The sequence below is a fragment of the Petromyzon marinus genome, chromosome 16, assembly GCF_048934315.1.
Source record: "Petromyzon marinus isolate PM22_M1 ecotype Great Lakes invasive population chromosome 16, UKy_Petmar_22M1.pri1.0, whole genome shotgun sequence".
Taxonomy (NCBI): domain Eukaryota; kingdom Metazoa; phylum Chordata; class Hyperoartia; order Petromyzontiformes; family Petromyzontidae; genus Petromyzon; species Petromyzon marinus.
The window spans coordinates 17,683,355-17,827,533 of NC_133682.1; the positions used below are offsets into that span (position 1 = coordinate 17,683,355).

Here is a 144,179-nt window from a genome sequence, read left to right on the forward strand (position 1 = left end):
AAGGTGAAGATCCACGACATCTCTTGTACCGTCACGGCGACATCTTCAGTGAGTACATTCTCCCCTCGCATTCATGCACACAGGCGCTGTAACAGAATTAAATTAATCTACGACAAAATTAATGATACATTATGTTCATGCTTAGGGAAGCCAATCAGGTACAATGGGAGGGCTGACAGCCAAAAAAATCCACCATTGGGCTTTTTTGATCTACAAATCGTCTTTTTTACGATACGTAAATCGTCTTACAGAAATCACTATACCGATCAAAAAAATCACCTTTGCTTAATCACTGATTGATCACGTATACACAAGTATTAAATATCATAGCTCGATCACTGCTCGATCAATGCTTCATCACACAGACACAGGAGGTTGTGGTTTTGATCCTAACCCTGACCCCTGCATATTCAGACTTTGCATGTTCTCACCCTGGTCGTGTGGGTTTTTCTCAGGTCCTCCATTATTTTTTTCAAATTTTGAAACATGCATTTTGCTTAATTGTCTGCTCTACAGTTCCACACGATAAAACAATTAGTTGCGCTATCATTTATGGCCAGGCTATAATTTTTGGATCAGGTTGCTTCCCAAGAAGCACAATATAGCTCAGTTGGCCTTACCTGGTAAAATAAAAAAAAAATATTTATAGTTTTTAGTTCATTGTCAAAATATCAGCTCAATTACTGCTCGAAAACATAAACATACTTATTCAAAATGTCAAAGCTCGATCACTACTCGATCAGATAGACACATGTTAAAAATGTCATGGCTTGATCACTGCTCGAACAAATAGACACATGCTCGATCACTGCTCAATCAATGCTCAATCATATAGACACGTGTATTCGAAATTTCATAGCTCGAACACATAGACACCTGTATTAAAAATGTCATATCTGTATCACTGCTGAATCAATGATCAATAATTTCGACATACATATTAAAATGTCATAGCTTGATCACTATATTCTTGGTTCTTTCGGTACTGACCCGTACATGGTGGACACTGTACGTATATGTATAGGTGCCATAAGATGTGAGTCGTGGAGTTAGTTGGCAACATTGGACCCGAGCTCACTCTGCTTCATTATCTGTGGCGTCTAGGTGCTGTGGGTACGCGGTCTTGACAAGTAGTGACTTCAGTTCACCTTGAGGATCCGACGTACTCGCTGTGCACTTCAACATCGCATACGGGACCACACTTTGACAACATTGCCAAAAAACATCGTTGACAGTTAACTGACTTGGTAAATTTCGTTGACTAACATTAACGAGGTTGAACACGTCCGTAACATCGTTAACAAAGTCGTTGACAAGGTGAAGATCCACGACATCTCTTGTACCGTCAAGACCATGTCTCCCGTGAGTACATTTGCCCCTCGCATTCGTCGACACACATGCACATATGTTACACACACCCCCGTGTCGCCTTCACACAAACATCCACACAGATGAATGTCACCCTAGATTCATATGGACCGCTGGGGAAAGCATCGTTAGTGTGCTTCTATTTAGACTGAGGCAGCTAACGAGTGATCCTTTTGGTCCGCACCATGCTGCCTTTCCCTCCCCAGTGTTGATGTTTATACACCGCACTGGGTCATCAGTGAAAGCTTAGTCGACCTTTCTCTATTCCCTCACCCCCGCGTGGCCCCCTACAGCCGCCCCCCCCCCTGCCCGGGCGGGATAGGGGTGGGGGCACGAGAGGGGATGTGGGATCCACGTGGGGGGGCAGAGGGCAAGTGGGGGGGCGTCCCGTTGTGCTATTTTTCGTAGACTTGCAATACTTTGCAGTAATTGGTCTAAGCGGTATCCACACACGTGAAGTTAGGTATGGGGAGTGACACACGTGGGGAGGGGCACGGGGAGTCAGAAATAAGATGATGGTTACCATGGTGATCGTTATGGTGGTTATGATGAGGACGGTAATGATGATGGTGGTGGTGGTTGTAAGCTGTGATGTGATTAGAGTCTCACGTGCGCTGCTGTGATTTTGTTGCAGGGTGGAGAGAAGAGCAAGCCGACGGGAAGTGAGTACTGTAATTCCACACACAGACATACACACAGACACATGCACCTGTATACAAAGACAGATCCCCGTATAGCCTTAACAGACTATTGAGTCAAGTGCTGTTAGCGAGTTAGCACCTATGATGGGGTGGGTGGTCAGCACCGCATCCGGATGCCTTTGTCTCCCCAGTGTTGATGTTTATACGTTGCTCGAGGTACTATTTTAAATTTGAGTAGATGTAGGGGAGGCACACGACCGGTTTTATTTATTAGTCACTGATGGTTGTGAATGGGAATCGAACTCAGGTCGATCCCCACAGACACAACTGCTCCCAACCACTCATACAGACACTGCACATAGACACAAAGACAGAAATCTTGTGTATAGCTTTGAAACACTGTAGGAGCAAGTGCTGTTAGTGAGCACCTATGACGGCCGGCACCGCACACGAGGGGTGGGTTGCCAGCACCACACCTGTCCGTCTTTGTCTCCCAAGTGGCGATGTTTACACACCACATCAGATACTTATTTGAGGCTGAGTGGACCTAGGGGAGGCCCATAACCGACTCAGATAACAACAACAGCCCTCATTCGCCACTAAGTGACGGAGACATCACCATGGCGCTTGTGCCAGGCCTGGTGCACTCCGAGGCCACTTGAAGTGTCGAAGGCTTGCCGACAGGAGATCAGGGGACAGACCCCAGTGCGATGGGTTGACTGACTGAGATGACTGGCAGACGCATCACCTTTGCATCCTACTGTGCCAACTTGCTGCGTTTTAGTCATTCAGTGCACCATCTGTTGTTGTGAGCGTCGCTCCTCTCACCCTCCTTTTTTGCTGGAGGGCAACTGCCACCAACTTCCCATAAGCATCCTTCACGAGCTTCCTCCATAGAGGCAGATCTTGACACCAGTGGTACCAGTTTTTGGCAAGTCCACTTAGTTCCGTATCCTCTTGTACTGCATCAGTCCATCTCTTCTCCAGGCCGTGCCACGCCCATTTAGCCCCCTCTATCTAGAAAAACAGAAGCTGCTTGGGCATGCGGTGGCTGAGCATGCGGGCTACATGACCCAGGCAATGCAGCCCTGCCCACCAGTGGAGCTCACTGTGAGCTCTTCACACATTCCAGCCTAGTTAAACCCAGGGTGGATCATAGGCAGGCCAGTCTGAAAGTTTAAAGCTGGTTCAGATTTTTAATTTATTCCATCATTGGCCAAGAAGACCCAGCACTTTGTGTCGAGTGACAGACCAGGTAGATTCCCCAAAGTGTTACGAAGCTGATTAAAATATGCCGATTCGGAGTGACACCTCTGCTGCCAAACTGGAATTTTTGCATAAGCACACTATCCAGGTACGTAAACTTCTTCTCTCTACAACTACCCCATCACTGAAGAGTAGTTGAGGGGGCGGAGTATTAAATTACACAACATACTCAGCTTAGTTTTGGTGGTGCTGATGGTAAGGCCCCACCTCTTTGTCGCACGCTCCAGGCTTAGCAGCAGAACCTCCAACTATTTTTCAGTGTGAGCATCAACTTCCAAATTATCAGTATACATAACATGGTTGACCAGTAGGGAGCAATCCCTTGACCTCACCCAGGCATCAATCAGCCTCCCATTGTATCTGTAGCAAATAAAAAAAAATCCACCGGTACAGCCATAAAAAGCTTCTACAACTATGTGGTCGAAGATGATGCTAAATAATGTGTCAGCCAGAGTAGATCCCTGTCGCACCCCACTGTAAACAGGAAATTGCTCTGACTCCCAGGCATGCAACTTTATCCGGGCCTGCCAACCATCGTGAAGGTCCTTAATGATTGTGAGCAGAGGGTTAGGGACTCCGAAAATATGAATAACAATCCAGAGCCCTGGCCTACTGATTGTATCATAGGCCTTCACCAGGTCGGCGCTGCAACACTACACATGTAACGCATGGAATTGTTACACTTTTCAACCACACACACAGACAAATTTTAATTAAAACATGTCCCTGATTTGTAAAAAAAAGAATCAGAGTACTAGTCATCAAATAGGCAATTGACACTTGGTCCAAAGAATATGTGATACCGTAATAGAAATACATGAATAGCTAAATTCAGAATTTAGGTTAATAAGGCATAACCCAGTGCACAATATGACATTCATGAAAAGGCAAACAGTGCAACAAAGGAAATCAGCTTTCAGTCTGTATCAGATGGTCTCTGACGCTAGTGTTGAGAAGGTGACATGGCAAGCGTTTAGAAACCCACTGTGCCGGTGGATGTAAAGTCGTTACACACAGTGTCTTTCGAACAACAAAACAGTCAGGTGCTTGATGCAGCTGGTGACTTTCCAGATGTGGTGGGGTATTGAGGATGTGCAGAACGATGAAATTGTACTTCTTTCTCGAATGTCAGTTGTTGTCGGGCTTTGACGATGTGTAGCACGATGGATTTCCTTCAGTATCCAACGTACAGAGGTGTCTTTACCATGATAATTATTCACAGGCTTGTTGGTTTACAGTCACGTTTTTCTAAACTCATCCGATTCATGGCATGTGACCTTGCAGCAGTTTTGAGCAATGCCTTTCTTTCTCCAAGAGGCACACATGTATCCTCTCTTTCCTCCAAGATTTCTTCTGCAAAACTCACTTTAACTCTTCTTAATTTCACTTGCCATATGTATCGGCTCAATATAAATTGACAACTGCAAATCTTAAACTTTGCTTTTAAAATTTCCACTCTTTTACCACTATACCGTCTCCACTACTTAACCACTATACCTCTGAGTGGTTACTCAGCATTTCAGCCATTCTCGTGCAAGGAATGACTTCTGTTGAGAGCAACCTCACATGCATGGGAGCACATGCTATCCAACCAACATAAACATCAGGGTTGCCCCTGGCTCTCTGGCCCCTCTGGGCACTCTCTGTGCTCCGGGCACCCCGGCTCTCCTCTTCTCCTCTCCTCCTTTTATCTTCTCTAACGTAGCCCACTAATATACTAATTGTATGAATGGACCAGTGTATAAGAATTAAAAGTGGATTTCTTATCCGATTCATGCTCTCTCTTGTGAAACAATGGACATCTTATAAATTTAGCCAGACCTCCACAGCTTGGTCATCAATCCATATTACTTTTTCGGAGATAATGGAAGTTTATCTATGTTTGGCCTGGAGTTTCCAGACCTCGCAAACTTAATATGGCCTCCCCAGCCAGCCCATTAATCTAATAAAGTTCTTTGGAGGAGGAGGTGTCTCCGGCATATGATTCAACCTCCAGACCTCCCTACAGTGTTATCATTGTTACATCGGTCTCAAGTTAAGTTAGATTCCTGTCAATGGTGCCAAGTTTCTTTACCAAAATAACATACAGGAAATACGCCTTTTGGCGTCCTCTGGTCTAACACCGTTTGAGACGAGGCTCAAAAGAAAGCTGTCCCTGGTGTGGAACAATCAGTTTCAAGGACAATGCATATATTATCAGAGTATGTTTTTTGTTTGCATTCTGACCACAAGCATCGTGGTTAATGCAGACATGATTCCTTGTAAAAGGTTTCAGTTTGGTGTTTTAACATCTTAATACCTGTTTTGTTGCCAGAAAAAATGGGAAAAACCTATTATCATACTGGAAATACTCAAACACCCATTAACGAATCAATTGTGGTGCTGCTCTCTCCTCCCCATGTGACTCCCCAGACCGTCGCTCGAAGAGGCAGCACAAGAGGATGCTCTGTGCTACAAAACTAGAAGCTGAGCGCCAGATTCGGGAGCTCGAGATGATCCTGCTGGATCATTGTGCACAGCAGCAGGCCAAGTATCAGCGGGAGCTGCTGGAATTCCAGAACAGCACCGAGCTGAAGAACTTCATCATCCACCACCAGCAGCAGCAGCAGCAGCAAAAGGCAGAAGAGCAGCAGCAGGCAGAAGTCAGCACCAATAATGAGGACGTTCAGCAGACATTTAAGAATAGCAACAAGGTTGAGAACGAGATGGAAGAGATGGAGAAAGTGGGGGAGAGAAATGGTATGAAGAGAAAACGTGGGAGTAGGAAGAAACATAAGAACAAGAAGAAAGTTCTGGAGGAGACAGTGAAAGAAGAGGTGGCTGAGAGAGAGGGGAGTGAGGGAGAGCCCATGCAGGAAGTGGTGGAGGTTGGGACGATTGAGGTAGAGATGATTGAGGCAGTGGCTTTGGAGGATGTGATGAATGAGGTAGAGTTGAATAAGGTAGAGGTGTTAGTAGGAGATGGCAAGCGGGAATTAGCAAATGAGGCAGAGGTAGCGGTGATTAAGGTAGAAGCAGTGGCCAAGCAGGAAGTGGTGAAAGATATAGCGGCCAATGTCATAGAGGGGATTGAGAGAGATGCAAAACAGGTATTAGCAGAAGAGATAGAGCCAAATGAGGTCGATTGGAATGAGGGAATGGCCAAACAGGAAGTGGTGGAGAAAGTTGATAATATTGTGGAGACAAAGAAAGAGGGAAAGGATTGTGTTCAGAGGAAACATAGGAATAGGAAGCTACGAAGGATTGAGATGAAAGTTTGGGAAGTAGAAGAGATGAAGGTAAACGAGATTGAGAGAGAGGGGAATGATGGAGAGCCCAAGAAGGAAGTGGCGAGTGAGGTAGAGGTAGTGGTGATTGAGGTAGATGCAGTGGCCAAACAGGAATTTGTGAAAGAGGTAGTGGCCAATGTCGTAGAAGGGATTGAGAGAGATTCCAAGGAGAACTTAGGGAAAGAGGTAGAGGCAAGTGAGGTAAATGGGAATGAGGGAATAGCCAAACAGGAAGTGGCTAAGAAAGTTGATAATGTTGTGGAGACAAAGAAAGAGGGAGAGGATGGTGTTCAGAGGAAACGTAGGAATAGGAAGCTACGAAGGACTGAGATGAAAGTTCGGGAAGTAGAAGAGATGAAGGAAAACGAGATTGAGGGAGAGGAGAATGATGGCGAGCCCAAGAAGGAAGTGGCGAGTGAGGTAGAGGTAGCGGTGATTGAGGTAGATGCAGTGGCCACACAGGAATTTGTGAAAGAGGTAGTGGCCAATGTCGTAGAAGGGATTGAGAGAGATGCCAAGGAGGACTTAGGGAAAGAGGTAGAGGCAAGTGAGGTAGATGGGAATAAGGGAATAGCCAAACAGGAAGTGGCTAAGAAAGTTGATAATGTTGTGGAGACAAAGAAAGAGGGAGAGGATGGTGTTCAGAGGAAACGTAGGAATAGGAAGCTACGAAGGACTGAGATGAAAGTTCGTGAAGTAGAAGAGATGAAGGAAAACGAGATTGAGGGAGAAAGGAATGATGGTGAGCCCAAGAAGGAAGTGGCGAGTGAGGTAGAGGTAGTGGTGATTGAGGTTGATGCAGTGGCCAAGCAGGAAGTGGTGAAAGAGGTAGTGGCCAATGTCGTAGAAGCGATTGAGAGAGATACAAAGCAGGAATTGGTGAAACAGGTCGAGGCAATTCAGTTCGACACGATCGAAGAAAAGGCCATGCAGGTCTTGATCAATGAGGTAGATACGAATGAGGTAAAGGCCAAACAGGAAATGGCAAAAAAAGTTGAGAAGGTGGTGGAGGAGATAAAGCAGGAAGGGGCAAATGAGGTTGAGGCATATGAAGTAGATGCCATCCAGGAAGTGGCAAAAGAGGTAGAGGAGATTGAGGGAGAGGCCAAGCAGGAAGTGGTTATGGAGGTAGAGCCGAATGAGTTAGAGGCGAATGATGTAGAGGTGATTGAGGTAGAAGTGGAGGTAGGGGCTATTGAGGTGGAGGAGAGTGAGGGGATTTTGGTAGAGGAGAATGATGTAGAGGCAAAAGAAGTAGGAGCTATTGAGTTAAAGGCAAATGAGGTAGAGCTGAAGGAGGTCGACACGATTGAAGACGATATAAAGCAGCAAGTGGTGAATGAGGAAGGAAGATGTGAGCAACCTTGGAGGGCAGAGAGTGTTCAGGAAGAGAAGAAAGAGATTAAGCACATCCCATCTTCTAAGGGAGAGAGAAAGAACAGTTTCTGGCGTTGGGCAATTTGGAGCTTCATGTGCTGTACACGGCAGCTGGAGAAAGATGAGGAAGAGGAGGAAGATGAGGAAGAGGAGAATGAACAAGGAGGAGACAGAGGGAAGGAGCACCAAGACCAGGAGCCGGGAAACAAGAAGAAAGAAAAGTGGTGGAGACTCCGCAGAGGGAGAAACTAGCGTGTTCTCCCAGACATAGACATTGAGACGTGGTTGGATGGACATGGATATTTATATATATATTTCAATTGTAATAAAAACGTACTTATGTTTCTTGAACTCGACTTCTGGTACAAAATATGTATTACTGAAGCTATCAACAAAAGGTTTGTACAGGATTAACTGCACTTGTGGCAAATGTTATGTTGGGCAAACAGGACGAATTATCAGCACGAGACTAAAAGAACATCAGAGAAATATTAAATACACACGTGTCAACAAGAACACTCAATTGATTTTGATATTGTTGAAGTTATGTGCAAAACTAGCTACGACTGCCCAAGACTAATTAGAGAATCTATCGAAATTGAAATAAATAAAAATAATTTTAACCGTTTCGATAGCTACGAACTTAGTGCTGAGTGGAAGCAAATCATCAAATAATACATTGATTTTAATGCATGCCTATACAGAGTACCATACTTCAAGAGGGATTACTGTTGGTACGACTATTTTAACACACACAATGGACAGGAAGGACAAGATCAAAGGGCTCGCAGAAGTGTGGTCACCACATCTATGCCTTTATATAAGGAACGAAACACGTGGACTTCTCCACAAATCTGGCCGTCGCCTGATGAAACTGGTTGTAATTACTGGCGAAACGTCGTACTCAGATTGTAAATCTTGTGGCTTGGCTCTCCAACACACCGGTGTGTACTAGTGACGAATTGGCATGTTCTGTTTACGTGACAACCCTTACTAGTTGGCTGTGTGAAGTGGTGCCGAGTTTTAATGACATATTTACGCGATCTAACCCTATTCAGTTGCATGCAACCAATTTACACTTATCGCTCAGGTATGGGGTCGCCTCAAGAAATGCTTGTAATCGATGTATTGATGATGCACCATGGTCCCCAGTCTCATATTGAACCCGAGACTCACGCAGTCTGTGCACTCCCAGCAGATAGCGACAACACAAAAGGGAGCGCGTCACCAGCATTAATTGAGTAACTCACTGGTTCGTTCATTTCGTCTTTCATCTGTTCATTCTTCAATTCATAGGTTCATTAATTAATTTATTTGTAAATTAATTCATTAATTAGGCACTTAATCCATTTAGTCATTCATTAATTCAGAAAATCATTGATCGCTTCTCTCAGTCTCCTTCCATGCATCAAGTCGTACATGAAGTCACAGCTCAGTTCCCATTCGTGTTCAGCTATACAGGTGACGTCACGGCAGCTCTACACACAAAACGATGTCGTCCACGGTGGTGGAATATTTATTTGGTGCACTGCACTATAATCCAGTCAGCCATCCAGAGGGAGTGTGGGGCCTGGTGCAAATCTCACCGTGTGGGATTCCTGAAGCCTTCAAACTAAACCGGAAGTCACGTAGATAGGTTCATACATAGCAGGGGTCACTAAAAAGATTTCCAAAATCATGAACAAACACAAGATCCAGGTTCGATTTAACACAGTACGTAAAATTCGTGATCTGATCCAATCTGTGAAGAATGTGATCCCTGATATGCAATACCCCCGGCGTCTACAAACTAACCTGTGTCTGTGGCAGTAGTTACATTGGGGAAACTAAGCGACATGTCTCGAACCGTGTTCGTGAACATGAGGCAAATCTGAAACACAGAAGGACCAATACCTCGGTCATGGCTGATCATTGTTTTAATGCGGTGGGCTCACAAAATTGATTTCTCCAAGACGAAGGTACTTGCAAACCCACTGGCTATCAACAAATATTCGTTCATGAAGCCATCCATATATACAGACGGACACAATTTCAACCGAGAAGATGGGTACAAACTTAGCAATCATTGGAAGGACGTTATCAACCAGTTTAAGGCATAACTGGCTGTGATGCTTCATGCCACCTTTCGATGTAAATTAAAACATTTTCCCGTGGCTTCGGCTCTCCAATTTCACATTAACAGGTTGAATTTCTCGCGCCAACGTGGCCAACTACGGATGCCGACCTCTACGTCGAGCTGGCTCTGCGATCTTACATTAACACGCTAATCTCTCACATTAACGTCGCCACACATGCACTCCACGTGGACGCCGTTCTCCGAACTTACATTAACATGCTAATTTCTCACATTAACATCACTAGCCCCGCCCACTTCGTTTATGACCCTAGGACGACACCCTATAAAACAGTCTGCATTCAGCAGCTTTCCTCTTTCCTGCTGATGACGATCGCTTGTGTTGTGATCGAAATGTCACAGTTTTTTTGTTTTCTTTGAACCTATCTACGTGACTTTACCGAAAGACCCAAATAATATGAATTCCTGCAGTCACAAAAGCTTTAAGTCAAAATTTAAACCAGAAGTTTTACATCTGATACCGCAACGTCAAAGCACAGGGTCCACCCACAGCCTGAGGCCCAGGGAAGTTGCCCCGATTCGCCATTACCAGGGGTGGCTGTTCCAAGCAATGGCTAACATCAGTGGAGAGTGATATCGTGTCCTCCCTTCCCTCCACTAATCTGCACTGAGCAGCGTGGTGATACATGGTTATAAAACACCTATGGATGACATGATGTGGAGAGGCCTTCGTCCAGCTGTGGATTGAACATTGCTCAAGTAGGCTTTTTATAACATTTTAATGCATTTGGGGAGTAAGAGAGGTGCTTCGTGACACACGAGTACACACATTATTTTCTCTCGTATGTAAAAAAAAGTGTACTTGACTAAACAGACACTTTAGACACCATTTGGAAGTGCACGCTGAAATGCACCTATTTGCAAAGCAAACCAGGATCAATCCACTGCTGGATGAAGCCCTCTCCATGCTGCGATTCCTCGCATCCCTGTGATGTGGCAATCCATTCAGCTCCTGTAAGCGACCTATTTTTATTTCCAGAAGCAGCCTGCCCACATATGATTGCTCAACGAGGTGGATTATGTGAAAATTTTTAGCAGTCATTATCTCAACGCATGTTTTTAGATGTGGAGAAAAAAACCGGAGGACCTGGAGAAAAGGATACGTGACCATGGGGAGAACATGCAAACTCCAAATACGGGAGACCCTTGAATATCACGAGTTCATAGTTCGTGATTTAGACCTATTGCCGGCAAGCTCTATGTATATCAATTTACCTATCATGGGGATTAGATTTGGTCTTTAGTGGGTATACTGTACAAGGAAGTACTATATCATTGTGTGATATTGTGGTGGGGAGCGGGCGAGGGGATTATTTGTTTACTAGCCTTTTGCCCTTCCAAGCATGGGTGTATTGCAGTGAATCTGAAACTTGCAAGCGCAAAGCAGACCGCGAAGTGATATTCATTGCATCCATTTGTGTGCAATTTGTAAGGCCGCGGTGACAGACCTATTTCATTTAAAGGTTATAATCCCTTGTTCATCATGATGTCCTTTTTACTTCGATGTCTCAATAGCGTTAGGGAGATCGCATGACGTGAGGGTTCTGCCTTTGTAGTGAGTTTCTAAGTTGACGCTGAGGAGGGGGGAGGAGGCGCCTCGCCCCCCCCCCCCCCCCATGTGGAGTGACGTCACCCGAAAGTTGCTGAGACAAGGTCTTATATAGGCCTGAGATGAGTGCATCAAGGTAGGTGGGTGGAGCTAGAGATGGTCCAACCACAGAGGCTGGGGCAGTGGCCTTTGTATTGTGAGATTAGCATGTCAATGGCTGTGGCAGTGGCCTTTGTATTGTGAGAGATTAGTCTATTCATGAGTATTAATGAGGGGGCCTGCTCGACGTGGAGTGACGTCACGCGCGGGACACAGACATTCTTGGCTCATTATAGTAGTAAATTTGGCATTCAGTACAGCACATTTCTATTGTGATGTGTCTAATTTTGGTTGCCGTGTATGTAAGCTCATTATTTAGGTCAAGCTTAAGTATTGAATATCACGCTTTTGGCTTTTGCTGCTCTTTCCAAAAATTTAACCACCTCGATATCCAAGGTACTCCTTATAAAGGCATCAGGGTCGGGATCAAACCCTCAGCCTCCTCCATACCAGGTGAGGTAGTTAACATCTCCTAGCCACCGAGCTGATTCTTTCACTGTGGCAATGATTGTCCATGCTTTGCACAAGCAAATACTGTAGAAGCATAACTCGCTTTTTGTGTCTCCACATAAATCAGAATACGATGTTTAAATACATCAGCCTAATGGCTTTTCCCACCAACATTCCCCAGCAGCATTTGTTTTAAGCAATATAATTATACCGGCTTCCATTTGGGTTTCATCAGTTAGGCTTGTTAAACTAATGGTGATTGTTATTCAAAAAAGAGCCGGCCATTTGCGTCAGTGCCACAGTCCAAATTTACCGGACTTTAAATAATACTTTCCAATTATCCAATTGGTTAAAACCACAGAGCAGCATTGCCCTTAATGTGAAACCATGGCACACTCTACCCGTCTGTAAAACATATCACCTTCGTGAGAGCCTTGCATTGTAGGAATGGTGCAAATACATCTGGTAATGATTTCATCTAATTAGATCTGAGGAAGAGTCATTACTATAAATCTTGACTTAAAGCTTTCGTGACTGCAGGAATTCATATTATTTGGGTCTTTCGGTAAAGTCACGTAGATAGGTTCAAATTAATAAAAATAAAATAAACAAAAAACTCTGACGTTTTAATCACAACACAAGTGATCGTCATCAGGAAGAAGAAAGAGGGGGAAAGCTGCTGAGGCAGACTGTTTTAAAGGTTGAAAATGGGTGTAGCCCAAGGGTCATAAACGACGTGGCTAGTGATGTTAATGCGAGAAATTAGCACATTAATGTAAGATCAGAGAGCGGCCTCCATGATGAGGGTGCGGAGGTGGCTATGTTAATGTGAGAGATTGGCATGTTAATGTAAGATCGCAGAGCTGCCGCCACGTCGAGGTCAGCACGCGGAAGGGGCTATGTTGGTGTGAAATTTGTTTCACCTGTTAATGTAAGATCGGAGAGCCGAACCTATGGGGAAAATAAAAACTAACATCGGAAGGTGGCAGGATGAGAACAACACCAGTTATGACTTAAACTGGTTGATGACGTTCTTCCAATGATTGCTGAGTTTGTACCCATCCTCTCGGTTGAAATTGTGACTGTGTCTGTATATGTGGATGGCGAGTATAGGCCGCCATTATAATAAGCATGTCTGCCACCAGCCATGGGTTAACAAGTCCTCAACGGCAGAGCAGGAGGAAGAAGATGTTAACATCTCAACAGCTGTGAAGGCGGACCAAGACTGCAGCAGAACGATATCTCCAATCGTACTGGTCTCCTTGCCATTGGATTCATGGTCCCATTCTCTCAAGAACTGTGGAAGCTACTGTACAACAGATTTTTAGCGTCATCTGGTCCAACACCATGTGAGACTAGGCTCTAAGGAAAGCTGTCTCGGGTGTGGACCAATCAATTTCAAGGACAGTGCATACATTATCCGAGTTATGTTTTTTGTTTGCATTCCGACCGCAGGTATTGTGGTCAATGCAAACATGACTCCTTGTAAAAAAAAAGGTGTCAGTTTTGTTGCCAAATAACAGTGTAAAAAACAATTATTAGCTTCTCCACAATAAAATAAATTATGCACAGGCGTGTTTCATTAAAGGAACAACATCTTCTGACCTATTCAATACAATGTTTTTGGTGACCAGCTAGTGACGACGGGAGCATGATTGTGAAGTCTGGAAGCTTCTAGTGGCAGCTACAAGAAGGTCGTCTAACACTCAGCAGAAACAAGAGTGTGTTTCTGCAGCTGTACCTGCGACTAAGAAGTCCTTTCAAATGATCCACGCTGCTCACCCCACGTGGGGAAGGAGCTAGGAAAGTGGCCCTAAACATAGTCTGTCTCACTCCTTCCCGACTGGATAACCACGTTTAGAAGGATCCCCATTACTGTGGTGGAAACAAAACTAAAAGTCAGATAATTACCTTTGGGAACTGGAATGTCAGGACCCTTATGGACTACACTAAAAGTGAACGCCCAGAAAGCTGCACCTTAATCGTGGCCCGGAAACTCAAATGGCACAACACTGACGTAGCTGCCCTCAAACTGGTGGGGAGCCAATATTTTACTGCTATCAGCGTATATGCCCTGATTCTTCACTCCGATTATGAATGTTACGTCAACCTTGATCAGGTCCTTTCTACTGTTCCTGTGGGAGACAAACTTATTCTGCTCGGTGATATGCATGCCAGAGTTGGAAGAAACATAAACCTCTGTAATGGAACCATCGGGAAAGAAGGAGTGGGTAAAGTCAATTCTAACGGCATCCTTCCCTTGACTAAATGCACGGAAAATGGAGTCATCATCATCAACACCCTGTTACGCCAGAAAAACAAATACAAAACATCATAGCATCATCCGTGATCTAAGCACCGCCACTTGATCGATTACGTCATTGTCCATGCCCAGGATCCCAAAGATGTCTGCATCATCCAGGCTGTTCTAGTAGCTGCTGGTGGCTGGACTGATCATCGACTCATCTGCTCAACCATGCTCATAAAACTGTCTCCCAAGTGACGGCTTCATCGGAAGAGATGTCTACAGAAGATTAACATTGAAGCTTTATAGGACTCCATTAAGCAAGACCTTTTCCGCCAATGCCTCAATGAAAAACTGTCAAACTTGATTAACCAAAAGTGGGAGAATGTAGTTCGTCAGAGAAAGTGCTTCAAGGATGTCCTCAAGTCCAACATGAAGAAGTGCTCCATCGATACTAACTCAAGGGAGTATCTTTTCCAGGATCACCTCAGATGGAGACAGAGTCTATTTCAAGAAGCCAAACATTTTAAAGCTTAACAGCAGAAACAGAAAAAGTGGGAATTGCGGAAACAACAGCCTGCAGCCCGACTTACTAATGCAGTTCCACCCACCACTATTTCTGGACACATGTGCCAGAGTTGCGGCAGAATCTGTCGATCCCAGATTCGTCTCTTCAGCCATCTTTGGACCCACAGAAAATCCAAATTTTCTCTGGAAGGCAATCCTCGATTGCGAGGGAAAGCCTATGATGACACTTGGGTCCCTGGTTCCATTGAAAAGGACGCAGTTGGGTTCATATTTTCACTACCACCACACCGTTCCGGGCCCTATCCACTGCTCTTTGTGACTCAGTCTACGGGCCTCTGAGTCTATGAGTTTGTATGTACAACGTTAGTTCATGGGCTTCTCTGGACAGGCAAGATATTGGTAATACGAAGCCGTAATTTTCACAGCCCCGATGTGTTATATGTAATTTTTGTTGTGACTGAAATGATGTACATTATATAAGCGATATAGTTTGAAGAGTTGCGATGATTAGAAGGCTCGTGTAGGGGCTAATGTTGACCAAACTGTCGATGATTTCCCTGCACTCAAGTATACAAACAGGAGAATGTGGAGCGCCATCTGCAGTTGGAAATGATGCGTCGATAGCTCAAGGAGCTGGAGAAAGCCACGGCCACGGTCTCCACCAACACCACCACTGCCTCCAACGCCATCCTGGCAGCCACATGCAGTTCCGCCGCCACCACCAGGGATGCTGTTGGGAGATGCATCGACACCCCCACCCCGACTGCTTCTGGCATATTATTCACCCCCACCGCCATGGCGCTTGATGTTGGCAGATTCAGCGCTGCCACCCCGGCTGCTGCTGGCATCTCCAACACCGCCACCACCACCCCGGCTGCTGCCGGGAGATCCAACGCTGTCATCCCAACCCAGCTCATGCTGGCAGATGCACCACTGCCTCCCCAGCTTTTGCTGGGAGATCCACCACCGCCTGTGCCAAAGCCACCAGGTTCGGCAAATTGCGTAAATTTATTCGAGAACTTCACTGGTCGGCTACTGCTGGAAGATCCACCGCCGCTACCCCTACATCTGCAGGCCGATCCACCACTGACACTCCTCGGTCTGTAGGCCGATCCACCACCGACACCCCTGCGTCTGCAGGCCAATCCACCGCTGCCACCTGTGGGTCTGCAGGCTGATGCACCTTCACAACTCCTGGGACTTCATATTCAATACTCGTTGAGAAATACAACTGAGATTCTTGCATTACATGTAGTCATTACACTTTCGGTGTTTTGCTTTCAATGGTGTTTGTCACGCCAAAACAAAGGTCACATGTTGCTTCGGGAGGTTATAGCTGGGAGGGAGAGGACAAGTTTGGCAGAAAAGAACCAGAGCTTTGTATGAAGTGATAGGCCATGTTACTTTTATACAGCGCTATGCAGCTGAAAAAAAGGATATGCCACTGAACTAATTCAGAGTAAGACCTCCGCTCTGAAATCGGAGCTGGTAATAAACAACTGCCCAGATATGGGAATACCTCCACTCTTTCCACAACTACCTATCATGCGGAGTTGAGGGGGTGGAGTCCTTGAAGACATACAAAATATCAAGGCAGGTACTGCTTTGATTTATTTGGTAGGGTGAATGGTAAGGCCCTACCTCTTATTGGCACGATCCAGGTTCACCATCAGACTCTCCCACTCATCGAAGTGAACAGCCATTACGAGATCATCACCAACATCATCAGCACACAGATCATCCGTTGTTCTCTCCTTCCAGATTAAGAAAAACCGTAGGGCAAGTTACACGTTAACATTATTGATACATTACGATTTGTAGATCAAAGTAGATTTTAATACAATCAGTCCTCGCTTAGAATGCCCCCGTAGAACACCGATTCGTTACAGTGATAGGTGTGGGGCCAAATGTTCTGGACTGACTTCTACCACCAAGCCAGCTTCACAACATTTGCGGGTTTCTCTGGTTTCCTCCTACGTGCCGATCCCTGATGCTTGAAATTGTCCAAACATCTTAATGCAGCACGGAGCTAATACTGAGTCTCGAGACTCAATGTTGCTCTCCTGGGTACATAAAGGATTTTCTAGATTTGATTATATTTATTCATATGATTCAGCCTAGCAGCTGCACTGCGATGTGCCAGCCTTGCCACTGTGTCATGGTGGTAGTGGTGCTAAAACCGATTCGGAATAATATGTTCAGTACGCGTTGTGATTTTTTATTTTAAACGTGTTAATCAAACGAGTTGCAGTGACGTCATGGTCGAGTAAGCAGCAATGACCGCTCCAACCCCTACATTAGAACATTACCTTTTTCGACCCAACATAACCACTCGCTTTCCTGTTTGATAGTTTTCTTATTTTTCTACCTGGCCTCAGGCACTTTATAGGGGGCCTTGGAAAGCTGGTTTTCTACTTGGGAGCTTCCTAGGGCGATCCACAGCCTCCTTAGGTGTAGGGTCCTCAGTAAGCAACTCGAGCCTGACCTCATGGCTAGGCCAAGGGGACCTTCCGCCTGTATCTTTGTGCTCCATGGAAGACAGATCCCCTGGGAAAAAAAGCCATAGCTTTGTCTCCCCCCCCCCCCCGTTCAAGTTGACACCAGAGATCCCGGTGGCAGGAACGAGAGCTCTTACAAGCCCTTTTGTAAAAATAAAAAAGAGAATACTGCCCTTCTTCGGGTCCTCAACGAGATGTCGAGTAAGGTTTGCAGGAGGGTGAAGACTCAGGAGGCAGCCACATATGACCCTTCAGACTATGCTAGACGAGCAGAGCGGTGCAATGAAGACCTACGAAGCCAGGCTGCTGGAACCTGAGGAGGCTTACATCAGACTGGACTCTAAGGGACGGGAGTGCCAAGTAAACCATACGGCCTCCCGGAGGGGGTCGAGGGCAACTCTCCTCAAGATGCTCTATCCTACATTCGGCTACATCTGCTCCAAGCTCCGGCATTCCTCTCTACAACTGGGCCATCACCACCTACACGAGTCGGCGCTGCGCTGTGACCACGGCGTGCCTCCACGCGTGCCTGTCGACGGTCGTCCTCAAGACTGCCCGCATCGAACGCGAGCTCATCTCATTCGTATGGCATTGCTTGCTTCCCGCAGAGCAGACTCTTGTCCACAACCTCTCTCGCATAGCTGTAGCATAATAAATGCACATCCTATACCGTCGGTATACTTACCTGCAGTTGCCGGCACAAGCCCATAGGGGGTGCCACCCTGAGCTGGGGAAGGACAGAGAGAGCCAGGCCCCAGGTGAGGGGTTGGGGGGTTCTTCCAGAGCCCCCTGGAAGGTTCTAGAGAGGGGGCGGTACCGGGGGCGGAGAGCCCCCGAGAGGTGTATTAAAGGGGCACCTCTGGGACAGCTCGGGGCAGTGCTCCGAAGACGAAGAACAGAAGACCAGCCTAGCTAGGACCCTGGGACCCGACATCCTTATAAGGGTCGGGGCCGAGCGCGGACCAGTGGTCAGGACCCGCACCTTGGCTGGGTCGGGTCAGAGTAACCTCCCTAGCTAGGACCCTGGGACCTCGAGCCCGACGTCCTTGTAAGGGCCGGGCCGAGCACGGACCAGTGGTCAGGGCCCGTACCTTGGCTGGGTCGGGTCAGTTAGCCTCCCCTAGGGCACAGATAGCCAGAGGGCTGAGAGCCAGGTTTGATCAGTGCTAGCCCGGAGGCTGTACCTCCCTAGATAGTGGGAGTTAAGGGAGTTCTGTTCATAGTTACAAATAAACCGTGTTGCCTCTAAAGACGTCTCCAGTCTCCGTGGAACCCACTACATATATATGTATTTTTATATTTTGACCACTGTGCGATAAACACGTTGCCTGCGTGCGGCGACGCTGGATGCTTTTCCCTCTTCCTTTTCCTCATCCCTTCACCACAGAATGAACACGGTAACGCGGTCATGAACCTCGGAGGGGGGGGGTCAGACATTTATGACGATGTGTGTCGAGGGGGAGGGGGGGGTTTGAGAAATGTGACGTCACATCAAAATGCGCAACTTTAAGTATATAATTGTTATAACACTAATTGTTATTACACTCCTACAACATCAGTGCAGCGCCACGCACTACAATGACAATAGTTGAAGCATGTTTTATTTTCAAAATGGAAATATGGTTTTTGGGGGGGGGGGCAGAGCTTTGTGACGTCATATTTGAGGGGGGGGTCTGACTTTTTGTGACGCCGAGTGACGAGAGGTCAAAAATTGCGTGACGTCATTTATGGACGGCCCCTCAAGTGAATGGCAAAATTGGTTTCGATTTACGTTGTTTCACTTACCGTCGTGTTTTTCAATGTACTAAATCGAGAACTTCAGTGCTTGGGGGATTTTGGAGCTGGCTCACCGCCTGGGCTGCTGCTGCCTTCCCACTCGGCTGTGGTTGCTCGAACCTCCGAGTCTTTTAAAGCTCGTGGCTTCTAATATCAGAAGGAAGCGGTGATCGTCTTTGTTCGATGGCTAAGAGCTGCTGCTTCGAGGATGACCGGAGTTTGCGTGATGATCGTTTATGCTCCTGGACACGAGATCAGCAAGGTGTGATGTTTCATTTGTGGGAGTTGCACCGCCTGTACGCGATCAACCGTCGACGCGCCCACCCGGGCCCCACGTTTGCCGTGAGGCACCATGAGGGCCTCCCCGACGGCCAGGGCCTCCGCACGGTCGGAGTGGGCAGAGGCCGGCGTTCGACTGGTGGTTTGAAAAGAACACGGACAAACATTCGAGCTCACGCTTTTGCTTTGGCAACAATTTTCGTTAATTGGGCTCCGAGCGGCTCAACAAGCCTGGAAGCCGGCGCATTTAATCACCTCCGAGATCGAAATGTGGCAAATCGCATGCTAATTAGGAGCAAGTTGGCCCAGGGATTGAGAATCAAATTTGCATGTGAAACGGCGGTGCAGGACTCGATTCGAAGGCGAGTGAATACTGCACGGTGGTGCATTGCAAGTGGACATTATTATCATCCAACAGTGACCAGCATGGTCAAGTATGGTCAAACTAAACCTGACATCCAACATCACGTGGCGAGATGTTCATCCAGCAGTGGAAAACGTAACTTAAAGTAACCAAAATAACAGAAGATGCATGGAAAATAAATCGGTCTAATTTTGTATATAAACGCATATAACTCATGTGTACATGCTTGTAAATATACGATTCAGCTAAAAAATGTTAAACACATTTACACAAAGTCACAAAGACATCAACTCGCTTAAATCTTTACCACTACTCCAGGAGCTTAGAATTATTGCCCAAGTACTATATATACGTGAGCAAAGTTATAACCATTTCCGAAACAATTTGAAAACGTGTCAATATTTTGTCAGAAATTATCTTTGCACGTCTAAAGGACAAGAGAAGCTGTAACGAAATGCGCATTTGTAAACGATTAAACCTTAAAATTTTCTGACACCGACATTTTTTCCAAAAACATTCCTTGTGTGATTGCACAGAGTCCGATGAGGGGTGGGGCAGCTGTGTAAAAAAAACCTGAGGTGAAATTCTCCGTTAAACCGACGATTTAAACAGCAACAGCTCGGGGAATTTTATACTCTGTTCTATGCAGCTGACCGCTGCCCCTTCATACAGTAAATGGCATCCTCACAAGAATAAGTAACCTAACATCCCTTGCAGGGAATCCTCTCGCGATAAAAAATCTTCCATTTGCCATCCATCACGAGACCCCTGCGGGTGTCACCGTGCACAATCATACTTCGAAGCTCTTGCTCGGATTCCCCAGAACTTTGCCCTCCGAGTGGCCACCCTAATGGCCCACTCCGACAGGCCAAACCTGGCACAATTGTAGGTTTTCAACTATAATACACGTTTTATGGGTTAGATCGTTTAAATATATAAATGTGTTGTTAAACCCACCACCACCCGACAGCCAATTAGTAAGGTTTGTCACGTAAACAGAACATGTCAATTCGTTACTAGTACTGTCCACCAGTGTGTTGGAGAGCAAAGCCACACCATTTACAATCTAAGTACAACATTTCGCCAGCACTAACTAGCTTCATCAGGCGACAGCCATCACTTGTGAGCACTTCTTTCGCGAATTGGGAGGGGAATCAATGAAAGCATATGACTATGGGTATCCATTGCCGATTGGGTTATTTATATGCTAATCAACACACATTATGCATGCGCATTAAGGAACGAGGATTCTCCACGAATCTGGCTGTCGCCTGATGAAGCTGGCTGTAATTACTGGTGAAACATTGTACTCAGATTGTAAATGTTGTGGCTTTGCTCTCCAAGACACCGGTGTGATGTTACTAGTAACGAATTGGCACGTTCTGTTAATGTGACAAACCTTTCGAATTGGCTGTGTCGGGTGGTGGCGGGTTTACCGACACATTTAAATATTTATTACGCGATCTAACCCAAAAAACCCGTGTTATGGATATTGGTCGCGAAAGCCTACGTGTTAAACTGGTTTTCAACTGTTAGATCAGTGGTAGCCGATATGTGAATCGCGATCCATGGGTGGATGATCGCAAAAGATTTTGATTGTGGATCTCGGGACAAATAGGAATAAACACCTCTAATATAAAGCAAATCTTGTTATAGCAGATGGCAAAACAAAATCCCCAACTAAGAATTAATGGATTAATAATATATATTTTAAACCAATAGATCGCACTTGCACTTGGCATGTCTCCAGTGTTCTATTAGTCGGTTAAATCCATCCAGGTAACTGTTGGTCATATATTGCTGGTAGATCACGGAACATGTTGAGATATACCAGAATGGATCACAGTGCTTTGTGGGTTGGACACTGCTGTGTTAGTCAATAAACACCACCGATTCAGTAACCAATATTTTTGTGAAATCACCTTCATCACAAGGGGGTCAGTGTCTTGGCTGGCAAAGAAGTGGGGCATAAGATATCCTAAACCTTTCATACATCTTGACGCGTACACACCTTAATTGGCTGATTGTACTGGTTGGCAAGGTAAAAATTCTAAATTAAAAAAAAAATTGCGCTACCATTTGAACCGCTGCGACAGGAGAACGAAGAACCGGTGACCTCTGGATTGCAAGTTCAGAGTGCAAACCGTCTGTTACTTCAGGGTAGCATTTCTAATAACCGCCACTGCTTTTTTTTTCAATTGTTCACCTCTGCTTGCGAGCACAATGTACACTTAATTAACTCTGCAGATGTAAAACCCAGACTGTGTGCCCACTCATGCACCTCCTCCGACATCTTGTTGACACCGCATCCACGATACACTAGTGCTGTCTGGGTTTCTTAGGCCGGGGAGAACGCGAGCCCCATGGGGTGGACTCCGCAGGGTTGTAGCCTGGAATCTGTGACAGCGGACACACAAATGGCACAAACGTACAACAAAGATCGTCACCCAAATAAGCCTTTAACAGACTGTGCTGCTGTTAGGCGGCATGGCCCACGAGGGGGTAAGTGGCCAACACCTCTCCCCAGTGCTGATGTTTACAAACTGCACCAGGTACTCATTTAAGAAAGAGTTGACCTTGGGTAGGCAAAACAGCAGTTCAGATAATCCTCACTGGTGTTGGCGGTGAGTGGGAATTGGGTTTCTGGGTTCATAGCGCAGCGTGCTAACCACTACACCAATGCTCTCACACACACACATGCGAGTATTTCCAACACAAGTGATACGTTATTATTACACTTATTAACACTGAAAAACTTTGCCAAGTCTGAAGACTTTTGAGGAACAGGGGGAGAGAAGATGACAACTCCACACAGTAACACACTCTAGTTGGGAATCAAACCCAGTTTTCTTGCTGCAAGACGCAAGGGTTTACCAATGTGCCACCCTGCCGCCCATGGCAATACGTAAACTACCTTAATACCAGTTTCAACGCATGCTTATTTTTAGATATGGGAGGAAACAGAGAACCCGGAGGAAACCCATGCAGAACAGACTCATGGAGTTTTGTTAAGAAATCTGATATCTACCAAGGCTCCCACACCCTGACTTAGCTTGGTATCTTGAGAACTCGCATTCATCAACAACAGCCCCAAACGATCATTTAAATAGGTCACGTTTCAGATAATGGCCCTTCTTGTGCAATTAACTAGGGCCATAATAAAAATCTATTTTATACAGCACCTTGCATATCGAAATATCTCAAAAAAGCACTGGACATTAAAAAACTACTCAAGCATAGATACAAGCCAATAGAAATAAAGTAAAAGCCGATAATAACAATAATGACAGTAATACTGACACTTTACACAGCATGCAAAATGCAATACAAGCTAATCATAATGATTCCCCTCACAGTAATAACCAATAAGAATCCAGGAAAAGCCAATTAATAACGACGTTTTCAAGCTGGATTTAAACACACGGACAGTCACAACTGATATAGGTAGGGATAGTGTCCCATAGTCTTGGGATATACAGTCTGTTCTATAATACGGTAGTTGCGTACCTCAAGAACACCGCGTTTTGGAAAAATCGTGTTATAATAAATAATATATATTATATGGGGTAAAGCGCAGTCCGCAATAACGCGTGAGATGCGTAACACAGGCTGAACAAAGACTAAGGAACGTGGGTAGCATCTAGAAGCATCCAGCAGCATCCCGCCTTGTGTGATGCTACGCCGAGGCAGCCGTTACAACCGCTTATTCCTACTCGCGCGACGTAGTTCCATTCATTCAACCGAGTTATATCCAGTTCGGATCCGCGTTATACAAAAAATGCGTTCCCTCATACATTCATCACCGCGCTATATCCAATTTGCCAGTTACAGGAGGTATAGGACAACAGACTGCAGCTCAAAATGCTAGCTATACATATATTTTTTCCATCCAAGACCAGAGTTTATATTTTATTCCTGTGTTATAAGGGTATTACGTTCAGGGGCTAAATGCCAATGGATGGGTCTGATAGCCACGGGAGAGCCTCAGGAGAGAGTTTGTGTCATCTTGCCGCCCCCTCCATTGAAGGAGCGCAGACTACAGTGGTGTAAAATGTGGTCCATAGTTTGGGTTGCATGGCCACAATCGTACAGTAGCTTGTTTTTAATGCACTGCTATGTATCTGCTGGAGTCTCTATGAATCTCTAGGAATCATAATGGGTCGCTCTGTATCTCCTATGTATCTCTGTGTCTCTATGGGTTTCCGATACGGTTCCACAGTTTGGGTTGCATGGCAACAAGCGCTATGCTGTGGCTTGTGTCATTAATTTTCGGCCCGCTGACGTTCCGATGCGGCGAGCGTTTGTTTTTTGTGCACTACTGCTGGCGCAGCAAGCAGCAACAGCAGCATGGTCACAATACAAATCGGTGGTATTCCGAGGTTTCGCGTCGCGCCGCACGGTGAGTACCTCCGGGCGGACGAGGTGCATGCGGATCTGCTGGTGCTGCAGGTTGGACGAATCCAGCGACACGCGCACGCACACCCGGTCGAACATGTTCAGCGCGATGCCCTCCACGCACAGCGTGGGGCCCTACACAAAACACAAAGACATATCTCCAATGTAGCCTTAACAGACTGTTGGGGCAAGTGCTGTTGGCGAGGAGCACAGATGAAGGCCGGCACGGCACACAAGGGGGTGGGTTGCCAGCGCCATGCCCGGCCGCCTTTGTCTCCCCAGTGGCGATGTTAACACACCGCACCAGGCATTCAATTGAGTTCCGAGTCAACCTAGGGGAGGCCCAGGACCGGTTCAGATAATCATCACTGGTGTTGACCGTGCGAAGGAATCGAACCCAAGTCGCCAGGATCGTAGCGCAAAGCGCTAACCGATACACTACCGCTGACTGCTCTCTGCCAAGTGCCCTGCACACAAGCACGGATTGACATAAACCCAACGTTATTATTCATACTATTACATGGGTCACTCAGAAAAGCCTCACCGATTCTCAAAACGTTTGCATTCAAGGTCACTGCTACGTCTTTGTAAAAGGAGGCGAACGATTGATATGTGCTCCCCAAATAAGTAATTTGCATGTAATTTGCCAACCTTGGACCATGATGCTGGCACACGAATAACGTTACAGGATCTTTTAACGTCCACTGTTAAAGCGGATAGCCTGTAAATATTTTACGCTTAATACACACCACAGTATTAACCGGAGTGGCCACCGAGTTTGAAACGCAAACCTCCACAACACACAGCGAATGCAATACCGCTTGGGCCACCTCACCGCGAGCTGAAAACCAGGCATGAGAAGCCGATGGCTGCAATGACCAAACCAACCGAGGGATCGTGATGTGCGGGCCAGCCAAGGAATTTTAAAGCCTTATTTGGCCATCATTAAGGAGTAGATGCAACCCCCCTTAGGTTATATGGAGTGTACAATTGCAGTAAAGAACATACCTAAAATATGGCTGCAAATGTTGACCCTTTTGAGCTTCTGGTCCAAATTAGGCTGTGTGCATTATCCACGCAGAGTGACAATGTAATGCGGCATACAAGGCATGCTGGAAAGGACCAGATCCACTAGTCACAAATGTGCTTTTTGCCATCTAGAGATCATTTTTTGCATCAACTACTATTTCCCTCATTTGTTTTTATTCTACAAGTACTTTTCTGCCCTTCGAGTTTCCCATTGTTTACAGAAAGCATTAGATTTTCTCTATAATTCTTCCGGATCTGAGGGATTTTACAGTATTTTTAATGTGATGTCCTCTCCGTGACAATACGGGCTCCATCATGGCAGTTATTTCCAAAGCATATTTAATTGTGACCGTTTTATATTTGAAACGCATTTACATAATTTAATTCAGTTTCAGTTTATTTTGGTATAGCTCTGTGAGCCATTCGGCTCTAATGTATCCACCGGTGTAACTTCCTCTGTAATAGTCCACACTGCCAAATGGCAAAAAAAACGGAGCTTCGTATCTCACTGCATTCTTCCACCTTAAACCAAGTGTCTGTGTGTCTGATAGAAACCTAATCGTAGAGAGATGGTCAGGGGGCTTGGGTCCCAGTGCATTAAGCTAGTCCTGGATTAAAAGCAGAATTCAGCCGTTCGGGAAATGCCAATGCCTCCCGGTTAAGTGAACACATGCCCTACCTCCTCGTCGAAGGTAACGTTGAGCTTGAGATCTTTGGAGTCAAAGAAAACCGTCCCCTCCAAGCCGTACTTGGGAATGAGCACCACCACGGCGTTCTTGCGCACAAACAGCACGAAGCCCTCTTCGCTCACCACTCCCTTGCTCTTGAAGAACAACTGAGACCACAACAACAACAGCCGTTAATCACCGCTACGTGGCCAAGAGCAGACACACGCGCATCACTTACCAAGCCCATAATTACTTAACAAAATTTAAGGTATTTTTCTGCATCCCCCCGCTAATTTATTCCAGTTGTGCTATTGGCATCATGTCATCGGGATTAGTTTGAGTTCAATCGTGAAGGTACAATGTCAATTGTATTGACTATAATCCTCCATCACCTGACAGAGCCAATCAAATAAAGTTGTCACCTCATGGGCAAATGTGACTAGGTTTTTCAGCAAACACAGAAGAATGCTGAAAAGCAATGTCAAGTGTAGCCAACCAGTACAGCCACGGCACCACCACACGTAAGCGTGCGAATAGAAAACAATTTATTCTTATTACACGCACAATACGATGCCTGCTTTCGTGACCTTAAAAATGGTTTTCAAGAGACGAATGGACGCATTATCAGGTGCCTAAGCACGCGCCGTGCAAGCTCCACGTGGCCCACATTTCCGCCTCCCACCTGCCTGTGGAAAGCTACAGACGAGCGTTGGGCGTACTGCGCCATCTTGTGGCGGTAGTTGAGGTTGTTGCAGAGCTGCAGCTGCTTCTGCTTGTCGGTGAGCGCCGGGTACGTGGGGTCGGCGCCCACGCACACGGCCAGCAGCCGGTGCACAATCACATCCGAGTATCTGTAACGGTACAGGGAGACAACAACAACAATATTCACATTTGTTGTAGCCTCTATTTAATATGAAGATTAAATTTACAGTAGATACAGGCTGCGGTATGGCCACGAGATGCCAACGGAGCAGCGGTATTAATCCACCAAGCACCGCGATTCATTCTGGTGGATCTCAGTGGGTTTCACGATCCACCAGAAAGCTACTCAAACAATGACTCAGATGGATTTAACGCTGTGATAGAATACTGTACTCTGGACATACCACGTTCTAGCACCATCTGCTTGTGGAAATTAGCTTTATTAATGTATGAATTTAATTCTTTGTTGAGGATTTTTTTTATTTGTCATCAGATGTAACGCAAATTGCTGCCTGCTCATATCTGTGTTCTTATTTAAGATCCACAACAAAATCGTTAGCGATCCATGGCAGAATTGCAATTCACTTTTGGCCGCCGCTGCAACACGGCAATGGATTCTTGATTCTGCACGTGGAACACTGTCACCCTCCTTGTAGGCGTTGGTGTTCTTTGGATCCTCTAGTTTTTCTCCAACACAAGCCAAACAACCATTTAAGGAATTGGCCAAACTTCCCGTTTATAGGACCTTTTAGAAAAATAAGTCAAAATCTGAATCTTTATCCTGGAGAAATCCGATTCGCGATAAAAGCTCTTTTTGACAGATGTCCAGTAGGTAGATGATAGGAGTGCTAAGAATAGGAAAGGTAAACAAATCACTAAAAGTAAATAATAGAAAAAAGATATACAAGTACGTAGCCAATCGTGCTAATCGGAGGTGTGCCATAATGACAAATTAACATTGCATAAGTACATCAATTAATGAATAAATTCCTAAACTTGGGAAAGGCAGCACAGTCCCAGACCACACCAAGACAACAACATAGTCCCCTCAATAATCGCGAAGGTCGATTTCACGCGTGTGCCTGACGCCAGAGCACGTCACCGTCGAATGGGCAACGTGAAGTGGGTGTAGATGGCGGTGGCGAGCCCGTAGTGGTGGGTGTCGGGATCCATGCTGGAGCAGAAGTAGATGGCCTGCATCATGCAGCGCGTGGCCAGGATGCGCAGCAGAGTGTTGAGGTATGGTGGCGCTCCCGGCACCGCCGCCCGGTCCAGGGACTCGGCCAACGCCTTAGCCGAGTCCACCTGGATCTCGATGTTCTGCGCAAAAAAATCGGGCACACCGGCGTTTGTGAGGTGACTATCCCGCACGTGGCTTGTAGTTCAGTGCTGGGGAAGCAGCAAGGGTTGTGGTGTATTGGAAAGAAAACGTTATTCAGCACACTTCCTGTAGGCATTCAGGTTTCCATAACCTGGCTTGCCAGGAGAAGGCAGTACGGCAAGTGGATTAATCTACATCTGGCACAGTGCCTGGCTGCCTTCCAGCGTTGTCTGTGGTTCGTCACACCTTTTGAGTTGTTCTGCCTCTAAGGGCGAGTGGAAACTATACGGCTACATCTCAAGATAAAGGTTAAAGGTGCAGCCCTGCAATTGCTCGCTCAGGCCAATACTGACATCGTTTCAAGACACCTCTGCTTCACAGTAGGGGGTAGCACATTCCCACCCATTTTGAGCATAATGTTCATCACAATAAGTCGACCTGATATTTCAACATTTCAGTGCTGGAATTTATCTAAAATTAAATACAGTACTACATTTATCGTGATGGTTTTTTGTTGCTTCTTTCTGTGGAGTAGCTGGGAAACGAGCCGAGTCCTTCAACTCCCTACACTTGATAACACAGTATGTTCAATGCGGCTGCTGGATTTTGAAGCCAGGGTCCCAGCTGTAATCTCTGGGTCATAGGGTGACCCAGGTGACCCTTGCAAATGAGACTATTATGGTCTCTTGAGTTCCCACCCGGTTAAACCAAAAGACCTCAAACAAAAATTTGAGCCACCCGGCGACCTCTGAATTCCTTGCGAGGAGGATGATATTGAAGGAAGGTTAACAGCAATCTAGAGACAGTAGAAACCCTCTTAAAGACGGTAATTGGTTCCACGAACCCGAGCATTAAAGGATTTGGTCATTAAGCGAGTATAGGAAATACGTGTTAAAAGCTTAATTCGTTCCGATAGCATCAAAAGTTTCCCTTGTTCACCCAAAAAACGTACTTTATAATATTTAAACAATGGATATGAATACATAAAGATACTAACATTATAAACACATCATATTAAAATAAACACTGTTAATAAATGCATTAATTCATTTTGATTTAAAGCTTTCGTGACTGCAGGGATTCATATTCTTGGTTCTTTCGGTAAATTCACGTAGAAGGGAAACAATAAAATAATAAACATTTAAAACAATAAAATTCTCACGACGTTTCGACTGCAACACAAGTAATCATCATCAGGTGTGAAAACCACAACAATAAAATTTGAAAAAAGTGGCGGTTATTTTAACGTTAGCACCACGGAGAGAGATTTCATAAACCATTTCGGGTCTTAATTGATTGATCACGCTTAAGGTGGCTTTCAGACCGCATCCATTATTTTTCGTCTCCCCCCTCCTCTTTTCCGAACATAGATGGACTCGTCCATCTGAACAAACTGTCAAATCTCTCTCCGTGGTGCTAACGTTAAAAATAACTGCCACTTTTTTCAAATTTTCTTGTTGTGGTTTTCACACCTGATGATTATTGCTTGTGTTGCAGTCGAAACGTCGTGATAATTTTATTGTTTTATATTTTTATTATTTTATTGTTTCCCTTCTACGTGGCATTAATTCATATTTACTGTACCTACAACAGCCCGTCGTTAACAGGGAAATGGTCGGTTAAGCCTACACATTGAGCTCTATGGAGGCCCGTTGTTAAGCGATTAGTTAACAAGGGTGGTCGTTAAAAGGGGTTCTAACTCTACCTTTGATTTGGCCGCATTCACCAAGATGTCGTAGTTGGAAGGCGGAGGTGCCGGGTGGCGTCGGAGCAGCGCACACTCGGGGAATTCGCCTACGATGCGCTCCGCCACGGAGATGTTGGCGAGCAACATGAACTCCTCCACCATCGACTTGGTCTCCCTGTGTACACGCACCAGTTTCCGCCAACACAACACATCAATCACAAGGGTCAAGAATCTTTATCTTAGATTATTTTGCTGATAATAAATTTCCCACGTGATAAGCCACTTTGTTCAGCTATCATTTGTGGTCAGGGTTTTACTTGGTAAGATAAAAATAGTTTAGTTGTATTTGTATATTTGTTTAAGTTATTTGTTTACCTTTCCAATACTTTGCAATCCTAACGTGTGCTTGTATTGTTTGTTGTTGTAACGTTGTGACCTGCCCCAACTGGACATCTGTGAAAAAAGAGCTTTATAGCTCATCGGATTCTTCCAGTAGAAATATATATTTTGATTCTGATAGAGAGATCTGCACAACAGTCGGATTGCAGTCATGGGAGGTGTCTTGTTGACGAGACTCACTTGAGTTCCTTGGTCTGCAGGTCGATCGGGTCGTGGGTTTCGCTGTCCATGTGGAATCGGACCTCAAGGGGATGCCAGAGTCAATGGCCTACGGGTGGAGAAGGGACATGAGCGATTATCATGTCCAGCCAAAACAACACAGAATCTTAATATAAGACACTTCACAAACTCAGATATTTGAGTTGAACATGCACAGCTCGTTAAGTCAATCCACTGCTGGATGAGGGCCGCCCCATGTTATGCGGGTCGTGGGGTGGTTTTACCGTACTTAACCGTGGTGGTCAGTACGCGTTGGCAAAGGTGGGGGAGCACAGACATGGGAGCATTAAGTAGAGTAAAACAATTTATGTCACTGCATTGTCCTCTATTGCCCACAATGTAGCCCCGCAGCAGCCTGTAACACTCCAATCTAGAAGGATGTTATTAACCAGGTAAAACCTTAACTTCTTTATTGTTGCCTTCATTTCCGCATCTCCAGCTTCTTCAGCCTCCCACTCCCAGCCCCGCTCACTTCCCCCCCCCCCCTGGCATTTTGCCGTGCTCGCCCCTTTAATCCCTCTAGCAGCACCCCACTTCCCCTATCCCACACCCCCCCTCTCTATCTCTCCCCCCTTGCTCCCCCCCACTCTCTTACCTATATAGCCTCTTGTTACAACAGCCCTTTTTTGCCCACTTCAGCAATTGTTTCTGGCTGTGGTTGTCCCACCTGAAGAAGGACGCTTGTGTTGCGCCCAAAACGTCGTTATTTAATTTAGTTGTTATTTTATTTTATAGTTTTACATACGTGACTTTACTGAAAAAAACAAAGAGTATGAATCCTGTAACACTTCTTTGTGCATGGTATTCACCCAAGCCTCATGCATCATGGGGTCAAAAAAAGCTACAGGTGCAGCCTTGCAATTTCTTGCTCAAGCCACTGCTGGAAGAAGGGGGCTCCCATAAGAGGGTGCCCCTCTAGAGATACACCCTTTTACAGTCCCTCTCAATGTATTTTAGCCTACTCTTCCACGCTGGCCGGATGTCTTAGAAGACACGGGAGTAACCACACTTTACCGCGCCACAGGCGACCTGCCGATCGACTAAATGTGGTGCACCCATTAATACTGCTCAGCGCTCCAGAGGCGGTGGAGGGGATGAGGATCTTGACAATGAGTTACCCGTTTTGAATGCGCCTCTGCTTGAGGATCTTGGCCAGGGAGTGGAGGCCACGCAAGCTGCTGGTGACCGGGTCCTTCCGCCCGGCGTCGTCCATCATTAGCTGAGCCTCTGCGTATGTCAGAGACGCCTGCGGGGATACGATGAACACACCACGGGTGAACCATGGGGTCCTCGCAATTACACAATGCCCACGCCTGATCCAAGCCCAAGCCAGAACTCAACAGATGTCTACGTGGCTCCCGATGACCACTGAGGGTTACGCTCTCCCAAAGACAGCAAAATTGATATTTTTTGAATTCTCAAAGCTGGAATTTAACCAAATTTAGTGCAATGTAATTTGGTGGTCTTTTGTGCAGTGAGTTTAACACGTAGGCTTTCGTGACCAATATCATCCATAATACAGGTTTTTTTGGGTTAGATTGTGTAAATACATAAATATGTCGTTAAACCCGCCACCACCCCACAGTGGACTAGTAAGGGTTGTCACATAAACAGAACGTGGCCAATTCGTCACTGGTACAACACACCGGTGTGCTGTACTCGTGACGAATTGGTATGTTCTGTGTTTTGTGCAGTGATTGTTGACTGGACAGAGACCATCAACTCACTACTTTCATGTCCTACCTCGCACCTCCGATTAGCACAGTTGGCTACGTACGGTGCAAAAGAAGTTCAACACACATACTACCACTTGTGAACCCGGTTCATCTCGCTACACTTGTGAACCCAGAGGTGCAAGCTCAACGCTCTGACCTCTCAGCCATCCGGAAACCTCAACTGCACTAACATAGCAAGGCACCGATACAATACACGTGAAAGCAAACGAGAGTTTTACAAAAACTGAACGTCTGTGGGGGGGAAATCACCTTGGAATTGATGATGCTCTTGGTAAAACGTGTGCTCACGATCTCAGCCTTTGGAGTCATCTCCCATATGCACGAGAACGCCAGCCTGCACGCGCACAGCACATGCACCGTCGCCATTCACCGTCGAGTGGCGGAGTCGTCGTCATTGGAGTGGTGCAGGGTGTTCACTCAGGAAAGCCTCGCAAAGTCTCGAGACTCTTTTTCAGGAGGGTCTTGCCAAGTTTTTGGTAGTCGAGTCATTCTTTCAGCAGTGGGATGTTTGACCAAATACAGGTTTGGGTTGTTACAAATTACTCAACTGAAATATATATGTAGCAACCATTGTTCGACTACAAAAGCTTTGCAGTACCCTACCGAAGTTATGAGATTCAGTGAGGCTTTTCTTGGTTAAGGATCATAGTAGTAATAACACGTTTATGTTAGCGATGAGAGGAAACCTGATAACCTGGAGTCAACCTATGCTAAATAGGGGGAGAACATACAAAAGCTACATGGAAAGCCAACCAAGTCGGGCATCAATCCTAGGCCATTCTTGCTGTGAGACACGTGTTACCATTGTGCCATCCTGGTTTGGCTGCTTATGTATGTACACATGCTAGTGTGGATCTGTACAATGACACTTTAACAGTGCCACGCATCATGAGATTACATGTGCACCTGGCAACAACGCACGTTAGCTGCTGAGTATGGGTTGCAATGTGCGCACTCGCGAGTTAACAGTTGTTGGTGCATCTCACCGGTCGACGTTGGATCTCAAGGAACACAGGTTTGAGCTCAATAACTCTGGCACCATATCAATCCTCTGCAGGCGCACAAACACAAACGCAACAACTTCTCTGTCAATAAACACAATCTGGCAAATACATATGCACCAACTCAACGAGTGTTTTGCAAGCAAACCCACACATGATTAAGTCACCTGCAGGTAACTGTTCAGCAAGGAGATGTTTTCGCGAATGCCAGTAAAGATTGTATGGGTTTTATTTAGAGGAAATCTGATGAATCCAGAGGAAACCCATTCACTAACAGGGGGGAGAACAAACAAAACTGCAAGCAAAAAGGCACAAGAGTTGAGTAATCAAACCCAGCGTCTCCTTGCTGCAAGGCACGAGTGTTACCACTGCGCCGATAGCCTGCCGCTCATGATGTCACGGTACATCATATGATAAGAAATCCGCAAAAATCAACTCGTTTAAAACATCATGAGATATATTTAGCATTGTTGTTGCACATTTTTTTTATTCTAATTCATTTTTAAGTTATCGTTATTCATACGGGAAGTACTGAAAAGCACACAAAAAAATGTGGTGAAAATGTCAAATACAATTACAGTTGTGGGGAAACTGGTACCGCGATGATCGTTACATCATAATATTTTACATCATGTCGTAAAGTTAAGAATGAAAAGATGAAATCGGCAGGTCGTAAAACACTTGATATTGTGGCAAGAAGAAATCCACATCTCACCTTCTCACACAGGTAAACTGTGGTACCACGCAGAGATGCCTCCTCATCCAAGGCATTCCCCGGCCGGATAAAGTAGCTCACATCGGCGATGTGTACCCCAACCTAGAACACACATTAATACACCGTCACCACCCTCACATGCATGGATGTGTAATGACAGGGTGATACCTGCCGGCCTGTAAGAGTAATTAAGGTTATAGCTGCATTACATAATGCCTTATTATGAAGGGGCGTATCTGGAGTAAAGGTCAACGGCGGAGTCAGTCGAGAAGCTCCGGGAACCATCCCGAAGGGCCTAGAAGGTTCTAGAAAGGGGGCGTGGCCAGAGGTGGAGCTTGTCCACTCCAGGCAGATATAAAGAGCACCGAATCAGAACTTCGGGGCTGTTAGCGTGGGGTCTGGGTCCTGGTTGCGTCGCTACCGTCATCATCTCTTCATCTTCGACCACGTGGCTGGTTCTTCTGCAAGAGCAGCTCTGTCTCCGCCGCTACGCTCGTTAACCAGCCAGCGTAGCTACGCAGGACGCAGATGGGCTGCGTGTTTGTACAGCCTAGGTGTAGCCGCGTTACGAAGTGTATCGCCCTGTGTGCTTTTAATAAATAAGACGCCTTCTACTAGACGTCTGTCGGAAGTCGCTCACTCCACATGCATGCATAACCTCCACCATAGCCACTCCAACCAAAGCAGAATAATGTGAAATGAAATGCACACCCATTACTACCTGGTGCATTCATTGTGAACCAGGCATTCGGCCAGTGACGTGGACACTTAGGCCAGTGGGGTCTTAGCCATGGCTTGGCTCAGGCTTGGCTCTCGCGCAACATGCATTGAGATTATTTCTATTATTTTGGCTGCTATAAATGTCCAAATGATGGGCCACTTTGTTGAGCTATTCATTTGTGGCCAGGTCACTAATCAAAAATAAATCAATACCTCAGTGGGCTTTGCCTGGTAGGATGGGGATGGTTTCGTTGTATTTGTTTGTGTTTGGGTTATTTGTTTATCTTTCTTGTACTTTGCACTACTATTATGTTTTTGTACTGTTTGTTGTTGTAACGTTCTTACCCGCCTCTGCTGGACATGTGAAAAATAGCTTTATAGCTCATCGGATTCCTCCAGTATAAATATTATGATTATAATTCTCAATAATCCACATCAAAGCAACGCTTAAAACCCGAGCTGCCTCTAAGCATGGTTCCAGCCCTGAGCCTCTGTGTCTCTTGTGCCTCCTCGTATATCTCTGCATGCTCCCAGCCACGCTCAGAATTTCCGTGAGCTAAGCCTGAGCCAAGGCACAGCTGAGCCACTCATGCTTCTTTGGAGGCAACGGAGCAGATCAAGCCAGAACCGAGCCATGTTGAAGTCAGTCCTGAGCCGAGCAGAGACCAAGAATACGGGCACTAAGGCAACAATGTTTGGAAACTTAATAACAGGAATATTGTCCACCCCTTTGTCAATCCACTGCAGGATGAGGGCTTCTCCATGCCGTAATGGGTCGCGATTGTCATTTGACCTTGCTTTATTACGATGGTCAATGCATGTGGTGAAGGGGAGAACTTGGGCAGTTTTTTTAGATATCACTCTGTACCGGTGTTAGCCATGACTGGAACTAAACCAGCTTGACAGGATGAATGTGCAGTGCACTTATCATTGTGCCACTAAACTCCCCTTGTCACCTCCGCTAGCATTGACAAAACCATGAAAGGAATAGGCACGAATTACCGCGACCGTGACCACGATTACCACCACCAAATGAATACCTCGGTGTTCCCATTGTCGAGCGGTTTGCAGTGTAGGGCATCGTCGATGTCTGTGCAGCCTGGAGGATCCACACTGCAGATGGACAACGCACGGAGGTCCTCCCTGCCAGCCTGGTCCTTGTACGGGACACACACAGCACCAGGTTCAACAAAACGCTGCCTTACAACAAACAAAACACAGGGTGAGCCATACATGGGTAAACCAACTTCATTCTAATGGCATTCTATCTTCTCAATAGGCGACTGAATATTTTCAAAGTACAGTCCGTTCTCCTATAACTCTGCGTGTTTTCATATCGTGAATTAGATATAATGCGATGAATGCATTAGGGAACACATTTTTTTCATAACATGGATGCGAATTGGATAAAAGGCGATCGAGTGAACAGAACTGCGTTGTGCGAGGCAGAATAAGCGGTTGTACGGTTGCCTCGGTGTAGCATCACACAAGGCGGGATGCTTCTGGATGCTTCTAGATGCTACTCACGTACCCAAAGTCTTTGTTAAGCCTGCGTACGCATCTCACGTGTTATCGCGGACTGTGCTTTACCCTATATTATTTATTATGCGATTTTTCCACAATTCGGTGTTCTTCAGGAACGCAAGTACAGCGTTATAGGAAAAAAGTTTGTAGTCCCCTTGCTCCATTCATTTCTGTACTGGACCATCTCCACGGCTACTGCAGAGTCCTCCACATCCTGGCTCACCACTTTGATCCGCATCTCTCGAGGCCTGCCTCTCGGGTCTCCGCCCTGGTGCTTCCATAAGTCCGTCGCCTTCCTTCCTCCGATGTGAATTTCCTCTCTTCTTACGATGATGTGTCCGAGCCATCGACTTTCTTTCAGGTCGACGGCTTTTCTATATACGGTCTGCGGTAAAGGTGTAGAGCCCCGTGGCTTCTCGTTCATGCCAGTGCAGCGGAAGGACCTCGACTGGAGGGAGAGCTCCAGAGAGGCCCTCTAGAAGGTATTCTACGCAGGCCAAATATCTTGAAACTATTGAGGTTTGACAGCACGATGATGATGATGGGGGGTGTTTTCGCATTTGTCTATTGTCGGGGGCCACACGTCATGGGCCACACCAAAGGCCACCCAGAGGCTACGAGTGGCCCGTGGGCCTTGTAATAAAGAACATTGAAGTAAAGGATTCTCACATGCACGACCAAACACACCAACACACCGCAGGCGTAAGAATTGAACTCAATCGATGAATTGACATATCGTCACACGTCTCATGCGTACCTCTGCTGTGATGCTGAACGTGGGAGGGGACAGGCATGCAAGTACGGCCTTGCTGAAGGGCTGGTGTGGCACGTCGTGCTACAGCAGCAGCACCTCTGTCTCCGTCTCCTTATCCCCACATTCGCCCAGAGAGCGCGCAAAATGGCCCTGCACAAGCACACCGACGATTAGCACGGTTGTCTACGTATGGTACGGAAGAAGTTCAACATGCATATGCACATACGTGGCCAATCGTCACCGGTATCCCTTTTCCAATGATACATTGGAACCCAGACGGCGCAGATCTCTCGAGGTGTCTGTGGTCACCCACTGGCTTTTTGCCGTGTCGAACCGGAACCAAACCGTGATATGCTGGCCCCACAAGGCATCCAAATCTATCCGGGGGCCGAGCAGGGCCAGGGGCGGGGCTAGCGACACGTTAATTGGGTGACGGCAGTCGGTACACCACGGGGACGTGGCACCACAGCGTCATCTGCACGTGCCTAGACTTGTTCAAAGCATTGACCGTTCATGGCATGGATCCGCTTTTGCAGTGAATAAACAACCTGCAGCCTACTAAACCGTGCCAGCCATGGTGCCGCTCGGTTGTGCAGTGGCAAATAGGTATGAAAAGCACAACCACAATGCCAACCTTGTACCTAACGTTCATGATGTAGAATATTAACCGGCATCTGTTTAAACAAAGATACAACCCAAATAATCCATCTTAACAATATATTTAGCTTTTCCCCAATTTTTTTTTTCATTGTGTTAATGGTATCACACAAGACAAGCAATCTATACCACCCTTCGTGGTCAAGGACGACCCACAGGAGCACACATAACAGAGCTACTTCTAAGATCCAATGAAGTGAAATGCGGTCCAAATTGTAGGGGGGCAGTGCTTTTCCAACCACTCTGCCAATCAAAGTAATGTTCATCACTGGCAGTCAAAAGCAGTAGTTTTCTCAGAGATGGAAATTAAACAATCGAAGTGCACGACCAAATTTAATATCGTTTTTGGTGCAGTTATTGGTGACTGGGCTGAGACTATCAACTTACAACACCTTAATAACCTAGGTTGAATCACAGGTGAGTTTGCCATGCTTTCAAACAAAAAAATCACAGTGGTGCCAGCTCATCCACCCTGACTTCCAATTCACCGTGTCACCGTTCGTGTTTTGGGTTCGACGGCTGTATTGCATACAGAGCCGCGTGGCCGTGCGTCAAGAGACAGAAGGATGAGCCCGACGATGCCGACCACGGGACGGACGGATGAGGTGTCACGGCGTGCGGGGCGTCACGGTGCAGTCGAACGTTCGGGTAGCAGGAGTGTCGCAGCCAGCCATCGATGGCCACCACGATGCGGTGGGCTTGCAGGGACGCTGCTTGTCTTGTCTCCACCCGCACTCGTGGCATGCGGCGGTCCGCGGGCGTGAACAGGTGGCGGGTGGCCTGCAACACGCACAAAGAGCCCCCAGTAAGGCATTCAACAAACTGTTTGGGCGAGTGCCGTCAGCACACACCTATTCAAGCTGGTACGGCAAACGACGGGGTGGGTACGGCCAGCACCATGCCCGACCGCCTTTGTCTCCACAGCGCTGATGTTTACATGCCACATCAGAGACTCATTTATGGCCGAGTCGACCTAGGGAAGGGCCCAAGACAGGTTCAGACATTTGGCGCTGTTTATTGGTTATGAGCGATAAATATAATCCAACTCGGGTCCCAGGATTCGTAGCGCAGCGCGCTAACCGCTACATTACCGCTCCCCACACGTACACACACACATTGAGATCAGCCCACCTCCTTGATTGGGCTGGGCATGAGGATGCCGCACAGCGGCCTCGAGTTCCGCTTGATGATGCCGACCACTTTGCCAGTGGGCCGACGCATCTTCCCACTTTCGGCTTTCAGCTGGAGACCATAACAAAGGACAAACATCGTGTTGCGTAATCTAAGCAAGAGCGACGACAGCAGCAGCAGCTGGGATAGCACCGGGAGATGACAACGCAAACTCAAATGAGCACTCACCACAGTAGCGTCTCTCTCACACACTGAAATAATGAAATAACTATTTTTTCTCCAACTCACTGCGTAACACAATACAATTTGGCTTGAAGGGGAAGGAGCAATCCAAAACAATAGCGCTTAACCTGCGGATGTGGTTTCATGCTGTGTCTCATCAATGTCAATAATGAGACTGACGCTTTGTTAAAATGACAAAAGATCACAGTGAGGAGTCCTCCGTAAATATTTATAAGTTAAAACAGTTCTGGCGATTGATAGAATCAACCGGAACACGCCCATCAGATACCACACGTTTAAAAAAAAACGCGTAAGCTTTTGCGACCAATATTATCTACAACAAAGGTTACCCTCCCATCTAATTCACAATTTGATGCTTAATCTCTCGATTCTTTATGATTTCACTGATTGACATTTTCTCTTACCTGCTTAGCACATCAGTCACCCTATATGTGTTTAATGTTTACGTAACGTTTTAATAAGTATAACTGTGCAATGATCAGCCTATAAATAATCTGCCCAAGCCAACTTGCACTACATGCGATTTAATATCTAACACTTGTTTATGTTTGTGCAATATTGTCGACTTTTCATAAACCACAGTTGTTTTCGTGCAAATTTCAATTAACTTCATTGCTGTACTTTATTATGTTTTGCATTTTGTCACTGTGGTATGTATGCATGTAGAACTTATTTCGCACCGTACACAGCCAACCATGCTAATCGGAGGTGCGCGGAAAGGACAACAATCTAAATACAAAAAGCAGTTCTAAAGAAATTAGTTTTCAAAATAGAGGCCACCTTGTGACCCAGGTCACTCTCGCAAATGATACGTGTCCTGATCTCTTGAGTTCTAATTAAGTTAATTAAAATAAACATTAAAAAGGAGCTCAGACCGTGGAAGCGCCACCGTGTTGAGCCTGGATATGCATAACAGGTGGTATAGGCTCTGCGCCAAAATGGCAGGCAGCAGAGCGCAGTACAGCAAAATGAACTGTTGTCCTGTCCTTCTATGCTCCTGATCTATGCCCCCCCCCGTTCACCAACCCGCATCGAAGTATGGTCAAATAACCCCTACGTACATACAAAAATAGTATGAAATGATTAGCACTCCTGACTTGATTTTGAAGTAATGTAATGTAAAGTCATTTAATAAACGCAAAATCAAGCTAACAGCATCTCTAATGTGGATTGTTGTCTGGTCACACGGTGTTCATTATGTTTAAGGTCTCTCTTGAAGTGGTTGAGTTTTTGTTGTTATTCTTTGTTTAAACTATATTAAAACTATAATCTTAGTTTTTTTTTTTTCGGTAAAGTCACGTTGAAGGGAAACAACAAAATAATAAAATATATATAAAACAATAAAAAATTCTCACGACGTTTCGAACATAACTCAAACGGTCGTCTTCAGGTGTGTTGGTTTGCATAAATTTATTTTTAAACGGTGCATTTATAGTTAGACGTTAACAAAGTCGTAATTAATCGCAGTAACAGTTCTATTTCCGATAGTCTGAAATCCGTTTTAGCTAAAGGTCTAAACTTTGCAGTCACACCTAAACACATACCAGTTAATGATATAATTGCCCAAGTAGACGTTGCTCTCAGGGGCCTGGGTCACATCGCTGCAGACGTAGCAAGATCTGAAATCGCTGCAACCCTCAAAAACGCTAAGATGCCAGCTAGCAACCTCAGCAAAGATGAGCGTTTTGAATTATATAAATTAAAAAAGAGGAATGATATTGTAGTCCTCTCAGCTGACAAAGGCAATGCTACTGTCATCATGGATAAAATAGAATACAACAACAAAATTAAAGAATTACTCGACGATGGTAGTTATACAAAAATAAAAAGAGATCCCACCAACAGCCTCGTCACACAAACCAACAAAATAATTTCTGATTCAACCGCATTAATTGATCAATCTAAACAGTTTTCGTTGAAACCTTCTGCTGCCAGGCCACCAAGATTATACGGCTTACCAAAAATACATAAAGTAGATACACCCCTTCGTCCCATAGTCTCTACTATCGGCTCCCCCACCTACAAACTAGCTCGTTTTTTGTCTGAAATCCTGCGTCCTTTCACTGGAAAGACCACCTCTGTGGTACAAAATTCGACTCACCTGGTATCGACAATCAAGGGTATTTCCCTGTCCCCAGACGACCTGCTTATCAGTTTTGATGTAGTTTCCTTATTCACCAAGGTTCCTGTACCTGACACCATTGCAATCATTGAAGACTTGGTTCATCAAGGACTAAACACTGAGGTACCCCCCCTGGTGAGACACTGTTTAACCAATACATACTTCACTTGGAATGGAACTTTCTACAAACAAACTGAGGGCACCCCAGTTATAGCTAACATTTTCATGGAGAAATTTGAGACTGACGCCATCCAGACTGCCACTCTGCGCCCAACCTTATGGAAGAGGTACGTGGATGACACTTTTGTCATCTGGCCACATGGCCGGCTTGCTCTAGACCAATTCTTCGACCACATCAATTCCATACACCCAGCCATCAGATTTACCATGGAAGTCGAAATAGATGGCAAGATACCTTTTTGGATGTCCTAATTAAAAAGAGACCTGATGGTTCAATGAGCCACTCTGTCTACAGGAAAGCTACCCATACGGATGCTTATCTGAAACCGGATTCCCACCACCATCCATCACAGAAGAATTCTCTCATCAAGACTCTGTATCATAGAGCCCAATGCATATCCGACCAGGAACACATAAGCAGTGAACTCAAGCACGTACACCAAGCTCTTAGGGCTAATGGTTACTCCGACTATACAATCCGCAAAGCTATCACTCAAACCATGAAGAAGAACCCTCTTGAGGAGCCTTTCAAAACCATCACTTTACCCTACATTGCGGGGGTCACAAAAAAGATCTCCAAAATCCTGAATAAACACAAGATCCAGGTCCGTTTCAACACATTACATAAAATCCGTGATCTGGTTCCGTCTGTAAAAGATGTGATTCCGGACATACAATACCCTGGTGTCTACAAACTAAGTTGCCTCTGTGGTAGTAGTTACATTGGAGAAACCAAACGCCATGTCTCGGACCGCATTCGTGAACACAAAGCAGACCTTAAACACGGTAGGACCAACACCTCGGCCGTGGCAGATCATTGTTCTAATTCAGTAGGCTCACATGCCATTGACTTTTCCAAGACAGAGGTTCTTTGTAAGCCATCTGGCTTCCATGAGAGATTCGTTCATGAGGCTATCCACATATACAAGCACAGAGACAATTTCAACCGAGAAGATGGATTCTATCTTAGCAATCATTGGAAAGATTTGATAAACCATTTCAGGTCTTAATTGATTGTTCACGCTTACAGTGGCTTTCAGACAGCATACATTATAAAAAATTCCGTCTCCCCCCTCCTCTTTTCAGAATATAGATGGGCTAGTCCTAAATAAACTGCCAAATCGTTGCGCGTGGCGCTAACGTTTTTATAAATAAATAAATGCGCCGTTTAAAAATAAATTTATGCAAACCAACACACCTGAAGACGACCGTTTGAGTTATGGTCGAAACGTCGTGAGAATTTTTTTATTGTTTTATATATTTTATTATTTTGTTGTTTCCCTTCAACGTGACTTTACCGAAAAAAAACTAAGAATATGAATTACTGCAGTCACGAAAGCTTTAAATCAAAATTTATATTAAAACTATTTAAAAACTATAAACTAAATAACTTTACCAGGTAAGGACCCTGAGAGCTCTATAGCTCTTTTTAAGTGACCTGGCCACAAATGATCGTTCAGTGAAGTATCTTATCACATTTGAAATTGATAGCAGCCACATACTCTAAGTGCATGTCAGATTGTAACTGTGGAGGGAAAAGCCGGAGGACCTGGAGAAAAATCCATGCGACCACGGGGAGAGAGACACGCACACTGCAGGTGTCTGGGTTTGATTTTGGTTCGGCAGTGTTGACGCTCCACTCACCACATCCTCTTCATTCTCTTCTGCAACGTCCCCTGCGACGCCCTCATCGTGCAGGACCAGCGAGGAGGGGGCAACCCAGCGCTCCTCGGGGAACATTTCCACGCACACGATGTCGTCGTGCATCGCGCGGTTTAAATGCTGCAGCCCCTGGATCAACACCTGCACGCAGACAAAAAAGATCCCCCGTATAGTCTTAACAGACCGCTGGGCCAAGTGCTGTTAGAGAGCAGCATATACAGTAAAACCTTGGATTGCGAGTAACTTGGTCTGCGAGTGTTTTACAAGACAAGCAAAATTTTTAATAAATATTAATTTGATAAACGAGCGAGGGTCTTGCAATACGAGCAGCTTTGTACTGCCGAGCGTCACGTGATCACAACTGATATACGAGTGCTTTGATATACGAGTGCTTTGGATTACAAACACGTTTCCGGAACGAATTATGCTCGCAATCCAAGGTTTTACTGTACAAGAGTTTTAATACCACGAATAAACAATTTAAAATGTAGGACTATGAGCCCATGAATCTTCTGAAACCAATGTTTTTCAGTAACATATGTTCAAGTAGGGCAATTTCTAGACTGGGTTTTTTTTTTCCAACAAAGGGCCAATGTACCTAATTGTTATTTAACGTTACATTTTGGAGGTGGAAATAGACCATTCATTTTGTTAACAAAGTAGTCACAACCATCATTAGACCTCCTTTGCCAGTACCAAAATATAATAGGGTTTTTCCCCTTTTTTCTGGCAACAAAACTGAAACCTCTTACAAGGAATCAGGTGTGCATTAACCACAATACTTGTGGTCAAAATGCAAACAAAAACACACTGATAATATTTGCAATATATGCGTACGCCTTTTGGCGTCCTCTGGTCTCGCACCAATTGGGTCGAGGCTCAAAAGAAAGCCGTCCCTGGTGTGAACCAATCAGTCTCAAGGACAATGCATATATTATCATAGTGTGTTTTTTGTTTGCATTTTGACCACAAGCATTGTGGTTAATGCACACATGATTCCTTGTAAAAGGTTTCAGTTTTGTTGCCAGAAAAAAAAGGGAAAAACCCTATTATTAAAGTAGTCACAATTAACGTATATACTGTAGTTGTGGTGGCGTAGCTATCGAGTGTGCAGGCAGTGCAACTGCACCAGGACCCACAGGCCGGGGGGGCAGGAGCCAGGCTACGACACCTACGTAGGGTGCAAAAGACGTTCAAAATACAAATATTTTAGCCCAGTAGCTCTTAACCTTTACTGCAGCCTTGCAGTAAAGGTTAAGAGCTACTGCTCATGCCAAGAACGCTATGCCACTGCTTCATTATAAATTTGTTTTTAAAACTCACACAGATACGATCGGACAGCATTGTTCCTTCCAGACGCAGGCTTGTGAAACGTGTACCTCTTTATCACTGTCACCGTCCCCTCGCACCCTCAGAGTCCCCTCCAGGTAATTCTCACGACTCGCAAGGAAGGTTCCCTGGAACCGGCCGGAGCGCACACCTTGCTGCAGCTGGGACAGCGGGAGATGTTCGGGGAAGATTACCCGGGACTCCACCACATCCTGCACACGTACACAGCACACGCACGGCACATGCACGCGTCAACAACAATTTTGCAACCGCCATCACGTAACGAGACGAAGGATCCAGTCTGATTTATCTCAGAGCAGTACGGCCATCCGTGTTAGAGAACGTTCCACAAAAGCGGATATCATAGAGCTACCTCTAGAGTTTCACCCTTCCGTCTCTGCTTTTTGGTAAATATGCCACGTTATAAATCTAGGATTTATTTGATTGATTGACCATTGATGGTGAGGATGAGACGTTCTAAACGGGAGCTGTTTAACACGTGTTCTTTTGCGACCAATATTATCCATAATAAAGGTTTTTTGGGTAAGAGCGCGTAAATGTGCGTAGTTAACCCGGCACAGACAATTAGTAAGGTTTGTTACGTAAAACAAAACGTGTCAATTAGTTACTACTGCAGCACGCCAGTGTATTGGAGAGTAAACCCACAACACTTACAAATCGAGTATATCGTTTCCCTGGCGATTACAACCAGCGAAACGTCGTACTCAGCGCAAGGCAAGTGTCCCTTTCTTCAGTGAGGCAGCTGGATGCAACGCGGAAGTGAGGGGTCAGACAAGGGTACAGGCCCGCACCATAAATATGAGGGGGGGGCAGAGCTGATGCACGCATACGGAGTCTCACCTGCTCCGAGGCCAGTGCCAGACGGTCAATCAACTCAGGGTTGTCCAGCAAGCTGCGCACGTATTCCTCCACTGGGGGTACACAGACACGCGCAGATAAACGCAGAAATTATAATTGGCGACACGATTTACCGGACGATTTAGAGTGCCACCCAAAATGTAAATGTGTTACTTTTCAAGTCATGCCTGCTGGATTTATTAATTTTCCTGTTTAACTGAAGCACTGTTTATCAAGAGGCACTACAGACTTGATTCAAAGCTTTCGTGACTGCAGGAATTACTCTTTGTTTTTTTTCGGTAAAGTCACGTATAAATAAGAAATAATAAAATAACATAATAGCGTACGACGTTTCGGTTGCAACACAAGCAGCCATCATCAGGTACAGAAGAGCTAAATTTATGAGAGAGAGGAAACACATAACCCCATATGTATATACAGACACACAAGTAGGGGGAAACTAACACAGATACAACAGGGGACACAGAGAGAGAAGCATACCAAACAAACAGTATTTAGCAAAATTTGGAAACCATATAAAGCAACACAGACGGTCGGTCAAAACACAATTAACGCATAGTCTGGTTGATTACGCTATTACAAAGATTGATGAACTGCAAGTTAAGTATGAAATTTTGTGGTGGGTCCACACACTAATCATAATAATAGGTAACAGTAGAAATGAGTAACACTGGTCAGGTATAGTGGCTGCTGTTATAGATGTGACCTTGGTAAATAAATAAAAAATACATTTTGATTTAAAGCTTTCGTGACTGCAGGCATTCATATTCTTGGTTCTTTCGGTAAAGTCACGTAGAAGGAATGATGATTGCTTTTGTTGCAGTCGAAACGTCGTGAGAATTGTATTGTTTTATATTTTTATTATTTATCTTCTACGAGACTTTACCGAAAGAACCAAGAAAATAAAAAATAGTTTAGTATTTTTTTATCATTGGTGTGGTCCCCTTATGCACCACGGGTCACACCTGATTGGGCTCTCACCTAGTTCAGGAGCAATGATTTTCCTACCTTACCAGTTGAGGTGAGGAAGGTGAAGTGAGAAGTAAAATTGCCTGACCTCACCTGGTAGAGGAGGACAAATCTGTCTCTCACCTGATTCAGGAACCCCTAATCCATATGATGAAGTGGTGCTGGACACCTGTGAAAAAGAGCTTTATAGCTCATCGGATTGATCCAGGAAAAATATTCAGATTATGATGCTGCCATAATGTGACGGTTATCACACTGGGCTTGGCAACCCAAATGCCGCCGGTTCATCCTCCAAGCGCGGCAGGTGATTGAACCGTTTCTTAAATCCCCCCTCACTGGCCCTGCCGTTGTCCACTCAGCACTGTCAATGGGTAGTCCATCGGCAGGTCGTGTGTGGTGGGGTAAAATGTGGGTTACTCCCACCTCTTCCAAACGTCTGGCTCAACAACATATCCTCCAGAAGGGAGCTTGCAGTGGCACGAGCCAATATATTTTCAGGGCTGCCTGCACCTTAACCTTCAACCTTTTAGAGTGAGATGGTGGTTTGAGTGAGATGGTGGTTTGAGTGAGATGGTGGTTTGAGTGAGTTGGTGGTTTGTGTGAGATGGTGGTGGTTTGAGTGAGATGGTGGTGGTTTGAGTGAGATGGTGGTTTGAGTGAGTTGGTGGTTTGAGTGAGATGGTGGTGGTTTGAGTGAGTTGGTGGTTTGAGTGAGTTGGTGGTTTCAGTGAGATGGTGGTTTGAGTGAGATGGTGGTTTGAGTGAGATGGTGGTTTGAGTGAGTTGGTGGTTTGAGATGGTGGTTTGAGATAGTGGTTTGAGTGAGTTGGTGGTTTGAGTGAGATGGTGGTGGTTTGAGTGAGTTGGTGGTTTGAGTGAGATGGTGGGTTGAGTGAGTTGATGGTTGAGTGAGTTGGTGGTTTGAGTGAGATGGTGGGTTGAGTGAGTTGATGGTTGAGTGAGTTGGTGGTTTGAGTGAGTTGGTGATTTGAGTGAGATTGAGTTGGTGGTTGAGTGCGTGAACGGGTGAGTCTGTGAGCATAAGATGTCCTAAACTATTCATATATAGTGACGCTTATACACCTCACCTGGCTGTTTGTACTAGTTGGCAAGGTAAAAATTGTAAATTTAAGAAAATTGCGCCACTGTTTCAAACGCTGCGATGGGAAAACGAACCAGTAACTTCTGGATTGCAAGTTCAGAGTGCAAACCGCCCGTTACTTCAGGGTAGCGTTTCTCATAACCGCCACTGATTTTTTTATTGTTCACCTCTGCTTGCGAGCACACTGTACACTTAACTAACTCTGCAGATGTAAAACCCAGAGTGTGTGCCCACTCATGCACCTCTTACCTCTTGCTGACACCGCATGCATGATGCACGAGTACTGTCTGGGTTTTTTGGGCCGGGGAGAAGGGGAGCCCCATGGAGTGGACTCCGGAGGGTTGTAGCCTGGAATCTGTGACAGCGGACACACAAGATGGCACAAGCGTACAACAAAGATGAAGATCACCCAAATAAGCCTTAACAGACTGTGCTGCTGTTAGGCGGCGTGGCCCACGAGGAGGTGGGTGGCCAGCACCACGCGCATGCAGCCACCTCTGTCTCCCCAGTGCTCATGTCTACACACTGCACCAGGTACTCATTTAAGACAGAGTTTACCTAGGATAGGCACAACACCGGTTGAGATAAGGCAGACTGTCTGCCTCAGCAGCTGTCCCCCTCTCCTTTTTTCTTCCTGATGACAAAAGCTTGTGTTGTGATCGAAACGTCGTAGTTTTTTGTTATTTTTGGTTATTTCATTTGAACCTATTTACGTGACGTTACCGAAAGACCCAAAGAATGTCTTCCTGCAGTTACAAAAGCTTTAAGTCAAGATTTATTATTACATTTGTTTACTGTGCAAAAACTCAAGACTTCTTCATGAGGGTCCTGCGAAGTTTTTGCCGTCACTGTGTAGTCCCAATTGAGTAATTTGCAGGTGATTTTTCAGTATTGGGATGTTTTGCCCAATGCCAGACTCGTTGTATTGGGTATTTTTTTTTACTATGGGAGGAAACTCGAGAACACGGAGGAGACCCAGAAGAGGGGGATAACATACAATCTTCACACACTCACACATTCACGCTAACTCACTCGCTCACACACTCACTCAAACACTTCAGTGCACTTACACACTCTGACGAACAGGGGGAGAGAAGATGACAACTCCACGCCGAAACGCGCCCGAGTCGGGAATGAAACCCAGCTTTCTTGCTGCAAGGCGCAAGGGTTACATACCAATGTGCCACCATGCCACCCATGGCGATTCGTAAACTACATCAGTACCAGTTTCCATGGACTGGGGGCAGCTGCCCCTGTGCAGCCACAGCCTTGCAAGCGGGCTTTACCCTGCCAAGTGGGTTTGTGATGTTATTAGGCAGCTTCCTCGATGGAATAATTTGCGAGTAAATTTCTCAAATTTGGGTAATTACACCACACAACACTTGGCCGACTCTCTTTTTCTAATCATGTACGTGTTCGCTCTAACTGTGTCTACTGCGAAGTAGACCGCGTTATTAACCAGAGCGGCCACCGACTTCATTTCAGTGTTAAATATTACAGACGGTACATTATACACTAAATACAACTTTAAAAAATGACAATACTGCACGCATATACATCACTCGATTCAGAGTCTTCGAGATTGGATTGGTAAGTACGGTACAGTAAATAGGTTACATTTTACAGTAGGATATTTATTTCTGTGTATTTGTATGTTTATTCACACCAATTTCATATAGTAAACTAATTTAAAAGACAACAAAACATTCACAACATTTAAAAACAATGCTATGCAAGAATGTGCAAAAAATTAGCTTTTTTAAAATTATTATGTAGTGAATATCCGGCGTTGTTAAAAAAAATTTGGCGTCCCCTTCCCCCCCGTAGCCGCCGAATAATCGATGATCTAGTATAGATACTCTATAGTTAGGGCATTTCTGAATCGTCCGGGCTTCCTTGTGCACCGCAGGCTGGGACGCGTCGTCGTCGGAGAGAGAAGCGATCGTGAGCGACTCTACTCCATTCGGGGTGGACAACCTCCCGAGCTTCTTGGAGCAGGTCGCGAGCGGTATGGCCTTCCTCGCTCACAAGAACGTGAGTCGCGAGATGAGTGAATCAGCAGTGAGCCTCTCTCCTCGGTTGAAAGAGTGGTGGAACATAATGATGAAAATACGTGATGATTTTAACCTGTCTCTGTGTCTCTCTGTATGTATCTCCGTGCCTGTCTGTCTCTATCCCTACAGGGCCATGACCATCTTTAAGAACCTCCGGAAATTCACCTCTGTGTTTCAATTTGACCATGTGTGACTGCGCGTGTTTAACTGTCTTGATTTGAAGCCCTCGTCGAGGAGGCTGCTCTCCGATCTTACATTTACATGCTAATTTCTCACATTAACATCACTATCCGCGCCCACTTCTTTATGACCCTTGGGCTACACCTATTTCAAACCTTTTAAAACAGTCTGCCTCAGCAGTAGATCATGCTTTCCCACCTGATGAGGGACACTTGTGTTGCGCCCGAAACGTCGTGATTTGTTTTATTTTATACCTATGTTACTTTACCGAAAGAACCAAAGAGTATGTTTAACTGTATCCCTGTGACTGTGCGTGTTTAACTGTGTCTTTGTATGTGACTGTGTCTGTGGTGCACGTCTTTGTTGCCCTTAATATGTCTGTCTGGGTGGCGAGTGGTCGCTCAGTGGTTAGTTCACTGTGCTACGAACCCAACTGCCAGAGTTCGATTCCCGCTCACGGCCAACACCAGTGACAATTATCTGAACCGGTCTTGGGCCTCCCCAGATGGACTCAGTCTCAAATGAGTACCTGGTGCGGTGTATAAACATCTACACTGGGGAGACAAAGGCAGCCGGGCGTGGTGCTGGGCACCCACCCCGTCGTGTACCGTGGCCGACCTTCACAGAAGTTGCCCCAAGTTTGTTGAAGGCCACACATGGAATTATTTTCTTTTTTTTAGTGCATCCACCGCGACCTGGCTGCGAGGAATTTGCTGGTAACGCATGGACACATCGCCAAGATTTGCGACTTTGGGCTGGCACGGAACGTCCAGACTGACCCCAACTACGTGGTGAAGGGCAAAGTGAGTCCTTCACCTTACTTAGCATCATCAGCATCATTATCAGCATCGCCAATGTCATCACCATCATCGGAATGGAAGGCCCATCACTTTAATTGTACTCAATGTTTTTATTTTATTTTGCACAGCCCCTAAGAAAAAAAGAGTGGGTGGTGCTGCCACACACGGTGGTGCAATGGCTCTCCCACCCTGGACTTGCATTCCAGAGGTCGGCAATTGGATTCAATCTCCCTGCTCTGCCGACAGTTCAAAATATGGATGCAATTTCACAAATCCCCTTCCTCCTCCCCCCCCGTGTGGTACACGGGGTAACTGGCCCAGAATAACAACCTGTGGTGGTGACCACCAGGCTAACTACACTAATTACAACATGACTAGCTACGACAGAACGGGACCACAGCTCGGGTCCCAGTCCATGTGTTGGAGACTCGGTAGAACGTAGACGTAGACAAAGGTTCTTCAGGATGAACAACAACGCCGGTCCCTCTGGGGGACCCAGCTTATATTCTCTGTGGCGTGGCTGGCTCCGCCCTTGGCCACGACCACCTTCTAGAATCATCGAGCAGCAGGATCTGGACCCCGACCACGTGACCACCCCTAGCCCCCACTTAGGGCCCCTTTGTAGACTTAACCGGTCACGTGTCCTCTCGGGTCAACCAGAGTGCCATGGCATTTAGTAACCTGTTTCCTACGGCCGGCACTCCCACACCCTATCCTGTTGGGTTGGCACTGCACGCCAAGCGTGATGCCATCCAGCGGGATCAATCAGCGCTGACCGAGCCCCTCTAGGGCCGGTACTACACCCACACCAGAGTGGTATCCGTGATGTCAATAGGGCCGGCACTACACAGTGACATCCCGTGATGTCACTACACATTTAACCCTTCAGGGTAGTGGAGGGCTAGATGACGCTAATTTGGCCAGATGAATGTGGCCTGACGCAAAAAAACGTATGACGAATCGCGATGCATCGGCCTGAACTGAATTTACTGAACGTATTGTTGTTGTGCTTGTGGCCATGCGGTCATGTCCATTAGGTGCCTCTGCCTGTAAAGTGGATGTCTTCAGAAAGCATGTTCCATGGGCTCTACAAGGTGCAGAGCGACGTGTGGTCATACGGTATGCTACTGTGAGAAATCTTATATTTTGCTGAGACAAACTTTCACTTGCCACAAACATTCGGGGCCCTGAGTACAGAAGATCCTCACAGCAGACAACGATTTTAGTCTTATCCTACACTATGATTTTTAATTGCGTAAAGTTCAGATTTAAAGCTTTCGTGACTGCAGGGATTCATCTTCTTGGTTCTTTCGATAAAGTAACGTAGAATGGAAAAAAAATAAAACGTAATAAAAAATAAAATTTTCACGACGTTTCGGCCACAACACAAGTAGCCTTCTTCAGGTGAAGGAACAGAACTGTCGGGACGACAACACTTCAATGACTGCTGCTAAGATTCGCAGTGTCGTTTAAACTAGGTGGGAGAGGTAAAGCGCCTTGACAAAGGAGTTAACATATCAAACAGGATAATTTAGCATTGAAATAGCTGCGTTAAAGTGTTGGATCAGCAGGGTGTTAAAGTCAGAAATTAGCATGTAACTGGGAGATTAGCATTATGTTAATGTGAGGGATTAGCATGTGACTGGTCACGGAAATAGCTATGTTAAAGTCAAAGTTTCCATCTCAACAGAGGCATTTAGTATATGGATGCTAAAGGACTGCAACTACCCAACTATCATACAATAAACCGATGTGAAAAAAACTAAGTAGAAACTTCATCAATATAATAAATGTACTCAATATATTCTTCAATAAATTGAGCTATAAACATAAAGTAACTGGGTATACACTACACTATCTAATGAATACCATATAGTAAACTAATAAAAAAAAACTAAAATACAAACTACATCAATGTTATCAATGAACTCTATATACTCTCCATCAGCTGAGCTACTAACAATAAGTCATTATACATTACAATGCCATATGGCGAAAAAATGGGTGGCGGTTTTTTCCTTCTTTCCAACGTTAGCACCACGGAGAGCGACGAGCCTCGTTCAGACGGACGAGTCCATCCATGCTCGGAACGGAGGAGGGGGGAGAAACAGCCACGATGTGCTGCTCTGTCCTGTGTTGCATTACAACCATGCCATAAACTAGACTACTATACATTGTAATGTTATACCTTACAATCTAAACTACATTGTATAATATCGTATACACAGCCCAATGTAAACTCTAACATTATGCATTATATTGATATGTCTCCAAATAAACTTTTTCCTACATTACACAACTATACACCGTAATATACACTACCATAGACAAACCCACCCTTGAATTATACAATGCGTTACTTTAGACTACCCTATACTTTAGACTGTAAAATATTAGACTTGTAATATTACACTATGTATTATTCTACCAACCCTACTGTATACCACACAGCTGTATATTCACTATAAAATTACAATACTATATATTGCCTTATGAATTATGTTAAACATTACAATGTTATACTATTTATTATTATATAACATGCTATAAACCAGGGGTGTCCAAACTACGGCCCGCGGGCCAACTGCGGCCCGCCATCCATTTTTAATTGGCCCGTATCAAAGTTTAAAAATATAATGGACTATGGCCCACTGTATTGCATTTCTTAATTTAAACACTAGATGGCGCTATTGTCTTGAACAAGGCAGCGTCTCCACAAAGCAAGCAATCGAAAAAAACATTTGCTCAGGGTCACCAGAAATGCCGGAACCGAAGAGACGCAAGGTTGCAAGCGAGTGCAGAAAATTTCAGACTCGGTGGAAAAATGATTTTTTTTTCATAGAAACCAAGGGGAAGTGTGTTTCTTTGATTTGTAATGAGAGTGTTGCCGTGATGAAAGAGTACAATGTACGACGGCATTATGAAACGAAACATCAGACCTTCACGTCCTACACTGGCGCCGAGCGGAGAGAGAAGGTAAAGCAAATGGCAAGCTAGCCTGCTAACGCAGCAGCAGGGTTTTTTTTTCCATGCTAACAAAGCTCAAGAAAATGCAACAATAACCAGCAATGAAGTAGCTCAACTCATTGCCCTACACGGGAAACCTTTCTCAGACGGTGACTTCATCAAACAGTGCCTCACTAAAGTCGTGGGAATGTGCCTGGAGAAAATGCAGGATTTTAACGATGTTAGTATGTCCAGAAATAAGGTTGTGCGGCGAATTGAAGACTTGTCGGCTAACTTAAAACAGCAACTGTCAGATAAAGCTTGTGCTTTCGATTTTTACTCGATTGCATGTGATGAGAGCACAGATGCCACGGACACTGCACGGCTGTTAATTTTTTTGCGGGGAGTTGATGAGAATTTTTGCATTACGGAGGAACTGCTTGATCTTCGGAGTCTAAAGGGGACAACAGCTGGGAAGGATATGTTTTGAAGCTGTGTCAGATTCAATTAACCAGGCTGGACTTAAATGGGACAAGCTGTGTGGAATTACAACGGATGGGGCTCCAGCAATGACAGGCGAGCGCAAAGGAATGGCTTCTATAGTGAGTGCCAAGGTGCAGGAGAGCGGAGGTGAGACTGTTAAAATGCACTGTATCATCTACCAAGAAGCCCTCTGTGCCAAGATAATCCAGCTTGGCGATGTGATGAACACAGTTGTGAAAAATGTCAAAAAAAGTATGGCCCGAGGGCTTTACCACAGAGAATTGCATGCGTTCCTCTCTGATGTCGATGCTGAATATGGGGACCTACTCTACCATTCTCAAGTGCGCTGGCTCAGTCGCGGCTCCGTGCTGCAGTGGTGTTATTCCCTGAGATCAAATATCGACAAGTTTTTGAAAGAAAAGGGCAGACCTCTCCATGAGATCATTGACCCTTTATGGTTGGCAGGCCTGGCTTTTTTAGTTGATCTCACTGATCATCTCAACACCCCGAACAAGAGACTACAAGGCAAAGAGCAGCTGGTACCACAGCTGTATGTGCACATGAAAGCATTCCGTGCGAAGCTCCGTCTCTTCGAGTCACAACTGCGCAACTTCAATGTAGCGCACTTCCCCACGCTGACCGAAATCAATGCGCATTTCCAAATGCCAAGCTCTCTGCAAAAATGGGAGAATATGTGTCTGTGATCACATCTCTCATGACAGAATTCAGTCAGCGCTTCCAAGATTTTTCTGTCATTGAGAAGGAAATCACACTGTTTGCAGCTCCGTTTTCAATGGATGCAAAAGAAGTGGAGGAGAGTCTGCAATTAGAACTGATCGAAATTCAGTGTGATGATTCTCTGAAGAATCAGCATCAGCTTCTCTCCCTACCTGACTTCTACCGGAGTTTGGAAAAGGCCAAGTTTCCTCTGACGAGACGCCATGCAAAACGAATGATGAGTCTGTTCGGCTCAACATACATATGTGAGCAGACATTCTCTCTGTTAACGCTGAACAAAAGCAGGCTGAGAACCAGAACGACCGACAGCTATCTCCGTGACGTCCTTCGCATCTCAACCACCAAACTTACTCCTGACCTGCCAGCTATCCTTCAGACCAAAGCGCAGCATCACTGCTCCCACTGAGCGTAACATTATTCCCATTACAGGTGAGTTAAAAATATACACACCGTTTTCATTTGTTAATAAGCCCAATTACTTCATAAATTAAGTCAATTAAAGTTGATGACAATTTTTTTAACAAACGTTAGTTGATGTGTTAACAAGCCCAATAATTTATTTGTGTAATAAGCTTGAAATATCCACATCCCCTATTTGTCTTCTTGTCTCTCCATTCATATGGACAATGAAGGGGGATCAGCACCCTAAGAACCAATCTGAGGCTGTCACTGAGAGAATTACCTGCCAACCTTTTTGTAAAAAATAAAATTAAAATCTACTAATGAAGAGCTATGATGGAGGCTTTTTTTCTTCAAACATGTTCAATAATCTAACGTAATTTACCTGCATTTGATTGATTTTGACAATATTAGTGCATGAGAAGTGAGGCAGTATACCTCACGTCTAGTGAGTGGCCCAATCCTTCGTATATTTTTCAGTATGTGGCCCTCGGGAAAAAAAGTTTGGACACCCCTGCTATAAACGATACCATTGACCGTCGTGTGAAAGGTATTAAGAGGCAGTGGCAGCGAATGGACTGCGATCTGAAAGTCACCATAAAATACAATCAATTAAGTACAAAAATGGTTTATAACGTCTTTCCAATGGTTACTAAGCCATAATCCATCTTCTCGGTTGAAATTGTTTCTGTGTTTGTATATGTGGATGGCCTCATGAACGAATCTCTCATGGTAGCCGGATGGCTTGCAGAGAACGTCCGTCTTGGAGAAGTCAATGTCATGTGAGCCCACTGAATTATAACAGTGATCTGCCACGGCTGAGGTGCTCGTCCTACCATGTTTCAAGTCTGCTTTATGTTCACGGATGCGGTCCCAGATATGTCGTTTGGTTTCTCCAATGTAACTGCTACCACAGAGGCAACTTAGTTTGTAGACGCCTGGGTACTGTATGTCTGGAACCACTTTTACAGACGGAACCAGATCACGGATTTTATGTACTGTGTTGAATCGGACCTGGATCTTGTGTTTATTCAGGATTTTGGAGATCTTTTTTGTGACCCCCGCAATGTAGGGTAAGGTGATGGTTTTGAATGGCTCCTCAAGAAGATCTTCTTCATGGCTGGAGTGATGGCTTTGCGGATTGTGTAGTCGGAGTAACCATTAGCCTTGAGAGCTTGGTGTACGTGCTTAAGTTCACTGGCAATGTGTTACTGGTCGGAAATGCATTGGGCTCTATGGTATAGAGTCTTGATGAGGGAGTTCTTCTGGCATGGATGGTGGTGGGAATCCGGTTTTAAGTAAGCATTCGTATGCGTAGCTTTCCTGTCGACAGAGTGGCTCATTGAACCATCAGGTTTCCTTTTAATTAGGACATCCAAAAAGGGTAGCTTGCCATCTTTTCGACCTCCATGGTGAATCTGATGGCTGGGTGTATGGAATTGATGTGGTCGAGGAATTGGTTTGTGTTATGGTCGAAACGTCGTGAGAATTTTTATTGTTTTATATATATTTTATTATTTTGTTGTTTCCCTTCAACGTGACTTTACCGAAAGAACTAAGAATATGAATTACTGCAGTCACGAAAGCTTTAAATCAAAATTTCATTGGAAAGACGTTATAAACAATTTCAGTTCTTAATTGATTGTATTTTATGGTGACATTCAGACTGCAGTCCATTCGCTGGCACTGCCTCTTCACACGACGGTCAATGGTATGGTTTATAGCATGTTATATAATAATAAATAGTATAACATTGTAATGTTTAACATAATTAATAAGGTAATATATAGTATCGTAATTGTATTGTGAATATACAGCAGTGTGGTATACAGTAGGGTTGGTAGAATAATACATAGTGTAATATTACAAGTCTAACATTTTACAGTCTAAAGTATAGGGTAGTGTAAAGTAACGCATTGTGTAATTCAAGGGTGGGTTTGTCTTTGGTAGTGTATATTACGGTGTATAGTCGTGTAATGTAGGAAAAAGTTTAGTTGAAGACATATAAATATACTGCATAATGTTCGAGCTTACATTGGGCTGTGTATACGATATTATACAATGTAGTTTATATTGGAAGGTATAACGTTACAATGTATAGTAGTCTAGTTTATGGCATGGTTGTAACGCAACACAGGACAGAGCAGCACATCGTGGCTGTTTCTCCCCCCTCCTCCGTTCCGAGCATGGATGGACTCGTCCGTCTGAACGAGGCTCGTCGCTCTCCGTGGTGCTAACGTTGGAAAGAAGGAAAAAACCGCCACCCATTTTTTCGCCATATGGCATTGTAATGTATAATGACTTATTGTTAGTAGCTCAGCTGATGGAGAGTATATAGAGTTCATTGATAACATTGATGTAGTTTGTATTTTAGTTTTTTTATTAGTTTACTATATGGTATTCATTAGTCACATGCCATTGACTTTTCCAAGACAGAGGTTCTTTGTAAGCCATCTGGCTTCCATGAGAGATTCGTTCATGAGGCTATCCACATATACAAGCACAGAGACAATTTCAACCGAGAAGATGGATTCTATCTTAGCAATCATTGGAAAGATTTGATAAACCATTTCAGTTCTTAATTGATTGTTCACGCTTACAGTGGCTTTCAGACAGCATACATTATAAAAAAAATTCGTCTCCCCCCTCCTCTTTTCAGAATATAGATGGACTAGTCCTGGGTAAACTGCCAAATCGCTGCGCGTGGCGCTAACGTTTTTTTATAAATAAATAAATGCGCCGTTTAAAAATAAATTTATGCGAACCAACACACCTGAAGACGACCGTTTGAGTTATGGTCGAAACGTCGTGAGAATTTTTTATTGTTATATATATATTTTATTATTTTGTTGTTTCTCTTCAACGTGACTTTACCGTAAAAACTAAGAATAACATTGATGTAGTTTATATTTTAGTTTTATTAATTCGTTTACTATATGGTATTCATTATATAGTGTAGTGTATACACAGTTACTGTATGTTTATAGATCAACATATTGAAGAACATATTGAGTACATTTATTATATTGATGTAGTTTATACTTAGTTTTTTTTCACATCGGTTAATTGTATTATAGTTGGGTAGTTGCAGTCCTTTAGCGTCCATATACTAAACGCCTCTGTTGAGATGGAAACTTTGACTTTAACATAGCTATTTCCGTGACCAGTCACATGCTAATCCCTCACATTAACATCATGCTAATCTCCCAGATACATGCTTATTTCTGACATTAACACCCTGCTGATCCAACACTTTAACACAGCGATTTCAATGCTAAATTCTCCTGTTTGATATGTAAACTCCTTTGTCAAGGCACTTTACCTCTCCCACCTAGCTTAAAAGACGCTGCGAATCTTAGCAGCAGTTATTGAAGCGCTGTCGTCCCGACAGTTCTGTTCCTTCGCCTGAAGAAGGCTACTTGTGTTTTGGCAGAAACGTCATGAGAATTTTATTTTTTATTATGTTTTATTTTTATTATTTTATTTCCATTCTACGTGACTTTACCAAAATAACCAAGACGTTGCATAAAGTTGTTGCATGCTTGGGCTCCAGATGCCGAAATTACCTTTTAAAAAACGGCCAGTCTCATCAGATCTCAGAAGCTAAGCTTACAGCGCCCAGCCCTGATGGTAACCCGGGGATACAAATTAATGTGGAGAAACAAATGTTCGCTTGTGACGACCAAGACTACGCCTGTCCTCCCAAGGACAGGCCTCACTGATTCCGAAGACTTTCATTTTCAGGAGGGTCCTGCCGAGTATTTTGGCAGTAGGGAGGCGATGTTGTGCTGTGCAGTGCCGGAGAGTAAGCTCATGCAGCCGGTCCACCCTGTCCTCTCTCCTCCCGTCGGGACGGGTCGGTCATAATAGCGTTCAGAAACACCCTCCACGTCACAAAACAGTTCAATTTCTCAATCCGCAGGTCAGATCAAATCTGTATTGTGGGCGTTCCATTGTACTCTACTGTGTAGGTGGGGCTCTGGATCCAATCCCCTGATCACCATTGCATTCACTTAAATAATAATAAATTCTCCTGGCCACCCATAGAAAATTAGAGTGCACAATTATATGTGTGATTCATCACAGGCGAGCTCACACCGGCCACACTTGCAGCTTAGGGCCTCGCATTAAGAGAGGGGGGGGATCTCTAAATACGAAACAAGAAATGGACACGAGGTTTCGAGTTTTAACATAATTGCTTAATAAATAAAGATCGGTGAGAAAAAAAGACTCTCCAAAGCAGTTATTTTCATTCTGCTGACAAAAATATACAGGCATTCATAGAAGGGGCCTCTTAAACTTGACAATGGCATAGGGCCCCAGCAATGCCATCATCCGGCTCTGCTGCCGAGTGTCATCCCAATGAAGTAATTTGCAGGTAACTTTAGCATTGGGATGCTTGGCCAATACCCAGTTACATTGTGATTGTGTGTTTTCTAGCTATGTGAGCAAACTGGATAATGAATTAACCAAGGCCCTTCTTGTTGCGAGGGTCAAAGATCACCGGTGCACCACCCTGCCACCTGAAACGATAATAGTTCGCTTATAATTTTTTGGTTATTTTAGTGTGCACATTTACACGCGATAATCACATCTCATCAAGCATTTTAAAAGGGCACCCTCAGTGGCAACTGTTCTCTGTGTGACACACGGTTATTCAGCACCTAACCTGCAAGCAGGTCAAGTGCTGTTTGCTGCGAGCAATCCCAATTGAGTGATTCGCAGTGAAGTTTTTTTTTACATGCCAATTTTCGCCTGTGATGCTGACACACGATGGCCATACTTTATTTTAAATAATGTCTTGGGATCGTTTTTATTTTTTTACGTTGAATTGTATTGAGTAAATCATGAGCCCGTTACAGTGCGCCACGGGACTCCACGTCATTCGAGTGGTGCATTCACAATGCAACCGGACCATTTATTAGTAGGGGCTGACGCGAAGGGGGGAGTGAGGCCCGTGCCCCCCCATAAACTGGAGGGGGGGGGGAGAGGGGGGCATTGTGACAGGCGTATTGTAGTAGGTGTAATCTGCTCGACGTTTGTCTTGATAAAGGAGACCTGTGCAACCTGCTCGGTGTGTGACGTGCGTGCTCCTCGGTGTGACGTGTGTACCGCACGGTGTGTGATGTGTGTGGGTGTAGGAGAGGCCCCTTACCCTGGCGCATGGCAGTCTATGACAAGTTCTACCGCTTGATCTGCGATGGCTACTGCATGCAGCCACCCCCCTGCTGTCCACCGCAAGTGTAAGCCGCCCCCCCATACCTCCCACACCAGGTTTTATCCAATGCTGGACTGATGCGTTTCTATTGTGGATGCAGGTGGCTGACGGAGGAGAGTGCGAAGTGTTTGTTCTGGGATATTCTTTGATTTTAATTGTAGTGATTCAATTAATTGATTGAACAATTGCTTAAGGGTGAATTACGTGATCTGTTATTGGCAGTGAGTTGTGCTGGCTGGTTCAGTCTCGTTGACACGGCCATTCTGAACCCTCTTAGTCTGGAATGTCCTACTTCCAGCCGTACGTGCTGTTGCGACCCACAGACTCCTCACATACAATGAGGGAAAAAAGTATTCGATCCCCTGCTGATTTTGTACGTTTGCCCACTGACAAAGAAATGATCAGTCTATAATTTTAATGGTAGATTTATTTGAACAGTGAGAGACAGAATAATAACAACAAAATCCAGAAAAACGCATGTCAAAAATGTTATAAATTGATTTGCATTTTAATGAGGGAAATAAGTATTTGACCCCCTCTCAATCAGAAAGATTTCTGGCTCCCAGGTGTCTTTGATACAGGTAACGAGCTGAGATTAGGAGCACACTCTTAAAGGGAGTGCTCCTAATCTCAGCTTGCTACCTGTATAAAAGACACCTGTCCACAGAAGCAATCAATCAGATTCCAAACTCTTCACCATGGCCAAGACCAAAGAGCTCTCCAAGGATGTCAGGGACAAGATTGTAGACCTACACGAGGCTGGAATGGGCTACAAGACCATTGCCAAGCAGCTTGGTGAGAAGGTGACAACAGTTGGTGCGATTATTCGCAAATGGAAGAAACACAAAAGAACTGTCAATCTCCCTCGGCCTGGGGCTCCATGCAAGATCTCACCTCGTGGAGTTGCAATGATCATGAGAACGGTGAGGAATCAGCCCAGAACTACACGGGAGGATCTTGTCAATGATCTCAAGGCAGCTGGGACCATAGTCACCAAGAAAACAATTGGTAACACACTACGCCGTGAAGGACTGAAATCCTGCAGCGCACGCAAGGTTCCCCTGCTCAAGAAAGCACATATACAGTGAGGGAAACAAGTATTTTATCCCCTGCTGATTTTGTACGTTTGCCCACTGACAAAGAAATGATCAGTCTATATTTTTAATGGTAGGTTTATTTGAACAGTGAGAGACAGAATAACAACAAAAAAATCCAGAAAAATGCATGTCAAAAATGTTATGAATTGATTTGCATTATAATGAGGGAAATACGTATTTGACCCCTCTGCACTTGGTGGCAAAACCCTTGTTGGCAATCACAGAGGTCAGACGTTTCTTGTAGTTGGCCACCAGGTTTGCACACATCTCAGGAGGGATTTTGTCCCACTCCTCTTTGCAGATCTTCTCCAAGTCATTAAGGTTTCGAGGCTGACGTTTGGCAACTCGAACCTTCAGCTCCCTCCACAGATTTTCTATGGGATTAAGGTCTGGAGACTGGTTAGGTTGCTCCAGGACCTTAATGTGCTTCTTCTTGAGCCACTCCTGTTGCCTTGGCCGTGTGTTTTGGGTCATTGTCATGCTGGAATACCCATCCACGACCCATTTTCAATGCCCTGGCTGAGGGAAGGAGGTTCTCACCCAGGATTTGACGGTACATGGCCCCGTCCATCGTCCCTTTGATGGGGTGAAGTTGTCCTGTCCCCTTAGCAGAAAAACACCTCAAAAGCATATTTCCACCTCCATGTTTGACGGTGGGGATGGTGTTCTTGGGGTCATAGGCAGCATTCCTCCTCCAAACACGGCGAGTTGAGTTGATGCCAAAGAGCTCCATTTTGGTCTCATCTGACCACAACACTTTCACCCAGTTGTCCTCTGAATCATTCAGATGTTTATTGGCAAACTTCAGACCGGCATGTATATGTGCTTTCTTGAGCAGGGGAACCTTGCGAGCGCTGCAGGATTTCAGTCCTTCACGGCGTAGTGTATTCCAATTGTTTTCTTGGTGACTATGGTCCCAGCTGCCTTGAGATCATTGACAAGATCCTCCCGTGTAGTTCTGGGCTGATTCCTCACCGTTCTCATGATCATTGCAACTCCACGAGGTGAGATCTTGCATGGAGCCCCAGGCCAAAAGAGATTGACAGTTCTTTTGTGTTTCTTCCATTTGCGAATAATCGCACCAACTGTTGTCACCTTCTCACCAAGCTGCTTGGCAATGGTCTTGTAGCCCATTCCAGCCTTGTGTAGGTCTACAATCTTGTCCGACATCCTTGGAGAGCTCTTTGGTCTTGGCCATGGTGGAGAGTTTGGAATCTGATTGATTGATTGCTTCTGTGGACAGGTGTCTTTTATACAGGTAACAAGCTGAGATTAGGAGCACTCCCTTTAAGAGTGTGCTCCTAACCTCGGCTCGTTACCTGTATAAAAGACACCTGGGAGCCAGAAATCTTTCTGATTGAGAGGGGGTCAAATACTTATTTCCCTCATTAAAATGCAAATCAATTTATAACATTTTTGACATGCATTTTTCTGGATTTTGTTGTTGTTATTCTGTCTCTCACTGTTCAAATAAACCTACCATTAAAAATATAGACTCATCATTTCTTTGTCAGTGGGCAAACATACAAAATCAGCAGGGGATCAAATACTTTTTTCCCTGCCAATTAACATCTGCATGATTCAGAGGACAATTGGGTGAAAGTGTTGTGGTCAGATGAGACCAAAATGGAGCTCTATGGCATCAACTCAACTCGCCGTGTTTGGAGGAGGAATGCTGCCTATGACCCCAAGAACACCATCCCCACCGTCAAACAACTGTGGCAAGTCCACTCAGCTCCGTAACCTCCTGTACTGCATCAGTCCATCTCTTCTCCAGGCCGTGCCACGCCCATTTAGCCCCCTCTATCTGGAAAAACAGAAGCTGCTTGGGCATGTGGTGGCTGAGCATGCGGGCTACATGATCCAGGTAATGCAGCCCTGCCCCCCAGTGGAGCTCACTGATGGGAATGTGTCCAGATCGTTCAAGGATTTGTGAGCTCTTCACACATTCCAGCCTAGTTAAACCCAGGGTGGATCGTAGGCAGGCCAGTCTGAAAGTTTAAAGCTGGTTCAGATTTTTCATTTATTCTATCATTGGCCAAGAAGACCCAGCGCTTTGTGTCGAGTGACAGACCAGGTAGATACCCAACAGTGTTACGAAGCTGATGAAAATATGCCACTTGACCGATTCGGAGTGACACCTTTGCTGCCAAACCGGAATTTTTACATAAGCACACTACCCAGGTACGTAAACTTCTCTCTACAATTACCCCATCACTCAAGAGTAGTTGAGGGGGCGGAGTATTAAATTACACAAAATACTCAGGCGTGTGCTTAGTTTTGGTGGGGCTGATGGTAAGGCCCCACCTCTTTATCACACGCTCCAGGCTTAGCAGCAGAACCTCCAACTATTTTTCAGTGTGAGCATCAACTTCCAAATGATCAGTGTACATAACATGGTTGACCAGTAGGGAGCCATCCCTTGACCTCACCCAGGCATCAATCAGCCTCCCATTGTATCTGTAGCAAATAGAAAAAAATCCACCGGTACAGCTATAAAAAGCTTCTAGAACTATATGGTCGAAGATGATGCTAAATAATGTGTCAGCCAGAGTAGATCTCTGTCGCATCCCACTGTAAACAGGAAATTGCTCTGACTCCCAGGCATGCAACTTTATCCGGGCCTGTCCACCATCGTGAAGGTCCTTAATGATTGTGAGCAGAGGGTTAGGGACTCCAAAAACACGAATAACAATCCAGAGCCCTGGCCTACTGATTGTATCATAGGTCTTGACCAGGTCGGCGCTGCAACACTACACATACTCTTTGGTTCTATTCGGTAAAGTCACGTAGGTAAAAAATAAAACAACAAAAATCACGACGTTTTGGCCACAACACAAGCGGCCTTCATCAGGTGAAGAGACCAGGCTGTCTCGAGGACAGAGCTGGAGTGAAACAGAGCCACGCTCAGACCGCGACCTTTAAGCTGTGTGCGAGGAAACAAGGTGCCTTGATAAAGGAATTTGCATAAAAATTAGCATTTGATTGGCCGACTTAGCATGATGAACGGTGTAGAGGTGGTGTACATGCGGGTGCACATGCCGGTTGGCACGGGGGGGGGGGGAAGGGGGAGTTTACCTATTGATGGTGTGAAAAGGGCATTTTTAAGAGCTGCGAAAGTTTGGGGTACCACTACTTGAAAAATATACTGTACCATTGAAAATTAGTTTGTTTGGTTCGATTTAAAACATCTTTCCAATGGTTGCTTAATTTGAAACCATCTTCTCGGTTGAAATTGTGTCTGTGTTTGTAGATCTGAATTGCCTCGTGAACAAATCTCTGATAAAAACCCGAGGGTTTGCAAAGAACCTTGGTATCGGAGAAAATTATATCGTGATCACCCACAGCGTTGTAACAGTGATCAGCTACGGCAGAATAATTCGTTCTGCCGTGTTTCAAATCTGATTTGTGCTCGCGAATTCGGTCAGAGAGATGTCGCTTTGTCTCCCCGATATAGCAATCACTGCAGGTACAACTCAATTTGTAAACCCCGGGGTACTGTAAGTCAGGAATGACATCCTTCACGGATGGGATCAGATCACGAATTTTGTGTACTGTATTGAACCGGACCTGGATCTTGTGTTTGTTTAGAATTTTGGAAATCTATTTAGTAACGCCTGCTATATATGGTAGTGTGATGGTTTTGACCGGAGTATCAAGTGGTTGTTTCTGTATGGAGGGAGAAATAGCTTGGCGGATGGTACGGTCAGAGTATCCATTCCTTTTGAGGGCCAGGTGTACATGTTTTAATTCACTGGTCAGGTGGTGTTGGTCCGAAATGCAATGAGCCCTATGGTATAACGTTTTGATGAGAGAATTATTTTAGGCTGGGTGGTGGTGGGAATCAGGTTTCAAGTAGGAATCTGTGTGGGTGGGTTTCGTGTAGACAGAATGCCCCAATGAGCCATCAGGTCTCCTCTCAAACAGAACATCTAAGAATGGTAGCTTGCCATCTTTCTCCACTTCCATGGTAAATTTGATGGCGGGATGTCTGGAATTGATGTGGTGTAGGAAAAGGTTCAGAGCTGGGAGGCCATGTGGCCAAATGACGAAAGTGTCATCCACATATCTCTTCCACAGGGAAGGTCTGAGGGTGGAAGTCTGGATGGCGTCTGATTCAAATTTCTCCATGAAAATATTGGCTATCACTGGTGACAAGGGGGATCCCATGGGGGTACCCTCATTTTGTTTGTAGAAGGAGCCATTCCAAGTAAAGTAGGTATTGTTGAGGCAGTGCCTAACCAGTGCAGGTGTATTGAGGTCTAGTCCATGTTGGACCAAATTTTCAATTATTTCAATGGTATCAGGTACTGGGACCTTGGTGAACAAAGAGACCACATCGAAGCTGACAAGGATATTGTCAGGGGACAGTACAACGTCTTTGACCATAGAGACCAATTGGGCTGAGTTAAGTACTGCTGAGGCGGTCTTGCCAGTGAAAGGCAGCAAGGTATCTGACAGAAAACGGGCTAGTCTATAGGTAGGGGAGTTGATCGTGGATATGATGGGTCGTAGTGGGGTGCCTTCTTTATGAATCTTGGGAAGACCATAGAATCCAAGGGGTCTTGCAGCAGAAGGTTTTAGGGAGGGACGTTTAGTTGGGTCGATTGGGGAGGTCAATTTGTGATGATCTTGTTGGTTTTTATCGCTAGGCTATTGGTAGGGTCATTTTTAATTTTTGAGTAACTTCCATCGTTGAGCAGATTCTGGATTTTGTTGTTGTATGAATCTTTATCCATAATTACAGTAGCGTTGCCTTTATCGGCTGAGAGGATGACTATATCACTTCTGTTTTTAAATTCGCGAGTTCAAAGCGTATGGATCCTTGCAGTCACGAAAACTTTAAATCTAGAACACTACACATGTAAGGTATGGATTTGTTACACTGTTCAACCACACACACAGAGACATTTTAATTAAAACAAGTCCCTGATTTGTAAAAAAAGAATCAGAGTACCAGTCATCAAATAGGCAATTGACACTTGGTCCAAAGAATATGTGATACTGTAATAGAAATACATGAATAGCTAAATTCAGAATTTAGGTTAATAAGGCATAACCCAGTGCACAATATGACATTCATGAAAAGACAAACAGTGCAACAAAGGAAATCAGCTTTCAGTCTGTATCAGACGGTCTCAGACGCTAGTGTTGAGAAGGTGACATGGCAGGCGTTTAGAAACCCGCTGTGCCGGCGGATGTAAAGTCGTTACACACAGTGTCTTTCGAACATTACAACAGTCAGGTGCTTGATGCAGCTGGTGACTTTCCAGATGTGGTGGGGTATTGACGATGTGTAGAACGATGCAATTGTACTTTTTACTCGAATGTCAGGTGTTGTCGGGCTTTGACGATGTGTAGCACGATGGATTTCATTCAGTATCCAACGTATAGAGGTGTCTTCACCATGATAATTATTCACAGGCTTGTTGGTTTACAGTCACGTTTTTCTAAACTCGTGTGATTCATGGCACGTGACCTTGCAGCACAGTTTTGAGCAATGCCTTTCCTTCTCCAAGAGACACACATGTATCTTCTCTTTCCTCCAAGATTTCTTCTGCAAAACTCACTTTAAGTCTTCTTAATTTGACTTGCCGTATGTATCGGCTCAATATAAATTGACAACTGCAAATCTTAAACTTTGCTTTTTAAATCTCCACTGTTTTACCACTATACCGTCTCCACTACCTCTGAGTGGTTACTCAGCATTTCAGCCATTCTCGTGCAAGGAATGACTTCTGTTGAGAGCAACCTCAAATGCACGGGAGCACATGCTATCCAACCAGCATAAACATCAGGGTTGCCCCTGGCTCTCTGGCCCCTCTGGGCACTCTCTGTCCTCCGGGCACCCCGGCCTTCCTCTTCTACTCTCCTCCCTTTATCTTCTCTAACGTAGCCCACTAATATACTAATTGTATGAATGGACCAGTGTATAAGAATGAATAGTGTATTTCTTATCCGATTCATGCTCTCTCTTATGAAACAATGGACATCTTATAAATTTAGCCAGACCTCCACAGCTTGGTCATCAATCCATCTTACTTTTTCGGAGATAACAGAAGTTTATCTATGTTTGGCCTGGAGTTTCTAGACCTCGCAAACTTAATACGGCCTCCCCAGCCAGCCCATAAATCTAATGAAGTTCTTTGGAGGAGGAGGTGTCTCCGGCACATGAGTCAAGCTCCAGACCTCCCTACAGTGTTATCATTGTTACATCGATCTCAAGTTAAGTTAGATTCCTGTCAATGGTGCCAAGGTTCTTTACCAAAATAACATACAGGAAATATGCCTTTTGGCATCCTCTGGTCTAACACCGTTTGAGACGAGGCTCAAAAGAAAGCTGTCCCTAGTGTGGACCAATCAGTTTCAAGGACAATGCATATATTATCAGAGTATGTTTTTTGTTTGCATTCTGACCACAAGCATCATGGTTAATGCAGACATGATTCCTTGTAAAAGGTTTCAGTTTGGTGTTTTAACATCTTAACACCTGTTTTGTTGCCAGAAAAAATGGGAAAAACCTATTATCATACAGGAAATACTCAAATACCCATTAAAAAATCAATTGTGGTGCTGCTCTCCTTCCCATGTTACTCCCCAGACCGTCGCTCGAAGGGGCAGCACAAGAGGATGCTTTGTGCCACAAAACTAGAAGCTGAGCGCCAGATTGGAGAGCTTGAGATGATCCTGCTGGATCATTGTGCACAGCAGCAGGCCAAGTATCAGCGGGAGCTGCTGGAATTCCAGAACAGCACCGAGCTGAAGAACTTCATCATCCACCACCAGCAGCAGCAGCAAAAGGCAGAAGAGCAGCAGCAGGTGGAAGTCAACACTAATAATGAGGATGTGTAGCAGACATGTCAGAATAGCAAGAAGGTTGAGAACGAGATGGAAGAGATAGAGAAAGTGGGGGATAGAAATGGTATGAAGAGAAAACGTGGGAGTAGGAAGAAACATAAGAACAAAAAGAAAGTTCTGGAGGAGACAGTGAAAGAAGAGGTGGCTGAGAGAGAGGGGAGTGAGGGAGAGCCCATGCAGGAAGTGGAGGAGGTTGGGACGATTGAGGTAGAGATGATGGAGGTAGTGGCTTTGGAGGATGTGATTAATGAGGTAGAGTTGAATAAGGAAGAGGTATTAGAAGGAGATGGCAAGCGGGAATTAGCGAATGAGGCAGAGGTAGCGGTGACTGAGGTAGAAGCAGTGGCCAAGCAGGAAGTGGTGAAAGATATAGCGGCCAATGTCATAGAGGGGATTGAGAGAGATGCAAAACAGGTATTAGCAGAAGAGGTAGAGCCAAATGAGGTCGATCGGAATGAGGGAATGGCCAAACAGGAAGTGGCGGAGAAAGTTGATAATGTTGTGGAGCTAAAGAAAGAGGGAGAGGATTGTGTTCAGAGGAAACGTAGGAATAGGAAGGTACGAAGGACTGAGATGAAAGTTCGGGAAGTAGAAGAGATGAAGGAAAACGAGATTGAGAGAGAGGGGAATGATGGAGAACCCAATAAGGAAGTGGCGAGTGAGGTAGAGGCAAATGAGGTAGAGGTAGCGGTGATTGAGATAGATGCAGTGGCCACACAGGAATTTGTGAAAAAGGTATTGGCCAATGTCATAGAAGGGATTGAGAGAGATGCCAAGGAGGATTTAGCGAAAGAGGTAGAGGCAAGTGAGGTAGATAGGAATGAGGGAATAGCCAAACAGGAAGTGGCTAAGAAAGTTGATAATGTTGTGGAGACAAAGAAAGAAGGAGAGGATGGTGTTCAGAGGAAACGTAGGAATAGGAAGCTACGAAGGACTGAGATGAAAGTTCAGGAAGTAGAAGAGATGAAGGAAAACGAGATTGAGGAAGAGGGGAATGATGGAGAGCCCAAGAAGGAAGTGGCGAGTGAGGTAGAGGTAGCGGTGATTGAGGTAGATGCAGTGGCCAAGCAGGAAGTGGTGAAAGAGTTAGTGTCCAATGTCGTAGAAGGGATTGAGAGAGATACAAAGCAGGAATTGGTGAAACAGGTCGAGGCAATTCAGGTCGACACGATCGAAGAAAAGGCCATGCAGGTCTTGATCAATGAGGTAGATACGAATGAGGTAAAGGCCAAACAGGAAATGGCAAAAAAAGTTGAGAACGTGGTGGAGGAGATAAAGCAGGAAGGGGCAAATGAGGTTGAAGCATATGAAGTAGATGCCATCCAGGAAGTGGCAAAAGAGGTAGAGGAGATTGAGGGAGAGGCCAAGCAGGAGGTGGTTATGGAGGTAGAGCCGAATGAGTTAGAGGCGAATGGCGTAGAGGTAATTGAGGTAGAAGTGGAGGTAGGGGCTATTGAGGTGGAGGAGAGTGAGGCGATTTTGGTAGAGGCGAATGATGTAGAGGCAATAGAGGTAGAGGCAAAAGAAGTAGGAGCTATTGAGTTAGAGGCAAATGAGGTAGAGCTGAAGGAGGTCGACACGATTGAAGACGATACAAAGCAGGAAGTGGTGAATGAGGAAGGAAGATGTGAGCAACCTTGGAGGTCAGAGAGTGTTCAGGAAGAAAAGAAAGAGATTAAGCACATCCCATCTTCTAAGAGAGAGAGAAAGGACAGTTTCTGGCGTTGGACTTGGAGCTTCCTGTGCTGCACACGGCAGCTGGAGAAAGATGAGGAAGAGGAGAATGAACGAGGAGGAGACAGAGGGAAGGAGCGCCAAGACCAGCAGCTGGGAAACAAAAAGAAAGAAAAGTGGTGGAGACTCCGCAGAGGGATAAACTAGCGTGTTCTCCCAGACATAGACATTGAGATGTGGTTGGATGGACATGTATATTTATATATGTATATATTTAAGTTGTAATAAAAACGTACTTATGTTTCTTGAACTCGACTTCTGGTACAAAATATGTATTACCGAAGCTATCAACAGAAGGTTTGTACAGGATTAACTGCACTTATGGCCAATGTTATGTCGGGCAAACAGGACGAATGATCAGCACGGGACTAAAAGAATATCAGATAAATATTAAATACACGCGTGCCAACAAGAACACTCAATTAATTTTGATAATGTTGAAGTTCTGAGCAAAACTAGCTACGACTGGCCAATACATTGCGTAAATGCATGTCTATACAGAGTACCATACTTCAATAGGGATTACTGTTGATACGACTATTTTAATACGCAATGGACAGGAAGGACAAGATCAAAGGGCTCGCAGAAGTGTGATCACCACGTCTATGCCTCTATATAAGGAACGAAACACGTGGACTTCTCCACAAATCTGGCTGTCGCCTGATGAAGCTGGTTGTAATTACTGGCGAAACGTCGTACTCAGATTGTAAATCTTGTGGCTTGGCTCTCCAACACACCGGTGTGTACTAGTGACGAATTGGCATGTTCTGTTTACGTGACAACCCTTACTAGATGGCTGTGTCAAGTGGTGCCGGGTTTTAACGACATTTATATATTTACGCGATCTAACCCGATTCAGTTGCATGCAACCAAGTTACACTTATCGCGCAGGTATGGGGCCGCCTCAAGAAATGCTTGTAATCGATGGATTGATGATGATGCACCATGGTCCCCAGTCTCATACTGATCCCGAGACTCACGCAGTCTGTGCACTCCCAGCTTGTCGGTGAGCGCCGGGTACGTGGGGTCGGCGCCCACGCACACGGCCAGCAGCCGGTGCACAATCACATCCGAGTATCTGTAACGGTACAGGGAGACAACAACAACAATATTCACATTTGTTGTAGCCTCTATTTAATATGAAGATTAAATTTACAGTAGATACAGGCTGCGGTATGGCCACGAGATGCCAACGGAGCAGCGGTATTAATCCACCAAGCACCGCGATTCATTCTGGTGGATCTCAGCGGGTTTCACGATCCACCAGAAAGCTACGCAAACAATGACTCAGGTGGATTTAACGCTGTGATAGAATACTGTACTCTGGACATACCACGTTCTAGCACCATCTGCTGGTGGAAATTATCTTTGTTAATGTATGAATTTAATTCTTTGTTGAGGATTTTTTATTTGTCATCAGATGTAACGCAAATTGCTGCCTGCTCATATCTGTGTTCTTATTTAAGATCCACAACAAAATCGTTAGCGATCCATGGCAGAATTGCAATTCACTTTTGGCCGCCGCTGCAACACGGCAATGGATTCTTGATTCTGCACGTGGAACACTGTCACCCTCTTTGTAGGCGTTGGTGTTCTCCGGATCCTCTAGTTTTTCTCCAACACAAGCCAAACAACCATTTAAGGAATTGGCCAAACTTTCCGTTTATAGGACCTTTTAGAAAAATAAGTCAAAATCTAAATCTTTATCCTGGAGAAATCCGATTCGCTATAAAAGCTCTTTTTGACAGATGTCCAGTAGGTAGATGATAGGAGTGCTAAGTATAGGAAAGGTAAACAAATCACTAAAAGTAAATAATAGAAAAAAGATATACAAGTTGTATGTTGAACTTTATTCGCACCGTACGTAGCCAACCGTGCTAATCGGAGGTGTGCCATAATGACAAGTTAACATTGCATAAGTACATCAATTAATGAATAAATTCCTAAACTTGGGAAAGGCAGCACAGTCCCAGACCACACCAAGACAACAACATAGTCCCCTCAATAATCGCGAAGGTCGATTTCATGCGTGTGCCTGACGCCAGAGCACGTCACCGTCGAATGGGCGACGTGAAGGGGGTGTAGATGGTGGTGGCGAGCCCGTAGTGGTGGGTGTCGGGCTCCATGCCGGAGCAGAAGTAGATGGCCTGCATCATGCAGCGCGTGGCCAGGATGCGCAGCAGAGTGTTGAGGTATGGTGGCGCTCCCGGCACCGCCGCCCGGTCCAGGGACTCGGCCAACGCCTTAGCCGAGTCCACCTGGATCTCGATGTTCTGCGCAAAAAAATCGGGCACACCGGCGTTTGTGAGGTGACTATCCCGCACGTGGCTTGTAGATCAGTGCTGGGGAAGCAGCAAGGGTTGTGGTGTATTGGAAAGAAAACGTTATTCAGCGCACTTCCTGTAGGCATTCAGGTTTCCATAACCTGGCTTGCCAGGAGAAGGCAGTACAGCAAGTGGATTAATCTACATCTGGCACAGTGCCTGGCTGCCTTCCAGCGTTGTCTGTGGTTCATCACAGCTTTTGAGTTGTTCTGCCTCTAAGGGCGAGTGGAAACTATACGGCTACATCTCAAGATAAAGGTAAAAGGTGCAGCCCTGCAACTGCTCGCTCAGGCCAATACTGACATCGTTTCAAGACACCTCTGCTTCACAGTAGGGGGTAGCACATTCCCACCCATTTTGAGCATAATGTTCATCACAATAAGTCGACCTGATATTTCAACATTTCAGTGCTGGAATTTATCTAAAATTAAATACAGTACTACATTTATCGTGATGGTTTTTTGTTGCTTATTTCTGTGGAGTAGCTGGGAAACGAGCCGAGTCCTTCAACTCCCTACACTTGATAACACAGTATGTTCAATGCGGGTGCTGGATTTAGAAACCAGGATCCAGCTGTAATCTCTGGGTCATAGGGTGACCCAGGTGACCCTTGCAAATGAGACTATTATGGTCTCTTGAGTTCTCACCCGGTTAAACCAAAAGACCTCAAACTAAAATTTGAGCCACCCGGCGACCTCTGAATTCCTTGCGAGCAGGATGATATTGAAGGAAGGTTAACAGCAATCTAGAGACAGTAGAACCCCTCTTAAAGACGGTAATTGGTTCCACGAACACGAGCATTAAATGATTTGGTCATTAAGCGAGTATAGGAAAGACGTGTTAAAAGCTTAATTCGTTCCGATAGCATCGAAAGTTTCCCTTGTTCACCCAAAAAGCGTACTTTATAATATTTAAACAATGGATATTAATACATAAAGATACTAAACATTATAAACACATCATATTAAAATAAACACTGTTAATAAATGCATTAATTCATTTTGATTTAAAGCTTTCGTGACTGCAGGGATTCATATTCTTGGTTCTTTCGGTAAATTCACGTTGAAGGGAAACAACAAAATAATAAAAATATAAAACAATAAAATTCTCACGAAGTTTCGACTGCAACACAAGCAATCATCATCAGGTGTGAAAACCACAACAAGAAAATGTGAAAAAAGTGGCGGTTATTTTAACGTTAGCACCACGGAGAGAGATTTGATAAACCATTTCGGGTCTTAATTGATTGATCACGCTTAAGGTGGCTTTCAGAACGCATCCATTATTTTTCGTCTCCCCCCTCCTCTTTTCCGAACATAGATGGACTCGTCCATCTGAACAAACTGTCAAATCTCTCTCCGTGGTGCTAACGTTAAAAATAACTGGCACTTTTTTTCAAATTTTCTTGTTGTGGTTTTCACACCTGATGATGATTGCTTGTGTTGCAGTCGAAACGTTGTGAGAATTTTATTGTTTTGTATTTTTATTATTTTATTGTTTCCCTTCTACGTGGCATTAATTCATATTTACTGTACCTACAACAGCCCGTCGTTAACAGGGAAATGGTCGGTTAAGCCTACACATTGGAGGCCTGTTGTTAAGCAATTAGTTAACAAGGGTGGTCGTTAAAAGGGGTTCTAACTCTACCTTTGATTTCGCCGCCTTCACCAAGATGTCGTAGTTGGAAGGCGGAGGCGCCGGGTGGCGTCGGAGCAGCGCACACTCGGGGAATTCGTCTACGATGCGCTCCGCCACGGAGATGTTGGCGAGCAACATGAACTCCTCCACCATCGAGTTGGTCTCCCTGTGTACACGCACCAGTTTCCGCCACCACAACTCATCAATCACAAGGGTCAAGAATCTTTATCTTAGATTATTTTGCTGATAATAAATTTCCCACGTGATAAGCCACTTTGTTCAGCTATTATTTGTGGTCAGGGTTTTACTTGGAAAGATAAAAATAGTTTAGTTTTATTTGTATATTTGTTTAAGTTATTTGTTTACCTTTGCAATACTTTGCAATCCTAACGTGTGCTTGTATTGTTGTTGTTGTAACGTTGTGACCTGCCCCAACTGGACATGTGTGAAAAAAGAGCTTTATAGCTCATCGGATTCTTCCAGTATAAATATATATTTTGATTCTGATAGAGAGGTCTGCACAACAGTCGGATTGCAGTCATGGGAGGTGTCTTCTTGACGAGACTCACTTGAGTTCCTTGGTCTGCAGGTCGATCGGGTCATGGGTTTCGCTGTCCATGTGGAATCGGACCTCAGGGGATGCCAGAGTCAATGCCCTACGGGTGGAGAAGGGACATGAGCGATTATCATGTCCAGCCAAAACAACACAGAATCTTAATATAAGACACTTCACAAACTCAGATATTTGAGTTGAACATGCACAGCTCGTTAAGTCAATCCACTGCTGGAAGAGGGCTGCCCCATGTCATGCGGGTCGTGGGGTGGTTTTACCGTACTTAACCGTGGTGGTCAGTACGCATTGGCAAAGGTGGGGGAGCACAGACATGGGAGCATTAAGAAGAGTAAAACAATTTATGTCACTGCATTGTCCTCTATTGCCCACAATGTAGCCCCGCAGCAGCCTGTAACACTCCAATCTAGAAGGATGTTATTAACCAGGTAAAACCTTAACTTCTTTATTGTTGCCTTCATTTCCGCATCTCCAGCTTCTTCAGCCTCCCACTCCCAGCCCCGCTCACTTACCCCCCTCCCCCGGCATTTTGCCGTGCTCGCCCCTTTAATCCCTCTAGCAGCACCCCACTTCCCCTACCCCACACCCCCCCTCTCTATCTCTCCCCCCTTGCTCCCCCCCACTCTCTTACCTATATAGCCTCTTGTTACAACAGCCCTTTTTTGCCCACTTCAGCAATTGTTTCTGGCTGTGGTTGTCCCACCTGAAGAAGGACGCTTGTGTTGCGCCCGAAACGTCGTGATTTAATTTAGTTGTTATTTTATTTTATAGTTTTACCTACGTGACTTTACTGAAAAAAAAACAAAGAGTATGAATCCTGTAACACTTGTTTGTGCATGGTATTCACCCAAGCCTCATGCATCATGGGGTCAAAAAAAGCTACAGGTGCAGCCTTGCAATTGCTTGCTCAAGCCACTGCTGGAAGAAGGGGGCTCCCATAAGAGGGGGCCCCTCTAGAGATACACCCTTTTACAGTCCCTCTCAATGTATTTTAGCCAACTCTTTCACGCTGGCTGGATGTCTTAGAAGACACGGGAGTAACCACACTTTACCGCGCCACAGGCGACCTGCCGATCGACTAAATGTGGTGCACCCATTAATACTGCTCAGCGCTCCAGAGGCGGTGGAGGGGATGAGGATCTTGACAGTGAGTTACCCGTTTTGAATGCGCCTCTGCTTGAGGATCTTGGTCAGGGAGTTGAGGCCACGCAAGCTGCTGGTGACCGGGTCCTTCCGCCCGGCGTCGTCCATCATTAGCTGAGCCTCTGCGTACGTCAGAGACGCCTCCGGGGATACGATGAACACACCACGGGTGAACCATGGGGTCCTCGCAATTACACAATGCCCACGCCTGATCCAAGCCCAAGCCAGAACTCAACAGATGTCTACGTGGCTCCCGATGACCACTGAGGGTTGTGCAGTGAGTTTAACACGTAGGCTTTCGTGACCAATATCATCCATAATACAGGTTTTTTGGGTTAGATTGTGTAAATACATGAATGTGTCATTAAACCCGCCACCACCCGACACAGCCGACAGGTAAGGGTTGTCACATAAACAGAACGTGGCCAATTCGTCACTGGTACAACAGAGCGGTGTGCTGTACTCGTGACGAATTGGCATGTTCTGTTTACGTGACAACCCTTATTAGTTGGCTGTGTCGGGTGGGGGTGGGTTTAATTACACATTTACATATTTACACGATCGACCTAAAAAAAAACCTGTGTTTTGTGCAGTGATTGTTGACTGGACAGAGACCATCAACTAACTACTTTCATGTTCTACCTCGCACCTCCGATTAGCACAGTTGGCTACGTACGGTGCAAAAGAAGTTCAACATACATACTACCACTTGTGAACCCGGTTCATCTCGCTACACTTGTGAACCCAGAGGTGCAAGCTCAACGCTCTGACCTCTCAGCCATCCGGAAACCTCAACTGCACTAACATAGCAAGGCACCGATACAATACACGTGAAAGCAAACGAGAGTTTTACAAAAACTGAACGTCTGTGGGGGAGGGGGGGGAAATCACCTTGGAATTGATGATGCTCTTGGTAAAACGTGTGCTCACGATCTCAGCCTTTGGCGTCATCTCCCATATGCACGAGAACGCCAGCCTGCACGCGCACAGCACATGCACCATCGCCATTCACCGTCGAGTGGCGGAGTCGTCGTCATTGGAGTGGTGCAGGGTGTTCACTCAGGAAAGCTTCGCAAAGTCTCGAGACTCTTTTTCAGGAGGGTCTTGCCAAGTTTTTGTGAGTCGAGTCATTCTTTCAGCATCGGGATATTTGGCCAAATACCGGTTTGGGTTGTTACAAATTACTCAACTGGAATATATACGTAGCAACCATTGTTCGATGAGATTCAGTGAGGCTTTTCTTGGTTAAGGATCATAGTAGTAATAACACGTTTATGTTAGCGATGAGAGGAAACCTGATAACCTGGAGTCAACCCATGCTAAATAGGGGGAGAACATAGAAAATCTACATGGAAAGGCAACCAAGTCGGGCATCAATCCTAGGCCATTCTTGCTGTGAGACACGTGTTACCATTGTGCCATCCTGGTTTGGCTGCTTATGTATGTACACATGCTTGTGTGGATCTGTACCATGACATTTTAACAGTGCCACGCATCATGGGATTACATGTGCACCTGGCAACAACGCACGTTAGCTGCTGAGTATGGGTTGCAATATGCGCACTCGCGAGTTCACAGTTGTTGGTGCATCTCACCGGTCGACGTTGGATCTCAAGGAACACAGGTTTGAGCTCAATAACTCTGGCACCATATCAATCCTCTGCAGGCGCACAAACACATAAACGCAACCACTTCTGGCAAGATACCTTTTTTGGATGTCCTAATTAAAAAGAGACCTGATGGTTCAATGAGCCACTCTGTCTACAGGAAAGCTACCCATACGGATGCTTATCTGAAACCGGATTCCCACCACCATCCATCACAGAAGAATTCTCTCATCAAGACTCTGTATCATAGAGCCCAATGCATATCCGACCAGGAACACATAAGCAGTGAACTCAAGCACGTACACCAAGCTCTTAGGGCTAATGGTTACTCCGACTATACAATCCGCAAAGCTATCACTCAAACCATGAAGAAGAACCCTCTTGAGGAGCCTTTCAAAACCATCACTTTACCCTACATTGCTGGGATCACAAAAAAGATCTCCAAAATCTTGAATAAACACAAGATCCAGGTCCGTTTCAACACATTACATAAAATCCGTGATCTGGTTCCATCTGTAAAAGATGTGATTCCGGACATACAATACCCTGGTGTCTACAAACTAAGTTGCCTCTGTGGTAGTAGTTACATTGGAGAAACCAAACGCCATGTCTCGGACCGCATTCGTGAACACAAAGCAGACCTTAAACACGGTAGGACCAACACCTCGGCCGTAGCAGATCATTGTTCTAATTCAGTAGGCTCACATGCCATTGACTTTTCCAAGACAGAGGTTCTTTGTAAGCCATCTGGCTTCCATGAGAGATTCGTTCATGAGGCTATCCACATATACAAGCACAGAGACAATTTCAACCGAGAAGATGGATTCTATCTTAGCAATCATTGGAAAGATTTGATAAACCATTTCAGTTCTTAATTGATTGTTCACGCTTACATTGGCTTTCAGACAGCATACATTATAAAAAAAAAAAATTCGTCTCCCCCCTCCTCTTTTCAAAATATAGATGGACTAGTCCTGGGTAAACTGCCAAATCGCTGCGCGTGACGCTAACGTTTTTTATAAATAAATAAATGCGCCGTTTAAAAATAAATTTATGCAAACCAACACACCTGAAGATGACCGTTTGAGTTATGGTTGAAACGTCGTGAGAATTTTTTATTGTTTTATATATATTTTATTATTCTGTTGTTTCTCTTCAACGTGACTTTACCGAAAAAACTAAGAATATGAATTACTGCAGTCACGAAAGCTTTAAATCAAAATGCAACCACTTCTCTGTCAATAAACACAATCTGGCATATACATATGCACCAACTCAACGAGTGTTTTGCAAGCAAACCCACACATGATTAAGTCACCTGTAGGTAACTGTTCAGCAAGGGGATGTTTTCGCGAATGCCAGTTAAGATTGTATGGGTTTTATTTAGAGGAAATCTGATGAATCCAGAGGAAACCCATTCACTAACAGGGGGGAGAACAAACAAAACTGCAAGCGAAAAGGCACAAGAGTTGAGTAATCAAACCCAGTGTCTCCTTGCTGCAAGGCACGAGTGTTACCACTGCGCCGATAGCCTGCCGCTCATGATGTCACGGTACATCATATGATAAGAAATCCACAAAAATCACCTTGTTTAAAACATCATGAGAGATATATAGCATTGTTGTTGCACATTTTTTTATTCTAATTAATTTTAAGTTATCGTTATTCATACGGGAAGTACTGAAAAGCACGCAAAAAATGTGGTGAAAATGTCAAATACAATTACAGTTGTGGGGAAACTGGTACCGCGATGATCATTACATCGTAATATTTTACATCATGTCGTAAAGTTAAGAATGAAAGGATGAAATCGGCGGGTCATAAAACACTTGATATTGTTGCAGGAAGAAATCCACATCTCACCTTCTCACACAGGTAAACTGTGGTACCACGCAGAGATGCCTCCTCATCCAAGGCATTCCCCGGCCGGATAAAGTAGCTCACATCGGCGATGTGTACCCCAACCTAGAACACACATTAATACACCGTCACCACCCTCACATGCATGGATGTGTAATGACAGGGTGATACCTGCCGGCCTGTAAGGGTAATTAAGGTTATAGCTGCATTACATAATGCCTTATTATGAAGGGGCGTATCTGGGGTAAAGGTCAACGGCGGAGTCAGTCGAGAAGCTCCGGGAACCATCCCGAAGGGCCTAGAAGGTTCTAGAAACGGGGCGTGGCCAGAGGTGGAGCTTGGCCACTCCAGGCAGATATAAAGAGCACCGAATCAGAACTTCGGGGCTGTTAGCGTGGGGTCTGGGTCCTGGTTGCGTCGCTACCGTCGTCATCTCTTTGTCTTCGACCACGTGGCTGGTTCTTCTGCAAGAGCAGCTCTGTCTCCGCCGCTACGCCCGTCAACCAGCCAGCGTAGCTACGCAGGACGGAGATGGGCTGCGTGCTTGTACAGCCTAGGTGTAGCCGCGTTACGAAGTGTATCGCCCTGTGTGCTTTTAATAAATAAGACGCCTTCTACTAGACGTCTGTCGGAAGTCGCTCACTCCACATGCATGCATAACCTCCACCATAGCCACTCCAACCAAAGCACAATAATGTGAAATGAAATGCACATCCATTACTACCTGGTGCATTCATTGTGAACCAGGCATTCGGCCAGTGACGTGGACACTTAGGCCAGTGGGGTCTTAGCCATGGCTTGGCTCAGGCTTGGCTCTCGCGCAACATGCATTGAGATTATTTCTATTATTTTGGCTGCTATAAATGTCCAAATGATGGGCCACTTTGTTGAGCTATTCATTTGTGGCCAGGTCACTAATCAAAAATAAATCAATACCTCAGTGGGCTTTGCCTGGTAGGATGGGGATGGTTTCGTTGTATTTGTTTGTGTTTGGGTTATTTGTTTATCTTTCTTGTACTTTGCACTACTATGATGTTTTTGTACTGTTTGTTGTTGTAACGTTCTTACCCGCCTCTGCTGGACATGTGAAAAATAGCTTTATAGCTCATCGGATTCCTCCAGTATAAATATTATGATTATAATTCTCAATAATCCACATCAAAGCAACGCTTAAAACCCGAGCTGCCTCTAAGCATGGTTCCAGCCCTGAGCCTCTGTGTCTCTTGTGCCTCCTCGTATATCTCTGCATGCTCCCAGCCACGCTCAGAATTTCCGTGAGCTAAGCCTGAGCCAAGGCACAGCTGAGCCACTCATGCTTCTTTGGAGGCAACGGAGCAGATCAAGCCAGAACCGAGCCATGTTGAAGTCAGTCCTGAGCCGAGCAGAGACCAAGAATACGGGCACTAAGGCAACAATGTTTGGAAACTTAATAACAGGAATATTGTCCACCCCTTTGTCAATCCACTGCAGGATGAGGGCTTCTCCATGCCGTAATGGGTCGCGATTGTCATTTGACCTTGCTTTATTACGATGGTCAATGCATGTGGTGAAGGGGAGAACTTGGGCAGTTTTTTTAGATATCACTCTGTACCGGTGTTAGCCATGACTGGAACTAAACCAGCTTGACAGGATGAATGTGCAGTGCACTTATCATTGTGCCACTAAACTCCCCTTGTCACCTCCGCTAGCATTGACAAAACCATGAAAGGAATAGGCACGAATTACCGCGACCGTGACCACGATTACCACCACCAAATGAATACCTCGGTGTTCCCATTGTCGAGCGGTTTGCAGTGTAGGGCATCGTCGATGTCTGTGCAGCCTGGAGGATCCACACTGCAGATGGACAACGCACGGAGGTCCTCCCTGCCAGCCTGGTCCTTGTACGGGACACACACAGCACCAGGTTCAACAAAACGCTGCCTTACAACAAACAAAACACAGGGTGAGCCATACATGGGTAAACCAACTTCATTCTAATGGCGTTCTATCTTCTCAATAGGCGACTGAATATTTTCAAAGTACAGTCCGTTCTCCTATAACTCTGCGTGTTTTCATATCGTGAATTAGATATAATGCGATGAATGCATTAGGGAACACATTTTTTTCATAACATGGATGCGAATTGGATAAAAGGCGATCGAGTGAACAGAACTGCGTTGTGCGAGGCAGAATAAGCGGTTGTACGGTTGCCTCGGTGTAGCATCACACAAGGCGGGATGCTTCTGGATGCTTCTAGATGCTACTCACGTACCCAAAGTCTTTGTTAAGCCTGCGTACGCATCTCACGTGTTATCGCGGACTGTGCTTTACCCTATATTATTTATTATGCGATTTTTCCACAATTCGGTGTTCTTCAGGAACGCAAGTACAGCGTTATAGGAAAAAAGTTTGTAGTCCCCTTGCTCCATTCATTTCTGTACTGGACCATCTCCACGGCTACTGCAGAGTCCTCCACATCCTGGCTCACCACTTTGATCCGCATCTCTTGAGGCCTGCCTCTCGGGTCTCCGCCCTGGTGCTTCCATAAGTCCGTCGCCTTCCTTCCTCCGATGTGAATTTCCTCTCTTCTTACGATGATGTGTCCGAGCCATCGACTTTCTTTCAGGTCGACGGCTTTTCTATATACGGTCTGCGGTAAAGGTGTAGAGCCCCGTGGCTTCTCGTTCATGCCAGTGCAGCGGAAGGACCTCGACTGGAGGGAGAGCTCCAGAGAGGCCCTCTAGAAGGTATTCTACGCAGGCCAAACATCTTGAAACTATTGAGGTTTGACAGCACGATGATGATGATGGGGGATGTTTTCGCATTTGTCTATTGTCGGGGGCCACACGTCATGGGCCACACCAAAGGCCACCCAGAGGCTACGAGTGGCCCGTGGGCCTTGTAATAAAGAACATTGATGTAAAGGATTCTCACATGCACGACCAAACACACCAACACACCGCAGGCGTAAGAATTGAACTCAATCGATGAATTGACATATCGTCACACGTCTCATGCGTACCTCTGCTGTGATGCTGAACGTGGGAGGGGACAGGCATGCAAGTACGGCCTGGCTGAAGGGCTGGTGTGGCACGTCGTGCTCCAGCAGCAGCACCTCTGTCTCCGTCTCCTTATCCCCACATTCGCCCAGAGAGCGCACAAAATGGCCCTGCACAAGCACACCGACGATTAGCACGGTTGTCTACGTATGGTACGGAAGAAGTTCAACATGCATATGCACATACGTGGCCAATCGTCACCGGTATCCCTTTTCCACTGGTACATTGGAACCCAGACGGCGCAGATCTCTCAAGGTGTCTGTGGTCACCCACTGGCTTTTTGCCGTGTCGAACCGGAACCAAACCGTATAATGCTGGCCTCACAAGGCATCCAAATCTATCCGGGGGCTGAGCAGGGCCAGGGGCGGGGCTAGCGACACGTTGTGTGACGGCAGTCGGTACACCACGGGGACGTGGCACCACAGCGTCATCTGCATGTGCCTAGACTTGTTCAAAGCATTGACCGTCCATGGCATGGATCCGCTTTTGCAGTGGATAAACAACCTGCAGCCTACTAAACCGTGCCAGCCATGGTGCCGCTCGGTTGTGCAGTGGCAAATAGGTATGAAAAGCACAACCACAATGCCAACCTTGTACCTAACGTTCATGATGTAGAATATTAACCGGCATCTGTTTAAACAAAGATACAACCCAAATAATACATCTTAACAATATATTTAGCTTTTCACCAATTTTTTTTCTCATTGTGTTAATGGTATCACACAAGACAAGCAATCTATACCACCCTTCGTGGTCAAGGACGACCCACAGGAGCAGACATAACAGAGCTACTTCTAAGATCAAATTAAGTGAAATGCGGACCGAATTGTAGGGGGGCAGTGCTTTTCCAACCACTCTGCCAATCAAAGTAATGTTCATCACATGGCAGTCAAAAGCAGTAGTTGTCTCAGAGATGGAAATTAAACAATCGAAGTGCACGACCAAATTTAATATCGTTTGTGGGGCAGTTATTGGTGACTGGGCTGAGACTATCAACTTACAACACCTTAATAACCTTGGTTGAATCACAGGTGAGTTTGCCATGCTTTCAAACAAAAAAAAATCACAGTGGTGCCACTTCATCCACCCTGACTTCCAATTCACCGTGTTACCGTTCGTGTTTTGGGTTCGACGGCTGTATTGCATACAGAGCCGCGTGGCCGCGCGTCAAGTGACAGAAGGATGAGCCCGACGATGCCGCCCACGGGACAGACGGGTGAGGTGTCTCGGCGTGCGGGGCATCACGGTGCAGTCGTACGTTCGGGTAGCGGGAGTGTCGCAGCCAGCCACCGATGGCCACCATGATGCGGTGGGCCTGCAGGGACGCTGCTTGTCTTGTCTCCACCCGCACTCGTGGCATGCGGCGGTCCGCGGGCATGAACAGGTGGCAGGTGGCCTGCAACACGCACAAAGAGCCCCCAGTAAGGCATTCAACAAACTGTTTGGGCGAGTGCCGTCAGCACACACCTATTCAAGCTGGTACGGCAAACGACGGGGTGGGTACGGCCAGCACCATGCCCGACCGCCTTTGTCTCCACAGCGCTGATGTTTACATGCCACATCAGATACTCATTTATGGCCGAGTCGACCTAGGGAAGGGCCCAAGACAGGTTCAGACATTTGCCGCTGTTTATTGGTTATGAGCGATAAATATAATCCAACTCGGGTCCCAGAATTCGTAGCGCAGCGCGCTAACCGCGACATGACCGCTCCCCACACGTACACACACACACATGCAGATCAGCCCACCTCCTTGATTGGGCTGGGCATGAGCATGCCGCACAGCGGCCTCGAGTTCCGCTTGATGATGCCGACCACTTTGCCAGTGGGCTGACGCATCTTCCCACTTTCGGCTTTCAGCTGGAGACCAAAACAAAGGACAAACATCGTGTTGGGTAATCTAAGCAAGAGCGACGACAGCAGCAGCAGCTGGGATAGCACCGGGAGATGACAACGCAAACTCAAATGAGCACTCACCACAGTAGCGTCTCTCTCACACACTAAAATAATGAAATAACTATTTTTTTACCAGCTCACTGCATAACACAGTACAATTTGGCTTGAAGAGGAAGGAGCAATCCAAAACAATAGCGGTTAACCTGCGGATGTGGTTTCATGCTGTGTCTCATCAATGTCAATAATGAGACTGACGCTTTGTTAAAATGACAAAAGATCACAGTGAGGAGTCCTCTGTAAATATTGATAAGTTAAAACAGTTCTGGCGATTGATAGAATCAACCAGAACACGCCCATCAGATACCACACGTTTAAAAAAAACCGCGTAGGCTTTTGCGACCAATATTATCTACAACAAAGGTTACCCTCCCATCTAATTCACAACTGATGCATAATCTCTCGATTCTTTTTGAATTCACTGATTGACATTTTCTCTTACCTGCTTAGCACATCAGTCACCCTCTATGTGTTTAATGTTTATGTAACGTTTTTATAAGGATAACTGTGCAATGATCAGTCTATAAATAATCTGCCCAAGCCAACTTGCACTACATGCGATTTAATATCTAACACTTGTTTATGTTTGTGCAATATTATCGACTTTTCATAAACCACGGTTGTTTTCGTGCCAATTTCAATTAACTTCATTGCTGTACTTTATTATGTTTTGCATTTTGTCACTGTGGTATGTATGCATGTAGAACTTATTTCGCACCCTACACAGCCAACCATGCTAATCAGAGGTGCGCGGAAAGGACAACAATCTAAATACAAAAAGCAGTACTAAAGAAATTAGTTTTCAATATAGAGGCCACCCTGTGACCCAGGTCACTCTCGCAAATGATACGTGTCCTGATCTCTTGAGTTCTAATTAAGTTAATTAAAATAAACATTAAAAAGGAGCTCAGACCGTGGAAGCGACGCCGTGTTGAGCCTGGATATGCATAACAGGTGGTATAGGCTCTGCGCCAAAATGGCTGGCAGCAGAGGGCAGTACAGCAAAATGAACTGTTGTCCTGTCCTTCTATGCTCCTGATCTATGCCCCCCCCTTCACCAACCCGCACCGAAGTATGGTCAAATAACCCCTACGTACATACAAAAATAGTACGAAATAATTAGCACTCCTGACTTGATTTTGAAGTAATGTAATGTAAAGTCATTTAATAAACGCAAAATCAAGCTAACAGCATCTCTAATGTGGATTGTTGTCTGGTCACACGGTGTTCATTATGTTTAAGGTCTCTCTTGAAGTGGTTGAGTCTTTGTTGTTATTCTTTGTTTAAACTATATTAAAACTATTTAAAAACTATAAACTAAATAACTTTGCCAGGTAAGGACCCTGAGAGCTATATAGCTCTTTTTAAGTGACCTGGCCACAAATGATCGTTCAGTGAAGTATCTTATCACATTTGAAATTGATAGAAGCCAAATACTCTAAGTGCATGTCAGATTGTAACTGTGGAGGGAAAAGCCGGAGGACCTGGAGAAAAATCCATGCGACCACGGGGAGAGAGACACGCACACTGCAGGTGTCTGGGTTTGATTTTGGTTCGGCAGTGTTGACACTCCACTCACCACATCCTCCTCATTCTCTTCTGCAACGTCCCCTGCGACGCCCTCATCGTGCAGAACCAGCGAGGAGGGGGCAACCCAGCGCTCCTCGGGGAACATCTCCACGCACACGATGTCGTCGTGCATCGCGCGGTTTAAATGCTGCAGCCCCTGGATCAACACCTGCACGGAGACAAAAAAGATCCCCCGTATAGCCTGAACAGACCGCTGGGCCAAGTGCTGAGAGCAGCATATACAGTAAAACCTTGGATTGCGAGTAACTTGGTCTGCGAGTGTTTTACAAGACGAGCAAAATTTTTAATAAATATTAATTTGATAAACGAGCGAGGGTCTTGCAATACGAGCAGCTTTGTACTGCCGAGCGTCACGTGATCACAACTGATATACGAGTGCTTTGATATACGAGTGCTTTGGATTACAAACACGTTTCCGGAACGGATTATGCTCGCAATCCAAGGTTTTACTGTACAAGAGTTTTAATATCACGAATAAACAATTCAAAATGTAGGACTATGAGCCCATGAATCTTCTGAAATCAATGTTTTTCAGTAACATATGTTCAAGAAGGGCAATTTCTGGACTGGGTTTTTTTTCCAACAAAGGGCCAATGTACCTAATTGTTATTTAACGTTACATTTTGGAGGTGGAAATAGACCATTCATTTTTTTAACAAAGTAGTCACAACTATCATTAGACCTCCTTTGCCAGTACCGAAAAATAATAGGGTTTTTCCCCTTTTTTCTGGCAACAAAACTGAAACCTTTTACAAGGAATCATGTGTGCATTAACCACAATACTTGTGGTGAAAATGCAAACAAAAACACACTGATAATATTTGCAATATATGCGTACGCCTTTTGGCGTCCTCTGGTCTCGCACCAATTGGGTCGAGGCTCAAAAGAAAGCCGTCCCTGGTGTGAACCAATCAGTCTCAAGGACAATGCATATATTATCATAGTGTGTTTTTGTTTGCATTTTGACCACAAGTATTGTGGTTAATGCACACATGATTCCTTGTAAAAGGTTTCAGTTTTGTTGCCAGAAAAAAAGGGAAAAACCCTATTATTAAAGTAGTCACAATTAACGTATATACTGTGGTTGTGGTGGCGTAGCTATCGAGTGTGCAGGCAGTGCAACTGCACCAGGACCCAAAGGCCGGGGGGGCAGGTGCCAGGCTACGACACCTACGTAGGGTGCAAAATACGTTCAAAATACAAATATTTTAGCCCAGTAGCTCTTAACCTTTACTGCAGCCTTGCAGTAAAGGTTAAGAGCTACTGCTCATGCCACGAACGCTATGCCACTGCTTCATTATAAATTTGTTTTTAAAACTCACACAGATACGGTCGAACAGCATTGTTCCTTCCGGACGCAGGCTTGTGAAACGTGTACCTCTTTATCACTGTCACCGTCCCCTCGCACCCTCAGAGTCCCCTCCAGGTAATTCTCACGACTCGCAAGGAAGGTTCCCTGGACAAACCGGCCGGAGCGCACACCTTGCTGCAGCTGGGACAGCGGGAGATGTTCGGGGAAGATTACCCGGGACTCCACCACATTCTGCACACGTACACAGCACACGCACGGCACATGCACGCGTCAACAACAATTTTGCAACCGCCATCACGTAACGAGACGAAGGATCCAGTCTGATTTATCTCAGATCAGTACGGCCATCCGTGTAAGAGAACGTTCCACAAAAGCGGATATCATAGAGCTACCTCTAGAGTTTCACCCTTCCGTCTCTGCTTTTTGCTAAATATGCCACGTCATATATCTAGAATTTATTTGACTGATTGACCATTGCTCGTGAGGATGAGATGTTCTAAAAGGGAGCTGTTTAACACGTATTCTTTTGCGACCAATATTATACATAATAAAGGTTTATTGGGTAAGAGCGCGTAAATGTGTGTAGTTAACCCGGTACAGCCAATTAGTAAGGTTTGTTACGTAAAACAAAACGTGTCAATTAGTTACTACTGCAGCACGCCAGTGTATTGGAGAGAAACCCACAACACTTACAAATCGAGTATATCGTTTCCCTGGCGATTACAACCAGCGAAACGTCGTACTCAGCGCAAGGCAAGTGTCCCTTTCTTCAGTGAGGCAGCTGGATGCAACGCGGAAGTGAGGGGTCGGACAAGGGTACAGGCCCGCACCATAAATATGAGGGGGGGGGCAGAGCTGATGCACGCATACGGAGTCTCACCTGCTCTGAGGCCAGTGCCAGACGGTCAATCAACTCAGGGTTGTCCAGCAAGCTGCGCACGTATTCCTCCACTGGGGGTACACAGACACGCGCAGATAAACGCAGAAATTATAATTGGCGACACGATTTACCGGACGATTTAGAGTTCCACCCAAAATGTAAATTTGTTACTTTTCAAGTCATGCCTGCTGGATTTTTTAATTTTCCTGTTTAACTGAAGCACTGTTTAACAAGAGGCACTACAGACTTGATTCAAAGCTTTCGTGACTGCAGGAATTACTCTTTGTTTTTTTTCGGTAAAGTCACGTATAAATAAGAAATAATAAAATAACATAATAGCGTACGATGTTTCGGTTGCAACACAAGCAGCCTTCATCAGGTACAGAAGAGCTAAATTTACGAGAGAGAGGAAACACATAACCCCAGATGTATATACATACACACAAGTAGGGGGGAACTAACACAGATACAACAGGGGACACAGAGAGAGAAGCATACCAAACAAACAGGGTTTAGCAAAATTTGGAAACCATATAAAGCAACACAGACGGTGGGTCAAAACACAATTAAGGCATAGTCTGGTTGATTACGCTATTTCAAAGATTGCTAAATTGCAAGATAAGTATGAAATTTAAAATACAGACCGCGCACACACACATAGACATCCAAGTAGAGTGAACCAGCACAGACACGCACACAGTGAAGTCGCCTTAAATAGGCAGAGAAGGTAAGGCTGAGAGACAATGGGACAATTTAGCATGAGGTATGCATGGAGCAAAGGGGGCGCAGCAGCACACACTCGGAAACACCAAGGCCCACACACAGGCAGAGACAGCACAGAGACACAAATCCAAGCCAAGACACAAAGGCAGATACACAAGCAGAGACAACACAAAGACAGAAACCTCATACCTCCCCGTAGAAGTGGTTCAGACTTGATTCAAAGCTTTTGTGACTGCAGGAATTACTCTTTGTTTTTTTTCGGTAAAGTCACGTATAAATAAGAAATAATAAAATAACATAATAGCGTACGACGTTTCGGTTGCAACACAAGCAGCCATCATCAGGTACAGAAGAGCTAAATTTACGAGAGAGAGGAAACACATAACCCCAGATGTATATACAGACACCCAAGTAGGGGGGAACTAACACAGATACAACAGGGGACACAGAGACAGAAGCATACCAAACAAACAGGGTTTAGGAAAATTTGGAAACCATATAAAGCAACAGATGGTCGGTCAAAACACAATTAACGCATATTATTGGAAACAGACACATTTTGTGAACGTAACACTTAACATTTAAGGGTGAAAACGTATTCATTGCAAGTGTTCAGATCATCTCCCCATGTAAAGGGCCAGGAGTCAGTGCCAAGTCTTTTTTTATTGCTGAGAGTGAGGGCCAGAAATGAAAGAGGCTTAATTTAAACAAGATAAGCAGCAGCAGTCAAGCAACAACATCTATTTTTTATCTGTATATATATTTTAAAATATATATTGGTAAATAAAGTCATGGTTTGTCAGTAGAGCAGAAAACAATAAGATCTATTTATATCTGCCAACCGTACACTCGTTGAGCACACGTTTGGCTGATTTATACACCAGTTCTCTTCATTGCAATTTAACTAAATCACCGAGGCGATACAAAATTTAGATAACAGCATATGAGGATCTATGCACTTGATGTTGCCCATTAAAATGAATTGTTCTCGTCTTCAAATGAGCAATGAGTGTCAGCCTCCGATCAGTAGAACTACAGGTAGGCATCACCTCAACTGAGCATATCAACAAGATTATGGAGGAGTGTGATATCACCTGGCTATGGGGTCAGCCTACAGCTGCGTGCCAGCTCATCTGGCTGGACATCCACGTTTATATGGGGCATTGTTCCCGAGCATGTCCAGTCACATTATAATCGAGCTGAATTTGTTTCACCACAATGCCAAATGACACGTGTGTACGACACCATCTGGCCAGCCACAAATCTCTTACATGCTCTTCGTTGTGGTCGTGAGGTCATGGGTGTTTGCAAAGAGATAGCCCTCACCCTAATAGAGAGCGGGGATCACAACACCTTCACGTGGCCTTATCAAATGCACAGTCATTTATTCTAGGACTGTATATCGTTTCCCTGGCGATTACAACCAGCGATTTTGCTAAACCCTGTTTGTTTGGTATGCTTCTCTCTGTGTCCCCTGTTGTATCTGTGTTAGTTCCCCCCTACTTGGGTGTCTGTATATACATCTGGGGTTATGTGTTTCTTCTCTCTCGTAAATTTAGCTCTTCTGTACCTGATGATGGCTGCTTGTGTTGCAACCGAAACGTCGTACGCTATTATGTTATTTTATTATTTCTTATTTATACGTGACTTTACCGAAAAAAAACAAAGAGTAAGAGGCACTACATTTACCACTGTTAAAGAGAGGGATCCTTAAATGGGATCACGGCCCCGAGCCGTGGTATTCATTTAATCGTGAAGCTGGGGGGCAAATCGTTCTTTCCGAGGCTCCCATCTACTCGGATATTATCATCGTATTGTTGTCATGCCATTGGAGTATTATAAAGCAGCCTTTGGTAAAGTCGACCGCAGCAGATTGTTATAGGCTGTGGTGGGCAGCATATGGCGGTGAAGCAATGTCCATTGTTTTGTTCCGCGCTATCGTCGTCACCAACCCGCACTGACCAAAGGTTGTGAGATACAGCAAGTCCTCGCTTAACACGGGGGTTGCGTTCCTGACAATTGCTAAGTGAAACTAATCTGCGTGGAGTAATGCGGGAGTAATGTTCCCATAACAAATAACGGTAAAGGTGGGGGTGCCGTTCCAGCCCGCAATTTAATTGTTTTTGATAGCACAGTACACTGTTTTACATGTTTATTTTAAAATGTGTTGTGTTTATATAGTATCTCTATCAATATGCTAAGTATGACACTCCTTTAATTAAATCTCAAGTGAGAGATATGGTGAGTGAAAAATATAATGGAGCAAGATGACGCTCCGTGCACAAAGATCCTGCTGGAACAAAGACCGAGGAAGAGGAAGGTACGCTGGGTATCACAGCATACATCAGTACTACAGCTTCTAGCATCATCCAACAACACTGCTAACACCGACGCCGCTCAGAAAAGTAGTCCGTGACCACGCGCTATACTTGCAATGTAGCGAGCGCGGTTGAGCGTTAAAATCTAGAAACTTTCCATAAAAAGGTAAAACCGTGTTAAAGCCAAAACGCGTAGTGTGAACGCGCATTCAACGGGGATCTACCGTACGGTCAAACAACCTTGCACAACCTCGCACAAAACGAGGCCCACACCCAGCAGTGGATTCAAAAAGAGGGCTGTTACATGTGAAAAGCAGTGTGACAAGATTTGAAGCTTTCGTGACTGCAAGGATTCATACTCTTTGGTTTTATTCGGTAAAGTCACGTAGATAAAATAAAAAATAAAAGAAAACAATTCAATCACGACGTTTTGGAGGCAACACAAGCTTCCGTCTTCAGGTGGAATAGTCAACGCAGAATATCGGATGGCTCGGTCGTTACGGTCATTGGAAGGATCCCCCTTCTCCTGCTCCACGTACGTGTCTCTGAGACACACGACAATCAAGTTACGGCGCTGTTAGACAATCACACTGGGCGTTGCTGTGTAATCACTTGCACGCGAGTCACAGTAACAAAGTTGTGGAGTTGAAATGGTGCTTAAGAGGTCGACTAGGAAATTTGTACCTCTTCTGGGGCAGTAAAATCAGCACAGCTCTGCGAGAAGTGTAAATCATGTAGTCCTGTGAGTTGTTAGGCATGTCAGAGGTTTCCCTCCGAGTGCTGCAAACGCCTTCAGGAATCCAGTTTTAATGACAAGAAATGTATTTAATAATCATGAATTACATTTATAAAACGCCTTTCTGCTCAGTAGCTCAAGCCACGGGGGCGTTCAGTCCCACGAGCCGAATCAGATGCACAGTTTATTATCTCAACTGTACGTAGCACAGTTGGCTATGTACTGTGTGAAGGAAGTTCAACATACATACAATTCAAACCCCACCCCACAGAGTGCCAAAATTCAATAAAGGGAGTGCAATTAATTTCAGCCCTGGCGAAAAAATCAGCTACCAATCCTTGGCCATCTGGACAGGGGCAGCCTTATGCACAACGCCACTACGCCACCAACTCTGCTGGCCCTCATGGCACTGGGAAACAGTCCCAACGAGACTTTGCGCCACCAACCGCCACCGTGTGCCACAGTTCAGAAGTAAAGAGGCGTCAATTTGTGTGCCGTGCACACTGGATTGGCGAGATGGCTAGGACCGTTTGGAGAGCTGCGCCTACCGATGGTGCTCATTGGTGAAGGCGTAGAAGTGTTTCTGCGGAGTGGAGATGATGTCGCGAAGTCTCTTGTAGACAGGAGCGGAGCGATGGCGGATCTCCTGCAACACCGTCTATAGAATCACCACGTTAAGCAGGCACGGGTCCTCCAGCAGGTCAATCTGAGAAGCAAGCACACACGCAAACATACACACGAGGGGAGCATTCATTAGCCGGGCGGCAGTGGTGCACGCCTGTAATCCAGCACCGTTGAGGCGAGGATTCATGGATCACGCAAATGTTGCGAAACTTCTTTCCCGTGAGCATGCAGGAAGTGCCATACCCTGGATATGCCAAAAGGCAACAGAGCAAAATGTGGACTAATATTATCTGTCCCTTGTGTATGGGATAAAGTGTTGCCCCCCCACGTGAATAAACACGCATACATTGGCTGGAATATATTGGTATATAGAGCTTGGGCAATTGTTGGTGCTGGCTCACCGCTTGGCTGCAGTGACATTGTTCATGCAATTTGCATGAACGGCGCTCCACCTAAAACTAAACATTATTATATCATATGATCGTAATGTGGGTGTGTGTCTCAAGAGGTCTGAGCGCTGAGCTGGTACAGCTTTGCCTGTCAGTCGACACAACTCCCCACATTCGGCTTGCAGCTGAAGAAAACACTCAGCACTGCCATCCCCTGGTCACCTGACAGTCACACGTCTGTAGCTCAGGGCAAGCCCAGGCTTAATTCTGCTTAGCATCGGAGATCAGATGAGAACTAAGGTGATAAAGTTGTAGCAGGGGTATAACGCATTGTGGTGGGTCCACACACTAATCATAATAATAATAGGTAACAGTAGAAATGAGTAACACTGGTCAGGTATAGTGGCTGCTGTTATAGATGTGACCTTGGTAAATAAATAAAAAATACATTTTGATTTAAAGCTTTCGTGACTGCAGGGATTCATATTCTTGGTTCTTTCGGTAAAGTCATGTAGAAGCGATGATGATTGCTTGTGTTGCAGTCGAAACGTCGTGATAATTGTATTGTTTTATATTTATAACATTTCCCTTCTACGAGACTTTACCGAAAGAACCAAGAAAATAAAAAATAGTTTAGTATTTTTTTTTATCATTGGTGTGGTCCCCTTATGCACCACAGGTCACACCTGATTGGGCTCTCACCTAGTTAAGGAGCAATGATTTTCCTACCTTATCAGTTGAGGTGAGGAAGGTGAAGTGAGAAGTAAAATTGCCCGACCTCACCTGGTAGAGGAGAACAAATCTGTCTCTCACCTGATTCAGGAACCACTCATCCAAATGATGAAGTGGTGCTGGACACCTGTGAAAAAGAGCTTTATAGCTCATCGGATTGATCCAGGAAAAATATTCAGATTATGATGCTGCCATAATGTGACGGTTATCACACTGGGCTTGGCAACCCAAATGCCGCCGGTTCGTCCTCCAAGCGCGGCAGGTGGTTGAACCGTTTCTTAAATCCCCCCTCACTGGCCCTGCCGTTGTCCACTCAGCACTGTCAATGGGTAGTCCATCGGCAGGTCGTGTGTGGTGGGGTAAAATGTGGGTTACTCCCACCTCTTCCAAACGTCTGGCTCAACAACATATCCTCCAGAAGGGAGCTTGCAGTGGCACGAGCCAATATATTTTCAGGGCTGCCTGCACCTTAACCTTCAACCTTTTAGAGTGAGATGGTGGTTTGAGTGAGATGGTGGTTTGAGTGAGATGGTGGTTTGAGTGAGTTGGTGGTTTGTGTGAGATGGTGGTGGTTTGAGTGAGATGGTGGTTTGAGTGAGATGGTGGTGGTTTGAGTGAGTTGGTGGTTTGAGTGAGTTGGTGGTTTCAGTGAGATGGTGGTTTGAGTGAGATGGTGGTTTGAGTGAGATGGTGGGTTGAGTGAGTTGATGGTTGAGTGAGTTGGTGGTTTGAGTGAGAGTGAGTTGGTGATTTGAGTGAGATGGAGTTGGTGGTTTGAGATGGTGGTTTGAGATAGTGGTTTGAGTGAGTTGGTGGTTTGAGTGAGATGGTGGTGGTTTGAGTGAGTTGGTGGTTTGAGTGAGATGGTGGGTTGAGTGAGTTGATGGTTGAGTGAGTTGGTGGTTTGAGTGAGATGGTGGGTTGAGTGAGTTGATGGTTGAGTGAGTTGGTGGTTTGAGTGAGAGTGAGTTGGTGATTTGAGTGAGATTGAGTTGGTGGTTGAGTGCGTGAACGGGTGAGTTTGTGAGCATAAGATGTCCTAAACTATTCATATATAGTGACGCTTATACACCTCACCTGGCTGTTTGCACTGGTTGGCAAGGTAAAAATTGTAAATTTAAGAAAATTGCGCCACTGTTTCAAACGCTGCGATGGGAAAACGAACCAGTAACTTCTGGATTGCAAGTTCAGAGTGCAAACCGCCCGTTACTTCAGGGTAGCGTTTCTCATAACCGCCACTGATTTTTTTTTATTGTTCACCTCTGCTTGCGAGAACACTGTACACTTAACTAACTCTGCAGATGTAAAACCCAGAGTGTGTGCCCACTCATGCATCTCTTACCTCTTGCTGACACCGCATGCATGATGCACGAGTACTGTCTGGGTTTTTTGGGCCGGGGAGAAGGGGAGCCCCATGGGGTGGACTCCGGAGGGTTGTAGCCTGGAATCTGTGACAGCAGACACACAAGATGGCACAAGCATACAACAAAGATGAAGATCACCCAAATAAGCCTTAACAGACTGTGCTGCTGTTAGGCGGCGTGGCCCACGAGGAGGTGGGTGGCCAGCACTACGCGCATGCAGCCACCTCTGTCTCCCCAGTGCTCATGTCTACACACTGCACCAGGTACTCATTTAAGACAGAGTTTACCTAGGATAGGGACAACACCGGTTGAGATAAGGCAGACTGTCTGCCTCAGCAGCTGTCCCCCTCTCTTTTTTTCTTCCTGATGACAAAAGCTTGTGTTGTGATCGAAACGTCGTAGTTTTTTGTTATTTTTGGTTATTTCATTTGAACCTATTTACGTGACGTTACCGAAAGACCCAAAGAATGTCTTCCTGCAGTTACAAAAGCTTTAAGTCAAGATTTATTATTACATTTGTTTACTGTGCAAAAACTCAAGACTTCTTCATGAGGGTCCTGCGAAGTTTTTGCTGTCACTGTGTAGTCCCAATTGAGTAATTTGCAGGTGATTTTTCAGTATTGGGATGTTTTGCCCAATGCCAGACTCGTTGTATTGGGTATTTTTTTTTACTATGGGAGGAAACTCGAGAACACGGAGGAGACCCAGAAGAGGGGGAGAACATACAATCTTCACACACTCACACATTCACGCTAACTCACTCGCTCACACACTCACTCAAACACTTCATTGCACTTACACACTCTGACGAACAGGGGGAGAGAAGATGACAACTCCACGCCGAAACGCGCCCGAGTCGGGAATCAAACCCAGCTTTCTTGCTGCAAGGCGCAAGGGTTACTTACCAATGTGCCACCATGCCGCCCATGGCGATTCGTAAACTACATCAGTACCAGTTTCCATGGACTGGGGGCAGCTGCCCCTGTGCAGCCACAGCCTTGCAAGCGGGCTTTACCCTGCCAAGTGGGTTTGTGATGTTATTAGGCAGCTTCCCCGATGGAATAATTTGCGAGTAAATTTCTCAAATTTGGGTAATTACACCACACAACACTTGGCCGACTCTCTTTTTCTAATCATGTACGTGTTCGCTCTAACTGTGTCTACTGCGAAGTAGACCGCGTTATTAACCAGAGCGGCCACCGACTTCATTTCAGTGTTAAATATTACAGACGGTACATTATACACTAAATACAACTTTAAAAAATGACAATACTGCACTATATACATCACTCCATTCAGAGTCTTCGAGATTGGATTGGTAAGTACGGTACAGTAAATAGGTTACATTTTACAGTAGGATATTTATTTCTGTGTATTTGTATGTTTATTCACACCAATTTCATATAGTAAACTAATTTAAAAGACAACAAAACATTCACAACATTTAAAAACAATGCTATGCAAGAATGTGCAAAAAATTAGCTTTTTAAAATTATTATGTAGTGAATATCCGACGTTGTTAAAAAAATTTGGCGTCCCCTTCCCCCCCGTAGCCGCCGAATAATCGATGATCTACTATAGATACTCTATAGTTAGGGAATTTCTGAATAGCCGGGCTTCCTTGTGCGCCGCAGGCTGGGACGCGTCGTCGTCGGAGAGAGAAGCGATCGTGAGCGACTCTACTCCATCCGGGGTGGACAACCTCCCGAGCTTCTCGGAGCAGGTCGCGAGCGGTATGGCCTTCCTCGCTCACAAGAACGTGAGTCGCGAGAGGAGTGAATCAGCAGTGAGCCTCTCTCCTCGGTTAAAAGAGTGGTGGAACATAATGATGAAAATACGTGATGATTTTAACCTGTCTCTGTGTCTCTCTGTATGTATCTCCGTGCCTGTCTGTCTCTATCCCTACAGGGCCATGACCATCTGTGTGACTGCGCGTGTTTAACTGTCTTGATTTGAAGCCCTCGTCGAGGAGGCTGCTCTCCGATCTTACATTTACATGCTAATTTCTCACATTAACATCACTAGCCCCGCCCACTTCTTTATGACCCTTGGGCTACACCTATTTCAAACCTTTTAAAACAGTCTGCCTCAGCAGCAGATCATGCTTTCCCACCTGATGAGGGACACTTGTGTTGCGCCCGAAACGTCGTGATTTGTTTTATTTTATACCTATGTTACTTTACCGAAAGAACCAAAGAGTATGTTTAACTGTATCACTGTGACTGTGCGTGTTTAACTGTGTCTTTGTATGTGACTGTGTCTGTGGTGCACGTCTTTGTTGCCCTTAATATGTCTGTCTGGGTGGCGAGTGGTCGCTCAGTGGTTAGTTCACTGCACTATGAACCCAATGGCCAGAGTTCGATTCCCGCTCACGGCCAACACCAGTGACAATTATCTGAACCGGTCATGGGCCTCCCCAGATGGACTCAGTCTCAAATGAGTACCTGGTGCGGTGTATAAACATCTACACTGGGGAGACAAAGGCGGCCGGGCGTGGTGCTGGGCACCCACCCCGTCGTGTACCGTGGCCGACCTTCACAGAAGTTGCCCCAAGTTTGTTGAAGGCCACACAGGGAATTTTTTTCTTTTTTTTAGTGCATCCACCGCGACCTGGCTGCGAGGAATTTGCTGGTAACGCATGGACACATCGCCAAGATTTGCGACTTTGGGCTGGCACGGAACGTCCAGACTGACCCCAACTACGTGGTGAAGGGCAAAGTGAGTCCTTCACCTTACTTAGCATCATCAGCATCATTATCAGTATCGCTAATGTCATCACCATCATCGGAATGGAAGGCCCATCACTTTCATTGTACTCAATGTTTTTATTTTATTTTGCACAGCCCCTAAGAAAAAAAGAGCGGGGGTGCTGCCACACACGGTGGTGCAATGGCTCTCCCACCCTGGACTTGCAATCCAGAGGTCGGCAATTGGATTCAATCTCCCTGCTCTGCCGACAGTTCAAAATATGGGGCAATTTCACAAATCCCCTTCCTCCTCCCCACCCCATGTGGTACACGGGGTAACTGGCCCAGAATAAGAACCTGTGGTGGTGACCACCAGGCTAACTACACTAATTACAACATGACTAGCTACGACAGAACGGGACCACAGCTCGGGTCCCAGTCCATGTGTTGGAGACTCGGTAGAACGTAGACGTAGACAAAGGTTCTTCAGGATGAACAACAACGCCGGTCCCTCTGGGGGACCCAGCTTATATTCTCTGTGGCGTGGCTGGCTCCGCCCTTGGCCACGACCACCTTCAAGAATCATCGAGCAGCAGGATCTGGACCCCGACCACGTGACCACCCCTAGACCCCACTTGGGGCCCCTTTGTAGACTTAACCGGTCACGTGTCCTCTCGGGTCAACCAGAGTGCCATAGCATTTAGTAACCCGTTTCCTACGGCCGGCACTCCCACACCCTATCCTGTTGGGTTGGCACTGCACGCCAAGCGTGATGCCATCCAGCGGGATCAATCAGCACTGACCGAGCCCCTCTAGGGCCGGTACTACACCCACACCAGAGTGGTATCCGCGATGTCAATACACCGCACGCCGTGCCTCTCTAGGGCCGGCACTACACAGTGACATCCCGTGATGTCACTACACATTTAACCCTTCAGGGTAGTGGAGGGCTAGATGACGCTAATTTGGCCAGATGAATATGTGGCCTCACGCAAAAAACGTATGACGAATCGCGATGCATCGGCCTGAACTGAATTTACTGAACGTATTGTTGTTGTGCTTGTGGCCATGCGGTCATGTCCATTAGGTGCCTCTGCCTGTAAAGTGTATGTCTTCACAAAGCATGTTCCATGGGCTCTACAAGGTGCAGAGCGACGTGTGGTCATACGGTATGCTACTGTGAGAAATCTTATATTTTGCTGAGACAAACTTTCACTTGCCACAAACATTCGGGGCCCTGAGTACAGAAGATCCTCACAGCAGACAACGATTGTAGTCTTATCTTACACTATGATTTTTAATTGCGTAAAGTTCAGATTTCAAGCTTTAGTGACTGCAGGGATTCATCTTCTTGGTTCTTTCGGTAAAGTAACGTAGAATGGATATAAAATAATAAAAAAAAACGTAATAAAAAATAAAATTTTCACGACGTTTCGGCCACAACACAAGTAGCCTTCTTCAGGTGAAGGAACAGAACTGTCGGGACGACAGCACTTCAATGACTGCTGCTAAGATTCGCAGTGTCGTTTAAACTAGGTGGGAGAGGTAAAGCGCCTTGACAAAGGAGTTTACATATCAAACAGGATAATTTAGCATTGAAATAGCTGCGTTAAAGTGTTGGATCAGCAGGGTGTTAAAGTCAGAAATTAGCATGTAACTGGGAGATTAGCATGATGTTAATGTGAGGGATTAGCATGTGACTGGTCACGGAAATAGCTATGTTAAAGTCAAAGTTTCCATCTCAACAGAGGCGTTTAGTATATGGACGCTAAAGGACTGCAACTACCCAACTATAATACAATTAACCGATGTGAAAAAAAACTAAGTATAAACTACATCAATATAATAAATGTACTCAATATATTCTTCAATAAATTGAGCTATAAACATAAAGTAACTGGGTATACACTACACTATCTAATGAATACCATATAGTAAACTAATAAAAAAAACTAAAATACAAACTACATCAATGTCATCAATAAACTCTATATACTCTCCATCAGCTGAGCTACTAACAATAAGTCGTTATACATTACAATGCCATATGGCGAAAAAAATGGGTGGCGGTTTTTTCCTTCTTTCCAACGTTAGCACCACGGAGAGCGACGAGCCTCGTTGAGACGGACGAGTCCATCCATGCTCGGGACGGAGGAGGGGGGAGAAACTGCCACGATGCGCTGCTCTGTCCTGTGTTGCGTTACAACCATGCCATAAACTAGACTACTATACATTGTAATGTTATACCTTCCAATCTAAACTACATTGTATAATATCGTATACACAGCCCAATGTAAGCTCGAACATTATGCAGTATATTGATATGTCTCCAACTAAACTTTTTCCTACATTACACAACTATACACCGTAATATACACTACCATAGACAAACCCACCCTTGAATTATACAATGCGTTACTTTAGACTACCCTATAATTTAGACTGTAAAATATTAGACTTGTAATATTACACCATGTATTATTCTACCAACCCTACTGTATACCACACAGCTGTATATTCACTATAAAATTACAATACTATATATTGCCTTATGAATTATGTTAAACATTACAATGTTATACTATTTATTATTATATAACATGCTATAAACCAGGGGTGTCCAAACTACGGCCCGTGGGCCAACTGCGGCCCGCCATCCATTTTTAATTGGCCCGTATCAAAGTTTAAAAATATAATGGACTATGACCCACTGTATTGCATTTCTTAATTTAAGCACTAGATGGCGCTATTGTCTTGAACAAGGCAGCGTCTCCACAAAGCAAGCAATCGAAGAAAACATTTGCTCAGGGTCACCAGAAATGCCGGAACCGAAGAGACGCAAGATTGCAAGCGAGTGCAGAAAATTTCAGACTCGGTGGAAAAATGATTTTTTTTTCATAGAAACCAAGGGGAAGTGTGTTTGTTTGATTTGTAATGAGAGTGTTGCCGTGATGAAAGAGTACAATGTACGACGGCATTATGAAACGAAACATCAGACCTTCACGTCCTACACGGGCGCCGAGCGGAGAAAGAAGGTAAAGCAAATGGCAAGCTAGCCTGCTAACGCAGCAGCAGGGTTTTTTTCCGTGCTAACAAAGCTCAAGAAAATGCAACAATAGCCAGCAATGAAGTAGCTCAACTCATTGCCCAACATGGGAAACCTTTCTCAGACGGTGACTTCATCAAACAGTGCCTCACTAAAGTCGTGGGAATGTGCCTGGAGAAAATGCAGGATTTTAACGATGTTAGTATGTCCAGAAATAAGGTTGTGCGGCGAATTGAAGACTTGTCGGCTAACTTAAAACAGCAAGTGTCAGATAAAGCTTGTGCTTTCGATTTTTACTCGATTGCATGTGATGAGAGCACAGATGCCATGGACACTGCACGGCTGTTAATTTTTTTGCGGGGAGTTGATGAGAATTTTTGCATTACGGAGGAACTGCTTGATCTTCGGAGTCTAAAGGGGGCAACAACTGGGAAGGATATGTTTTGAAGCTGTGTCAGATTCAATTAACCAGGCTGTTCTTAAATGGGACAAGCTGTGTGGAATTACAACGGATGGGGCTCCAGCAATGACAGGCGAGCGCAAAGGAATGGCTTCTATGGTGAGTGCCAAGGTGCAGGAGAGCGGAGGTGAGACTGTTAAAATGCACTGTATCATCTACCAAGAAGCCCTCTGTGCCAAGATAATCCAGCTTGACGATGTGATGAACACAGTTGTGAAAACTGTCAACATAATTCGGGCACGAGGGCTTTACCAGAGAATTGCAAGCGTTCCTCTCTGATGTCGATGCTGAATACGGGGACCTACTTTACCATTCTCAAGTGCGCTGGCTCAGTCGCGGCTCCGTGCTGCAGTGGTTTTATTCCCTGAGATCAAATATCGACAAGTTTTTGAAAGAAAAGGGCAGACCTCTCCATGAGATCAGTGACCCTTTATGGTTGGCAGGCCTGGATTTTTTAGTTGATCTCACTGATCATCTCAACACCCCGAACAAGAGACTACAAGGCAAAGAGCAGCTGGTACCACAGCTGTATGTGAACATGAAAGCATTCCGTGCGAAGCTCCGTCTCTTCGAGTCACAACTGCGCAACTTCAATGTAGTGCACTTCCCCACGCTGACCGAAATCAATGCGCATTTCCAAATGCCAAGCTCTCTGCAAAAATGGGAGAATATGTGTCTGTGATCACATCTCTCATGACAGAATTCAGTCAGCACTTCCAAGATTTTTCTGTCATTGAGAAGGAAATCACACTGTTTGCGGCTCCGTTTTCAATGGATGCAAAAGAAGTGGAGGAGAGTCTGCAATTAGAACTGATCGAAATTCAGTGTGATGATTCTCTGAAGAATCAGCATCAGCTTCTCTCCCTACCTGACTTCTACCGGAGTTTGGAAAAGGCCAAGTTTCCTCTGACGAGACGCCATGCAAAACGAATGATGAGTCTGTTCGGCTCAACATACATATGTGAGCAGACATTCTCTCTGTTAACGCTGAACAAAAGCAGGCTGAGAACCAGAACGACCGACAGCCATCTACGTGACGTCCTTCGCATCTCAACCACCAAACTTACTCCTGACCTGCCAGCTATCCTTCAGACCAAAGCGCAGCATCACTGCTCCCACTGAGCGTAACATTATTCCCATTACAGGTGAGTTAAAAATATACACACCGTTTTCATTTGTTAATAAGCCCAATTACTTCATAAATTCAGTCAATTAAAGTTGATGACAATTTTTTTAACAAACGTTAGTTGATGTGTTAACAAGCCCAATAATTTATTTGTGTAATAAGCTTGAAATATCCACATCCCCTATTTGTCTTCTTGTCTCTCCCTTCATATGGACAATGAAGGGGGATCAGCACCATAAGAACCAATCTGAGGCTGTCACTGAGAGAATTACCTGCCAACCTTTTTGTAAAAAATAAAATTAAAATCTACTAATGAAGAGCTATGATGGAGGCTTTTTTTCTTCAAACATGTTCAATAATCAAACGTAATTTACCTGCATTTGATTGATTTTGACAATATTAGTGCATGAGAAGTGAGGCAGTATACCTCACGTCTAGTGAGTGGCCCAATCCTTCGTGTATTTTTCTGTATGTGGCCCTCGGGAAAAAAAGTTTGGACACCCCTGCTATAAACCATACCATTGACCGTCGTGTGAAAGGTATTAAGAGGCAGTGGCAGCGAATGGACTGCGATCTGAAAGTCACCATAAAATACAATCAATTAAGTACCAAAATGGTTTATAACGTCTTTCCAATGGTTACTAAGCCAGAATCCATCTTCTCGGTTGAAACTGTTTCTGTGTTTGTATATGTGGATGGCCTCATGAACGAATCTCTCATGGTAGCCGGATGGCTTGCAGAGAACGTCCGTCTTGGAGAAGTCAATGTCATGTGAGCCCACTGAATTATAACAGTGATCTGCCACGGCTGAGGTGCTCGTCCTACCGTGTTTCAAGTCTGCTTTATGTTCACGGATGCGGTCCCAGATATGTCGTTTGGTTTCTCCAATGTAACTGCTACCACAGAGGCAACTTAGTTTGTAGACGCCCGGGTACTGTATGTCTGGAACCACATCTTTTACAGACGGAACCCCCGCAATGTATGGTAAGGTGATGGTTTTGAATGGCTCCTCAAGAGGATCCTTCTTCATGGCTGGAGTGATGGCTTTGCGGATTGTGTAGTCGGAGTAACCATTAGCCTTGAGAGCTTGGTGTACGTGCTTAAGTTCACTGGCAATGTGTTCCTGGTCGGAAATGCATTGGGCTCTATGGTATAGAGTCTTGATGAGGGAGTTCTTCTGGCATGGATGGTGGTGGGAATCCGGTTTTAAGTAAGCATTCGTATGCGTAGCTTTCCTGTCGACAGAGTGGCTCATTGAACCATCAGGTCTCCTTTTAATTAGGACATCCAAAAAGGGTAGCTTGCCATCTTTTTCGACCTCCATGGTGAATCTGATGGCTGGGTGTATGGAATTGATGTGGTCGAGGAATTGGTTTGTGTTATGGTCGAAACGTCGTGAGAATTTTTATTGTTTTATATATTTTATTATTTTGTTGTTTCCCTTCAACGTGACTTTACCGAAAGAACTAAAAATATGAATTACTGCAGTCACGAAAGCTTTAAATCAAAATTTCATTGGAAAGACGTTATCAGCAATTTCAGTTCTTAATTGATTGTATTTTATGGTGACATTCAGACTGCAGTCCATTCGCTGGCACTGCCTCTTCACACGACGGTCAATGGTATGGTTTATAGCATGTTATATAATAATTGTATAACATTGTAATGTTTAACATAATTCATAAGGCAATATATAGTATCGTAATTGTATTGTGAATATACAGCAGTGTGGTATACAGTAGGGTTTGTAGAATAATACATAGTGTAATATTACAAGTCTAACATTTTACAGTCTAAAGTATAGGGTAGTGTAAAGTAACGCATTGTGTAATTCAAGGGTGGGTTTGTCTATGGTAGTGTATATTACGGTGTATAGTCGTGTAATGTAGGAAAAAGTTTAGTTGAAGACATATAAATATACTGCATAATGTTCGAGCTTACATTGGGCTGTGTATACGATATTATACAATGTAGTTTAGATTGTAAGGTATAACGTTACAATGTATAGTAGTCTAGTTTATGGCATGGTTGTAACGCAACACAGGACAGAGCAGCACATTGTGGCTGTTTCTCCCCCCTCCTCCGTTCCGAGCATGGATGGACTCGTCCGTCTGAACGAGGCTCGTCGCTCTCCGTGGTGCTAACGTTGGAAAGAAGGATAAAACCGCCACCCATTTTTTTGCCATATGGCATTGTAATGTATAATGACTTATTGTTAGTAGCTCAGCTGATTGGAGAGTATATAGAGTTTATTGATAACATTGATGTAAATTTTGATTTAAAGCTTTCGTGACTGCAGTAATTCATATTCTTAGTTTTTTCGGTAAAGTCACGTTGAAGAGAAACAACAAAATAATAAAATATATATAAAACAAAAAAATTCTCACGACGTTTCGACCATAACTCAAACGGTCATCTTCAGGTGTGTTGGTTTGCATAAATAATTTTTTAAACGGCTCATTTATTTATTTATCCACATATACAAGCACAGAGACAATTTCAACCGAGAAGATGGATTCTATCTTAGCAATCATTGGAAAGATTTGATAAACCATTTCAGTTCTTAATTGATTGTTCACGCTTACAGTGGCTTTCAGACAGCATACATTATAAAAAATTTCGTCTCCCCCCTCCTCTTTTCAGAATATAGATGAACTAGTCCTGGGTAAACTGCCAAATCGCTGCGCGTGGCGCTAACGTTTTTTTATAAATAAATAAATGTGCCGTTTAAAAAACAATTTATGCAAACCAACACACCTGAAGATGACCGTTTGAGTTATGGTCGAAACGTCGTGAGAATTTTTTTTGTTTTGTTTTATATATATTTTGTTGTTTCTCTTCAACGTGACTTTACCGAAAAAACTAAGACTATAACATTGATGTAGTTTATATTTTAGTTTCATTAATTCGTTTACTATATGGTATTCATTATATAGTGTAGTGTATACCCAGTTACTGTATGTTTATAGCTCAACGTATTGAAGAACATGTTGAGTACATTTATTATATTGATGTAGTTTATACTTCATTTTTTTCACATCGGTTAATTGTATAATAGTTGGGTAGTTGCAGTCCTTTAGCGTCCATATACTAAATGCCTCTGTTGAGATGGAAACTTTGACTTTAACATAGCTATTTCCGTGACCAGTCGCATGCTAATCCCTCACATTAACATCATGCTAATCTCCCAGTTACATGCTAATTTCTGACTTTAACACCCTGCTGATCCAACACTTTAACACAGCTATTTCAATGCTAAATTATCCTGTTTGATATGTAAACTCCTTTGTCAAGGCGCTTTACCTCTCCCACCTAGCCTAAAAGGCGCTGCGAATCTTAGCAGCGTTCAATGAAGTGCTCTGCTGATTGGAGAGCATATAGAGTTTATTGATGACATTGATGTAGTTTATACTTAGTTTTTTTTCCACATCGGTTTATTGTATGATAGTTGGGTAGTTGCAGTCCTTTAGCGTCCATATACAAAATGCCTCTGTTGAGATGTAAACTTTGACTTTAACATAGCTATTTCCGTGACCAGTCACATGCTAATCCCTCACATTAACATCATGCTAATCTCCCAGTTACATGCTAATTTCTGAATTTAACACCCTGCTGATCCAACACTTTAACACAGCTATTTCAATGCTAAATTCTCCTGTTTGATATGTAAACTCCTTTGTCAAGGCGCTTTACCTCTCACACCTAGCCTAAAAGACGCTGCGAATCTTAGCAGCAGTTATTGAAGCGCTGTCCTCCCGACAGTTCTGTTCCTTCACCTGAAGAAGGCTACTTGTGTTGTGGCCGAAACGTCGTGAGAATTTTTTTTATGTTTTATTTTTATTATTTTATTTCCATTCTACGTGACTTTACCGAAAGAACCAAGAAGTTGCATAAAGTTGTTGCATGTTTGGGCTCCAGATGCCGAAATTACCTTTTAAAAAACGGCTACCAGTCTCATCAGATATCAGAAGCTAAGCTTGCAACGCCCAGCCCCGATGGTAACCCGGGGATACAAATTAATATGGAGAAACAAATGTTCGCTTGTGACGACCAAGACTACGCCTGTCCTCCCAAGGACAGGCCTCACTGATTCCGAAGACTTTTATTTTCAGGAGGGTCCTGCCGAGTTTTTTTGCAGTAGGGAGGCGATGTTGTGCTGTGCAGTGCCGGAGAGTAAGCTCATGCAGCCCGTCCACCCTGTCCTCTCTCCTCCCGTCGGGACGGGTCGGTCATAATAGCGTTCAGAAACACCCTCCACGTCACAACACAGTTCAATTTCTCAATCCGGAGGTCAGCTCAAATCTGTACTGTGGGCGTTCCCTTGTACTCTACTGTGTACGTGGGGCTCTGGTTCCAATCCCCTGATCACCATTGCATTCACTTAAATAATAATACATTCTCCTGGCCACCCATAGAAAATAAGAGTGCACAATTATTCGTGTTATTCATCACAGGCGAGCTCACACCGGCTACACTTACAGCTTAGGGCCTCGCATTAAGAGAGGGGGGGGGGGTCTCTAAATACGAAACAAGAAATGGACACGAGGTTTCGAGTTTTAACATAATTGTTTAAAAAATAAAGATCGGTGAGAAATAAAGACTCTCCAATGCAGTTATTTTCATTCTGCTGACAAAAATATACAGGCATTCATAGAAGGGGCCTCTTAAACTTGACAATGGCACAGGGCCCCAGCAATGCCATCATCCGGCTCTGCTGCCGAGTGTCATCCCAGTGAAGTAATTTGCAGGTAACTTTAGCATTGGGATGCTTGGCCAATACCCAGTTACATTGTGATAGTGTGTTTTCTAGCTACGTGAGCAAACTGGATAACCCATACATCCGCAAAGTGCCAGTCGGATGATTAACCAAGGCCCTTCTTGTTGCGAGGGTCAAAGATCACCGCTGCAACACCCTGCCACCTGAAATGATAATAGTTCGCTTATAATTATGATTTTTTTATTTTAGTGTGCACATTTACACGCGATAATCACATCTCATCTCAAGCATTTGAAAAGGGCACCCTCAGTGGCAACTGTTCTCTGTGTGACACACGGTTATTCAGCACCTAACCTGCAAGCAGGTCAAGTGCTGTTTGCTGCGAGCAATCCCAAATGAGTAATTCCCAGTGAAGTTTTTTTTACATGCCAATTTTCGCCTGTGATGCTGACACACGATGGCCATACTTTATTTTAAATAATGTCTTGGGATCGTTTTTATTTTTTTACATTAAATTTTAGTGGGTAAATCACGAGCCCGTTACAGTGCGCCACGGGACTGCACGTCATTCGTGTGGTGCATTCACAATGCAACCGGACCATTTATTAGGGGGGGCTGACGCGAAGGGGGGAGTGAGGCCCGCGGTCCCCCATAAACTGGGGGGGGGGGGGAGAGGGGGGCATTGTGACAGGCGTAGAGTTGTAGTTGTAATCTGCTCCACGTTTGTCTTGATAAAGGAGACCTGTGCAACCTGTGTGTGTGACGTGCGTGCCGCTGGATGTGTGATGTGCGTGCTCCTTGGTTTGACGTGCGTGCTCCTCGGTGTGACGTGTGTGCCGCTCAGTGTGATGTGTGTGGGTGTAGGAGAGGCCCATTACCCTGGCGCATGGCAGTCGATGACAAGTTCTACCGCTTGATCTGCGATGGCTACTGCATCCAGCCACCCCCCTGCTGTCCACCGCAAGTGTAAGCCGCCCCCCCCATACCTCCCACGCCAGGTTTTATCCACTGCTAGACTGATGCGTTTCTATTGTCGATGCAGGTGGCTGATGGAGGAGAGTGCGAAGTGTTTGTTCTGGGAGATTCTTTGGTTTTAATTGTAGTGATTCAATTCATTGATTGAACAATTAGTTAAGAGTGAATTATGTGATATGTGTTATTGGCAGTGAGTTGTGCTGGTTGGTTCAGTGTCGTTGACATTGCCATCATGAACCCTCTTAGTCTGGAATGTCCTACTTCCAGCCGTACGTGATGTTGCCACCCACAGACTCCTCACATAAAGTGATGGAAAAAAGTATCTGATCCCCTGCTGATTTTGTACGTTTGCCCACTGACGAAAAAATGATCAGTTTATAATTTTAATGGTAGGCTTATTTGAACAGTGAGAGAGAATAACAACAAAATCCAGAAAAACGCATGTAAAAAATGTTATGAATTGATTTGCATTTTAATCAGGGAAATAAGTATTTGACCCCTCTGCAAAACATGACTTAGTACTTGGTGGCAAAAGCCTTGTTGGAAATCACAGAGGTCAGACGTTTCTTGTAGTTGGACCACCAGGTTTACACACATCTCAGGGGGGATTTTGTCCCACTCCTCTTTGCAGATCTCTTCCAAGTCATTAAGGTTTCGAGGCTGACGTTTGTCAACTCGAACCTTCAGCTCCCTCCACAGATTTTCTATGGGATTAAGGTCTGGAGACTGGCTAGGCCACTCCGGGACCTTAATGTGCTTCTTCTTGAGCCACTCCTTTGTTGCCTTGGCCGTGTGTTTTGGGTCATTGTCATGCTGGAATACCCATCCACGACCCATTTTTAATGCCCTGGCTGAGGGAAGGAGGGTACATGGTCCCGTCCATCGTCCCTTTGATGCGGTGAAGTTGTCCTGTCCCCTTGGCAGAAAAACACCCCCAAAGCATAATGTTTCCACCTCCATGTTTGACGGTGGGGATGGTGTTCTTGGGGTCATAGGCAGCATTCCTCCTCCTCCAAACACGGTAAGTTGAGTTGATGCCAAAGAGCTCCATTTTGGTCTCATCTGACCACAACACTTTCACCCAGTTGTCCTCTGAATCATTCAGATGTTCATTGGCAAACTTCAGACGGGCATGTATATGAGCTTTCTTGAGCAGGGGGACCTTGTGGGCGCTGCAGGATTTCAGTCCTTCACGGCGTAGTGTGTTACCAATTGTTTTCTTGGTGACTATGGTCCCAGCTGCCTTGAGATCATTGACAAGCTCCTCCCGTGTAGGTTTGGGCTGATTCCTCACAGTTCTCATGATCATTGCAACTCCACGAGGTGAGATCTTGCATGGAGCCCCAGGCCGAGGGAGATTGACAGTTCTTTTGTGTTTCTTCCATTTGCGAATAATCACACCAACTGTCGTCACCTTCGCACCAAGCTGCTTGGCAATGGTCTTGTAGCCCATTCCAGCCTTGTGTAGGTCTACAATCTTGTCCCTGACATCCTTGGAGAGCTCTTTGGTCTTGGCCATGGTGGAGAGTTTGGAATCTGATTGATTGATTGCTTCTGTGGACAGGTGTTTTTTTATACAGGTAACAAGCGGAGATTAAGAGCACTCCCTTTAAGAGTGTGCTCAAAATCTCAGCTCATTACCTGTATAAAATACATCTGGGAACCAGAAATCTTTCTTATTGAGAGGGGGTCGAATACTTACTTCCCTCATTAAAATGCAAATCAATTTATAACATTTTTGACATGCGTTTTTCTGGATTTTGTTGTTGTTATTCTGTCTCTCACTGTTCAAATAAACGTACCATTAAAATTATAGACTGATGATTTATTTGTCAGTGGGCAAACGTACAAATCAGCAGGGGGTCAAATACTTTTTTCCCTCACTGTAGATCCCTGTCACACCCCACTGTAAACAGGAAATTGCTCTGACTCCCGGGCACGCAACTTTACCCGGGCCTGCCCACCATCGTGAAGGTCCTTAATCATTGTGAGCAGAGGGTAAGGAACTCTGAAAACACGAATAACAATCCAGAGCCCTGGCCTACTGATTGTATCATAGGCTTTGCCCAGGTCGGCGCTGCAACACTACACATGTAACGCATGGATTTGTTACACTGTTCAACTACACACACAGACACATTTTAAATAAAACAAGTCCCTTATTTGCAAAAAATAATCAGAGTACCAGTCATCAAATAGGCAATTGACACTTGGTCCAAAGAATATGTGATACTGTAATAGAAATACATGAATAGCTAAATTCAGAATTTATGTTAATAAGGCATAACCCAGTGCACAATATGACATTCATGAAAAGACAAAGTGCAGCATCCAACGTATAGAGGTGTCTTCACCATGAATATTATTCACAAGCTTGTGGTTTACAGTCACGTTTTTTTAAACTCATGTGATTCATGGCACGTGACCTTGCAGCACAGTTTTGAGCAATGCCTTCCCTTCTCCAAGAGGCACACATGTATCCTCTCTTTCCTCCAAGATTGTTTTAGCAACACACTTCAAGTCTTCTTTCTTTCACTTGCCATATGGATCGGCTCAATATAATTTGACAACTGCAAATCTTAAACTTTGCTTCAGAAATCTCCACTGTTTTTCCACTATACCGTCTCCACTGCTTAACCACTATACCTCTGAGTGGTTACTCAGCGTTTCAGCCAATCTCGTGCAAGGAACGACTTCTGTTGAGAGCAACCTCACATGCATGGGAGCACATGCTATCCAGCCAACATAAACATCAGGGTTGCCCCTGGCTCTCTGGCTCCTCTGGTCACTCTCTGGGCTCCGGGCACCCCGGCCCTCCTCTTCTCCTCTCCTCCCTTTATCTTCTCTAATGTAGCCCACTAATATACTAATTGTATGAATGGACCAGTGTATAAGAATTAATAGTGTATTTCTTATCCGATTCATGCTATCTCTTGTGAAACAATGGACATCTTATAAATTTATGCAGACCTCCACAGCTTGGTCATCAATCCATCTTACTTTTTCGGAGATAACGGAAGTTTATTTATGTTTGGCCTGGAGTTTCAGACCTCGCAAACTTAATATGGCCTCCCCAACCAGCCAATACATTTAATGAAGTTCCGAAATGGTTTAAAACATCTTTCCAATGGTTCTTAATTTATTGTATTTTACGGTTACCGTCAGACCGCAGCTTTTTCGCTGATATTGCCTCTTAATACCTCTCACACCACGGTTAATGGTATGGTTTATAACATGGAGTATAACAACGCATTATGGCTGTCTCTCTCCCTCTTCCGTTCCCGAGCATGGATTGAGTCGTCCGTCTGAACGAAGCTCGTTCGTTGTCCGTGGTGCTGGTCGTTGATGGGAAGAAAAACCGCCATTTTTCGCAATATGGCATTGTGATATATAACGACTTATTGTTGGTGGCTCAGCTGATTGGAGAGTATATAGAGTTTATTGATAACATTGAGGTAGTTTATATTTGGGTTTTCATTGGTTTTACTATATGGTATTAATACTGGAAGGAACGAAGTTGTAAACTGAGTGTACCAGCCTGCAATAGACAAAATTCCAATGTTCCTACCAGCCCACCCTGCAGGGACCTGTTTATATAGTGTAGTGTATACCCAGTTGCTTTGTGATTAATAGCTCAGCTTATTGAAGCACATATCAAGTACAATTATTATACTGAGGTAATATAGACTTAGTTTTTTCTCACATTGGGTTACTGTATGATAGTTGGGTAGTTGGAGGCCCTTTAGCGTCCATATACTAAATGCCTCTGTTGATATGTAAACTTTGACTTTAACACAGCTATTTTTTGTCACAAGCTAATCCCTAGCTATTTCAATGCTAAATTCTCCTGCTTTCTAGGTCATTCACACCTATCACCGAGCTTAAAAGACGCCACGAATCTCAGCAGCACTCATTGAAGCAATGTCGTCCCGACAGTTCTGTTCTTTCACCTGAAGAAGGCCGCTTGTGTTGTGGCCGAAACGTCGTGAGAATTTTATTGTCTTATTTTTATTTTATTATTTTATTCTCATTCTACGTGACTTTACCGAAAGAACCAAATAAGATAAACAGACACTTTAAACACCTTCATTTGGAAGTGCACGCTGAAGTTTACTATTTGCAAAATATAAACCAGGATCAATCCACTGCTGGATGAAGCCCTCTCCATGCTGCGATTCCTTGCGTCCCTGTGATGTGGCAATCCATTCAGCTCCTGTAAGCGACCTATTTTTATTTGACCAGGTAAGGCCCACTGAGATATATAGCTCTTTTCCAGAAGCAGCCTGGCCACATATGGTTGCTCAACGTAGTGGCTTTTGTGAATATTTATAGCAGTAATTATCTTAACGCATGTTTTTAGATGTGGAGAAAAAAACCGGAGGACCTGGAGAAAAGGATACGTGACCATGGGGAGAACATGCACACTCCAAATACGGGAGACCCTTGAATATCACGAGTTCATAGTTCGTGGTTTAGACCTATCGCCGGCAAGCTCTATGTATATCAATTTACCTATCATGGGGATTAGTTTTGGTCTTTAGCGGGTATACTGTACAAGGAAGTACTATATCATTGTGTGATATTGTGGTGGGGAGCGGGCGAGGGGATTATTTGTTTACTAGCCTTTTGCCCGTCCAAGGATGGGTGTATTGCAGTAAATCTATTGCAGTAAATCAGACCGCGAAGTGATATTCATTGCATCCATTTGTGTGCAATTTGTAAGGCCGCGGTGACAGACCTATTTCATTTAAAGGTTATAATCCCTTGTTCATCATGACGTCCTTTCTACTTCGATGTCTCAATAGCGTTAGGGAGATCGCGTGACGTGAGGGTTCTGCCTTTGTAGTGAGTTTCTAAGTTGACGCTGAGGAGGGGGTAGGAGGCACCTCGCCCCCCCATGTGGAGTGACGTCACCCGAAAGTTGCTGAGACAAGGTCTTATATAGGCCTGAGATGAGTGCATCAAGGTAGGTGGGTGGAGCTAGAGATGGTCCAACCACAGAGGCTGGGGCAGTGGCCTTTGTATTGTGAGATTAGCATGTCAATGGCTGTGGCAGTGGCCTTTGTAGTGTGAGAGATTAGTCTATTCATGAGTATTAATGAGGGGGCCTGCTCGACGTGGAGTGACGTCACGCGCGGGACACAGACATTCTTGGCTCATTATAGTAGTAAATTTGGCATTCAGTACAGCACATTTCTATTGTGATGTGTCTATTTTTGGTTGCGTGTATGTAAGCTCATTATTTAGGTCAAGCTTAAGTATTGAATATCACGCTTTTGGCTTTTGCTACACTTTCCAAAAATGTAACCACCTCGATATCCAAGGTACTCCTTATAAAGGCATCAGGGTCGGGATCAAACCCTCGGCCTCCTCCATACCAGGTGAGGTAGTTAACATCTCCGAGCCACCGAGCTGATTCAGTCTCTGTGGCAATGATTGTCCATGCTTTGCACAAGCAAATACTGTAGAAGCATAACTCGCTTTTTGTGTCTCCACATAAATCAGAATACGATGTTTAAATACATCAGCCCAATGGCTTTTCCCACCAACATTCCCCAGCAGCATTTGTTTTAAGCAATATAATTATACCGGCTTCCATTTGGGTTTCATCAATTAGGCTTGTTAAAGTAATGGTGGTTGTTTTTCAAAAAAGAACCGGCCATTTGCGTCAGTGCAACAGTCCAAATTTACCAGACTTTAAATAATACTTTGCAATTATCCAATTGGTTAAAACCAGAGAGCAGCATTGCCCTTAATGTGAAACCATGGCACACTCTACCCATCTGTAAAACATATCACCTTCGTGAGAGCCTTGCATTGTAGGAATGGTGCAAATACATCTGGTAATGATTTCATCTAATTAGATCTGAGGAAGAGTCATTACTATAAATCTTGACTTAAAGCTTTCGTGACTGCAGGAATTCATATTATTTGGGTCTTTCGGTAATGTCACGTAGATAGGTTCAAATTAATAAGAATAAAATAAACAAAAAGCTCTGACGTTTTAATCACAACACAAGTGATCGTCATCAGGAAGAAGAAAGAGGGGGAAAGCTGCTGAGGCAGACTGTTTCAAAGGTTGAAAATGGGTGTAGCCCAAGGGTCATAAACGACGTGGCTAGTGATGTTAATGCGAGAAATTAGCACATTAATGTAAGATCAGAGAGCGGCCTCCATGACGAGGGCGCGGAGGTGGCTATGTTAATGTGAGAGCTGGCATGTTACTGTAAGATCGCAGAGCTGCCGCCACGTCGAGGTCAGCACGCGGAAGGGGCTATGTTGGTGTGAAATTTGTTTCACCTGTTAATGTAAGATCGGAGAGCCGAACCTACGGGGAAAATAAAAACTAACATCGGAAGGTGGCAGGATGAGAACAACACCAGTTATGACTTAAACTGGTTGATGACGTTCTTCCAATGATTGCTGAGTTTGTACCCATCCTCTCGGTTGAAATTGTGACTGTGTCTGTATATGTGGATGGCTTCATGAACACATTTTTTTGATAGCCAGTGGGCTTACAAAGTACCTTCGTCTTAGATAAATCAATTGGCGTGTGAGCCAACTGCATTAAAACAATGATCAGCCAAGGCCACCGTGTTGGTCCTACCGTGTTTCAAATCTTCCTTATGCTCATGAACACAGTCCGAGACATGTCGGTTAGTTTCCCCAATGTAACTACTGCCACAGACACGGCTTAGTTTGTAGACGCCAGGGTATTGTATATCAGGGACCCAGCGTGTCCGCAGGTGGTGGATAGTGGAACGACCTTCTGTGAACTTTAGCTGCAAAATAAGCAGCGGCAACCCTGGCGGATAAGCAGTTGTGGACCAAGCAGTGACAGCACCACCAGGGTGTGGTTAGGACTGAAAATGCCAATGGTTTTCCTCTTGAAAAGCGACATATACCCTTTAACGATGCAGCCACATGGCGAGTATAGGCCGCCATTATAATAGGCATGTCTGCCACCAGCCATGGGTTAACAAGTCCTCAACGGCAGAGCAGGAGGAAGAAGATGTTAACATCTCAACAGCTGTGAAGGCGGACCAAGACTGCAGCAGAACGATATCTCCAATCGTACTGGTTTCCTTGCCATTGGATTCATGGTCCCATTCTCTCAAGAACTGTGTGGAAGCTACTGTACAACAGCTTTTTGGCGTCATCTAGTCCAACACCATGTGAGACTAGGCTCTAAGGAACGCTGTCTCGGGTGTGGACCAATCAATTTCAAGGACAGTGCATACATTATCAGAGTTATGTTTTTTTTTGCATTCCGACCGCAGGTATTGTGGTCAATGCAAACATGACTCCTTGTAAAAAACAGGTGTCAGTTTTGTTGCCAGATAACAGGGTAAAAAAAACAATTATTAGCTTCTCCACAATAAAATAAATCATGCACAGGCGTGTTTCATTAAAGGAACAACATCTTCTGGCCCATTCAATACAGTGTTTTTGGTGACCAGCTAGTGATGACGGGAGCATGATTGTGAAGTCTGGAAGCTTCTAGTGGCAGCTACAAGAAGCTCGTCTAACACTCAGCAGAAACAAGAGTGTGTTTCTGCAGCTGTACCTGCGACTAAGAAGTCCTTTCAAATGATCCACTCTGCTCACCCCACGTGGGGAAGGAGCTAGGAAAGTGGCCCTAAACATAGTCTGTCTCACTCCTTCCCGACTGGATAACCACGTTCAGAAGCATCCCCATTACTGTGGTGGAAACAAAACTAAAAGTCAGATAATTACCTTTGGGAACTGGAATGTCAGGACCCTTATGGACAAGACTAAAAGTGAACGCCCAGAATGCTGCACCTTAATCGTGGTCCAGAAACTCAGACGACACAACACTGACGTAGCTGCCCTCAATGATACTCGACGAGAAGAGGAGGGGCAGCTCAAGGAACAAGGAGCTGGCTGTACCCTCTTCTGGAAAAGCAGACAGGAAGAACAGCGGCGGCTGCACAGAGTTGATTTCTCCATCAAGAATGAACTTGATGACTGAGCGCCTCATGACTCTATGTCTCAAACTGGTGGGGAGCCAATATTCTACTGTCATCAGCGTATATGCCCTGATTCTTCACTCCGATTATGAATGTTACATCAACCTTGATCAGGTCCTTTCTACTGTTCCTGTGGGAGACAAACTTATTCTGCTCGGTGATATGCATGCCAGAGTTGGAAGAAACATAAACTTCTGTAATGGAACCATCGGGAAAGAAGGAATGGGTAAAGTCAATTCCAACGGCATCCTTCCCTTGACTAAATGTACGGAAAATGGAGTAATCATCATCAACACCCTGTTACGCCAGAAAAACAAATACAAAACATCATAGCATTATCCGTGATCTAAGCACTGCCACTTGATCGATTACGTCATTGTCCATGCCCACGATCCCAAAGATGTCTGCATAATCCAGGCTGTTCTAGTAGCTGCTGGTGGCTGGACTGATCATCGACTCATCTGCTCAACCATGCTCATAAAACTGGCTCCCAAGTGACGGCTTCATCGGAAGAGATGTCTACAGAAGATTAACATTGAAGCTTTATAGGACTCCATTAAGCAAGACCTCTTCCGCCAATGCCTCAATGAAAAACCGTCAAACTTGATTAACCAAAAGTGGGAGAATGTAGTTCATCAGAGAAAGTGCTTCAAGGATGTCCTCAAGTCCAACATGAAGAAGTGCTCCATCGACACTAACTCAAGGGAGTATCTTTCCCAGGATCACCTCAGATGGAGGCAGAGTCTATTTCAAGAAGCCAAACATTTTAAAACTTAACAGCAGAAACAGAAAAAGTGGGAATGGCGGAAACAAGAGCCTGCAGCCACCCACCACTATTTCTGGACACATGTGCCAGAGTTGCGGCAGAATCTGTCGATCCCAGATTGGTCTCTTCAGCCATCTTTGGACCCACAGAAAATCCAAATTTTCTCTGGAAGGCAATCCTCGATTGTGAGGGAAAGCCTATGATGACACTTGGGTCCCTGGTTCCATTGAAAAGGACGCAGTTGGGTTCATATTTTCACTACCACCACACCGTTCCGGGCCCTATCCACTGCTATTTGTGACTCAGTCTATGGGCCTCTGAGTCTATGAGTTTGTATGTACAACGTTAGTTCATGGGCTTCTCTGGACAGGCAAGATATTGGTAATACGAAGCCGTAATTTTCACAGCCCCGATGTGTTATATGTCATTTTTGTTGTGACTGAAATGATGTACATTATATAAGCGATATAGTTTGAAGAGTTGCGATGATTAGAAGGCTCGTGTAGGGGCTAATGTTGACCAAACTGTCGATGATTTCCCTGCACTCAAGTATACAAACGGGAGAATGTGTAGCGCTTTCTGCAGTTGGATATGATGCGTCGATAGCTCAAGGAGCTGGAGAAAGCCACGGCCACGGTCTCCACCAACACCAACACTGCCTCCAACGCCATCCTGGCAGCCACATGCAGTTCCGCCGCCACCACCAGGGATGCTGTTGGGAGATGCATCGATACCCCCACCCCGACTGCTTCTGGCATATTATTCACCCCCACTGCTATGGCGCTTGATGTTGGCAGATTCAGCGCTGCCACCCCGGCTGCTGCTGGCATCTCCAACACCGCCACCACCACCCCAGCTGCTGCCGGGAGATCTAACGCTGTCATCCCAACCCAGCTCATGCTGGCAGATGCACCACTGCCTCCCCAGCTTTTGCTGGGAGATCCACCACCGCCTGTGCCAAAGCCACCAGGTTCGGCAAATTGCGTAAATTTATTCGAGAACTCCACTGGTCGGCTACTGCTGGAAGATCCACCGCCGCTACCCCTACATCTGCAGGCCGATCCACCACCAATACCCCTGCGTCTGCAGGCCGATCTACCGCCGCCACCCCAGCGTCTGCAGGCCAATCCACCACCACCCCAACGTCTGCAGGCCAATCCACCACCACCTCAACGTCTGCAGGCCAATCCACCACCAGCCCAACGTCTGCAGGCCAATCCACCGCTGCCACCTGTGGGTCTGCAGGCTGATGCACCTTCACCACTCCTGGGACTTCATATTCAATACCCGTTGAGAAATACAACTGAGATTCTTGCATTACGTGTAGTCATTACACTTTCGGTGTTTTGCTTTCAATGGTGTTTGTCACGCCAAAACAAAGGTCACATGTTGCTTTCGGGAGGTTATAGCTGGGAGGGAGAGGACAAGTTTGGCAGAAAAGAACCAGAGCTTTGTATGAAGTGATAGGCCATGTAACTTTTATACAGCGCTATGCAGCTGAAAAAAGCATATGCCACTGAACTAATTCAGAGTAAGACCTCCGCTCTGAAATCGGAGCTGGTAATAAACAACTGCCCAGATATGGGAATACCTCCACTCTTTCCACAACTACCTATCATGCGGAGTTGAGGGGGTGGAGTCCTTAAAGACATACAAAATATCAAGGCAGGTACTGCTTTGATTTATTTGGTAGGGCGAATGGTAAGGCCCTATCTCTTATTGGCACGATCCAGGTTCACCATCAGACTCTCCCACTCCTCGAAGTGAACAGCCATTATGAGATCATCAACATCATCAGCACACAGATCATCCGTTGTTCCCTCCTTCCAGATTAAGAAAAACCGTGGGGCATGTTACACGTTAACATTATTGATACATTACGATTCGTAGATCAAAGTAGATTTTAATACAATCAGTCCTTGCTTAGAATGCCCCCGTAGAACACTCATTCGTTATAGTGATAGGTGTGGGGCCAAATGTTCTGGACTGACTTCTACCACCAAGCCAGCTTCACAACATCTGCGCATTTCTCCGGTTTCCTCCTACGTGCCGAACCCTGATGCTTGAAATTGTCCAAACATCTTAATGCAGCACGGAGCTAATAATGAGTCTCGAGACTCAATGTGGCTCTCCTGGGTACATAAAGGATATTTCTAGATTTGATTATATTCATTCATATGATTCAGCCTAGCAGCTGCACTGCGATGTGCCAGCCTTGCCACTGTGTCATGGTGGTAGTGGTGGTAAAACCGATTCGGAATAATATGTTCAGTACGCGTCGTGATTTTTGTATTTTAAAAGTGTTAATCAAACGAGTTGCAGTGACGTCATGGCCGAGTAAGCAGCAATGACCGCTCCAACCCCTACATTAGAACATTACCTTTTTCGACCCAACATAACCACTCGCTTTCCTGTTTGATAGTTTTCTTATTTTTCTACCTGGCCTCAGGCACTTTATAGGGGGCCTTGGAAAGCTGGTTTTCTACTTTGGAGCTTCCTAGGGCGATCCACAGCCTCCTTAGGTGTAGGGTCCTCAGTAAGCAACTCGAGTCTGACCTCATCATGGCTAGGCCAAGGGGACCTTCCGCCTGTATCTTTGTGCTCCATAGAAGACAGATCCCCTGGGAAAAAAGCCGTAGCTTTGTCTCTCCCCCCCCCCACCCCCGTTCAAGTTGACACCAGAGATCCCGGTGGGAGGAACGAGAGCTCTTACAAGCCCTTTTGTAAAAAAAAAAGAGAATACTGCCCTTCTTTGGGTCCTCAACGAGATGTCGAGTAAGGTTTTCAGGAGGGTGAAGATTCAGGAGGCAGCCACATATGACCCTTCAGACTATGCTAGACGAGCAGAGCGGTGCAATGAAGACCTACGAAGCCAGGCTGCTGGAACCTGAGGAGGCTTACATCAGACTGGACTCTAAGGGACGGGAGTGCCAAGTAAACCATACGGCCTCCCGGAGGAGGTCGAGGGCAACGCTCCTCAAGATGATCTATCCTACATTCGGCTACATCTGCTCGAAGCTCCGGCATTCCTCTCTACAACTGGGCCATCACCACCTACACGAGTCGGCGCTGCGCTGTGACCACGGCGTGCCTCCACGCGTGCCTGTCGACGGTCGTCCTCAAGACTGCCCGCATCAAACGCGAGCTCATCTCATTCGTATGGCAATGCTTGCTTCCCGCAGAGCAGACTCCTGTACACAACCTCTCTCGCATAGATGTAGCGTCATAAATGCACATCCTTTACCGTCGGTATACTTACCTGCAGTTGCGGGCACAAGCCCATAGGGGGTGCCACCCTGAGCTGGGAAAGGACAGAGAGAGCCAGGCCCCAGGTGAGGGGTTGGGGAGTTCTTCCAGAGCCCCCTGGAAGGTTCTAGAGAGGGGGCGGTACCGGGGGTGGAGAGCCCCCGAGAGGTGTATTAAAGGGGCACCTCTGGGACAGCTCAGGGCAGTGCTCCGAAGACGAAGAATAGAAGACCAGCCTAGCTAGGACCCTGGGACCCGACATCCTTATAAGGGTTGGGGCCGAGCGCGGACCAGTGGTCAGGACCCGTACCTTGCCTGGGTCGGGTCAGTTAGCCTCCCCTAGGGCACAGATAGCCAGAGGGCTGAGAGCCAGGTTTGATCAGTGCGAGGGCACGCTAGCCCGGAGGCTGTACCTCCCTAGATAGTGGGAGTTAAGGGGAGTTCTGTTCATAGTTACAAATAAACCGTGTTGCCTCTAAAGACGTCTCCAGTCTCCGTAAAACCCACTACATATATACGTATTTTTATATTTTGACAACTGTGTGATAAACATGTTGCCTGCGTGCGGCGACACTGCATGCTTTTCCCTCTTCCTTTTCCTCATCCCTTCACCACAGAATGAACACCTCGGGGGGGGGGGGGGGGTCAGACATTTGTGACGATGTGTGACGAGGGGGAGGGGGGGTTTGAGAAATGTGACGTCACATCAAAATGCGCTACTTTAAGTATAGCATTGTTCTTCTTTGGTTCTTTCGGTAAAGTCACGTAGAATGAGAATAAAATAATAAATTGATGAAATAAAATAACAATAATATTAAATTTCGATTTAAAGCTTTCGTGACTGCAATGATTCATCTTCTTTGGTTCTTTCGGTAAAGTCACGTAGAATGAGAATAAAATAATAAATTGATAAAATAAAATAACACAATAATATTCTCACGACGTTTCGGCCACAACACAAGCGGCCTTCATCAGGTGAAGGGGGCGAGACTGTCTGGTAGGACAGCGCTGTCCTACCAGACAGTCTCGCCCCCTTCACCTGATGAAGGCCGCTGTCCTACCAGACAGTCTCGCCCCCTTCACCTGATGAAGGCCGCTTGTGTTGTGGCCGAAACGTCGTGAGAATATTATTGTGTTATTTTATTTTATCAATTTATTATTTTATTCTCATTCTACGTGACTTTACCGAAAGAACCAAAGAAGAACAATAATATTCTCACGACGTTTCGGCCACAACACAAGCGGCCTTCATCAGGTGAAGGGACGAGACTGTCTGGTAGGACAGCCCTGCAATTGCTCGTTCAGGCCAATACTGACATCGTTTCAAGACACCTCTGCTTCACAGTAGGGGGTAGCACATTCCCACCCATTTTGAGCATAATGTTCATCACGCTAAGTCGAACTGATATTTCAACATTTCAGTGCTGGCATTTATCTAAAATTAAATACAGTACTACATTTATCGTGATGGTTTTTTGTTGCTTATTTCTGTGGAGTAGCTGGGAAACGAGCCGAGTCCTTCAACTCCCTACACTTGATAACACAGTATGTTCAATGCGGCTGCTGGATTTTGAAGCCATGGTGCCAGCTGTAATCTCTGGGTCATAGGGTGACCCAGGTGACCCTTGCAAATGAGACTATTATGGTCTCTTGAGTTCTCACCCGGTTAAATCAAAAGACCTCAAACAAAAATTTGAGCCACCCGGCGACCTCTGAATTCCTTGCGAGGAGGATGATATTGAAGGAAGGTTAACAGCAATCTAGAGACAGTAGAACCCCTCTTAAAGACGGTAATTGGTTCCACGAACACGAGCATTAAAGGATTTGGTCATTAAGCGAGTATAGGAAATACGTGTTAAAAGCTTAATTCGTTCCGATAGCATCGAAAGTTTCCCTTGTTCACCCAAAAAACGTACTTTATAATATTTAAACAATGGATATTAATACATAAAGATACTAACATTATAAACAGATCATATTAAAATAAACACTGTTAATAAATGCATTAATTCATTGATTTAAAGCTTTCGTGACTGCAGGGATTCATATTCTTGGTTATTTCGGTAAATTCACGTAGAAGGGAAACAACAAAATAATACAAATATAAACAATAAAATTCTCACGACGTTTCGACTGCAACACAAGCAATCATCATCAGGTGTGAAAACCACAACAAGAAAATGCGAAAAAAGTGGCGGTTATTTTAACGTTAGCACCACGGAGAGAGATTTGATAAACCATTTCGGGTCTTAATTGATTGATCACGCTTAAGGTGGCTTTCAGAACGCATCCATTATTTTTCGTCTCCCCCCTCCTCTTTTCCGAACATAGATGGACTCGTCCATCTGAACAAACTGTCAAATCTCTCTCCGTGGTGCTAACGTTAAAAGTAACTGCCACTTTTTTCAAATTTTCTTGTTGTGGTCTTCACACCTGATGATGATTGCTTTTGTTGCAGTCGAAACGTCGTGAGAATTTTATCGTTTTATATTTTTGTTATTTTATTGTTTCCCTTCTACGTGGCATGAATTCATATTTACTGTACCTACAACAGCCCGTCGTTAACAGAGAAATGGTCGGTTAAGCCTACACATTGAGCTCTATGGAGGCCCGTTGTTAAGCGATTAGTTAACAAGGGTGGTCGTTAAAAGGGGTTCTACATCTACCTTTGATTTCGCCGCCTTCACCAAGATGTCGTAGTTGGAAGGCGGAGGCGCCGGATGGCGTCGGAGCAGCGCACACTCGGGGAATTCGTCTACGATGCACTCCGCCACGGAGATGTTGGCGAGCAACATGAACTCCTCCACCATCGAGTTGGTCTCCCTGTGTACACGCACCAGTTTCCGCCACCACAACACATCAACCACAAGGGTCAAGAATCTTTATCTTAGAATATTTTGCTGATAATAAATTTCCCACGTGATAAGCCACTTTGTTCAGCTATCATTTGTGGTCAGGGTTTTACTTGGTAAGATAAAAATAGTTTAGTTGTATTTGTATATTTGTTTAAGTTATTTGTTTACCTTTCCAATACTTTGCAATCCTAACGTGTGCTTGTATTGTTTGTTGTTGTAACGTTGTGACCTGCCCCAACTGGACATCTGTGAAAAAAGAGCTTTATAGCTCATCGGATTCTTCCAGTAGAAATATATATTTTGATTCTGATAGAGAGATCTGCACAACAGTCGGATTGCAGTCATGGGAGGTGTCTTGTTGACGAGACTCACTTGAGTTCCTTGGTCTGCAGGTCGATCGGGTCGTGGGTTTCGCTGTCCATGTGGAATCGGACCTCAGGGGATGCCAGAGTCAATGCCCTACGGGTGGAGAAGGGACATGAGCGATTATCATGTCCAGCCAAAACAACACAGAATCTTAATATAAGACCTTCACAAACTCAGATATTTGAGTTGAACATGCACAGCTCGTTAAGTCAATCCACTGCTGGATGAGGGCCGCCCCATGTTATGCGGGTCGTGGGGTGGTTTTACCGTACTTAACCGTGGTGGTCAGTACGCGTTGGCAAAGGTGGGGGAGCACAGACATGGGAGCATTAAGTAGAGTAAAAAATTTATGTCACTGCATTGTCCTCTATTGCCCACAATGTAGCCCCGCAGCAGCCTGTAACACTCCAATCTAGAAGGATGTTATTAACCAGGTAAAACCTTAACTTCTTTATTGTTATTCTTAGTTCTTTCGGTAAAGTCACGTTGAAGGAAAACAACAAAATAATAAAATATATATAACAATAAAATTTCTCACGACGTTTCGACCATAACACAAACGGTCGTCTTCAGGTGTGTCGGTTTGCATAAATGTAATTATTTTTAAACGGTGTATTTATTTCTTTATTTATTTTAAAAAAACGTTAGCGCCACGCGCAGCGATTTGCCAGTTTATTTAGGACTAGTCCATCTATCTTCTGAAAAGAGGAGGGGGGAGACGAATTTTTTTTTAATGTATGCTGTCTGAAAGCCACTATAAGTGTGAACAATCAATTAAGACCTGAAATTGTTTATCAAATCTTTCCAATGATTGCTAAGCCAGAATCCATCTTCTCGGTTGAAATTGTCTCTGTGCTTGTATATGTGGATAGCCTCATGAACGAATCTCTCATGGTAGCCAGATGGCTTACAAAGAACCTCTGTCTTGGAAAAGTCAATGTCATGTGAGCCTACTGAATTATAACAATGATCTGCCACGGCCGAGGTGTTGGTCCTACCGTGTTTAAGGTCTGCTTTGTGTTCACGAATGCGGTCCGAGACATGGCGTTTGGTTTCTCCAATGTAACTACTACCACAGAGGCAACTTAGTTTGTAGACACCAGGGTATTGTATGTCCGGAATCACATCTTTTACAGATGGAACCAGATCACGGATTTTATGTAATGTGTTGAAACAGATCTGGATCTTGTGTTTATTCAAGATTTTGGAGATCTTTTTTGTGATCCCCACAATGTAGGGTAAAGTGATGGTTTTGAAAGGCTCCTCAAGAGGGTCCTTCTTCATGGTTTGAGTGATAGCTTTGCGGATTGTATAGTCGGAGTAACCATTAGCCTTAAGAGCTTGGTGTACGTGCTTGAGTTCACTGCCTATGTGTTCCTGGTCGGATATGCATTGGGCTCTATGATACAGAGTCTTGATGAGAGAATTCTTCTGTGATGGATGGTGGTGGGAATCCGGATTCAGATAAGCATCCGTATGGGTAGCTTTCCTGTAGACAGAGTGGCTCATTGAACCATCAGGTCTCTTTTTAATTAGGACATCCAAAAAAGGTAGCTTGCCATCTATTTCGACTTCCATGGTAAATCTGATGGCTGGGTGTATGGAATTGATGTGGTCGAAGAATTGGTCTAGAGCAGGCCGGCCATGTGGCCAGATGACAAAAGTGTCATCCACGTACCTTTTCCATAAGGTTGGGCGCAGAGTGGCAGTCTGGATGGCGTCAGTCTCAAATTTCTCCATGAAAATGTTAGCTACAAGCACAGAGACTCTGTATCATAGAGCCCAATGCATATCCGACCAGGAACACATAGGCAGTGAACTCAAGCACGTACACCAAGCTCTTAGGGCTAATGGTTACTCCGACTATACAATCCGCAAAGCTATCACTCAAACCATGAAGAAGGACCCTCTTGAGGAGCCTTTCAAAACCATCACTTTACCCTACATTGCGGGGATCACAAAAAAGATCTCCAAAATCTTGAATAAACACAAGAACCAGGTTCGTTTCAACACATTACATAAAATCCGTGATCTGGTTCCGTCTGTAAAAGATGTGATTCCGGACATACAATACCCTGGTGTCTACAAACTAAGTTGCCTCTGTGGTAGTAGTTACATTGGAGAAACCAAACGCCATGTCTCGGACCGCATTCGTGAACACAAAGCAGACCTTAAACACGGTAGGACCAACACCTCGGCCATGGCAGATCATTGTTATAATTCAGTAGGCTCACATGCCATTGACTTTTCCAAGACAGAGGTTCTTTTTAAGCCATCTGGCTACCATGAGAGATTCGTTCATGAGGCTATCCACATATACAAGCACAGAGACAATTTCAACCGAGAAGATGGATTCTATCTTATCAATCATTGGAAAGATTTGATAAACCATTTCAGGTCTTAATTGATTGTTCACGCTTACAGTGGCTTTCAGACAGCATACATTAAAAACAAAAATTCGTCTCCCCCCTCCTCTTTTCAGAATATAGATGGACTAGTCCTAAATAAACTGCCAAATCGCTGCACGTGGCGCTAACGTTTTTTTATAAGTAAATAAATGCACCGTTTTAAAAATAAATTTATGCAAACCAACACACCTGAAGACGACCGTTTGTGTTATGGTCGAACCGTCGTGAGAATTTTTATTGTTTTATATATATTTTATTATTTTGTTGTTTCCCTTCAACGTGACTTTACCGAAAGAACTAAGAATATGAATAAGAATATGTTACAGGATTTTTTAACGTCCACTGTTAAAGCGGATAGCCTGTAAATATTTTACGCTTAATACACACCACAGTATTAAGCGGAGTGGCCACCGAGTTTGAAACGCAAACCTCCACAACACACAGCGAATGCAATACCGCTTGGGCCACCTCACCGCGAGCTGAAAACCAGGCATGAGAAGCCGATGGCTGCAATGACCAAACCAACCGAGAGATCGTGATGTGCGGGCCTGCCAAGGAATTTTAAAGCCTTATTTGGCCATCATTAAGGAGTAGATGCAACCCCCCTTAGGTTATATGGAGTGTACAATTGCAGTTAAGAACATACCTAAAATATGGCTGCAAATGTTGATCCTTTTGAGCTTCTGGTCCAAATTAGGCTGTGTGCATTATCCACGCAGAGTGACAATGTAATGCGGCATGCAAGGCATGCTGGAAAGGACCAGATCCACTGGTCACAAATGTGCTTTTTGCCATCTAGAGATCACTTTTTGCATCAACTACTATTTCCCTAATTTGTTTTTATTCTACAAGTACTTTTCTGCCCTTTGAGTTTCTCATTGTTTACAGAAAGCATTAGATTTTCTCTATAATTCTTCCGGATCTGAGGGATTTTACTGTATTTTTAATGTGATGTCCTCTCCGTGACAATACGGGCACCATCATGGCAGTTATTTCCAAAGCATATTTAATTGTGACCGTTTTATATTTGAAACGCATTTACATCATTTAATTCAGTTTCAGTTTATTTTGGTATAGCCCTGAGAGCCATCCGGCTCTAATGTATCCACCGGTGTAACTTCCTCTGTAATAGTCCACACTGCCAAATGGCAAAAAAACGGAGCTTCGTATCTCACTGCGTTCTTCCACCTTAAACCAAGTGTCTGTGTGTCTGATAGAAACCTAATCGTAGAGAGATGGTCAGGGGGCTTGGGTCCCAGTGCATTAAGCCAGTCCTGGGTTTAAATGGAGAATTCAGCCGTTCGGGAAATGCCAATGCCTCCCGGTTAAGTGAACACATGCCCTACCTCCTCGTCGAAGGTAACGTTGAGCCTGAGATCTTTGGAGTCAAAGAAAACCGTCCCCTCCAAGCCGTACTTGGGAATGAGCACCACCACGGCGTTCTTGCGCACAAACAGCACGAAGCCCTCTTCGCTCACCACTCCCTTGCTCTTGAAGAACAACTGAGACCACAACAACAACAGCCGTTAATCACCGCTACGTGGCCAAGAGCAGACACACGCGCATCACTTACCAAGCTCATAATTATTCAACAAAATTTAAGGTATTTTTCCGCATCCCCCCGCTAATTTATTCCAGTTGTGCTATTGGCATCATGTCATGGGGATTATTTTGAGTTTAATCGTGAAGGTACAATGTCAATTGTATTGACTATAATCCTCCATCACCTGACAGAGCCAATCAAATAAAGTTGTCACATCATGGGCAAATGTGCCAAGTGACTAGGTTTTTCAGCAAACACAGAAGAATGCTGAAAAGCAATGTCAAGTGTAGCCAACCAGTACAGCCACGGCACCACCACACGTAAGCGTGCGAATAGAAAACAATTGATTCTTACTACACGCACAATACGATGCCTGCTTTCGTGACCTTACAAATGGTTTTCAAGAGACGAATGGACGCATTATCAGGTGCCTAAGCACACGCCGTGCAAGCTCCACGTGGCCCACACTTCCGCCTCCCACCTGCGTGTGGAAAGCTACATACGAGCGTTGGGCGTACTGCGCCATCTTGTGGCGGTAGTTGAGGTTGTTGCAGAGCTGCTGCTGCTTCTGCTTGTCGGTGAGCGCCGGGTACGTGGGTCGGCGCCCACGCACACGGCCAGCAGCCGGTGCACAATCACATCCGAGTATCTGTAACGGTACAGGGAGACAACAACAACAATATTCACATTTGTTGTAGCCTCTATTTAATATGAAGATTACATTTACAGTAGATACAGGCTGCGGTATGGCCACGAGATGCCAACGGAGCAGCGGTATTAATCCACCAAGCACCGCGATTCATTCTGGTGGATCTCAGCGGGTTTCACGATCCACCAGAAAGCTACGCAAACAATGACTCAGATGGATTTAACGCTGTGATAGAATACTGTACTCTGGACATACCACGTTCTAGCACCATCTGCTGGTGGAAATTATCTTTGTTAATGTATGAATTTAATTCTTTGTTGAGGATTTTTTATTTGTCATCAGATGTAACGCAAATTGCTGCCTGCTCATATCTGTGTTCTTATTTAAGATCCACAACAAAATCGTTAGCGATCCATGGCAGAATTGCAATTCACTTTTGGCCGCCGCTGCAACACGGCAATGGATTCTTGATTCTGCACGTGGAACACTGTCACCCTCCTTGTAGGCGTTGGTGTTCTCCGGATCCTCTAGAGAAATCCGATTCGCGATAAAAGCTCTTTTTGACAGATGTCCAGTAGGTAGATGATAGGAGTGCTAAGAATAGGAAAGGTAAACAAATCACTAAAAGTAAATAATAGAAAAAAGATATACAAGTTGTATGTTGAATTTCATTCGCACCGTACGTAGCCAATCGTGCTAATCGGAGGTGTGCCATAATGACAAGTTAACATTGCATAAGTACATCAATTAATAAATACATTCTTAAACTTGGGAAAGGCAGCACAATCCCAGACCACACCAAGACAACAACATAGTCTCCTCAATAATCGCGAAGGTCGATTTCACGCGTGTGCCTGACGCCAGAGCACGTCACCGTCGAATGGGCGACGTGAAGTGGGTGTAGATGGCGGTGGCGAGCCCGTAGTGGTGGGTGTCGGGCTCCATGCCGGAGCAGAAGTAGATGGCCTGCATCATGCAGCGCGTGGCCAGGATGCGCAGCAGAGTGTTGAGGTATGGTGGCGCTCCCGGCACCACCGCCCGGTCCAGGGACTCGGCCAACGCCTTAGCCGAGTCCACCTGGATCTCGATGTTCTGCGCAAAAAAATCGGGCACACCGGCGTTTGTGAGGTGACTATCCCGCACGTGGCTTGTAGTTCAGTGCTGGGGAAGCAGCAAGGGTTGTGGTGTATTGGAAAGAAAACGTTATTCAGCGCACTTCCTGTGGGCATTCAGGTTTCCATAACCTGGCTTGCCAGGAGAAGGCAGTACGGCAAGTGGATTAATCTACATCTGGCACAGTGCCTGGCTGCCTTCCAGCGTTGTCTGTGGTTCGTCACACCTTTTGAGTTGTTCTGCCTCTAAGGGCGAGTGGAAACTATACGGCTACATCTCAAGATAAAGGTAAAAAGTGCAGCCCTGCAATTGCTCGCTCAGGCCAATACTGACATCGTTTCAAGACACCTCTGCTTCACAGTAGGGGGTAGCACATTCCCACCCATTTTGAGCATAATGTTCATCACAATAAGTCGACCTGATATTTCAACATTTCAGTGCTGGAATTTATCTAAAATTAAATACAGTACTACATTTATCGTGATGGTTTTTTGTTGCTTATTTCTGTGGAGTAGCTGGGAAACGAGCTGAGTCCTTCAACTCCCTACACTTGATAACACAGTATGTTCAATGCGGCTGCTGGATTTTGAAGCCAGGGTCCCAGCTGTAATCTCTGGGTCATAGGGTGACCCAGGTGACCCTTGCAAATGAGACTATTATGGTCTCTTGAGTTATCACCCGGTTAAACCAAAAGACCTCAAACAAAAATTTGAGCCACCCGGCGACCTCTGAATTCCTTGCGAGGAGGATGATATTGAAGGAAGGTTAACAGCAATCTAGAGACAGTAGAATCCCTCTTAAAGAGCATTAAAGGAGTTGGTCATTAAGCGAGTATAGGAAATACGTGTTAAAAGCTTAATTCGTTCCGATAGCATCGAAAGTTTCCCTTGTTCACCCAAAAAACGTACTTTATAATATTTAAACAATGGATATTAATACATAAAGATACTAACATTATAACCACATCATATTAAAATAAACACTGTTAATAAATGCATTCATTCATTTTGATTTAAAGTTTTCGTGACTGCAGGGATTCATATTCTTGGTTCTTTCGGTAAATTCACGTAGAAGGGAAACAATAAAATAATAAAAAGTATAAAACAATAAAATTCTCACGACGTTTCGACTGCAACACAAGTAATCATCATCAGGTGTGAAAACCACAACAAGAAAATTTGAAAAAAGTGGCGGTTATTTTAACGTTAGCACCACGGAGAGAGATTTCATAAACCATTTCGGGTCTTAATTGATTGATCACGCTTAAGGTGGCTTTCAGACCGCATCCATTATTTTTCGTCTCCCCCCTCCTCTTTTCCGAACATAGATGGACTCGTCCATCTGAACAAACTGTCAAATCTCTCTCCGTGGTGCTAACGTTAAAAATAACTGCCACTTTTTTCAAATTTTCTTGTTGTGGTTTTCACACCTGATGATGATTGCTTGTGTTGCAGTCGAAACGTCGTGAGAATTGTATTGTTTTATATTTTTATTATTTTATTTTTTCCTTGCTATGTGGCATTAATTCATATTTACTGTACCTACAACAGCCCGTCGTTAACAGAGAAATGGTCGGTTAAGCCTACACATTGGAGGCCCGTTGTTAAGCGATTAGTTAACAAGGGTAGTCGTTAAAAGGGGTTCTAACTCTACCTTTGATTTCGCCGCCTTCACCAAGATGTCGTAGTTGGAAGGCGGAGGCGCTGGATGGCGTCGGAGCAGCGCACACTCGGGGAATTCGTTTACGATGCGCTCCGCCACGGAGATGTTGGCGAGCAACATGAACTCCTCCACCATCGAGTTGGTCTCCCTGTGTACACGCACCAGTTTCCGCCACCACAACACATCAACCACAAGGGTCAAGAATCTTTATCTTAGATTATTTTGCTGATAATAAATATCCCACGTGATAAGCCACTTTGTTCAGCTATCATTTGTGGTCAGGGTTTTACTTGGTAAGATAAAAATAGTTTAGTTGTATTTGTATATTTGTTTAAGTTATTTGTTTACCTTTCCAATACTTTGCAATCCTAACGTGTGCTTGTATTGTTTGTTGTTGTAACGTTGTGACCTGCCCCAACTGGACATCTGTGAAAAAAGAGCTTTATAGCTCATCGGATTCTTCCAGTAGAAATATATATTTTGATTCTGATAGAGAGATCTGCACAACAGTCGGATTGCAGTCATGGGAGGTGTCTTGTTGACGAGACTGACTTGAGTTCCTTGGTCTGCAGGTCGATCGGGTCGTGGGTTTCGCTGTCCATGTGGAATCGGACCTCAGGGGATGCCAGAGTCAATGCCCTACGGGTGAAGAAGGGACATGAGCGATTATCATGTCCAGCCAAAACAACACAGAATCTTAATATAAGACACTTCACAAACTCAGATATTTGAGTTGAACATGCACAGCTCGTTAAGTCAATCCACTGCTGGATGAGGGCCACCCCATGCCATGCGGGTCGTGGGGTGGTTTTACCGTACTTAACCGTGGTGGTCAGTACGCGTTGGCAAAGGTGGGGGAGCACAGACATGGGAGCATTAAGTAGAGTAAAACAATTTATGTCACTGCATTGTCCTCTTGCCCACAATGTAGCCCCGCAGCAGCCTGTAACACTCCAATCTGGAAGGATGTTATTAACTAGGTAAAACCTTAACTTCTTTATTATTGCCTTCATTTCCGCATCTCCAGCTTCTTCAGCCTCCCACTCCCAGCCCCGCTCACTTTCCACCCCCCCCCGGCATTTTGCCGTGCTCGCCCCTTTAATCCCTCTAGCAGCACCCCACTTCCCCTACCCCACACCCCCCCTCTCTATCTCTCCCCCCTTGCTCCCCCCCACTCTCTTACCTATATAGCCTCTTGTTACAACAGCCCTTTTTTGCCCACTTCAGCAATTGTTTCTGGCTGTGGTTGTCCCACCTGAAGAAGGACGCTTGTGTTGCGCCCGAAACGTCGTGATTTAATTTACTTGTTATTTTATTTTATAGTTTTACCTACGTGACTTTACCGAAAAAAAACCTGAGTATGAATCCTGTAACACTTGTTTGTGCATGGTATTCACCCAAGCCTCATGCATCATGGGGTCAAAAAAGCAACAGGTGCAACCTTGCAATTGCTTGCTCAAGCCACTGCTGGAAGAAGGGTACTCCCATAAGAGGCGGCCCCTCTAGAGATACACCCTTCTACAGTCCCTTTCAATGTATTTTAGCCTACTCTTCCACGCTGGCCGGATGTCTTAGAAGACACGGGAGTAACCACACTTTACCGCGCCACAGGCGACCTGCCGATCGACTAAATGTGGTGCACCCATTAATACTGCTCATCGCTCCAGTGGCGGTGGAGGGGATGAGGATCTTGACAATGAGTTACCCGTTTTGAATGCGCCTCTGCTTGAGGATCTTGGCCAGGGAGTTGAGGCCACGCAAGCTGCTGGTGACCGGGTCCTTCCGCCCGGCGTCGTCCATCATTAGCTGAGCCTCTGCGTACGTCAGAGACGCCTGCGGGGATACGATGAAAACACTACGGGTGAACCATGGGGTCCTCGCAATTACACAATGCCCACGCCTGATCCAAGCCCAAGCCAGAACTCAACAGATGTCTACGTGGCGCCCGATGACCACTGAGGGTTACGCTCACCCAAAGACAGCAAAATTTATATTTTTTTAATTCTCAAAGCTGGAATTTAACCAAATTTAGTGCAATGTAATTTGGTGGTCTTTTGTGCAGTGAGTTTAACACATAGGCTTTCGTGACCAATATCATCCATAATACAGGTTTTTTGGGTTAGATTGTGTAAATACGTAAATGTGTCGTTAAACCCGCCACCACCCGACACAGCCAACTAGTAAGGGTTGTAACATAAACAGAACGTGGCCAATTCGTCACTGGTACAACACACCGGTGTGCTGTACTCGTGACGAATTGGCATGTTCTGTGTTTTGTGCAGTGATTGTTGACTGGACAGAGATCATCAACTCACTACTTTCATGTCCTACCTCGCACCTCCGATTAGCACAGTTGGCTACGTATGGTGCAAAAGAAGTTCAACATACATACTACCACTTGTGAACCCGGTTCATCTCGCTACACTTGTGAACCCAGAGGTGCAAGCTCAACGCTCTGACCTCTCAGCCATCCGGAAACCTCAACTGCACTAACATAGCAAGGCACCGATACAATACACGTGAAAGCAAACGAGAGTTTTACAAAAACTGAACGTCTGTGGGGGGGGGGGGGGGAACTCACCTTGGAATTGATGATGCTCTTGGTAAAACGTGTGCTCACGATCTCAGCCTTTGGAGTCATCTACCATATGCACGAGAACGCCAGCCTGCACGCGCACAGCACATGCACCGTCACCATTCACCGTCGAGTGGCAGAGTCGTCGACATTGGACTGGTGCAGGGTGTTCACTCAGGAAAGCCTCGCAAAGTCTCGAGACTCTTTTTCAGGAGGGTCTTGCCAAGTTTTTGGTAGTCGAGTCATTCTTTCAGCAGCGGGATGTTTGGCCAAATACCGGTTTGGGTTGTTACAAATGACTCAACTGGAATATATACGTAGCAACCATTGTTCGACTGCAAAAGCTTTGCAGTACCCTCCCGAAGTTATGAGATTCAGTGAGGCTTTCCTTGGTTAAGGATCATAGTAGTAATACCACGTTTATGTTAGCAATGAGAGGAAACCTGATAACCTGGAGTCAACCCATGCTAAATAGGAGGAGAACATACAAAATCTACATGGAAAGGCAACCAAGTCGGGCATCAATCCTAGGCCATTCTTGCTGTGAGACACGTGTTACCATTGTGCCATCCTGGTTTGGCTGCTTATGTATGTACACATGCTTGTGTGGATCTGTACAATTACACTTTAACAGTGCCACGCATCATGGGATTACATGTGCACCTGGCAACAACGCACGTGAGCTGCTGAGTATGGGTTGCAATGTGCGCACTTGCGAGTTCACAGTTGTTGGTGCATCTCACCGGTCGACGTTGGATCTCAAGGAACACAGGTTTGAGCTCAATAACTCTGGCACCATATCAATCCTCTGCAGGCGCACAAACACATAAACGCAACCACTTCTCTGTCAATAAACACAATCTGGCAAATACATATGCACCAACTCAACGAGTGTTTTGCAAGCAAACCCACACATGATTAAGTCACCTGCAGGTAAGTGTTCAGCAAAGGGATGTTTTCGCGAATGCCACTTAAGATTGTATGGGTTTTATTTAGAGGAAATCTGATGAATCCAGAGGAAACCCATTCACTAACAGGGGGGAGGACAAACAAAACTGCAAGCAAAAAGGCACAAGAGTTGAGTAATCAAACCCAGCGTCTCCTTGCTGCAAGGCACGAGTGTTACCACTGCGCCGATAGCCTGCCGCTCATGATGTCACGGTACATCATATGATAAGAAATCCGCAAAAATCACCTCGTTTAAAACATCATGAGAGATATTCAGCATTGTTGTTGCACATTTTTTAATTGTAATTCATTTTTAAGTTATCGTTATTCACACGGGAAGTACTGAAAAGCACGCAAAAAAATGTGGTGAAAATGTCAAATACAATTACAGTTGTGGGGAAACTGGTACCGCGATGATCGTTACATCATAATATTTTACATCATGTCGTAAAGTTAAGAATGAAAGGATGAAATCGGCGGGTCGTAAAACACTTGATATTGTGGCAAGAAGAAATCCACATCTTACCTTCTCACACAGGTAAACTGTGGTACCACGCAGAGATGCCTCCTCATCCAAGGCATTCCCCGGCCGGATAAAGTAGCTCACATCGGCGATGTGTACCCCAACCTAGAACACACATTAATACACCGTCACCACCCTCACATGCATGGATGTGTAATGACAGGGTGATACCTGCCGGCCTGTAAGGGTAATTAAGGTTATAGCTGCATTACATAACGCCTTATTATGAAGGGGCGTATCTGGGGTGAAGGTCAACGGCGGAGTCAGTCGAGAAGCTCCGGGAACCATCCCGAAGGGCCTAGAAGGTTCTAGAAAGGGGGCGTGGCCAGAGGTGGAGCTTGGCCACTCCAGGCAGATATAAAGAGCACCGAATCAGAGCTTCGGGGCTGTTAGCGTGGGGTCTGGGTTCTGGTTGCGTCGCTACCGTCGTCATCTCTTCGTCTTCGACCACGTGGCTGGTTCTTCTGCAAGAGCAGCTCTGTCTCCGCCGCTACGCTCGTCAACCAGCCAGCGTAGCTACGCAGGATGGAGATGGGCTGCGTGCTTGTACAGCCTAGGTGTAGCCGCATTACAAAGTGTATCGCCCTGTGTGCTTTTAATAAATAAGAAGCCTTCTACTAGACGTCTGTCGGAAGTCGCTCACTCCACATGCATGCATAACCTCCACCATAGCCACTCCAACCAAAGCACAATAATATGAAATGAAATGCACATCCATTACTACCTGGTGCATTCATTGTGAACCAGGCATTCGGCCAGTGACGTGGACACTTAGGCCAGTGGGGTCTTAGCCATGGCTTGGCTCAGGCTTGGCTCTCGCGCAACATGCATTGAGATTATTTCTATTATTTTGGCTGCTATAAATGTCCAAATGATGGGCCACTTTGTTGAGCTATTCATTTGTGGCTAGTTCACTAATCAAAAATAAATCAATACCTCAGTGGGCTTTGCCTGGTAGGATGGGGATGGTTTCGTTGTATTTGTTTGTGTTTGGGTTATTTGTTTATCTTTCTTGTACTTTGCACTACTATTATGTTTTTGTACTGTTTGTTGTTGTAACGTTCTTACCCGCCTCTACTGGACATGTGAAAAATAGCTTTATAGCTCATCGGATTCCTCCAGTATAAATATTCTAATTCTCAATAAGCCACATCAAAGCAACGCTTAAAACCAGAGCTGCCTCTAAGCATGGTTCCAGCCCTGAGCCTCTGTGTCCCTTGTGCCTCCTCGTATATCTCTGCATGCTCCCAGCCACGCTCAGAATTTCCGTGAGCTGAGCGTGAGCCAAGGCACAGCTGAGCCACTCATGCTTCTTTGGAGGCAACGGAGCAGATCAAGCCAGAACCGAGCCATGTTGAAGTCAGTCCTGAGCTGAGCAGAGACCAAGAATACGGGCACTAAGGCAACAATGTTTGGAAACTTAAAAACAGGAATATTGTCCACCCCTTTGTCAATCCACTGCAGGATGAGGGCTTCTCCATGCCGTAATGGGTCGCGATTGTCATTTGACCTTGCTTTATTACGATGGTCAATGCAGGTGGTGAAGGGGAGAACTTGGGCAGTTTTTTTAGATATCACTCTGTACCGGTGTTAGCCATGACTGGGAATCTAAACCAGCTTGACAGGATGAATGTGCAGTGCACTTATCATTGTGCCACTAAACTCCCCTTGTCACCTCCGCTAGCATTGACAAAACCATGAAAGGAATAGGCACGAATTACCGCGACCGTGACCACGATTACCACCACCAAATGAATACCTCGGTGTTCCCATTGTCGAGCGGTTTGCAGTGTAGGGCATCGTCGATGTCTGTGCAGCCTGGAGGATCCACGCTGCAGATGGACAATGCACGGAGGTCCTCCCTGCCAGCCTGGTCCTTGTACGGGACACACACAGCACCAGGTTCAACAAAACGCTGCCTTCCAACAACCAAAACACAGGGTGAGCCATACATCGGTAAACCAACTTCATTCTAATGGCGTTCTATCTTCTCAATAGGCGACTGAATATTTTGAAAGTACAGTCCGTTCTCCTATGACTCTGCGTGTTTTCATATCGTGAATTAGATATAATGCGATGAATGCATTAGGGAACACATTTTTTTCATAACATGGATGTGAATTGGATAAAAGGCGATCGAGTGAACAGAACTGCGTTGTGCGAGGCAGAATAAGCGGTTGTACGGTTGCCTCGGTGTAGCATCACACAGCGGGATGATGCTGGATGCTTCTAGATGCTACTCACGTACCCAAAGTCTTTGTTAAGCCTGCGTACGCATCTCACGTATTTGCGGACTGTCCTTTACCCTATATTATTAATTATGCGATTTTTCCACAATTCGGTGTTCTTCAGGAACGCAAGTACAGCGTTATAGGAGAAAAGTCTGTAGTCCCCTTGCTCCATTCATTTCTGTACTGGACCATCTCCACGGCCACTGCAGAGTCCTCCACATCCTGGCTCACCACTTTGATCCGCATCTCTCGAGGCCTGCCTCTTGGGTCTCCGCGCTGGTGCTTCCATAAGTACGTTGCCTTCCTTCCTCCGATGTGAATTTCCTCTCTTCTTACGATGATGTGTCCGAGCCATCGACTTTCTTTCAGGTCGACGGCTTTTCTATATACGGTCTGCGGTAAAGGTGTAGAGCCCCGTGGCGTCTCGTTCATGCCAGTGCAGCGGAAGGACCTCGACTGGAGAGCTCCAGAGAGGCCCTCTAGAAGGTATTCTACGCAGGCCAAACATCTTGAAACTATTGAGGTTTGACAGCACGATGATGATGGGGGGTGTTTTCGCATTTGTCTATTGTCGGGGGCCTATACGTCGGGGGCCACACGTCGTGGGCCACACCAAAGGCCACCCAGGGGCCACCAGTGGCCCGTGGGCCTTGTAATAAAGAACATTGAAGTAAAAGATTCTCACATGCACGACCAAGCACACCAACACACTGCAGGCGTAAGAATTGAACTCAATCGAGGAATTGACATATCGTCACACGTCTCATGCGTACCTCTGCTGTGATGCTGAACGTGGGAGGGGGCAGGCATGCAAGTACGGCCTGGCTGAAGGGCTGGTGTGGCACGTCGTGCTCCAGCAGCAGTACCTCGGTCTCCATCTCCTTATCCCCACATTCGCCCAGAGAGCGCACAAAATGGCCCTGCATAAGCACACCGACGATTAGCACGGTTGTCTACGTATGGTACGGAAGAAGTTCAACATGCATATGCACATACGTGGCCAATCGTCACCGGTATCCCATTTCCACTGGTACATTGCAACCCAGACAGCGCAGAGCTCTCGAGGTGTCTGTGGTCACCCACTGGCTTTTTGCCGTGTCAAACCAGAACCAAACCGTGATATGCTGGCCCCACAAGGCATCCAAATCTATCCGGGGGCCGAGCAGGGCCAGGGGCGGGGCTAGCGACATGTTAATTGTGTGACGGCAGTCGGTACACCACGGGGACGTGGCACCACAGCGTCATCTGCATGTGCCATGAACTTGTTCAAAGCATTGACCGTCCATGGCATGGATCTGCTTTTGCAGTGGATAAACAACCTGCAGCCTACTAAACCGTGCCAGCCATGGTGCCGCTCGGTTGTGCAGTGGCAAATAGGTATGAAAAGCACAACCACAATGCCAACTTTGTACCTAACGTACATTATGTAGAATATTAACCGGCATCTGTTTAAACAAAGATACAACCCAAAGAATACATCTTAACAATATATTTAACTTTTCACCAATTTTGTTTCTCATTGTGTTAATGGTATCACACAAGACAAGGAATCTATACAAACCCTCCGTGGTCAAGGACGACCCACAGGAGCAGACATAACAGAGCTACTTCTAAGATCCATTGAAGTGAAATGCAGTCCAAATTGTAGGGGGGCAGTGCTTTTCCAACCACTCTGCCAATCAAAGTAATGTTCATCACATGGCAGTCAAACGCAGTAGTTTTCTCAGAGATGGAAATTAAACAATCGAAGTGCACGACCAAATTTAATATCGTTTTTGGTGCAGTTATTGGTGACTGGGCTGAGACTATCAACTTACAACACCTTAATAACCTAGGTTGAATCACAGGTGAGTTTGCCATGCTTTCAAACAAAAAAATCACAGTGGTGCCATCTCATCCACCCTGACTTCCAATTCACCGTGTCACCGTTCGTGTTTTGGGTTCGACGGCTGTATTGCATACAGAGCCGCGTGGCCGCGCGTCAAGTGACAGAAGGATGAGCCCGACGATGCCGACCACGGGACGGACGGGTGAGGTGTCACGGCGTGCGGGGCGTCACGGTGCAGTCGTACGTTCGGGTAGCGGGAGTGTCGCAGCCAGCCATCGATGGCCACCACGATGCGGTGGGCCTGCAGGGACGCTGCTTGTCTTGTCTCCACCCGCACTCGTGGCATGCGGCGGTCCGCAGGCGTGAACAGGTGGCGGGTGGCCTGCAACACGCCCAAAGAGCCCCCAGTAAGGCATTCAACAAACTGTTTGGGCGAGTGCCGTCAGCACACACCTATTCAAGCTGGTACGGCAAACGACGGGGTGGGTACGGCCAGCACCATGCCCGACCGCCTTTGTCTCCACAGCGCTGATGTTTACATGCCACATCAGATACTCATTTATGGCCGAGTCGACCTAGGGAAGGGCCCAAGACAGGTTCAGACATTTGCCGCTGTTTATTGGTTATGAGCGATAAATATAATCCAACTCGGGTCCCAGGATTCGTAGCGCAGCGCGCTAACCGCTACATCACCGCTCCCCACATGTACACACACACATGAAGATCAGCCCACCTCCTTGATTGGGCTGGGCATGAGCATGCCGCACAGCGGCCTCGAGTTCCGCTTGATGATGCCGACCACTTTGCCAGTGGGCCGACGCATCTTCCCACTTTCGGCTTTCAGCTGGAGACCAAAACAAAGGACAAACATCGTGTTGCGTAATCTAAGCAAGAGCGACGACAGCAGCAGCAGCAGCTGGGATAGCACCGGGAGATGACAACGCAAACTCAAATGAGCACTCACCACAGTAGCGTCTCTCTCACACACTGAAATAATGAAATAACTATTTTTTTTTACCAGCTCACTGCGTAACACAATACAATTTGGCTTGAAGGGGAAGGAGCAATCCAAAACAATAGCGCTTAACCTGCGGATGTGATTTCATGCTGTGTCTCATCAATGTCAATAATGAGACTGACGCTTTGTTAAAATGACAAAAGATCACAGTGAGGAGTCCTCCGTAAATATTGATAAGTTAAAACAGTTCTGGCGATTGATAGAATCAACCGGAACACACCCATCAGATACCACACGTTTAAAAAAAAAACGCGTAGGCTTTTGCGACCAATATTATCTACAACAAAGGTTACCCTCCCATCTAATTCCCAATTTGATGCTTAATCTCTCGATTCTTTATGATTTCACTGATTGACATTTTCTCTTACCTGCTTAGCACATCAGTCACCCTATATGTGTTTAATGTTTACATAACGTATAACTGTGCAATGATCAGTCTATAAATAATCTGTCCAAGCCAACTTGCACTACATGCGATTTAATATCTAACACTTGTTTATGTTTGTGCAATATTGTCGAATTTTCATAAACCACGGTTGTTTTCGTGGCAATTTCAATAAACTTCATTGCTGTACTTTATTATGTTTTGCATTTTGTCACTGTGGTATGTATGCATATAGAACTTATTTCGCACCGTACACAGCCAACCATGCTAATCGGAGGTGCGCGGAAAGGACAACAATCTAAATACAAAAAGCAGTTCTAAAGAAATTAGTTTTCAATATAGAGGCCACCCTGTGACCCAGCTCAGACCGTGGAAGCGACGCCGTGTTGAGCCTGGATATGCATAACAGGTGGTATAGGCTCTGCGCCAAAATGGCTGGCAGCAGAGCGCAGTACAGCAAAATGAACTGTTGTCCTGTCCTTCTATGCTCCTGATCTATGCCCCCCCCCCTTCACCAACCCGCACCAAAGTATGGTCAAATAACCCCTACGTACATACAAAAATAGTACAAAATGATTAGCACTCCTGACTTGATTTTGAAGTAATGTAATGTAAAGTCATTTAATAAATGCAAAATCAAGCTAACAGCATCTCTAATGTGGATTGTTGTCTGGTCACACGGTGTTCATTATGTTTAAGGTCTCTCTTGAAGTGGTTGAGTCTTTGTTGTTATTCTTTGTTTAAACTAAATTAAAACAATTTAAAAACTATAAACTAAATAACTTTACCAGGTAAGGACCCTGAGAGCTATATAGCTCTTTTTAAGTGACCTGGCCACAAATGATCGTTCAATGAAGTATCTTATCACGTTTGAAATTGATAGCAGCCAAATACTCTAAGTGCCTGTCAGATTGTAACTGTGGAGGGAAAAGCCGGAGGACCTGGAGAAAAATCCATGCGACCACGGGGAGAGAGACACGCACACTGCAGGTGTCTGGGTTTGATTTTGGTTCGGCAGTGTTGACGCTCCACTCACCACATCCTCCTCATTCTCTTCTGCAACGTCCCCTGCGACGCCCTCATCGTGCAGGACCAGCGAGGAGGGGGCAACCCAGCGCTCCTCGGGGAACATCTCCACGCACACGATGTCGTCGTGCATCGCGCGGTTTAAATGCTGCAGCCCCTGGATCAACACCTGCACGGAGACAAAAAAGATCCCCCGTATAGCCTTAACAGACCGCTGGGCCAAGTGCTGTTAGAGAGCAGCATATACAGTAAAACCTTGGATTGCGAGTAACTTGGTCTGCGAGTGTTTTACAAGACGAGCAAATTTTTTTATAAATATTAATTTGATAAACGAGCGAGGGTCTTGCAATACGAGCAGCTTTGTACTGCCGAGCGTCACGTGATCACAACTGATATACGAGTGCTTTGATATACGAGTGCTTTGATATACGAGTGCTTTGGATTACAAACACGTTTCCGGAACGAATTATGCTCGCAATCCAAGGTTTTACTGTACAAGAGTTTTAATACAACGAATAAACAATTTAAAATGTAGGACTATGAGCCCATGAATCTTCTGAAACCAATGTTTTTCAGTAACATATGTTCAAGCAGGGCAATTTCTGGACTGGGTTTTTTTTCCAACAAAGGGCCAATGTACCTAATTGTTATTTAACGTTACATTTTGGAGGTGGAAATAGACCATTCATTTTGTTAACAAAGTAGTCACAACCATCATTAGACCTCCTTTGCCAGTACCAAAATATAATAGGATTTTCCCCTTTTTTCTGGCAACAAAACTGAAACCTTTTACAAGGAATCATGTGTGCATTAACCACAATACTTGTGGTCAAAATGCAAACAAAAACACACTGATAATATTTGCAATATATGCGTACACCTTTTGGCGTCCTCTGGTCTACACCAATTGGGTCGAGGCTCAAAAGAAAGCCATCCCTGGTGTGGACCAATCAGTCTCAAGAACAATGCATATATTATCATAGTGTGTTTTTTGTTTGCATTTTGAGCACAAGTATTGTGGTTAATGCACACATGATTCCTTGTAAAAGGTTTCAGTTTTGTTGCCAGAAAAAAAGGGAAAAACCCTATTATTAAAGTAGTCACAATTAACGTATATACTGTGGTTGTGGTGGCGTAGCTATCGAGTGTGCAGGCAGTGCAACTGCACCAGGACCCACAGGCCGGGGGGGCAGGAGCCAGGCTACGACACCTACGTAGGGTGCAAAAGATGTTCAAAATACAAATATTTTAGCCCAGTAGCTCTTAACCTTTACTGCAGCCTTGCAGTAAAGGTTAAGAGCTACTGCTCATGCCAAGAACGCTATGCCACTGCTTAATTATAAATTTGTTTTTAAAACTCACACAGATACGATCGAACAGCATTGTTCCTTCCAGACGCAGGCTTGTGAAACGTGTACCTCTTTATCACTGTCACCGTCCCCTCGCACCGTCAGAGTCCCCTCCAGGTAATTCTCACGACTCGCAAGGAAGGTTCCCTGGACAAACCGGCCGGAGCGCACACCTTGCTGCAGCTGGGACAGCGGGAGATGTTCGGGGAAGATTACCCGGGACTCCACCACATCCTGCACACGTACACAGCACACGCACGGCACATGCACGCGTCAACAACAATTTTGCAACCGCCATCACGTAACGAGACGAAGGATCCAGTCTGATTTATCTCAGAGCAGTATGGCCATCCGTGTTAGAGAACGTTCCACAAAAGCGGATATCATAGAGCTACCTCTAGAGTTTCACCCTTCCGTCTCTGCTTTTTGCTAAATATGCCACGTTATGAATCTAGGATTTATTTGATTGATTGACCATTGCTGGTGAGGATGAGACGTTCTAAAAGGGAGCTGTTTAACACGTATTCTATCGCGACCAATATCCATAATAAAGGTTTTTTGGGTAAGAGCGCGTAAATGTGTGTAGTTAACCAGGTACAGCCAATTAGTAAGGTTTGTTACGTAAAACAAAACGTGTCAATTAGTTACTACTGCAGCACGCCAGTGTATTGGAGAGTAAACCCACAACACTTACAAATCGAGTATATCGTTTCCCTGGCGATTACAACCAGCGAAACGTCGTACTCAGCGCAAGGCAAGTGTCCCTTTCTTCAGTGAGGCAGCTGGATGCAACGCGGAAGTGAGGGGTCGGACAAGGGTACAGGCCCGCACCAAAAATATGAGGGGGGGCAGAGCTGATGCACGCATACGGAGTCTCACCTGCTCCGAGGCCAGTGCCAGACGGTCAATCAACTCAGGGTTGTCCAGCAAGCTGCGCACGTATTCCTCCACTGGGGGTACACAGACACGCGCAGATAAACGCAGACATTATAATTGGCGACACGATTTACCGGACGATTTAGAGTGCCACCCAAAATGTAAATTTGTTACTTTTCAAGTCATGGCTGCTAGATTTATTAATAGTCCTGTTTAACTGAAGCACTGTTTAACAAGAGGCACTACAGACTTGATTCAAAGCTTTCGTGACTGCAGGAATTACTCTTTGTTTATTTCGGTAAAGTCACGTAAAAATAAGAAATAATAAAATAACATAATAGCGTACGACGTTTCGGTTGCAACACAAGCAGCCATCATCAGGTACAGAAGAGCTAAATTTACGAGAGAGAGGAAACATAACCCCAGATGTATATACAGACACAAGTAGGGTGGAACTAACACAGATACAACAGGGGACACAGAGAGAGAAGCATACCAAACAAACAGGGTTTAGCAACATTTGGAAACCATATAAAGCAACACAGACGGTCGGTCAAAACACAATTAACGCATAGTCTGGTTGATTACGCTATTTCAAAGATTGCTAAATTGCAAGTTAAGTATGAAATTTAAAATACAGACCGCGCACACACACATAGACATCCAAGTAGAGCGAACCAGCACAGACACGCACACAGTGAAGTCGCCTTAAATAGGCAGAGAAGGTAAGGCTGAGAGACAATGGGACAATTTAGCATGAGGTATGCATGGAGCAAAGGGGGTGCAGCAGCACACACTCGAAAACACCAAGGCCCACACACAGGCAGAGACAGCACAGAGACACAAATCCAAGCCAAGAAACAAAGGCAGATACACAAGCAGAGACAACACAAAGACACAAACCTCATACCTCCCCGTAGAGGTAGTTCAGACTTGATTCGAAGCTTTCGTGACTGCAGGAATTACTCTTAGTTTTTTTCGGTAAAGTCACTTTTAAATAAGAAATAATAAAAAAAACTAAATAGCGTACGACGTTTCGGTTGCAACACAAGCAGCCATCATCAGGTACAGAAGAGCTAAATTTACGAGAGAGAAGAAACACATAACCCCAGATGTATATACAGACACCCAAGTAGGGGGGAACACAGATACAACAGGGGACCTGGCTGCGAGGAAATTGCTGGTAACGCATCGACACATCACCAAAATTTGCGACTTTGGGCTGGAACGGGACGTCCACACTGACCCCAAATACGTGAAGAGCAATGTGAGTCCTAACCTTACTTAGCATCATCAGCATCATTATCAGTATCGCCAATGTCATCACCATCATCGGGATAGAAGGCCCATCACTTTAATTGTACTCAATGTTTTTATTTTATTTTGCACAGCCCCTAAGAAAAAAAAGAGTGGGGGGTGCTGCCACACATGGTGGTGCAATGGCCCCCCCACCCTAGACTTGCAATCTAGAGGTCGGTAATTGGATTCAATCTCTCTGCTCTGCCGATAGT

General features: G+C 45.1%; 2 protein-coding genes across 2 annotated transcripts; both read right to left on the reverse strand.

The window, feature by feature from the left end:
* Positions 1–19,043: 19,043 nt before the first annotated feature.
* On the reverse strand, positions 19,044–83,533 carry LOC142924703 (exosome complex exonuclease RRP44-like). Its single transcript, XM_076067358.1, has 5 exons — positions 83,428–83,533; positions 82,889–83,074; positions 25,947–26,102; positions 24,251–24,373; positions 19,044–22,240 (listed from the first exon to the last, which is right to left on the reverse strand). Exons 1-5 carry the CDS (start codon positions 83,515–83,517, stop codon positions 22,163–22,165), a joined length of 633 nt encoding a protein of 210 aa, XP_075923473.1. The 5' UTR covers positions 83,518–83,533; the 3' UTR covers positions 19,044–22,162.
* A 53,384-nt stretch (positions 83,534–136,917) lies between these two features.
* On the reverse strand, positions 136,918–138,899 carry LOC142924704 (exosome complex exonuclease RRP44-like). The gene is made up of 3 exons (XM_076067359.1): positions 138,748–138,899; positions 138,259–138,396; positions 136,918–137,106 (listed from the first exon to the last, which is right to left on the reverse strand). The coding sequence occupies exons 1-3, from the start codon at positions 138,883–138,885 to the stop codon at positions 136,918–136,920; spliced, it is 465 nt and encodes a 154-aa protein (XP_075923474.1). The 5' UTR covers positions 138,886–138,899.
* Positions 138,900–144,179: the final 5,280 nt, after the last annotated feature.

Coding starts and splice junctions, on each gene's coding strand:
- LOC142924703 (XM_076067358.1), bottom strand. CDS start 83,517: ATGCGTCAGCCCACTGGCAAAGTGGTCGGCATCATCAAGCGGAACTCG. Junction 83,075..83,427: donor TGCCCAGCCCAATCAAGGAG/GTGGGCTGATCT, acceptor TGCGTGTTGCAG/GCCACCTGCCACCTGTTCAT. Junction 22,241..24,250: donor TGCACCTCGTCCGCCCGGAG/GTACTCACCGTG, acceptor CCGCTGTCACAG/ATTCCAGGCTACAACCCTGC.
- LOC142924704 (XM_076067359.1), bottom strand. CDS start 138,885: ATGTTTGTCCTTTGTTTTGGTCTCCAGCTGAAAGCCGAAAGTGGGAAG. Junction 138,397..138,747: donor TGCCCAGCCCAATCAAGGAG/GTGGGCTGATCT, acceptor GGCGTGTTGCAG/GCCACCCGCCACCTGTTCAC. Junction 137,107..138,258: donor GACACTCCCGCTACCCGAAC/GTACGACTGCAC, acceptor GTGCTTATGCAG/GGCCATTTTGTGCGCTCTCT.